General features: G+C 40.0%; 1 protein-coding gene across 5 annotated transcripts; it reads left to right on the top strand.

Annotated features, from left to right (window-relative positions):
* Nucleotides 1-25775: 25775 nt before the first annotated feature.
* On the top strand, nt 25776-136634 carry maco1b (macoilin 1b). 5 transcript variants are annotated; one of them, XM_072548342.1, is made up of 13 exons: nt 25776-25897; nt 26069-26190; nt 74715-74856; nt 85052-85178; nt 88236-88319; nt 92223-92346; nt 95258-95436; nt 97371-97878; nt 118971-119129; nt 121713-121895; nt 123135-123255; nt 128446-128620; nt 131364-136634. In XM_072548342.1, the coding sequence occupies exons 2-13, from the start codon at nt 26111-26113 to the stop codon at nt 131564-131566; spliced, it is 2085 nt and encodes a 694-aa protein (XP_072404443.1). In that variant the 5' UTR covers nt 25776-25897; nt 26069-26110; the 3' UTR covers nt 131567-136634. The 5 variants fall into 5 exon arrangements, with proteins under 5 accessions (XP_072404443.1, XP_072404442.1, XP_072404446.1 ...); XM_072548341.1 differs by lacking the exon at nt 25776-25897 and having other exon boundaries at nt 25907-26190; XM_072548345.1 differs by lacking the exons at nt 25776-25897; nt 74715-74856 and having other exon boundaries at nt 25908-26190.
* The last annotated feature ends 7545 nt before the right edge of the window (nt 136635-144179 follow it).

Below are 144179 nucleotides of genomic sequence, written 5' to 3'. Positions count from 1 at the left end.
CTAGAGTCCAATCTAGCATAGTCATGGATTTTTCAGATTTGGATACACTTTAGATATGACACCAGGCACTTCTTTGGTAATTTGTTACTAAAAACTAAACATTGCAGCTTTGATACTTGTTAACGAATTGCCTCCAAGTCTCTTGTTTTCTCCTTTGACTTTTTTTGGCTATGTCACCATTAATGGTGCTTCTCATTTTGTAATTTCTCTTCATGTCTTGTCCTGCAATTCATCCTGTCCTTCTTTGGCATTGGGTCCAAAAAACTGGTGCACGAATCTTCTTTCTACCTCCACCACATAGAAGAGATGATACATCAATGAGAAGATATTTTAGTTATCACTTCACAAGGTTTAATCAAAACAGATGATAGTGAATTTTGATAAATCTCTTCATGACTGAAGTCAGCTATATCTGGTTTACTCATGTGTAAAACTATTTGGCCCATTTCACAACTGGCTGTGACATATCCTTTCTATAACACTTGCAATGCTTTATTTGAATTGGGAAATTGAGGTGAAAGGCCAAGGCTGTGTATGCAGGCCAGCACTGAGCTTGAAGAGTAGAATAGATCAACAACATGATGGTTTGCTTGGAATGTTACCTTCCAGGTGGATGTGCATGGTTCCCTGGCACCAATCAAAAAAACACAGGGAGTTGGCCCAGACTCTACTCTATCACACTTGAGTAAATAGATCATATGTTTTTGATGTCTGAGGGTTATCAGTGTACATATAACACCTGCATCTTAATTTTGAAAGGATGTAAGTTTTGCCGCTAAAAGGAATGAATTAGAATGGCGGCATCTGGATGAGTCTTTGTTTCAAGAGGTTTTGGTGAGAAGGGATCTTATGTTTATTATTTCTGTATTTTCTGACTCAATGCTATGGCCATTGGTCAGTTGTGCCCTTTGTGCATATTTTCCTGTTCTCATTCATTTAGTCCTGAGGTTTTCTAAAGTTGTCAAGTGTCTGCTTGGCTCCATTGTAGCACCCCTCCCTCTGAGTCAAAATGTTGTAGGTTCAAGCCCATCTCCAATATCCTGTCCACATCATGAATTTAACTTGAGCTGGGAGTTGGGTACTCACTTATCAAGGCTGACAGCAAACTATCCTTGTTGAGTAATGGGCTGTCAGCAAGAAGTATAATGGTAATGATGTATAATTATGTCAGTGTCACATGATTATGTCGAGAGATCTGGAACAATGTAGAAAGTCAACCAACTTTCTTGAGAGAATATGTTCATTAACTAAACTGGAAATGCAGAGCATTTACAGAAAGTACGATGGACTCATGAAGTCGTAGTTGAAAGAGGAATTAGAGTGAAAAAGAGGAATTAGAGTGAGATTCAATATTCACACAAAAAATCCCTGACCTTGGCAGTAAAGGCCTGGGAGATTTTACCTCTAGGCCTCATCTGCACAACCCCAATAAATCTTCTACCTGAAACAGAAAGCAGCAGTTGGTCCATTGGCCAATGGGCAGGAGCCAAACTTCAGCTGGACGCAGCTGCTGCTGGAATCTGATGAAATGGTCCCTGGCAGTCAGGCAAGTCAACAGGAATTGTTTTGGGCTTCTGGGAAGGAAACTCGGGGCAGGGTACACCTCGATTGTCTTTATTAGACTCTAATGAACATTCCTGCTTATCATCTCACCACAGAGAAAATATAAACAGTTTGTCTTTATTGAGCTTCAACTGCTTCTTCTGGCCTTTTCCTGCACTGCTCACCTGCCAAAAAATGTCAAAATAATTTCCATGTTCTGGCCTCTGGTTGTACTCTTTTTGGGTCCTGAAGATATCATCTCAGCCCAATCTGTATATATCAGAAGGACCCTGTTTGGAGAAATGCAATTGAACTTAGTTGTATAGGCATAGTCATGAAACCTCTAAGTTTGTGGCAAATGCCTTTGAGTGCAGACCATGTCAACTGTTACAAGCCTATCACTTGATATTACATGGTTCTGAATTTTACCAAGAATCAGCTAAGTGTCAATCTCTGGATTTTATGGAGCATTTGCTGAGTAGGTTTCCGAATGCAATTTTATGCTGTTGACCTCATTATGTATTGTACCATGTCTCTATGGTGCTGCATCCATGCAGAGATATTTGCCATTGCTGGCACTTCCCAAGATTCCTGGTGGCAGCATCATATTTAAACACTAGTATGTATGGTACCAACCAGAGGGCAGGCTATACTAGGCCTGTTTTTAACCTATAAGATTGGATTAATTACTGGCCTCATATTGGAAGTGCCTTTGGGTAGCAACCACCATTGCATGATTGAATTTTATAAACAGTTTAAGGAGATGTGTGTGGGACCAGGACTACTATTCTGAATTATTCAAGTGGCAATTAGGAGGGCATGAAGGCAGGGTTAGTGAAAGTGAACTGGCAATTTTGGTTAAAAGATAGGTTAATAGAGATACAGTTACAAACTGGGTAGATATTCCACAGAAGATAGAATAGTTACATTCCATCTAAGGTACATGCCATCTGTAGTTGACTAAGAAAAGTCAAAGATTGTATCAAATGCAAGAGAAGACTTAGAATTGTGCAAAATAGAATGGTAGGTCAGAAGATTGGACAGTGTATAAACATGCAGAGTTACTAGAAGATTAATAAGAAGAGAAAAAGAGAGTATAAAAAAAGTGGCTAAAAACATAAAAACAGACAGGAAAAGATTCTTCAGGGATATTCTTTTTTTAAAAAAAACAATTTTTTAACCAAGTGTTGATCCAAAGGAAATGAATCTGGAGAATTAGTAATGGAAGATAAAGAGATAGCATTTAATCTGAACAGATATTTTGTGGCATTTTTCACGAGAGAAGGTTCAGGTCGCATTCAGGAAATAGCTGTAAATCACAAATTGAAAAGGAGGGATGAACTCAAGAAAATTTCAATTACCAGGGAAGTAGTACTCAATAAATCATTGGAATTGCAAACTGACAAATCCCATGATCATGATGGATTTAATACTAGGTTCTTAAAAGAAGTAACTAGTGAGATGGGTGGTATATTGGTTTAATTTTCCAAAACTTATTAGATTTAGGGAAAGTTCATTCAGACTGGAAATAGCTAATGCAAATCCTTAATTCAAAACTGAGGGATGTAGAAAGCAGGAAATCACAGGCCAGTTGGCTTACCATCTGTCTTATGGAAAATGTTAGACCCGGTTATTAAAGTCATTAAGACAGGAACGTTGGAAAAGTTCAAGGTAATCAGACAAAACCAACATGGTTTTGTCAAAGAAAAATCATATTTAACTAACTATTGCAGTTCTTTGAAGAAGTAACTTATACTGTAGATAAAGGGAGTTGTTTGTATTTAATTTCTAGAAGACATTTGATAAAGTTCCAAAACAAAGATTATTACAGAAAATAATAGCCTTAAAGTATCAGGGGCAAATTGTTATGGATAGCAGATTGGCTGGTTAATAGGAAGCAGAGGGTTGCAATAAATGGGTTGTTTTCAGGCTGGTAGGATGTCATGGGGGTGAGCTACTGTGATTGGTTCTGGGACTTCAAACTCTTTACCATATGAAGGTGTGTTGGGTGAATTTGCTAATGACACAATGATAGGTAGAAAGTGAGCTGTGAAGAGGGCACAAGGAGCCTACAAATGGATATAGACAGGTTAAGTGAGTGGTAAAGATCTGGCAAATGGAATACAATGTGGGAAAGTGGGAAATTGCTCATTTTAGAGTCATAGAGATGTACAGCACAAAAACAGACCCTTCGGTCCAATACATCCATGCTAATCAGATATCCCAACCTAATCTAGTCCGATTTGCCAGCACTTGGCCCATATCCCTTTAAACCCTTCCTATTCCCATAAAGCCAAAGTACAAAGAGTTCTGGGAGTGCTAGTCCAGGATTCTCTAAAGGTTGAATTTGCAGTTGAGTCCGTGATTAAGAAAGCAAATGTGATGTCATTTATCTCAAGAGGGCTGGAATATAAAAGCAGCAATGTGCTTTTGAGACTTTATAAAGCTCTGATTAGGCCCTATTTAGAATACTGTCTCCAATTTTGGGCCCCACACCTCAGGAAGGACATACTGGCAGTGGAGAGTGTTCAGCAGAGATTCACACAGATGATCCCTGGAATAGTAGGCCTAACATATTATGAGCAGCTGAGGATCCTGGGATTGTATTCTTTAGAGTTTAGAAGATTGAGGGGAGATCTAATAGAAACTTACAAGATAATGCATGGCTTAGAAAGGGTGGACGGTGGAAATTTGCTTCCATTAGGCAGGGAGCCTACACCCGTGGGCACAGCCTTAGGATTAGAGGGGGTCAATTTTGAATGGATACAAGGGGACATTTCTTCAGCCAGAGAGTGCTGGGCCCGTGGAATTCACTGCCACGGAGCACAGTGGAGGCTGGGATGTTAAGTGTCTTCAAGGCAGAGATTGATAAATTCTTGATCTCACAAGGAATTAAGGACTTCGGGAAGAGTGCGGGTAAGTGGAGTTGAAATGCCCATCAGCCATGATTAAATGGTGGAGAGGTCTCAATGGGCCGAATGGCCTTACTTCCACTTGTATGTCTTATGGTCTTATTCGTGTACCCATCCAGATGCCTTTCAAATGTTGCAATTGTAACAATCTCCACCACTTCCTCTGGAAGCTCATACCATATACGCACCACCCTCTGCGTGAAAAGGTTGCCCCTTAGGTCTCTTTTATATCTTTCCTCTCTCACCCACAACTTATGCCCTCTTGTTTTGGACTCCCACACCACAGGGAAGAGACTTTGTCTATTTATCCTATCATGATTTTATAAACCTCGACACGGTCACCCCTCAGCCTTCGATGCTCCAGGGAAAACAGCCCCAGACGATTCAACCTCTCCCTATAGCTCAAATCCTCCAACCCTGGCAACATCCTTGTAAATCTTTTCTAACCCTTTCAAGTTTCACATCTTTCCAATAGGAAGGAGACCAGAATTGCACGCAATATTCCAAAGGTGGCCTCACCAATGTCCTGTACAGCCGCAATATGACCTCTCAACTCCTGTACTCAATACTCTGACCAATAAAGGAAAGCATACCAAGCGCCTTCTTTTGCCTGAAACGTCGATTTCGAAGCTCCTTGGATGCTGCCTGAACTGCTGTGCTCTTCCAGCACCACTAATCCAGAATCTGGTTTCTAGCATCTGCAGTCATTGTTTTTACCCCGTTTTTGCCTTCTTCACCATCCTATCTACCTGTGACTCTACTTTCAAGGAACTATGAACCTGCACTCCAAGGTCTCTTTGTTCATCAACACTCCCCAGGACATTACCATTAAATGTATAAGTCCTGCTCTGATTTGCTTTCCCAAAATGCAACACTTCACATTTATCTAATTAAACTCCATCTGCCATTCCTCAGCCCACTGGCCCATCTGGTCAAGATCCCATTGTAATCTGAGGTAACCTTCTTTATCTTCTACTACACTTTCAAGTTTGGTGTCATCTGCAAACTTACTAACTATACCTCCTATGTTCATATCCAAATAATTTATACAAATGACAAAAAGTAGTGGACCCAGCACCGATCCTTGTGGCAAACCACAGGCTTCCAGTCTGAAAAGCAACCCTCCACCATCACCCTCTGTCTTCTATCTTCGAGCCAGTTCTGTATCCAAATGGCTAGTTCTCCCTTTGTTCCATAAGATCTAACCTTGCTAGCCGTTCTCCCATGGGGAACCTTATCGAACACCTGACTGAAGTCCATATAGATCACATCTACCACTCTGCACTCATTAATCCTCTTGGATACCTTTTCAAAAAACTCACTCAAGTTCGTGATACTTCATTTCCCATGCACAAAGTCATATTGACTATCCGTAATCAGTCCTTGCCTTTCCAAATACTGTTCCTCAAGATTCCCTCCAACAACTTGCCCACCATCATCAGGCTCACCAGTCTATTACCACCCTTCTTAAACAGTGGCACCACGTTTGCCAATCTCCAGTCTTCTGGCACTTTACCTGTGACTATTGATGATATAAATATCTCAGCAAGGAGCTCAGCAATCACTTCCCTTGCTTCCCACAGAGTTCTAGGTTACACCTGATCAGGTCTTGGGGATTTATCCTCCTTTATGCATTCAAAGACTTCCAGCACTACCTCCTCTGTAATATGGACATTTTTCAATGTGTCACCATCTATATCTTCCACATCCGTCTCCACAGTAAACACTGATGCAAAATACTCGTTTAATATCTCCCCTATCTCCTGCGGCTCCACACAAAGGCTGCCTTGCTGATCTTTGAGGGGCCCTATTCTCTCCCGAGTTACCTTTTTGTCCTTAATGTATTTGTAAAAACCCTTTCGCTTCTCTTTAACCCTATTTGCCAAAGCTATCTCATGTCCCCTTTTTGCTCTCCTTATCTCTCTCTTAAGTATACTCCTACTGCCTTTATGCTGTTCTAATGACTCACTCAGTCTCTCCTGTCTATACCTGACATATGCTTCCTTCTGTTTCTTAACTAAACCCTCAATTTCTTTAGTCATCCAGCACTCCCTATACCTACCAGCCTTTCCTTTCACCCTCACAGGAATCTGGACTCTCGTTATCTCATTTCTGAAGGCTTCCCATTTTCCAGCCATTCCTTTACCTGCCAACATCTGCCCCCAATCAGCTTTTGAAAGTTCTTGCATAATACCATCAAAATTAGCCTTACTCCAATTTAGAACTTCAACTGTTAGATCCAAGCAAATTATTTAAATGGTGAGAATTTGCAGAGCTCTGGGACGTGGTTGTCCTGAAGCTTAGTAGACAGTTAGTATGCAGGTACAGCAAGTAATCAGGAAAGCTAATAGAATATTATATTTATTGCAAGGGAGAATTGAATACAAAAATAAGGAAGTTATGCTTCAGTTATACATGGCATTGGGTGAGACTGCATCTGAAGTACAGTACTGGTCAACATACTTACAAAATGATATTAAAGCATTGGAAATAGTTCAGAGAAGTTTTATTAGGCTAATACCTAGAATGAGTGGAATGAGTTTAGAAGAGATAGTGGTGGCTGAATTGAAGCAAAAGATTCTGAGGTGACTTGAATAGCTAGATGTTAAAAGATGGTTTATTCTTGGGGGAGAAGTTTTTAAAAATAAGCAGTTACTTATTTCAGACAGAAATGAGAAAATATTTTACTGAGGGTTCTGAGTCTTTGGAATTCCTTTCCTCAAAAGTCAGTGGATGCAGAATCTTTAAATATTTTTCAGGCAGAGATAGACAGATTCTTGATAGTAAGGGGATATAAGAATACTGGGGGTACACAGCAATGTCGAGTTAAGGCTAAAATCAGATCAGCCATGATCTTATTGAATGCTAGTGCAAGTTTGATGGGCCGAGTGGCCTACTCTTGTTTATCTGACCATCTACTCATTCTAATGAGCCCACATGGGCACCAAGAGAAACAAAGGAACTTCTCAGTAATGTAATCATTCAGCAGTTGCAACACACAGGAATAACATTTGAATAGTGTCCTCCAAATATTGGCAAATGGAAGCCTCCAACAAAGAGGCCAGTGTATGCCACCTCATAGACATTACATATCACTGCCCTGATTCAAATGTCTGTTTTCAAGCCTTTTGGCACAAATACAGTAGCAGGTTGTACTTGTGGCAGCAATAATGAGGTCCTCTACACACATACATAACAGTCCACAACACTGAAGAAAGGCAGTGTTGCATATCGGATAATGCTGTGGACATTTACAATTCCAAAGGGTGAAATGAGCAGCCCTGCCCCTTGTGCAGCTGTGGAAAGTTCTACTTTGGCAACTAAGTTGAATCTTTCCAGACCACATGACATTGCTCATGCTTCAGTTATTAGCAGTGTTGATTTGTTTGACGTGGAGGTGAGAATGCTCGATGTTGCTGTCTAGTGTATCTCCAATGCATCAACTGCCTTGACTGGGGCCAAAGAGGGAGAGGAGATGGCCCTCATGTCTCCACGTAGGTCACGTCTGGGGCTTTGTACCCGTGCCTCCCAGACAGAGGACAGAGCTTTGACCTTCAGAACCTATGGGGCAAACAGCTGCAGCATCATGATGATGAGGATGTTCTTCAGATGGCACCTTTAGCATCTAACAGCATCAACCAAAGCAAAGCAGGAAGAACTTTCTTATAAACCTTACTCAATGGAGTAGAGTTATGTGAAGCTATCTTTCATTGATTGTAAATGTTTCAATGCTGCGACATTAATGACCACCAGTTAGATTATGGAATGTCTGAAAGTACACTTTGTTCTTATGACGTTCCAATCGGTGTGATGAGTGACAATGACCTTCAATTCACAAGTGAAGAATTCAGCTGCGTCGTGAAGAAATTCAACACTACATATCATGTCCAGACTATCCCCTGTCAAATGGAAAGCCTGAGCTGGCAGTGAAAATCGCTAAATGGATCGTGAAGAAATTATGCAAGTCAAGCACAGACTTGTAAAAGGCAATCCTCGAATGGAAAAATACACCTACTGAAGGCATGGAAAGTAGTCCAGTCCAAAAACTAATGTCATGTCACAGCCAAGTTACTCTTCCAACAGCAAAAAATACTCCTTCAGTCGTAAGTAGTTACAGGCATGAGTAACAAAATGATAGAAATCAAATTTACTTCTGTTTTGACACATCATTGTCAGAGCTAAGCATTCAGGCTGCAAACATTCAATGCTCTTAAGAAAAGTCACTTTGCATTACAATTTAGGACGTATGTTGAACAATTGTCACCTTGGTCATATGCAATGCATGTGAATGAAGAGATATCATCACTGCTGCAGATATTTGTACAATTCGAGAAACTGTACTTTAACCAGCTGTTCAGGAAGTTGTGAACTCACTAACTGCACAAAGTACAGAACAACCATCAGTCCTAGAAGTCCATTGTTCCCCAGCAATGGAAGTGGATCAGCAACAAGCATTACCATGGTAACAGCACTTGCCTCATGAAAGACACCACGCAGAAAAGGAATGTCAGCTGAGGAACAAGCGGATGCCTGAAGAACAGTCATTGACAACATGCATGTGTACCGTGAGGAGACAGTACTATTTAAAGACGATGTGTGTAATTCATGTGCAGAGACTGATGAAGCTGGAACGGCCTAGCATTAACACAATTTACTTAATGAGTGATAATGGTTTGTTGTGACCATGTAAATTGAGTAATCTGTGAAACTTGTAACTGCAAATAATATTGCTTACTTGTTTTTCAAGGAGGGATGTTTGGAGAAATGCAATTTTCCTTAGTGTACTAGCTGATTTACTGTCGTCATCTGACCTCTCCTTTTGTTGTAAGTAGCTTTGCGTGTACTCCATGTTAGCCATTACAAATGCATCACTTAAACAGACCCTGACAGTGCATCAAAAGCTGGAGACCTCAGCAGGTTTGGCAGCATCTGTGGACAAAACTGTGGAGTTAGCATTTCTAATCCAGTGACTCTTCATCATAGAGTCATAGAGATGTACAGCATGGAAACAGACCCTACGGTCCAACTCATCCATGCTGACCAGATATCCTATATTAATCAAGTCCCAATTGCTAGCACTTGGGCCCATATCCCTCTAAACCCTTACTCTTCAATTACCCATCCAGATGCCTTTTAAATGTTGTAATTGTACCAGCCCCCACCACTTACACTGGCAGCTCATTCCATACATGTGCCATCCTTTGCGTGGAAAAAGTTGCCCATGAAGGTCCCTTTTAAATCTTTTATCTCTCCCTCTTAAACCTATGTCCCCCAATCCAGGGAAAATATCTTGTCTATTTACCATATCAACACAACTCATGATTTTATAAACGTTTATAAATTCACCCCTCACCCCCTGATGCTCCAGGGAAAACAATGTTCTGTACAGCTGCAACATGACCTCCGAACTCCTAATCTTAGTGCTCTGACCAATAAAGGAAAGCATACTAAACATCTTCCTCACTATCCTATCTACCTGAGACTCCAGTGAGACCTGTACTCCAAAGTCTCTTTGTTTAGCAACATACATCTCTATAGCTCTATGATTTAAAACTCCCCAGGACCTTACCATGAAGTGTATAAGTACTCCCTGATCTGCCTTTCCAAGATGCAGCACCTCACATTTATCTAAATTAAACTCCATCTGCCACTCCTTGGCCCATTGGCCCATCTGATCGAAATCCCATTATACTCTGAAATAACCTCCTTTGCTGTGCACTACATCTCGAATTTTGGTGTCATCTGCAAACTTACTAACTATACCTCCTATGTTCATATCCAAATCATTTATATAAATGATGAAATGTAGTGGACCCAGCATGGATTGCTGGGGCACACCTCTGATTACAGGCCTCCATTCTGAAAAGCAACCTTCCACCACCACCCTCTGTCTTCTACCTTTCAGCCAGTTTGTATCCAAATAGCGGGTGTTCCGTATATTCCATGTGATCTAACCTTGCCAACCAGTCTACCATGAGGGACCATGTTGAACTCCTTTTTGTAGTCCAAATAGATCATGTCCACTGCTCTGCCCTCATCAATCCTCTTCATTACTTCTTCAAAAAACTCAAATTTGTGGAAAACATTTCCCATGCACAAAGCCACATTGACTGTCCCCAATCAGTCCTTGCCTATCCAAATACATGTAAATCCTGCACGTCAGGATTCTCTCCAACAATATGCCCAGGCTCAGTGGTCCAAAGTTTCCTGGCTTTTCCTTAACACCTTTCTTAAAAAGCACCACCACGTTATCCAACCTCCAGTCTTCTGACACCTCACTTGTGACTATCGATGATACAATATCTCAACAAGAGGCCCAGCAATCACTTCTCTATCTTCCCACAGAGTTCTAATCAGGTTCTGGGGATTTAGCTACCTTAATGCATGTCCTTCTCCACAGTAAACTCTGATGCAAAGTACACTATAGATCTCCCCAGTTGTCAGCAGGAAATTGAGAAACAAATTTGTAAGGAGATCTCGGGTATCTGTAAGAATAATAAAATGGTTGTGGTAGAGGATTTTAACTTTCCAAACATAGACTAGGACTGCCATATTGTTAAGGGTTGAGATGGAAAAGAATTTGTTAAGTATGTACAAGAAAATTTTCTGATTCAGTATGTGGATGTACCTACTACAGAAGCTACAAAACTTGACCTACTCTTGGGAAATAAGGCAGGGCAGGTGACTGAAGTGTCAATGGAGGAGCACTTTGGGGCCAGCGACCATAATTCTGTTAGTTTTAAAATAGTGATGGAAAAGGATAGACAAGATCTAAAACTTGAAGTTCTAAATTAGAGGAGGGCTAATTTTTACAGGACTAGGCAAGAACTTTCAAAGGTTGATTGGGTGTAGATGTTCCACAGATAAATGTACAGCTGGAAAATGGGAAGCCTTCAAAAATGAGATAATGAGAGTTCAGAGACAGTATATTCCTGTTAGGGTGAAAGGCAAGGCTGGTCGCTGTAGGGAATGCTAGATGATTAGAGAAATTAAGGTTTTGGTTAAGATAAAGAAGGAAGCATATGCCAGGGATAGACCACAGAGACTGAGTGAATCTTTAGAGTATAAAGGCAGTAGGAGTATCCTGAAGAGGGAAATCAAGAGGGCAAAAAGGGGACATAAGATAGCTTTGGCAAATAGGGTTAAGGAGAATCCAAAGGGATTTTATAACTATATTAAGGACAAAAGCGTAACTATAGAGAGAATAGGGCCTGTCAAAGATTAGCAAGGCAGTTTATGTATGGAACAATATGTGATGGGGGAGATATTAAATGAGTAGTTTGCATCAGCATTAGCATCCAGATTACAGAGGAGGACGTGCTGGATGTCTTGAAACACATAAAAGTGGATAAATCCCCAGGATCTGATCAGGTGCACTCTAGAACTCTGTGGGAAGCTAGGGAAGTGATTGCTGGGCCCCTTGCTGAGATATTTGTATCATCGATAGTCACAGGTGAGGTGCTGGAAGACTGGAAGTTGATGAATAGTTCATCTGCCTTACCTGTTAGTTCTCTTGCATTGAAATAAATGCAGTTTAATTTACTTCATTTGCTGCTTGTCCTTGCCTGCCCTGACTGTTTAACTTGCTCCTTTTCCCAACTTTACCAGTCTCAGGTTGATATCTTTCCTCACTATCTCCTTGGTCCCACCCCACACCTTACCAGTTTAAATCCTCCCGAACAGCTCGAGTAAATCTCCCTGGCAGTATATTTGTCCCCTTCCAATTCAGGTGCAATCCATCCTGCTTATACAGGTCACTTCTACCCTAGAAGAGATTCCAATCTTCAAAAAATGTGAACCCTTCTCCCCTGCACCAGCTCCTCAGCCACACATTCATCTGCTCTATCCTCCTATTCCTCACCTCACTAGCTTGTAGTACCGGGAGTAATCCAAATACTACTACCCTCAAGGTCCTCCTCTTTAGGCCTCCTGCCTAACTTTCTATATTCTCCCTTCATCCTTTTTCCTTTCTATGTTGTTAGTTTCAATGTGTGCAATGACTGTCTGCTGGTCCCTCTCCCCTTTGAGAACATTCTGCACCCTCTCTGAGATATCCTTGATCCTACTACCAGGGAGGCAACACACCATTCTGATTCAGCTCACTGTTGGCCACAGAAACGTCTGTCTGTGCCTCTGACTAAAGAGTCCCCTACCACAATTGATCGCTTGGAACCTTAAGTACCCTTCGTTGCATTAGAGCCAGTCTTGATACGAGAAATTTAGCTGTTTGTGCTACATTCCCCTGAGAATCCATCACCTCCTACATTATCCAAAATAGCATATTTGTTTGACTTGGTGATAGCCACAGGAGACTCCTGCCTCCTACCTGACTGTATCTGCAGTTTTTCTCCCTTCCTATAATTGCCACCCATCATACCCCCTAGCTCCTGTAAATTTCTCAATGCCTCTAACTGCCACTCCAATGGATCCATGCAATCTGATAGGATTCACAACCAACCACACTCACATAATCAGTTCTAGGCAAATGAATGTGACTCCCACCATGGCAGATGGTGAAATTTGAATTCCATAAAAAGAAACATTTGGAATTAAAAGAGAAGCTAGTCTAAGGGTAATCATGTAATCACTGTTGATTGTCCTTTTGAAAATTCATGTGATTTACTAATATCCTTTATGGAAGGAAATTTGCCATTCTTAGCTGTCTGGATAAATGTAATTCTGGACCTACAGCAACGTAGTTGAGTTTTAACTACTCTTTGGGCAATTAGTGATGGGCAATAAATGCTGGCCAGCATTCAAAGTAAGGATACTCGCCAGCAATGCCCACATCCAAAGAATGAATTTTTTAAAATATCGAATGATATATTTTCTCCTTAGTGATGCTGTACAAGAGAAAATATGACTTTTTATTTCCTCTGATCTTCCTGCACAGTAGTGAACGGCTTCTGCATCTGAAGGAATATTGGTGATGGTGATATTTTATTTCTTTTTGGATACTGGTATAGGCTTACAATCATTCTAGAGCTTGAAACTGTAATTCATCATAATGATTATTCCACCAAATAGAACAAAAAAAAGCACAAGTAGCAACTGACCACATATTACAACATTGAAATGTCTCAAAATTCAATGGGTCCATTGCTTATAAGTGGCTCTGTGACTGGAATGTTGCATGACTAGTTGAGAACCGCATTTAACACTATCTTACTTGTAAATCTGGAGTGGTGAAAAATATAAAAGTCACAGTCCTTGGCCTTGAATAGTTGCAATGAGTGGAAACTTTTCAAATATAAATTCTGACACTACTTATGAATAGAAATACACAAGTGACTGTTAACTAATCAGCTTCAAAGTCTTGTCAGGGAGGTTATAGCTATATGGAAAGTGATACATTATTTAAAATGGACTCAGAGGATCTGTAGTAAAATGAAAATGAGTTAGAAATATCTGTCACCTCTGCTTAAGTTGCCAGTTCTTCACCAGTTGCACAAGTTGCTGGCGTCTTTATCATAAATCACTTTGACAGAAATGTAGATCAGACTGCGACTGCAAAGGTACAAATAAGCACAACCTTCCACTCCTCTAGCAGGGCTGGATAAAATAAGATCGAGCCTCCAAACTTCCAGGTTAGGAAAACGATATCTTAAAAATCCAAAGCAAGGAAAGCTACAGATTACTACCAAATCAAACCCTAAACCATTTCATGCTTAGATTAGGTACTGCTATCCAGAGCTCTAAATACCAAATTTGTGATGAACTAAACCTGCACAGAGCAAAAAGTACATTTTTTCCACCTGATCCCAATGATCAGGAGTGGTGGACACAAGTAATTGAACAAATGGGGAGATGAATGGCATGTGTCATCAAAATCAGTTGTTTCATTGCTCCATCAACCTCAGATTTCCACTGAGCAGACATGTGGAACAAGTTTCCCTCCGTCTGCTTTACAGAAGCATTCTCTTGCCCTCACTCCCATGAGTAGAAAAGAAATTTACAAAAAGTAGATAGCTATAAACAATACTTATTTATCATAAACCTCCAGAACCATCTCCAACATAAGCTCTCTCAAGCAGTGGACACATACTTCCCATTCCATACCCAATCTACTCTCCCAATAAATATAAGTCCAGATCCAATGTCATACATCTTCATTGGTCTCTGTTGACACATTGGAACATAGGAAATAGGAGCAGGTTAGGCCATTTGGCTCATTGACCCTTCGTCGCCATTCAAGGAGATTAAGGCCAATTTTCTCCCCCTTAATACTATTGATATCTAGAAATCTTGTGATCTCTGTCTTGAATGTACTCAATGATTGATCCTCCTCAACCTTTTAGGGTTCAGAATTCCAAAGATCCCTTCTGTGAAGAAATTCCTCCTAATTTCAGTTTTGAATGGCCTATTTTTTATTCTGAGACTGTGTTCCTTGGCTTAATCAACCGAAAAGGAAAAACTATTTTCTTGTATGTATTTTGTTAGTTGCTGTAAGAACTTTGTATGCTTCAATGAAATTTCTCATTTATCTAAATTCAAGTGAATGTAGTCTCATCAATCTATTCTCAGAGAATAATCCTGGCATTCCAGGAATCATTCTTGTCAATTGCTTTACACTTTCTTTACGGCAAGTATATCCATTATTTAGAGTTCGAGTTAGGGACTCCGCTTAGTCACCTTTCCTCCTCTTGCCACAGTCTGCGTGAATCCCCCTCCTCCACGCTACTCTTTGCTCCTCCCCAATTACACCTTCCCTTTTCCCTTCCATTCTCCTCTACTCTCTTTTTTACTTCCCTTTCCTCAACATCCCCCTGTTTTTCAGTCCATTTGACTGCTCCTGCTTAACCTAATTAACCTGAATTAATGGACTTTGTCTTGATTCCCAATGTGCAAGCCACAGCTGATCAATTAATGAAACTATAATTAGCATTTTGTAATTCAATTGAGCAATCCTGGTGTTAAATAATTGCCTGATAGTACAGAACATAAATGTTGTTAAAAGGAGATAAGAAATAGTCAACACTTTTTGTCTTGCACTTATCAACGCTATGATGCAAGAAACAGACTGGGAGAGACACCATTTTATGTTGGGCTAAAAATTGTCATGGCGATCCAACAAGGACAGTTAACCATCAATCTTAATTCCAGGCAGGTAGTTTTGATTGGTCAGAATGTTGCCAAGCAAATGTAAGTGAATGATGACTCCATGACTGTGTTTTTATACATAAATTCTTTCTGCTGACAAGCGGCATCTAATATATGAATATGTTAATTAATATATGGAGCCTGAGCTTGCAAGCCTCAGATATGCACCATTTGATGAGATTGGAAATAATTTATTAAATAAATTAATAAATTTATGTTATGATTTACGCAGGAAACCAATTTAAGATCCTGAGCCAAGCCCACAGTATGATATATTTGCATGTGCTAAAAGCGAAATATATGAATACACAGGTCTATGATCACATCGGCAGGAAGAAGTTGTACATATTTTACATGACTTTCACACAAAAAAAAATCATGGAGACAGACAATCGCTGTTGCATTCCCAAGGCAACATTCTGACCAGAATATACTAACTTGGTCTCAGAATTAAGACTGACATTTAACTATTCTTGCTGCATCTTCATGCCGGTGTGTTTGTTGATTGAGTTCCAGTTGGAATGCCATGTTTCTAGGAATTCTCGTGCGTGTCTCTGTTTGGCTTGTCCTAGGATGGATGTGTTGGCCCAGTCGAACTCACTCCCCACTCTCACAAGTATCCTTACATATAGATGAGGAAGGAAACCATTTCGACTGGGACAACACATCCATCCTGGGACAAGCCAAACAGAGATACACACCAAGAATTCCTAGAAGCATGGCATTCCAACCGGAACTCTAACAACAAAGACATTGATTTGGATCCTATTTACCACCCCCTAAGAAAAAAAACAGGAAATGACACCATAATGACATCACCAACACAAGGAAACCCAAAACATATAAATAGAAAGTGGTCTACACCATCAGTGCTTCATCCGGAGGCTCACTGAAAACGAACCTTCCAGCTCAGCAAGCAAACCTATATGGTAAAAACAAAAAGCTCTTCCTGATGAAGAACTTTTGCCCGAAACATTGATTTTCCTGCTCCTCGGATGCTACCTGACCTGTGCTTTTCAGCACCACTCTAATCGAAAGCAAACCTACATCCAGAACCTCAACCTGAGCTGCAAATTTTCTCAAAACTCGCTAACTTCTTACCTCCTTTTAGCAATGTTTATATTCTGGTAATATTCAAAACAGGGAGAATGTATTACCTTTTAGTTAATGCATACTGTTACTATCTTTATACAGGCTGATAACATTAAAAGAGAAATAAATTTCCCAGTGACTTACACAAGTCACATGACAAGATTTCAACTATTACATTTTTATTAAAATAAGATCAACATTGACTAAACATTACTTACTAAGCAACTAGTACACAAAACTACAGATAAGATATTCCTTATTTACTTAACATTACTGCAAAGCTTTCACTATGCTTAGGCATTAAACTACACTCTCCACAGAAACAGAGTCAAGTATTTAAAAAAATATGAAACTATGCCAGGCATGAGCAGGATATTCAGGTTTTACCACTCTTGAGTGAATGTTTGTGTTTTTTTGAACAAATTTCCCTGCACTCAATTTTCTGAGTGTAATTTCCTATAGCAAGTTATCCCTGAAGATTCCTCAGTCTTCACCTCTCCACAATCTTCATTTCCTTTCCTTGAACAAGGGTTCCATCTTCATCAGCCCTCGACTGAGCAGTTTTCAAATGGCACAGGAGCACCTATTTTGGGTCTTCTCTCCCAAATGTTTCAGTCTGAACACCTTCAGGTGTTAAAGCTTGTGCTTTACATGAATATGTTTCATTTGAAGATTCTGTTCTATTATAGCAGGTCACTTTTTTTAAAGAAAACATTTATTCCCTGTCCGTAGTTGGCCTTGGTGGTGGTGAACTGTCTTCTTGAACCACTGCAGTCCACATCTTGTGGATTGACCCACAATGCCCTTAAAGAGGGAATCCTAGGAATTTTACCCAGCGACAGTGAAGAAATGGTAATATTTTTCCAAGTGAGGATGGTGAATGGCTTGGAGGGAAACTTGCAGGTGGTAGTGTTCTAATGATTCTGCTGTCCTTGTCTCTCCAGCTGAAATGGTCAGAGGTTTGAAGGTGCTGTCTGAGGACCTTTAGTGAATTTCTGCAGTGCATCTTGTAGACAGTACACACTGCTGCTACTGAGCATTGGTGGTGGACGAAGTGGATGTTTGTAGATCTGGTGCCAATCAAGCGGGCTGCTTTGTCCTGGATGGTGTCAAGCTTCTTGACTATTGTTGGAGCTGCACCCAAGACAAGTGGGAAGCATTCCGTCACACTCCTGACTTGTACCTTGTAGATGATGGAGAGGCTCTGAGAAGGGAGGTGATGAATTATTCACACCAGTGTTCCTCGCCTTTGATGTGCTCTTGTCGCCACTGGTTTTATGTGGTGAAGCCAGTTGAGTTTCTGGCCAATGGTAACTCCCAAGATGTTGATAGTGATAGTAATACCATTGAATGTCAAGGGGTGGTGTTTAGATTATCTCTTATTGGTGATGGTCATAGCCTGGCTTTTACGTGGCGTGAATGTTATTTGTCACTTGACAGCCCAAGCTTAGATACTGTCCAGATCTTGTTGCATTTGAACAAGGACTGCTTCAGTACGGCACGGTGGCACAGTGGTTAGCACTGCTGCCTCACAGCGCCAGAGACCTGGGTTCAATTCCCGCCTCAGGCGACTGACTGTGTGGAGTTTGCACGTTCTCCCTGTGTCTGCGTGGATTTCCTCCGGGTGCTCCGGTTTCCTCCCACAGTCCAAAGATATGCAGGTCAGGTGGATTGGCCATGCTAAATTGCCCGTAGTGTTAGGTAAGGGGTAGTTGTAGGGGTATAGGTGGGTTGCGCTATGGCGGGTCGGTGTGGACTTGTTGGGCCGAAGGGCCTGTTTCCACACTGTAAAGTAATCTAATCTGTATCTGAGGAGTTTGCAAATGGTACTGAGCATTGTGCAATCATCAGCAAACATCCCCACTTCTGACCTTATAATGGACGGAAGTTGATTGATGAAGCGGCTGAAGATGGTTCGGCCTAAGACTCTACCCTGAGGAACTCCTGTAGAGATGTCCTGGAACAGAGATGTTTGACCTCCAACAACTATCTTTTTATGTACTAGGAACGACTGCAACCTGAAAAATGTTTGCTGCCTGATACCCATTGAATCCGGTTTTGCCTAAATCCCTTGAAGCCACATTGAGTTGAATGCGGCCTTCTTTTATTGGTTGATGTCAAGGGCTGTCAAGGGAATATAGTTCTTTTGTTTATGTTTGAATCTAGGTTGTAACGAGGTCGGGAGCTGAGTGGCCATGGCGGAACCCAAGCTGGGCATCACTGAGCAGGCTATTGCTGAGCAGATGCTGCTTGATAGCACTGTTGATGACACCTTCCATCACTTTCCTGATGATTGAGAGTAGACTGTTGAAATGAGAACTGGCCGGATTTGATTTGTTCCACTTTTTGTGTACAGAATATACCTGGGCAATCTTTCACATTGTGGGGAAGATGCCATTTTTATAACTGTACTGGAAATGTTTGGCTAGGGGAGTGGCAAATTCTGGAGCACAAGTCTTCAGTTCTATTGCTGGAATGTTGTCAGGGCCCACAGCAAGTATATCCAGTATCCTATACAGTATTCAGTGTCTCCAATGATTTCTTGATATCATGTGGAGTGAATCGAATTGGCTGAAGATTGGTATTTGTAATGCCGGGGACGACTTGAACAAGCCGAGATGGATCATCCTCTCAGAACTTCTGACTGGAGAATCTTTTGCAGTGATGTGCTGGACATTTTCATCGTTGGAGGATGGGGATATTTGTGGAGCCAGTGTGTTGTTTAATTGTCCACCTCCTTCATGACTGTGAATGTGGCAGGATGGACACCTTAGATCTAATCTGTTGGCTGTGGGCTCACTTAGCTCTGTCTATCACTTACTGCTTATGCAACTTAGCATGCAAGTAGTCCTGTTGGTAGCTTCAGCATTTTGACATCTCATTTTAAGTATGCCTGTTGCTGTTCCTGGCATGCCCTCATGCAGTTTCCATTGAACCAGCGTTGGGGATATGCTGGGCCATGAGCTGCTGCTTATGGCCCAAAGCACCTTATGGATGCCTAGTCTTGAGTTGCTGGATCTTTTCAAAGTCTGCCAAATTTAGCATGGTGATAGTGCCTGCAACAAGGTGGAGGTCATTCTCAGTGTGAAGGCATGACTTTGTCTCCACAAGGATTGTGCATTGGTCAATCTTACCAATACTGTCATGGACAGATGTATCTGCAGCTGGTAGATTGGTAAGAATGAAGTAGAGTATGTTTTACCCTCTTGTTGGTTCCAGTCTAGCAACTAGATTTCTCAGGACCCAATCAGCTGCCGAGCCATTCTTGGTGGCGGACATTGCAATCTCCAACGCAGTGTACATTTTGCGTCCATGCCACCGTCAGTGCTTCCTCCAAGTGTTTTTCAACATAGAGGAATACCAATTCATCAGGCACAGGGCAACAGTACTTGGTAAGCAAAAGGAGGTTTCCTTGCCCATGTTTAACCTGAGGCCACAAGATTTCAAGGGATCCAGAGTCAATGTTGACGACTCCCAGGGCAACCCCCTCTCACTGTATACTATTATACCACCACCTCTGTTGAGTCTGTCCTGGTGGGCGATAGAACATATCCAGGGATTGTGATGGTGAGGTCTGAGACATTGTCTGTAAGATATGATTCTGTGAGTATGACCATGTCAGGTTTTGCTTGACTAGTCTGTCAAGCACCTCTCCCAATTTTAGCACTAGCCCCCAGATGTTGGAGAGGAGGAGTCTGGAGGATCAAAAGGGCTGTTTCTGCTGCTGTCTTTTCCGGTACCTACATCAATGCCAGGTGGCCTGTTCGATTTCATTTCTTTGAGACTTTGTAGCAATTGATACAACTGAGTGGCTTGCTGGACTATTTAAGAGGGCACTTGACAGTCAACCACATTGCTGTGGTTCTGGAGTCACACGTTGGCCAGACCAGGTGAGGATGGCAGATTTCACGTTAGAGATACAGATAGATTTCCCAATGATTAATAATGGTTTCATGGTCATCAGTAGATTCATAATTCCAGGTATTTTTAATTAAATTCAAATTGCAATCTGTGGTGGCAGGATTCATCTAAGTCCCCCAAACATTCGTTTCTGGATTAATAGTCAAGCTGACTATTAATAGTCAAAATGACTAAACTTGCCATAACATAAACTTGGCTCAGGCAGAATTAGTAAGAAGCTGTAAGAGCTTGTCTCTCAGGAGACATTCCCCCATTCCCCTCTATAAACCGCTCCATTTTACCTTGAATTAAAAGGTACAGTTTAAAACAGTCATAACATCCAACAGTTATAGCAATATAATATAGAGTAATAAGGTCCAAAACAGAAATTGCTGGAAAAGCACAACAGGTCTGGCAACATCTGTGGAGAGAAATCAGAGTTCATGTTTCAGATCCAGTGAGCCTTCCTCAGAACTGAGCTTTTCTAGCAATTTCTGTTTTTGTTTCTGATTTCCAGCATCCCAGTTTATTCAGTTTTCATTTTGATTAATTAAGTGCTGGGTTACTTTGTGAAACATTATATAGAACATTATGTGCAAACAATTAGCCATAGGCAATACTATACAATATGCTAGGTCCACTGCTTTTCATCATTTATATAAATGATTTGGATATGAACATAGGAGGTATAGTTAATAAGTTTGCTGATGACAGCAAAATTTGAGGGGTACTGGACAGCGAGGAAGGTTACATCAGAGTACAACGGGACCTTGATCAGATGGGCTAATGGGCCAAGGAGTGAGGTACTGTATTTTGGAAAGGAAATTCAGGGCAGGACTTACACACTTAATGGTAAGGTCTGGGGAATATTGCTGAACAAAGAGACCTTGGAGTGCGGGATCACAGTTCCTTGAAAGTGAAGTCACAGGTAGATAGGATCATGAAGAAGGCATTTTGTAATCTTTCCTTTATTGGTCAGAGCATTGAGTATAGGAGTTGGGACGTCATGTTGCAGCTGTACAGGGTATTGGTTAGGCCACTTGGAACACTGCATTCATTTCTGGTCTCCCTGCTTTTGGAAGGATGTTGTGAAACTTCAAAAGCTTCAGAAAAGATTTACAAGGAAGTTGCCAGGGTTGGAGGGTTTGAGCTGTAAGGAGAGGTTGAATAGGCTAGGGCTGTTTTGCCTGGAGTGTCGAAGGCTGAGGGGCAACATAACAAAGGTTTATAAAATCATGAGGGCATAGATAAGGTAAATAGACAAGGTCTTTTCCTGGAGTCCAGAGTTAGAGGGCATAGATTTAAGGTGAGAGGGGAAAGATTTAAAAGAGACCTAGCAACTTTTTCACGTCGAGGGTGGTGGGTGTACGGAATGAGCTGCCAGAGAAAGTGGTGGAGGCTGGTACAATTACAACATTTAAAAAGCATCTGGATGGGTATATGATAGTGCTGACAATTGGGACTAGATTAATTTAGGATATCTGGTCAACATGATGAGTTGGACTGAAGAGTCTGTTTCTGTGTTACACATCTCTATGACCCTAAGTCCCAAGCCAAAATGACATTGGATTAGACATTGTTTGGCAGCAAGTGACAGGAATGAATAATATTTTAAAAGTTTTTGGGAGCATGAGTTAAACTGGTAAATTATAACCTTGAAATTATATCTTACAAATATTATTCAAATAGAGGAATTTAATGTGATTGTATTAAATTTGCTCAAAATACACATATTAGTTTAAGTAAAACAGGACAATTTCATGTAAATGCAGTAGATATTTACACATTAATATTAGCCCAGTATATCTAAATTAACATCACATTGCTTTATTTCAGTAATGTTTTGTTGAAATATTATGATTTAAATTATGTAAGTAACACATTTTGAAATTGAAATACAATTTATTAATAAGGAAATACCTTCTATTTTACTTTATAAAACAAAACACTGGGATGAATCTTCCTGCACCTTCACCTGTCAAAGCTTTTCTTGATCTGAACTTGGTGGGCTAAACCATGTCCCTAATTGGCACAGGCCCCTAGATTTGGAGGAGAAACTTTGGTGACTGCTACTAGCCTGTTGAAGCCTTCAAGACTGTTAGTGCCTGCCACAATTGATATTGTGCGGCTGCTGCCCATCCACAGCAACGAGGACTCCTGTGGATCCATGGTTTCAGTCCTTAGGGACAATAGAAGGGGCACACATGCAGAGCTGTTGCTAGACACGTTCCAATCAACAAATAACTTAGGGCATACCTTTTAAAGCTACTTTCTCAGATCCCATTTCCGCTCATCTCATAGAAAATTCTGAAAATCCTCAGCCTACAGAAAGATGATAGGGACTTACCAGTGTCATTAGGACTGGAAAAGGTGAAAAATGTAACAGTTCCTCATTTTTATCATAACTGCAAACTTTTTAACCAGAGGGAGATTTTATGAGTAAACACACAACTAAGAGCTAAGGATGAAAACCATCTGAACTGGCTATGAATTTGGAGCTGATTTATGTTTTCTGAAGTTTCAGAAAATCATTTCAGGTTTATTCAGTTTGATACATAACGTACCAACAAACAGAGCAATAGTGTTGGTCAGTACTTAGCTTGTGTCTGTGACTCACTTGCACTACAATTCAATGAGTTTTGTGTTGTTTGACAGATTGAATGTGATTTGTCGATCCCGCCACAGATCCTGTGGAGTCTGTAGACACTGTGGGAAATGTGGTGCTTAAAGCGTCAGGCAGATTAGGAGCATGTAGGTTTGTGCTCTCCACTGATGCCTCAGCTTTGCTTCTGCATGCTCCCAATTCTCTACATATTCAATGCCTTCCTGAATAAATCATGCTAATTGGTCACAAGCCAGGAGCATGTTTGAATTGGCGGGGATGTTAATTTCTTCAGTGATAGTTTGACGACATCCTCGAAGGATAGTACTGTCCCCATGGCTGTGTTCCTGTCATCATCAAGTTCAATGTTGAACAGTTGCTTCCGAAGCTTAGGGTCAGGCGCACAAATGACGTCACACATGACTGCTTTTGAGTGAGTAGCACCTCAGTACTGGCCATATTGGCTTGGCAGAGGATGCTGCTATTGCGCTATCTGTCTTGCCATCAGATTTGGAGGATCATGCAAAGGCACCACAGATGGTACTTTTCCAATGCCTTGAGGTGCCTGCTATTAGTTGGCTAAGTCTCCAAAGCAGGCAGGAATCGGGAATCACTGATCAGTAAACCTTCACCTTAGCTTTAAGGTTGAGTTCCTCATTCTTAAATACGCTTATCCTTAGCACTGATGATGATTTTTGTTGTCTATGTTGTTCTTCATCAAGAGAAAGTTCCTAAGATATGGAAAATGGAGGACACTTTCAAGGACTTTGCTGTTGATCTTAAAAGATGGTGGGAGATATTGTATTGTGGAATATTGTTGGAAGAATAACTTAATTTCCCATCATGAAAGGCCCATCTTCTCACATGATCTATAGGAGTCAAATACGATGTGAAACTCAGTTCCTGTGGTATTGCATGGTGGTAAACTCCTCCCCTTTAATGCTGCTGACTGCTACATGTGGTACATCAGGTACTAATATTAGTCTATGCTAACCAGGTGACACATTGAAGCAACTGAATAATTTGAAATTAAAGACTGCCTTTATAAGTGAGTATTACATCTCCTCATCCAATGTATTATGTAATTAATAAAAGAAATTCTATAATTAACTAAATCTTTCTAACCTCCTTATACATTTTGCTTATACTTTTCAAATCAATTCCTTCACCCACATTTTTCTATACCCTTGTAATCAAGGCCTGGCCAAATTTCATCCTAACATTTTTCAAGCCCAGCAGACCATTACATGTTCCAACTGATGATTCCACCATTTCTCACTGTCAGATGCTGACTCCAGCTACTTCTGTAGGTTGCAGATTCTGGTCACAGTTTACTCATTTCCTCAGATGTCTAAGATTCCAGAAAGAGAGTAGAAAAACAGAGTGTGAAGGGGAAATGTACATAAAATGTGTGAAGCAAATTGTGACAGATGCAGTGTAAAATAAAACTGACACAAATTGCAAGAATAACAGAAGGGTTGATGGCAATGGAAAGAAAAGCAATTAAAAAAATATTCATGAAAGCCATACAATGGCTCCTTGGGGAACCCCAAACTTCCTGGCATAGGATGCATCTGAAATAATCACATGGGATCACAGTAACAAAGCTGAGTCTTCTGCTATTTAAATAATCACAAATCAGAATGCACAATCCTGAGGAAGCACCCACAGAATAAGTTCGAATTCAGCTTTGGTGTCTGCCCATCCTAAATAAAAAGTCACAACTGCGAACGAAATAAAGATGTGACATCAGCTCAGGCAGCTGATGTAGAAAATTGCATTCCACACTTGAAAATACTCAGATTAAAACCACAGATGCTGGTTGAGAATGTGGGTTTCACCTTTAAAATAAGGGCCAGTTGGGAGAGCTACAATTATCATATATGTATTTTTAAAGCACTATTCTGTGCAATTAATGCTTTTTGAAAGCTCATCTAAGTACTTGGTGAACAACACCACCCTGCAAGGTGATATTTGACAAAGGGTTTTTTTTTTAGCTCCTGTATATGTTTAACAGATGCAGGGAAGCCACTATTGGTTCAGATGCTGAGTGTGATTGCTCTGAACAATATATTATTTATAATTTCACTGTAATTAACTATCACATGAATATTCGTTTCCTATTTAGGGAATGAAGTGGATTTAAAATTGCCAAGTTCAACATTAGAGCTTTTCCCACTGCCTCCCCGACCCTGGCCTGTAACTTGAAACACAACCTGCATACGTGGAAGAGCAGCCACGCACTCCCCAGGCACTGCGCCTCCCAGCGACACACCGCAACCAAACCTGGCGGCGGCCGTCTACCCGCCCACTTGCCCTTTGCGGATTGGCAGCGGGTAGTTGGACGTATACAGTCTGCGTGGCGGCGATTGCTCAGCTCTCCCGCCAATCATGCTAACTAAGCTTGTGCGACGCACCGCGGTCAGTGCGCTTGCGCGAACACCAGGCTCTCCCCATTCCCCAGCAGCCACCCTCCCTCCTCGCTCCGTCCGCTTGACGTCGCCCAGTGCCCGCCCTTTACGTCCGGCCATTGGGTCATCACGGGTGATTGACAGCGGCCTGTTGACGGGTCATCCGGCGCTGATTAGTGAGTGGGCATGTCAATCAGAAACAGCCGTCCTCTATTGGTCAGCCGGTTGGTGTTAATAAATAGTGATCGAGGCCAGACAAGCGGCCTAAGTCCCGCCCTCTCCCCTTTGCTAGCCAAGAGCCTGAGACCGAGAGAAAATATTGGCTTGGACCGAAAGGGGTTGGTTTCATTTGATTTAATTCTTTGTTTGAAAGGAGAAGAAAGCGGATGGAGAGCGAAAGGAGGGGAGGCATGAGGGGGAAAAAAATATTTTCAGAATTTAACATTATTCGGAATTAATTTATTTTTCCCCCCATTTGTTATGTTAACATTTATTTGGAAAAAATAAAGAGAAGGAAACTGTATTGAAGAAAGGAAAGGCAGCGAAGGACAATGAAGAGGCGCAATGCTGATTGCAGCAAGATCAGGAGGCCGTTAAAACGGAACAGAATCACCGAGGGGATATACGGCAGGTAACAAAGAAAACAAAACACGCACAAAATGCAAACCTTCGACACCATAAAAAAGGTTTCTTTTATTATTATTAGTCATTATTAATGAAAATAAATGACACCCTGCCATAGTGAGGGAAGCGTTTGCTGGCGCTGGTTCTGGGTGTGTTTCCCTTGGACTAGGCCGCAGAGAAGCCTGGGGGTCGGGTAATAGAGGGGGGGGGGTGGTGGGAGGTAGTTGGAAACAGCATTATTTTCTCATTTGGGATGTTCTGGAAATATGTCTTTTGTATAATTTTTTTAAAAACAAATAATGGTTAGAACCAGTGCTTCTATCTCTCGTGGTGCTGCTGTTTTCTAATGACATTGTAATGAAAGCAGAGTGAGGTGCAGCAGAGGGCTGCTGCTGTTATACACTTCAGTCAGAGCTGTCATACCCTGGTCTCTGACCAGATAAAGTTCTAATGCACCTCTGATCTGAATTGTGGAATATCTTTTGTACTGTATTACTTTTTTGGTGTTGGACATGACTGATCAATTTTGGAAAGTTATATCCTGTATTGTTTTTGATCTTATTGATATCTGGCAAAGGTGTGAACAATTCTGAAATGCCTGTGCTTTCTTTCTTTTGTTATTCCAATGGACAAGTTTCCTTCCCTCCTCCCTTGCCTATTCTTCAGTTTTAATGATGTCACTTTCAACTATGACCGAGTAGGTAATTTTTAACAGTTTTACAGAATTGATATTTCATGAAGGGAGGAGTTGATAGTAATAATCAACTGTTGTACATCATGGCTTTCTGCAATTTTGTATTGTCTATGTAAAAGTGTCTTTTAGTTTCTGCATTTCACTTTTTAAGTAGAAATTGTACCATGAAATCTATATTTGTTTTGTTTTTTCCCCAGTCAAGATTAAACATGGCAAAATATTACTAAATTAGCATTTAATGTTTCAACTGCCATGTTTTATTTTGAATGAGATCTTATTTCACAGATGTTGTAAAATTAAAGTAGTTAGTAATCCTAGTACTTTAGCATTTTGTATATCAAAGAACTATTTAAAATCCAACATACTTTTGTGATGATCAAAGTCTGCATTTATGGAACATAATTCAAAACCAATTAAATATTTTTTGAACTAAAATCATTATTGAAGTGGGGAGATACGTGATGGCCTGTTTGTGCACAACAAGATCCCATAGAGAAGTCAAGTGAATGACTGACTAGTTTTATTTTAATGGGCATTGTCTGTCTGAGTGAATACTGGCCCAATCGCCAGAACTCTCTGTTCAAAATAGTGCTTTTGGGCCTTTTATGTACACATGAGGGCATACAGGACCTCAGATGTACATCTCAACAGAAATGCAACACTTTTGAGCACTGCATGAGACTTTATTTTGATTAGTAATCTCGTCTTTTGAGTGTGGCTTGATCTTGCATGCTTCCAACTTGGTGAGATCACAACCACTGATATGAAGGTGACCCCAAGTGTCCTTGAAACTCTGACCTGCACTTTTAAGGTAAAAGTTGAGAGGCTGTTGTCAACAAACAAGATCTTCAACTGATACAATTTCAAGAACTTTACACTACCACCACTCTTGAAAAGCTAAGACAATGGTGTGACTGGGTTGATGTAATCTAGGTCGTAAACTTTTATCCCCATTGGAAGTATGTTGCTGTTGATGTTTTCATAATGAGAAGCAAGGTTTTTTTTGGGAATAGTTAGAAACTTCCACTGTATGGATGTGGGAAGGGGAAAGTTGTAGTTCATGCTGCGCATAATATCTACTTTCAGTGTTTGAAAATAACAGTGCAAGTCTAGACCAAAAAAAGTGGAAGTCTGATGACTTGGAATTCAGTTAAATGTAGATGTGACAGTTAGTTTGTTTATCTTTTACTATTTGATTGGTAATCTAGCTGATTTAATTGGTTAAAGTTAGTATACACTGAGACCAAAATGTTATCTCAAACTAGTTTAAAAAGAAACTGAACCAGCTTTTCAGTTACTCCTTCTCCTTCTGTAACTGAATTTGAGCACTTTTTTTTTACTGCAGTTGGGTTCAACTGTCAAGCCTCCAGATGCTGGGAGCCTTAAAGTTGATGACAGCTGCTCGTATCACAGCAGAGCATTAAATTGAAAGAGGTGTTGCTGTGTGAACGTGCCCTAACATTGATCAGTAATAAACTTGTAAAACCCTACCTATTTATTTCATCAACACTGATGTATTTAATAGGTTAGATCAAAATACAACTAATGTTAATGCACAAATGTTTAGAATGAATAATGCTGACATAAGGCTAATTTGAGTTGTCTGTAACGTAAATATTTTTAATAAAGCTGAAGTTGGGATTAGCTAAAAGGAAACTTGAATCTAATTTTTATATCTGGTGAGGTGCACAGATATAGGAGACCTTTTTATACTGCAGAGACAACAAAGTGATTAACTGTTTTGAAATGTATACTGCTGTGCAGTGATTATACTGTTGTTTTATTGTCCACAATATTGCAATGCAAATTTGCTGTAAGTCTAAACTTGAAACTCTGAGACATGCTTTGAATTGCAAATTCATCTGCTAACTGAACTCGCATGATTGTGAGTGGAAAGATGACAGCTTGACAATTTTTATTGCATCAGTTCTTAGTTAACGTTCTTGGTTGAGATTGTGTAGTCTTCATTGACCATGACCACATACCATGCCACTGAGAGCCGTATCTAGGACCCTCACTTTGGAAGATCTGATTTATTTCAGTGCTTTGTGAACACCTGTGCATTGAGGAAAGAAAATAGTTTCGTATCCAATTTATGATTCAGCACTAGTACATGTCATTTCATATTGCTCCTGCCATGGCTTAAAACTCATATCACTGCACCATATTGAATCATGGTTGATTGTTTACATTGAAGTTGAAAAATACTATGTCAAAACATTTAACCCATTCATCTCAGGCTGGAGTTAACTTAAATCAGCTCGGCTTCTGACTTGTGATTTCATGTTATTTATTAATGTACGAGAAACTTAAAAGAAAAAAGCATAAATAGAAGAGGTCCCCTGGCTATTTATTAATACTGGACATGTGAACCAGAACAGTTAGTTCCCACCATTTTCTGAGTGTGTTTCATTAGACCAATATGTGAGTGTAATCCCTTTTTCATACTTGTTATGCAATTGCTGGAAAAAAAATGTAAACATATGGCACCATGCTAGGGGGGAAAAAAATCAATGACCCATGTCGTTACGAATTTGTAAATTGATCAAGTTTGGGAAGTAAAATGTGGAATTGCGATTTACACAAACAGCATTTTGCCTTTGACCTCCATTACTTTGAAGCACTTGTTGGATTTGTGCATTAATTTCCTTTAAACTCAACACAGTTAGATTTGGAGCTTATGCCCAAAATGTCATTCTCCTGCTCCTCGGATACTGCCTGATCTGCTGTGCTTTTCCAGCACTACACTGTCAACATTATTGTTGTTTTATTGCTGATCAACCTCTCTGGCCCAGAAAAGGGAAACTTTGCACTTAGTTTTCCTATAGTTGGTAAATTGAGAAATTTTAAGAACATTTTTTCTTAGAATTTTTGTTTCTTTTCAATCTTATTTTGCTCTGTCTACTTTTTATGTAAAAGTTTGTGCTTGGATTCCCTCTAATTCACCTTCCTCCCATTCCTATTACTTTCAAAGTCCTTATGTATCATAGTTTAATGGATCAGTCTTTCTCTAGATTCAAAGATGTCTCCTTATCCTTACCAATTTTTTTTAATAACTCTCATTTCCAGCAAATTATGGTGCACATCACTACTGAATTGAAATGTGCAAGAAGCAGTTTTTTAATATATGCACCACGGGGTCCTCTTCTTCCAGCAAAATGAGCTCACAGATGTAGTGTACCCAAAGCAGCATGATTCCAAGATGATGGGTCGACCATCAGCAGTAGTATCGGTTTTGTTCTAATGTTTCTAAAATAACAAGCCTGTCTTTGTATAAATTAAAAGTTTTATCATGTTAAATCCTCTATCAACACTTCTTTTTTTTTCTATAGCCTGTTACAAATCTGTTTTATCTAATCAGTAGTGAATAGAAAATTGGCTGTCTGCACATTTTAACAAAATTTTAACTTTCCGGTTTTATATGCAAGTTGTTTGTAAATTACTCTTGATTGCCTATTTCATGTACATTAATTACATTTGACATTTTGTTCATATTGGACAACTGTTGGTATAAAAAATATGAAATCAGTTGAATAGTAAATGAAGCAGAGGAGAGATGAGGAAGAACCCTTTACTTTTATTACCGTGACTTGGAGGTGCCGGTGTTGGACTAGGGTGGACAGAATTATAAGTCGCACAACACCAGATCATAATCGAACAGGTTTATTTGGAAACACTAGCTTTCTGAGTGCTGCTCCTTCATCAGGTGGTTGTGATACACAACCGTCTGATGAAGGAGCAGTGTTTTGAAAGCTAGTGCTTCCAAATAAGCTTGTTTGACTATGATCTGGTGTTGTGTGACACAACTTTTGTTATGATCTGGAATATAGTGTCAGAATAGATGATGAGACCAGTTCCATTATGATTTTTAAATAATTCGGAAATGCATATGTAAAAGAAACTAGTTGCAAAATCAGGGAGTGAAACTAGGTGTTTTTGTTTCAGAGACAGAATAAAGCAAATAGCCTGCCATGAGATTACATGATGGTTTGATTGTTTTACAAGGAAGTGTGTTTGGCTATATGTTCAAACTTTTAACTAGGAGATTTTTGGAAATTCTAAATGTTTAACTGTTTTATATTGGTACACGCAATAAACACTGAGTGCAGAAAAAGTTAGTGGTAACACCAACAATTAGGAAAGTTGTCGGAGTGTGTTCCACTTGCATCATGTCATGAAAAACCCATGAAATCTTTATTATTATTTGCAGGCATCTTTATTTGTACCATTTTTCAGAATGACCTGTGATCATTAGTTAATGCCTTTACAGTTTGCAAATGCGGAGTGTACACACTGACTCTGTTACTGTGTCGTGGTACAGTTGCTGTTTTCTGTGCGTTGTGTTAAATAGAATTATGTTGCTTCCTATCTTTGGTTGTCTATATTTTGTATGTAGAGTTGAAACTGAATTAGTTTAATTTACATTTGGTGGATTACAATAATACAGTAAAACAAATGCATAATTCTGTAGATGCTGGAAATCTGAAATTAAAAACAAAATACTCAGCTGGTCAGCAAGTATCTCCAGAGAGAGGAAGAGTCCTATTGGTTTCAGGGTGGTGACTCTTTGTTAGCTGTGCGCTGTCAGATCTGCTGAGTTTAACTGGGCATTTTCAGCTGTTTACACTTTGTTCTTGTTTTCATTTCAGATTTCCAGCACCTGCAGTACTTTGATCATTACTTCTTTTGTGACCCAGATTGATATGATTGAAATATATTCTTTTTGTATTCATGGGGACATTGTTTATGGGTTCTGTAGTTGCTGAATTTACTATCACTGTATAGTATGTTGATGCTAATTTCTAATGTAAATATTGCACTTAAGACACTTTCTTCTTTAGTTTGTAAATTACTCTTCTGCAATTCCCACACCATAATATCTATTTTTTGAAGTTAGTTGCTGTATCCTACAGAAATGTTTTAAATCTTTTGAGAATAGTTTGTGATTTATGGAAGTTAATATATTATGATTTAAGGGTGGAGAGTGACTGCCCTTGACATTAAGTCAGCATTTGACCAATTATGGCATGATCAAACCCGAATGCTGGAGTCCATGAGAGTGAAAGGAAAAACCCTTTTCCCCAGTTGGAGTCCTACCATAGCTAGTTGTGGTTGTTGAATGTCAATCTATCAGTCCCAGGACATCAGTGCAGGAGTTCCTGAGAGTAGTGTCCTAGATCTAATCATCAGTTGTTTCATCAATGGCTTTCCTCCATCATAAAAGACATTTATCCAGTTATCAGCAGTGTTCAGGACTAGTGACGAGAGAGATAAAGTGGTCTACATCAACATCCATAACATCTGAGCTTGGGACTGATGAGTGGCAAATAATATTTACAACTCACAAGTGCCAGGCAATACCATCTACAATGACAACACCACATAATGTTCATTTTAATTACCATTGGTGAATCCCCCATATTGACTTTAAGGGTTACCGTTGATCAGAAATACAACTAGATGTGCCATGAAAATTCTATGACAATGAGAGCAGGTCAGAGGCAAAATCTATAGCAATTAATTCTCCCACCCCACCCCACGTCACTAACCATGAGGTATATCAGGAGTGATACAGTGCTTTCTACTGACTCTAGCCACTGCCTTCACTACCAATGCATAGTAGCAGTAGGATGCACTACAATTACTCATGAAGGCTATTTAGACAGCACCTTCTATATGCTAGTTAGTGTTGCCAGCAGGTGCTCGTGAACACTAGGCAAGTTTCCTCCAAGCCCCACACTATTCTGTCTTGGATGTTTATTGCTGGGTCAAAAACTGAAGGTCCTTCATAACAATTCTGTGGGCGTTCCTACACTGCAAAGGCTGCAGCTGTTCAATTGTCCTTCTCTATGTAAATCAAGCATTTCTTTTCATTTTATTTTTTTTTCAAAAAAACTACCTTGCTCTCATTCTAAATCGCAAAGGAGCAGATGTAACATTTCTGAAACATGGAAAATAAATGACTTCCCTAAGGGGTTTGTGTGAACATTTTGATACTGCAGGGATAGCAAAAGAATTTGACTTCTAAATATATAGAAATGTCCAGGTGACCCTTAGTTATTGAATGCAATATTTATGATATTTTTAAATTTCCACCTCCAGTTTAATTTACCATATTATCTTCCTTTTTTGGTCTAGTAGCTACACTATCAGTATTATGTAATAATAGATGTGTTTTAGATGGAAGTAGACGTAATAATGTGTTTTTTAAAAAAAATAATTTATGCTCCAGGCCTGCTGTTTAAAAAAATATTATTTTAAATTAACAATGCTTTGTTCTTTTTGGCTTAAAAATGCATTGCTGGAAAAGTGCAGCAGGTCAGGCAGCATCAAAGGAGAAGGAGCATCAACATTCCTGAAGAAGGGTTTATGCCTGAAATGTCGATTCTCCTTCTCCTTTGATGCTGCCTGACCTGCTGCGCTTTTCCAGCAATGCATTTTTAAGCTCTGATCTCCAGCATCTGCAGTCCTCACTTTCTCCTTTGTTCTTTTTGGTGCCTGCAGTCTGTTATTTTGACTTTTCTACTCTTCTGAAGGTGAAGCTCTCTAGTACTTGACTTTTTTCATTTTTAAGTTTCTTGTGTACTGGTGGACATTTCAGCTATGGGAAATATTACAGCTGACTCAGTCCTGCATTCATTTAAGTTTAACTATTCCATCACCTTGAATGCTAATCTCCAGCTAACTCTGCTCAGTTATTGTAGTTTTCAAAAGTCCTTGAACAGACTATATATGTAATAATTATAGTGGTGTCCAACAATATGGCAGTGAGAATATCTGCAAGCCATCTAAAACTATTGCCTAGTCATGACATTGATAATATCTGGCAACAGTCCATCCACAAGGAAAGCAAGTTTGAATTTTGGCAAATTCCTTCCTCATTGTCAATCATCTGAATTGTGAGAGGAGCCACTTGGTTTATGTTTTCACCACTTGGTTTGTGTTTTCACTGGTCACTTGTTCAGGTGATACTCGGTTATGATGTTGTTAGCATCATTGTGCTACAAATCGTCATACAGCCTTGACTGAAGATGCTCTAAGAGCATTGAGCTAACATTTGGTTGTAACATGAAACTTCAACAAAGTCAAGGTGTTGCATCATTCAGTTACAGGAGTCATGGCTGACACAAGGCAGATTGATCACAACTGTAGCAATCTTTGTAGTCTCAGATCAACACTACTGGATTTCCTCAGTGCAGTGTCCTTGTTCCAACTATTTTAATCTCCTTCCTTGACAGTCTTTTTGTTTAGAAGATCAGAAGTGGGATTGGTTGTACTTGCAGGTAGAGCAAGTGATTAAGGAAGTTAACAAGGTTTCCGTTTATCACGGGGGAGCTCAATAGAAAAGTAGAGATGTTATACAGGACACTGGTGAGATTGTATCTGTAGTACTGTGCACAGTGGTGGTTGTCTTATTTCAGGAAAAACATTAAATACAAATTGGAAGCAGTTCAGGGAAGGTTTACTAAATTAATACTTGGAATGGCATTCTTATGGTTTTCCAATGAGGAAACATAAGACATAGGAGTGGAAGTAAGGCCATTCGGCCCATCGAGTCCAGTCTGCCATTTAATCATGGCTGATGAGCAATTCAACTCCACTTACCCGCATTCTTCCCGTAGCCCTTAATTCCTTACTAGATCAAGACTTTATCAATCTCTGCCTTGAAGACATTTAAAGTCCTGGCCCCACTGTCCTCCGTGGCAATGAATTCCACAGGCCCATCACTGTCTGTCTGGGTGAAGAAATGTCTCCTCATTTCTGTTCAAAGTTGACTCCGTGTAATTCTAAGGTGTGCTCACAGGTCCTAGTCTCCCTCCCTAATGGAAACAACTCCCCTGTGTCCACCCTTTCTAAGCCATGCATTATCTTGTAAGTTTCTATTAGATCTCCCCTCAACCTTCTCAACACTAATGAATACAATCCCAGGATCTCCAGCCATTCAACATATGTTAGACCTACCATTCCAGGGATCATCCGTGTGAATCTCCATTAGATATGCTTCAGTGTCAATATGTCCTTCCTGAGGTGTGGGGTCCAGAATTGGACAGTATTCTAAATGGGGCCTAACCAGAGTTTTATAAAGTCTCAGAAGCACATCACTGCTTTTATATTCCAACTCCCTTGAGATAAATGACATTATATTCGCTTTCTTAATCACAGACTCCACCTTTAAGTTAACCTTTAGAGAATCTTGGACTAGCACTCCCAGATCCCTTTTATAGTTTGGCTTTATGAATTTTCTCACTGTTTAGAAAATAGTCCATGCCTGTATTCTTTTTTTTCAAAGTGCAAGACCTCGCACTTGCTCACTTTGAATTTTGTCAGCCATTTCCCGGACCACCGTCCTAAACTGTCTAAATCTTCCTGCAGCCTCCCCACCACCTCCGTACTACCTGTCTGTCCAGCTAACTTCATATCATCGGCAAACTTCACCAGATGCCCCGGGTCCCTTCATCCAGATCATAAAGTGAACAGCTGCAGCCCCGACAGTGAACCCTGTGTGACACCACTTGTCACCGGCTGCCATTCCGAAAAAGAAGCTTTTATCCCAACTCTCTGCCTTCTGTCAGACAGCCAATCCTCAATTCGTGCCAGTAGCTCACCTAGAATGCCAAGGGCCCTCAGCAGATAACATCCACTGGGTTTCCCCGGTCTAACCTACTTGTCACCTCTTCAAAGAATTCCAACAGGTTTGTCAGACACGACCTCCCCTTAGTAAATCCATGCTGACTTGTTCTAATCTGACCTGGCACTTCGAAGAATTTAGAAATCTCGTCCTTAACGATGGATTCTAGAATCTTACCAACAACTGAGTTCATGCTAATTGGCCTATAATTTTCCATCTTTTGTCTTGATCCTTTCTTGAACAAGGGGGTTACAATAGCGATTTTCCAATCATCTGGGACTTCCCCTGACGACAGTGACTTTTGAAAGATCACAACCAAAGCCTCCGCTATTTCCTCAGCCACCTCCCTCAGAACTCGAGGATGTAGCCTATCGGGGCCGGGAGATTTATCAATTTTTAGACCTTTTAGCTTTACTAGCACTTTCTCCTTCATAATGGTTATCATACTCCAGTCTGTCCCCTGACTGTCCTTAATTGTTGGGATAGTACTCATGTCTTTCACTTTGAAAACTGACGCAAAGTACTTAAGTTCTTCAGCTATTTCCTTATCTCCCATCACTCGCCTTCCAGCAACACAATTACATCCAATTTTGCCCTCTCTTTCAAATTGCAGACTGAACTCTACCATATTATGATCGTTGCCTCCTCAATGTTCCCTAACTTTAAGATATTTTATAATGTTTGGCTCATTACATTGAACTAAGTCCAGAATAGCCTGCTCCCTTGTGGGCTCCATTAACAAGCTGTTCCAAAAAGCCATCCTGTAAGCATTCCTGAATTCCCTTTCTTTAAATCCACTGGCAGCATTATTCACCCAGTCCACCTGCAGTTTGAAGTCCTCGTGATCATCATGATCTTGCCTTTCTGATGTGCCCTATCCTGGTACATCTTGCACCCTTTGTCCTGACCACAGTTAGGTCTGGACAACACTCCTATTGTGTTTTTTTTGTGGTTGTAGTCCCTCAACGCCACCCACACAAACTCCACGTCGCCTGACCCTCTGTCATTCAGTGCCATAGATGTAATTTCATTCTTAACAAGGCAACCCCACCCCTTCTACCCATTTCCCTGTCTTTTTGATAAGTTGTAAATCCTTGGATGGTTTTAACTGCCAGTCCTGAACCCCCTGCAATCATGTCTCTGTGATGCCTATGACATCATAGTCATTCATGATGATATGTGCCATTAATTATCTACTTTGTTGCGAATACTATGAGCATTCAGGTAAAGCGCCTTAATGCTAACTTTCTTATCCTCATGATTTCCAACATCTCTAATAATATGTCTTAAGTTATCCATCCTTTTTTTTGCTTCATTCCCAGTCTGCCACGAACTTAAACCCTGCACACATGCTAATCTACTGCTTATCTTTCTACTTGACTCCAGACTACCTGTTGCTTTCCCTTTCCCTTCTCCCTGTCTCACAACTTTAAAGTTCTAGTGACAGCCCTATTTATCCTTTTCGCTAGAACACTGGTTCCAGATCGGTTCAGGTGGAGACCATCCCATTGGTACAGATCTACCCAGTTCCTAAACTGCTGCCAATATCCCATGAAATCGAATATCTCTTTCCCATACCAATTTCTTAGCCACGTGTTTGCTTCCCTAATTTTCTTATCCCTTTGCCAATTAGCACATGGCTTGGGCGATAATGACCGTAGAGGACCTGTTCTTCAATTTCCTTCCTAGTGCTTGATAATTGCCAGACAGGTCCTCCTTCCTGGCCTTGCCTATGTTGTTAGTGCCAAAGTGGACCACAACAACTGGATCTTCTCCCTCCTGCTCCAATATCCTTTCATGCTGGTTGGAGATGTCCTGCAACCTGGCACCGGGCAGGCAACACACCAAGCGGGATTCCTGACCTAGCTTGCATAGGATACTATCTGTCCCTCTAATTATAGAATCGCCTGTAACAACTACTTGTTTTTATGCTCCCCCGTCTTGGATGGCCTTCTGCACCATGGTGCTGCGGTCTGCTGGCTCATCCTGTACACAGCCCTTTTCCTCATCCATACAGGGAGCAAAAATTTCATACCTGTTGGGCAAGGTCAAGGGCTGAGGCTCCTCCACTCCTGAATTTAGGATCCTCCTACCTGTCTCCAGTTGCAATCACACCCTGTTGTCCCTGATCACTAACTGAATTTGAATTACTTAATCTACCAGGTGTGACTGCCTCCTAAAACAAAGCGTCCAGGTAACTCTTTCCCCCTCCCAGATGTGCTGCAGTATTTGAAGCTCAGATTCCAGATCATCAATTCTGATCCAGAGTTCTTCCAATAACCAACACTTGCTGTAGATGTGATCAGCCAGCTCTCACGTCATACAGCTACAGTACATCACCTGTCCAGCCATCTCTTCCTAGTTCCAGCCATCTCTTCCTAGTTAACTAATTTATACAAATTTGAGTCAAATAATTCCTAGTACTTCTCTATGGTCTTATTCAACTAAACTAATAGTAAACTTTTAATCAGTCATGATACACAAGAAATATCAGTTGGAACACCTAATCTTAGTAACACCCGAGAGTCCTTTTTTCCTATTAGAAAAGGGCGGGTGGGAGACACTACACGTGTAGTGTCTCTGGATTCAGCAGCTGCCCAAATATATATCCGGCAGCCCTCTGCTCCTTGCTGTGGCCTCTCCCTTCGCTGCTCCTTTTAAAAACTGTTCTTGCGCTCTCCCTTCCCGGCAGCCATCTGTTCTCTCCATCCTCTCTCCTTGCCACTCTGTAAAAATGGAGGCCGAGGGCCATGGACAGACTAGGCTTGTACCTGCCAGGGTTTAAAAGAATGACCGGTGTCGTAATTGAAACATCTAAGATCCTTTAAGGTCTTGACAAGGTAGATGTGGAGAAAATGGTTTTTTAATTATTGGAGACTCGAGAACTGGGGATGACTATTTTAAAATCATTGATTGCTGAAACATTTTCTGAGGGTCATCTGTCTTTGTGACTCTGCTTCCATTACCTTTTTTAGGAAAGAGACTTGAATATTTTTAAGGGAGAGTTAGTTAGAATCTTAAAAACAAATCGGAATCTCAGCAGATCTGGCAGCATCTGTTCTTACGAAGGGTCACTGGATCCAAAATGTTAACTCTGATTTCTCTCCAAAGATGTTGCCACACTTAAGTTGTACAGTCAGAGTTGTGCAGCATGGAATCAGACTCTTCGGCCCAACTCGCCCATGCCACCCAAATATTCTAAATTGATCCAGTCCCATTTGCCAGTATTTGGCCCATATCCCTGTAAAGCCTTCCTATTAGTGTACACATCCAATGTCTTTTAAATATTGTACTTGTACCAACCTCCACCACTTCCCTGGCAGCTTGTTCTATACGCACACCACCCTCTGTGTGAAAAAGTTGCCTCTTGGGTCCCTTTTAAATCTTCCCCTCTCCTCTAAAACCTATACCTTCTAGTTTTGGATGCATTCTCCTACTGTGGAGAAAAGACCTTGGTTATTCTGGGTGGCACAGTGGCTCAGTGGTTAGCACTGTTGCCTCACAGCGCCAGGGACCCGGGTTCAATTCCTGCCTCGAGCAACTGTCTGTGTGAAGTCTGCATGTTCTCCCCGTGTCTGCATGGGTTTCCTCCGGGTGCTCCAGTTTCCTCCCACAGTCCAAAGATGTGCAGATTAGGTGAATTGGCCATGCAAAATTGCCCGTAGTGTTAGGTGCAGGGCTCAATGTAGGGGAATGGGTCTGGGTAGGTTGCTCTTTGGAGGGTTGGTGGGGACTCGATGGTCTGAAGGGCCTGTTTCCACACTGTAGGGAATCTAATCTAATCTAATTCACTTTACCCATGCCCGTGAGGATTTTATAAATCTTTTATAAGGTCATCCCCAACAGTCTCCACTCCAGGCAAAAATAGCCCCAGCTGATTCTGCCTCTCCCTCTAGCTCAACTCTTCAGCCCTTTCAACATCCTTGTAAATCTTTTCTGAACCTTTTCAAGTTTCACAACCTCCCTCCTATAGCAGGGAGACCAGAATTGCACGCAGTAGTCCAATAGTGGCCTCACTAATGTTCTGTACTGCTGCAACATGACCTCCCATATACTCAATGCACTCACTAATAAAGGCAAGCATACTAAATGCCTTTTTCACTATCTTGTCTACCTGTGTCTCCACTTTCAAGGAACTATAAATCTGCACACCAAGGTCTTTGTTCAGCAACACTCACCAGGGCCTTCCCATTAAGTATATAAGTCTTGTCCTGATTTGCCTTTCCAAAATGCAGTCAAAGCAAAATGCTCAGACACAGTATAGTTTTGCCTCCTTCATCTTTATTCCAGGCCCTGGAAGGAGAGAGAGAATGATCACCCACGTGCAGAGACAGAAGTTCTTGGTCTTCTCTGAAAGAGCAGTTTCTTAATGAATTATAAGAGTCACTTTACAGGGAGGAGCATCCAGATAAGGCAACATACATATTGAATGGGTGACCGTTAAAATAGGCGAATGTCAATAGCAAAGCTTAAGCTATCTGGTGTTACACAATGAATGTTCTTAACCTTAACTGGCTTCACATATTGAATACTTCTCACCTTGTTAAACTGACCTTGAATACTGAATGCTACCAATATAGTTAAATGGCTCTACATACTGGATGCTTTTCCACCTTGTTAATCCATTACCCTCTCCTCCAGCACCCCATTGTTAACTGCAAGTTCTTGGCTTTCCCTACTTGCTCTTACCCAATACACACTCTTAGATGGCCAAGATCTTCACTGATAATGTCCTGAATTGGGGTAGTGAGTTGATACATCATTGCCTGGAGACAGAACTGAACAAGACATGTTGACATTGCAGCTTCAGTAGCATGGAGAATGAGTCATTCAGTATTCAGTGTATGATTCCCTGGGGTTTCTGTACCGTGAGACAATGCATAATATAAAGCTGCGACAGTGTTTGATGGACTTGAGCCCTGTCCAGGAACAGCAGTCTGATTAATTTTTGCCTTTGCACCTGCATTCTACCCACCACCTCTGCTGCTAATAAACAGTGGCAACTGCATTTAAACACCACCTCACACTCTACCACAATCACAAAGGAGGACAATAGTAGTAAATCTAGAACATCGTCCCAAATTGGATGTAATTTGGCACTTCCTTATTGCTGTTCGATCATAATCCACTTAAAGCCATTGCCGTCCATTAACATATGCTTTTGTTCCGGATAAAGTTTACCATGATATCAGGACAAGAAGGATGGGCAATGCAGGTTACTTTGATCTGTCACCAACCTAAAAGGATTGCCTTAAAGCTATAGTATTTCAGAACTGTATAGTGAACCTATTAGTAAGGATAGGTATTCTGCTGTAAATCTTTACAACAAATAATGGTGTAATCTTGCTGATGTAGTTCAAAGCTTTCCTTGGCTTTGTTTCTAAACAAGTAAACAATGACTGTGTCCCCCTTTTCAAATGTAAAATATATAAACCTTCAAAGACCAGAAAAGAATTTGTTACAATCCGGTTTCTAAATTTGAGAAGCAGCCAGATAATCTGGCCTTCTCTCAAAGATTTAAAATTAACAGGGGATTAAAATATGTTATTCTCACCCCCCCTCTCTTGCAAAAAAACTTACTGCTGCCTTGCTTGTATTTTGAAATGTATTACTGTTGAGAATTACTTGCTTCCACCTTCTTTCTCTAATCTCTGATTACCCTATTGATAATCATATGTTAACTCTGCTCTGTGATTTGGCTACAAAGATGACAGGTTGTGTTATTCATTAGTTAATGACTCACTCATGCCTGTGTAGTCACATGCATGAAGCATAACAAAGAAAAGCAAAATACGATTTTTTTGGGGAAGATTTGTAGCTCAGGTTGAGGTTCTGAATGTAAATTTGCTTGCTAAGTGAAAGGTTTGATTTCAGATGTTTTGTCACCATGCGAGGTTAACATCATTAGTGAGTCTCCAGTGAAGCTCTGGTGTTATGTCCCACTTTCTGTTTATCAGTCTTAAGGTGGGTAATATCATTTCCGGTTCTATTTGTAACATATTTCTCTATATTCAATTCGTCAGCAAATGGTCCAAATTATCCCATGCAAGCTACAGTATAATATCTTAATCATTAAATTTGTATTGTCAAGAGTGTCAATGTATGTTCTGTGGCTTTACCTGGCAGTGTCTTGTGTTCTCTGCACACTTGTCAAGCCAATCCTAGAGCTCTTTTGTTACTAAAGCCTCTCACTGAACACCAAAGGACATGGTAGCAGAAGTAGACCATTCAGCCCATCAGGTCTGCTCCTCAATTCAGTAAAAATTGATTGGATAATCCTCATTGCTGTTTCCTGCATTTTTGCTATAATCCTTGATTCCTTACTGATTTAAAAATCTGTTTTCCAGACATATTTAATGATACGGCCTCTCCAACTTTCATAGATTATTCCATCAATTCACTACCTTCTGAAGAAATTCCTCCATCTTAAATAGGTCCTAGACTACCTCACAAGGAGGAACAATCTCTCCATACCTATCCTGTTAAGCCCCTAAGAATTTTGTATGTCTTAACTATGATAAACACCAGTGTGTATAAGCCTAACCTGCTCAACCTCTCTTAAGAAGAAAATCTTTCCATACCTTGAATCAACCTAGTGAACCTTCTCTAGTCTGCTTTCAAATCCAGAAAAGTCTCCCTTTTTGATAAAGGGAGGTAAAATTGTTCACGCTATTCCAGGTGTGGTCTGACTACTGCCTTGTGTAGTTTTTGCAAGAAATCCAATTTCAGTACTCAATTCCCTTTGAAATAAAGACCAGAATTCTGTTTGCCTTCTCAGTATACTTGGATGCAAGTTTTGTGATTCATGCACATCTGCATATCATACTTTATTTCCCACCTTATTTTTGTATCCTTCACAAATCGAGCAATAGTCCCATTCGCTCACCTCATCCAAGTCATTTATTTATAAATGTAGCGAATACTTGTGGACCCTGTGCTGGTCCCTATGGCATTGCACTAGTTACGGGTTGCCACCCTTTTTTCGCTCTCGCTCTCGGGAATATACTGCTCCAACACCATGGGCTTTTAAGTAGCTAAAGGTGTGCTACTTTATTACAAATAGGGTAATTTATGAAATATAAGTATATTACATCAATTAGTTCCTCTTTATCTACTGCATGTTTCCACCTAAAAGATTCTAACAAATTTGTCAGGCATGGTTTCCCCTTTATAAAGTCCTGCTGATTGATTGATTGATATTTTTTATTTTGAAATGATCTGTTATTGTATCTTTTAAAACAGTTTCTTAACATTTTCCCAAAAATAGACGATAAGCTAACTGGCCTATAGTTGTCTGCTTTTGTTTTTAACCTTCCTGCCTTTTTGAATAACTGTTATATTGGCAGTTTACCAATCCTTTTTAGATTTTTTTTCCAGCATGGTTGAAGATTACTACTAGTACATCCAATTCAACATTGCAGGCAGTCCAAGGTTTTGTGCATGAATGGTTCTGGGAGTCAGTACTGGGCACAGCCCTTTTTTTTGAGGCTTGCACAGTAGAAAAGAAAGTTAGATGGAATGCTCTCTGTAACTACTTTGGTTGCATCCAAGGATTTTAAACGAGCAGGTCCTAAGGGCTTTAATCACATTTAACCCATTAGATTGATCAGTAATTTTCCTCGCTCTCTTTTCTCCCACAAGTATTCTCTACCATAAAGATTAATGCAAAGACATCCACAACTTAACAGTGAGTGTTGCAGTAAATGACCCTTTCAGCCTCAACATCCATTTCTTTTTTTCTCGTGTACTTTGTGTCGTTTATGAATTTTAGCAAGGCTTAATTTCAGAGTTGGATCTTTGTCGTATTGATGTTTAGCCATTTTGTTGGTTTTGTATTTGCATTTTGTTGAAGATGGTGTTTAGCAATATGATGATCCACAAGGATTGTTTTAATAACTTTGAGAGTTTATGCTACAAGATAGACCATGACACACAACATGTTGAGGTTATAATCAAAGCACCTAACACAATGCTAAAAGATTGTGTTTGATAGGATAGATTTGTATTCCTAGATGAATTTGAGTGAGGGAAATCAATTGCCTTGTTTCTCATTTTAATCAGTTGCACTGCACCAGATGGTTGACTATCCTTGATGAGTTCATGCTTTTCAGAAGTTTGAGCAATAGTTTGAATTACTCTTTCATATAATTCCTTGAGCATTTCTAATTGTTTGCATAACATTTGGGTCTGGAATTAGTATTTTATTTGCTATTGACTGCCGTTTTGCCTGACCAGCTGTGATATGCTAGAAAGGCAAATATTCAGGGTATTTTTTTTGTTACTTTCAAAGAATGCAGCTCCTTTTTTATCTCTGATTACTGTGGATGGTGTTGTTGCTTCCAAGGCCAAAACTCTGTAATTGCAAATGCAGTACAGCTCGAAAGATTACTGTATCTCCATTTGGTACTTTCTCACTAACCTACTAATAAATGAATTCATATGGGGGAAAGTTCATGTTAGGCCAAATCACAACAAAATGACTGGTTAATGTAGACAGTTTTTTCCCCCCCCCCCTTTTTTGCAGTTAAGAGGTGTTCGTGACACCACTTGCCTAAATGTGACTATAGATGCTGGCCAAGAAAATTGGTAATAACAAAATATTTGATTGTAGAGTTTCTCTCCATTGACCTGATAGCTGTTTGGTACCTCTTTCTACTGTTGAACATCACCAGACTTTTGTGGCAGATATAGAGCCACAGGTAGTTATAACGACTCGCTGAATTCACAGATTTACACATTCATCTGATTTTGGTTGCTTGAAAAGTGCGTTTACAATCAATGAGCAACTTCTTTCTGAAGGTCGTAAACTCTATCTTCCAAACAGTCATTTTTTGACGTGTCTCCAGGAACTTGTTGCATTAAGCATTAGGAAAGCTGATGTGCACATTTATGGTAAATAACTTCAGTTAACTGTCTTGGGTGGATTTTATAAAGTGTCATAATGTGGGAAATTATAATTTCCCCTTTGAATAGAGCCAGGTTTACCAAATGGCATTGAGGAAAAAAAATTTTATTTGAATTCTGGTTGAGAAATCTTCAAGGTTTACAAGGATGTTGCTGGGTTTGGAGGGTTTGAGCTATTGGGAGAGGCTGAATTGCAGGGGCTATTTTTCCTGGAGTGTTGTAAGCTGAGAGTGACCTTTTTAGAGGCTTAAAATCATGAAGGGTATGGATAGGGTAATTAGACAAGGTCTTTTCCCTGGGGTAGGAGAGTCAAAAACTGGAGGGCATAGGTTTATGCTGAGAGGCAACTTTTTCACTGTTGAGCTGCCAGAGGAATTGAGAGGCTGGTACAATTACAACATTTTAACGGACATCTGATGGGTATATGAATAGGAAAGGTTTGGAGGGATATGGGCCAAATGTTGGCAAATGGGACTAGATTTACCTAAGATATCTGGATGGCATAGCTGAGTTGGACTGAAAGGTCTGTTTTCTGTGCTGTACATCTCTATCACTATTCATTCCTTTTACTTTTCATGGATTTTAGGTATATCTTTGTACTCCTGGGATAAAATGTGTATACTGTTGTGGCAATGGTGCATCCTGTTTGTGCAGAAAATATCCCCAGTGTATTTGACACTTGGGATGAATCAATTCCCTGCTGTCTGGGAAATTCTTCATATCCAATATCTTAACAGTACAATATAAGCCGTACTGATCAGATTTGAACACTCAATATTTTCATACTTTTTCTAATAATTAAGCGTGTCACATTAAATTATAGTCTAATGCTTCAGTTATGTTTTAGATACGTACAAGATTTTATCCTGTCTAGTGTTGCCACTTAAAATTTCATCAATAGGTGTATTCTATCCTATGTTCTTAATATGAAGTAGGAGAAATATATAACCTAACTTTTAGATTTAATCTGTGCTTTTTTTTTCTCTTTGCTCCCAGAGATGTCAGAAAGACCAAAAAGGTGCTGGATGAATGTATGGGTTCTCAGCACACTCCATATTTGGCTTTCATTTTCATTTCCCTTTCGTCTTCTGATAGCTGTTTGATCTCACTTGTTTTTTTTTTGGTCCTTTTTTTTTCAGAATATGCACTGTTGAAAGAACCAAGAAATTGAGTGAGGCAGTGTAAAATGACATATGCAATTTTTTTCTACTTTTGTCCCACCTGATTTTTTTTCAACTTGTATAATAGAAACTTAACTGCTCTTTCACATTGTTCAAATTAGGCCAGAGGTAATTATGTTTAAAATATAGAACTGTTGTTGGAGAATGCTATTTCTTGCTCTTTGCTAGGTCTTAGGAAGGATTTCTCTAAAAGGGAGCCAGAGTATTTCTGAAATGAATTTTTGCATGCTTCTGATGCATCTGTCATTGACTTCAAAGCTGTTTCACTCTGAAATTGCAGCTACAACGCTTGCCAATGCAATGAATTTGGAAGCGTTCTTGTTAAAAGTAACAGCAGCATCTTATTCCACAAACTGCTTCAGCTGTCAATAATGTTAAGCACAGCTTGTTGTCATGTGCCTTTTTACATCTGGTTTTTAGCAAAGATCTTGGGAAAGGGCAATGTCTGGATTAACAGTTATCTGAGACAAATTTCCATTTGGTATGCAAAACCTAGCCTAATGACTGGCTGTACAACCTGATTGCATGCTTACAGTTCCAATCATTTGCCAAATGTTGAAGTATTTGACCTTTTGAGAAGGTTCAGCCTTGACTCAAGAAAATAAAATTTGCTGGACAGAGTTGGCTTTTGAAGTAATAAAAAGCACTTTGCCAGTTTCTAATTTTGTTTTGAACTTCAATGTCTAGGCCCCTAGGACAGTTTTGCCTGATGAAAAGTTGTAGTTTTAAGATTTAAAGTTCCATGTGTCACTGAGACTATTCAAATATTTTTCTCTTGAATATCTAACTTTGAATCATAGAATCTCTCCAATCTGGGATCCTATGATTCAAATGTGGAAGTAAGTTGTTTGGCCCTTTTGAGTCCGCACCAACCCTCTGAAGAACATCCCACCCAGACTCCTCCAGCTATCCTTCATTCCCCATGGTTCACTCACCTCGCCTTCACATCACCGGACACTATGGGCAATTTTGCATGGTCAATCCACTCAACCTGCACATCTTTATACTGTGGGAGGAAAAGGAGCCCCTGGAGGAAACCCATGCAGACATGGGGAGAATGTGTGAACTCCACACAGATACCAGAGGCTGGAATTGAACTCAACCCTGCCGCTGTGAGACAGAAGTGCTATTCACTGAGCAACTTTTGGTCATTCAGAAATGATTCGAAAAAGTAGGGAACAAGAAAGAAAATTAAGAATTAAAGTATTCTGATCTTGATAACATCCTCCACTTGGATAAGCAAAATAACTCATTGTAACAGAATGCAATTATCCATGGTATCTGTTTGAACAGAGTTTTTGAGCTTGTATGTATGTTTTGATATTTGCTAGAAAAAAAAATTCTGAATGTAATATGATTAGGAAATGAGCAGTTTCATTGTAAAATGCATTGTGAGCTTTTTGGTATTGTAGTTGAACATTTAGGGTAATATGCATTTCAGTTCATATCAAGTTCCGTTATTCAATTGTTTTGGCATAATCTTTTTGGCAAGTATGTCCTGAGAAATCTGTTCTTTATGAAGAGCATTAGAAGTAGCTGTCAGAAATTTGCCTTGTTAGGGAGAGTCTTGAACTGCCTGGAACTGCTAGCATGGTTTGTTGCCATGTTCCCCTGAGACATTGTGCAAACATTTGGAACTGGATGTAGGTTTGCTTGCTGAGCTGGAAGTGCTTCATCCAGAGGCTCACCGAAGATGTTGCCTAGTATGGTGACAAAACGTCTGAAAATGAATCTTACGGCTCAGCGAGCAAACCTACATCCAGAACCTCCACCTGAGCTTCAAAACTCACTAGAGATTTGGAACCACAGCTTTTGATATTGTAATTATAAAAGTTGGTTATATGTAATCATGTGCAAAAATCCTAATTGTTTTCTATTATTTGAGTGTTTTAGAATCATTGTGTTCTTGTGCATTTTGAGGGTTTACAACAATCAGTTTTATTTCTTTTTATCTAATGAAAGCAAGACTTGCAATTGTTGGCAGCTTTCATTGGGACATTTGTTTGCAATGTGCTTTACAGTCAACATTGTGCATCTGGAGAAAGTTGAGGGAAGGCTTGGGTTGCACAGAAAACTTAATATATTGTTTGTGGTTTGAGCTCTATTATGGTAAGTGGGATAATTGCCAGGAAAGTTATTACAGCACATCTGCAAAAATGTTTCCATTTTCTTGTCTCTTATTCATTGGATATTAGTATATTAAAAATGTTACAGCATTTTTTTTTTACATTTATATAACTTTTTTGGTCCATTTAGATTTTGTACTTTGTTTTGTGTCCTGCACTGTCCTTTATTTCTTGCAGAACACAACTGAAATTTTTTTGCTGAAAATACTTGCTGATACATGCTTTTGGAAAGGTTGCTCAAGCAAAAATTGCTAATCATTTTGCTAACCTAAATGGTGTTCTGATTAAGCTGGAAATAGAAACAGAAGATTTGATTATGCTTGAAGAGCTGATCCATAAATCTTAATTTGTGATCAACACTCAAATTATTTGTTGTGAAATTCAATGTAAACATCTAACTGATCAAATACTACTTCATAAGCGACTTAGAATCATTTGAGGCTTATTTTAGTGGAGCAGTTATTGCAGGATCAAGAATTCAAACTTGAATAAAATTAGTACAGTGATTACATGTTTTTCATGGAATACAATACAAACATAACCTGTTCATTAAAATCAAAATAAGTAACAGACATTTTAACAACAGAAATTGAAAACTAACAATAGATTAGTGGAAAGTTGTTTTTCTGTTTCAGCCCAACCCCAAAGAGTTGCCTGTCAAATTTAATGAATTGTTGTCCCCAAATGTTGCCACCAGCATCCTGATGTTTAGCCAGTCTCGGTTGCAGGACAGACAGACCAGAATTGGTGGTGCATTGAAAAACAGTCAGAAAGGAGTTCCTCACAGAATCATTAACATTGATGCTGGACCCTACAGCATCTCAGCATCAGGTCAAGTGAGCAAGACCTGACACCACCCAGACTAAAATCCACTTGATTGGCACCCAGCCACAACTTTCAATGTTCCCTCCCTTCACTACTAATGCCCAGTGGGAGCAGTGTGTACCATCTCCAAAATAGTCTGCAATGACTCACCAAGGCTCCTCCAATAGCACCTTTTTTAAACCTGTGACCTCTACTACGTAGAAGAACAAGGGCAGCAGATCCATGGGCACACTCATGAAAGTTCCCCTTTGGTTGTGCTATTAAATGCCAGCCTGCTACCACACTCCACTCAGCCTAATATGGTTGGTAGAAACAATAGTACAGGACAAAATTATGCTTGAAGAAGCAAACCTACATACAGTTCCAAATGTTTGCACAATGTCTCAGGGGAACATGGCAACAAACCATGCTAGCAGTTCCAAGGCAGTTCAAGACTCTCCCTAACAAGGCAAATTTCTGACAGCTACTTCTAATGCTCTTCATAAAGAACAGATTTCTCAGGACATACTTGCCAAAAAGATTATGCCAAAACAATTGAATAAAGGAACTTGATATGAACTGAAATGCATATTACCCTAAATGTTCCACTACAATACCAAAAAGCTCACAATGCATTTTACAATGAAACTGCACATTTCCTAATCTGTTACATTTAGAAAACTGTCTCAGTTTTGTTTTATGCTTGACATTTGGAAAAGCATGAGCAAATAAATTAAAACAACCATGGATTTCCTGAAGGCAAATTGTGTTTAATGAACTTGATTCTGTTATTTGAATAAGTAACAGAGGGGTGATAAGGACATGCACAATAACAACTGTGCATGATCTTTTAGTACTGAAGAAGAAACCTGTGAGTGAGCTAAAGGGACAAAATTGACCAAGGTGCAAAAAGCAGAAAAGTGGCGAACTGCTATGTTTCAGTCCTGGTATTTATCTTACATCTGTCGCACTGGAGACCATGGAACTTTTCTATGAACCATTGAAAAGAATTGCTTTACATCTGTTAGTGATGCTGATTGCCCCAAATAAGCTAATGTAGAAAATGTTGTCCTGATTTTGCAGAGATCAGTAATTATGATTAGTTGTTCGTGCAGAAGATGCATGGTTGTCAGATATGCTCGATGCTTTTTGTTTACCTTCCATCCATTCTGAATGGATGGATATGTGCACACTCCAGCAGCACTTAATTAAATACTCTCTGGCTTCACAAACTTTCAATATAACCATTGTGCGTGATAAAATGCTGCCATTGAATACTACTTCATGGATTCACTTCAAAATAGGGCTCATTAAAAGATCAAAGCAGTTTTAAATTGAAGCAAATCTATTCAGCCTTTAAAACCAGTGCATTATTGCATAATTATAACCTGTACATATGTAGGCCTATATAAAATGAGCACTTAGAACATGTAGTCTCCTGTGTCCTTCACATACTATACTCCTCGTTATTCATGTATTTAAGAGGTCAGCCCCAGACCCCATCTCTCTCTCATTGGTCTGATTCCTCAGTCCTTCAGTGTCAGTTATGTTGGAATGATAACAGATGGAGGACGGGAAAAATTTCTGGCTGTAAGAGCTGCTTTTTTTTTTGAGTTATTTTAGGTGCTGGAGATGATTTCCTTGAATTTCAGGAGCAGCAATTACTGTTTTATATGCTGTTGCATTGTTTTGGAACTTGGGAAAAAAAATTCAACAACAGTTTAAAAGGGAGAAGAGCAGACAAAGGAAGTACCTGGTGAGGAGAGAGAGAACCCGCACAGTTAGCGCCTTTGCTATTTGAATTTGTGTATCGCTGAACATCAGAGTGGGAAAATGAACAAACAGTGAAATTCACAACCAATCTTGGAGCTGTTGGGTGAAGTTCACAGCACAGAATCAGATAAGTTAATTGTTTTAAGTCTGTCCAAGAGAGGTTGCAGTAGTGAGTATAGTGGATTCTTTCTTAACTATGTTTTTGGAGATAAGTCTCATGATTAAACTAAAAATATAAGCCATAGCTGTTAACTTTAACCTGGGGCAATGTTTGTAGAGGAATAAGATGGTGTTATTTTCTGGGTCTGTAGATTGTGAAGGAGCAAAAATGGCCTTTGCAGTGATCTGTACTTCTTGTCAGATGTGGGAGTTGAAAGAGAGTTTAAGGGTTACTGCAGATTATATCTGCCAGAAATGCTGTTGGATGTGAATCTTATCAGATCGAGTGGATCGGTTGGAGAGGCAGAAGAGATGAAGAATTTGCAACAGTATGTGATGGATAGCAGTTATAGGAAGGGGGGGATAAAAAAAGAGTCTTCGATACAGTTGCATAGATGGGTTAACTCCAGGAAGGGTAAGAGAGGTAGGCACCGAGGGCAGGAGTCTTTTGTGGCTATACCCATTTCAAATAGGTATGCTGTTTTGAAAAATGTAGGGGGTGATGGATTCTCAGGGGAACGCAGCACAAACAGCCAAGTTTCTGGTATTGAGACTGACTCCAATGCAACGTGGAGTACGTCTGCTTCCAAGAGATAAATTGTGTTAAGGGATTCTGTAGTCAGAGGTACAGACATACGTTTCTGTGGCCAGCAGAGAAAAGCAGAATGGTGTGTTTCCCTGGTGCCAGGATCAAGGATGTCTCGGAGGGTGCAGAATGTTCTCTGGGGAGAGGGGCCAGCAGGAGGTCATTGTCCACATTGGAAGGGAAAAGGTTGAGACTCTGAAGGGAGATTGCAGAGAGTTAGGCAGAAATTTAAAAAGGAGGTCCTCAAGGGTAGTAATATCTGGATTACTCCCAGTGCTACAAGCTAGTGAGGGCAGGAATAGGAGGATAGAGCAAATGAATGCATGGCTGAGGAGCTGGTGTATGGGAGAAGGATTCACATTTTTGGATCATTGGGAATCTCTTTTGGGGTAGAAGTGACCTGGACAAGAAGGATTGCACCTAAATTGGAAAGGGACTAATATAGTGGCAGGGAAATTTTCTAGAACTGCTTGGGAGGATTTGAAATGGTAAGGGGGGTGGGGGGGGGAACCCAGGGAGATGGTGAGGAAAGAGATTGAGCTGAGAACAGGCATGAGTCGGGCAGGCAGGGGACTGCATTTATTTTGATGCAAGGGGCTTAACAGGGAAGGCAGATGAACTCTGGGCATGGTTCGGAGCATGGGACTGGGATATCATAGCAATTACGGAAACATGGCTAAGGGATGGGTAGGACTGGCAGCTTAATGTTCCGGGATACAAATCCTACAGGAAGGATAGAAAGGGAGGCAAGAGAGGAGGGGGAGTGGCCTTTTTGATAAGGGATAGCATTAAAGCTGTGCTGAGGGAGGATATTCCTGGAAATACATCCAGGGAAGTTAGTTGGGTGGAACTGAGAAATAAGAAAGGGATGATCACCTTATTGGGATTGTATTATAGACCCCCCCCCCAATAGTTAGAGGGAAATTGAGAAGCAAACTTGTCAGGAGATCTCAGCTATCTGTAAGAATAATAGGGTAGTTATGGTAGGGGATTTTAACTTTCCAAACATCGACTGGGACTGCCATAGTGTTAAGGATTTAGATGGAGAGGAGTTTCTTAAGTGTGTACAAGACAATTTTCTGATTCAGTATGTGGATGTACCTACTAGAGAAGGTGTAAAACTTGACCTACTCTTGGGAAATAAGGCAGGGCAGGTGACTGAGCTGTCAGTGGGGGAGCACTTTGGGGCCAGCGACCATAATGCTATTAGTTTTAAAATCGCGATGGAGAAGGATAGACCAGATCTAAAAGTTGAAGTTCTAAATTGGAGAAAGGCCAATTTTGACAGTAGTGGGCAAGAACTTTCGAAAGCTGACTGGAGGCAGATGTTCGCAGCTAAAGGGACGGCTGGAAAATGGGAAGCCTTCAGAAATGAGATAATGAGAATCCAGAGAAAGTATATTCCTGTCGGGGTGAAAGGGAAGGCTGATAGGTAGAGGGACTGCTGGATGACTAAAGAAATTGAGGGTTTGGTTAAGAAAAAGAAGGAAGCATATGTCAGGTATTGACAGGACAGATCGAGTGAATCCTTAGATTATAAAGGAAGTAGAAGTATACTTGAGGGAAATCAGGAGGGCAAAATGGGGACGTGAGATAGCTTTGGCAATTAGAATTAAGGAGAATACAAAAGGGGTTTTACAAATATTAAGGACAAAAGGGTAACTAGGGAGAGAATAGGGCTCCTTAAAGATCAGCAAGGCGGCCTTTGTGTGGAGCCACAGAAAATGGGGGAAATACTAAATGAATAGTTTGCATCACTATTTACTGTGGAAAAGGATATGGAAGATATAGACTGTAGGGAAATAGATGGTGACATCTTGCAAAATGTCCAGATTACAGAGGAGGAAGTGTTGGATGTCTTGAAATGGTTAAAGGTGGATAAATCCCCCAGGACCTGATCAGGTGTACCCGAGAACTCTGTGGGAAGCTAGAGAAGTGATTGCTTGGCCTTTTGCTGAGATATTTGTATCATCAATAGTCACGGGTGAGGTGCCGGAAGACTGCAGGTTAGCAAACATGGTGCCACTGTCTAAGAAGGGTGGTAAAGACTTTAGACCAGTGAGCCTGACCTCTGTGGTGGGCAGGTTGTTGGAGGGAATCCTGAGGGGCAGGGTGTACATGTATTTGGAAAAGCAAGGACTGAATCGGAATAGTTAAATGGCTTTGTGGGTGGGAAATGTTTTTTGAAGAAGTAACAAAGAGGATTCGGGGCAGAGCAGTAGATGTGATCCACGTGGACTTCAGTAAGGCATTTGACAAGGTTCCCCATGGGAGGCTGATTAGCAAGGTTAGGTCTCATGGAATACAGGGAGAGCTAGCCATTAGGATACAGAACTGGCTCAAAGGTAGAAGACACAGGGTGGTGGTGGAGGGTTGTTTTTCAGACTGGAGGCCTGTGACCAGTGGAGTGCCACAAGGATCGGTGCTGGGTCCTCTACTTATTGTCATTTACATAAATGATTTGGATGCGAGCATAAGAGGTACAGTTAGTAAGTTTGCAGATGACACCAAAATTGGAGGTGTAGTGGACAGTGAAGAGGGTAACCTCAGATTACAACAGGATCTTGACCAGATGGGCCAATGGGCTGACAAGTAAACGGGAGGTGCTGCATTTTGGGAAAGCAAATCTTAGCAGGACTTATACACCTTAATGGTAAGGTCCTCGGGAGTGTTGCTGAACAAAGAGACCTTGGAGTGAGGTTCATAGCTCCTTGAAAGTGGAGTCGCAGGTAGATAGGATAATGAAGAAGGCGTTTGGTAGGTTTTCCTTTATTGGTCAGAGTATTGAGTACAGGAGTTGGGAGGTCATGTTGCGGCTGTACAGGACTTTGGTTAGGCCACTGTTGGAATATTGCGTGCATTTCTGGTCTCCTTCCTATCGGAAATATGTTGTGAAATTTGAAAGGGTTCAGAAAAGATTTACAAGGATGTTACCCGGGTTGGAGGATCTGAGGGAGAGGCTGAAGAGGCTGGGGCTGTTTTCCCTGGAGCGTCGGAGGCTGAGGGGTGACCTTAGAGGTTTACAAAATTGAGGGGCATGGATAGGATAAATAGACAAAGTCTTTTCCCTGGAGTGGGGGAGTCCAGAACTAGAAGGCGTAGGTTTAGAATGAGAGGGGAAAGATATAAAAGAGACCTAAGGGGTAACTTTTTCACGCAGAGGGTGGTACATGTATGGAATGAGCTGCCAGAGGATGTGGTGGAGGCTGGTACAATTGCAACATTTAAAAGACATCTGGATAGGTATATGAATAGGAAGGATTTTGAGGAATATGGGCCGGGTGCTGGCATGTGGGACTAGATTGGATTGGGATATCTGGTTGGCATGGATGGGTTGGACCGAAGGGTCTGTTTCCATGCTGTACATCTCTGACTCTATAACAGCGCGAAGTCTGTGCTCTTGTCTCCTGTGGATAATGAGGATTTTGGTGTTCTGAACATCTGTCTCCTGAGTTACTTCCAAACTATAGCCTGTGTTATCTTTTTAAACCTTGCAGGATGCCCTTCCCTTTTCTGTGATTGGAGTTGAATGTTGCCACTTAACAACTTTAGGAACTGTGTGCCATAAGTATTACTGGTCATAGGTTATTAGCTTGCTCAGTGAAGGAGAAGATGGATATAATAGATAACTTCATTGCAATCATTAACAAAAAACCTTTGAAGGCGTCTTAGCCATTGGCTAAAAAGTCTTTTAACAGATGAGTTTGTGCCCCAGGTGAGACTAACTGGAAAACATGACTTGCTAGTTTTAGGACAATATGTTTGATCTGTATATGACAAGCAGAAAGCAGCCATTGTATGCATAGCCTCTCTCTGAAGTTCTGAGTTTTATCAGGGAGTAGATTCTTGGCCAAAAAGAGCTCAAAGAGGAAGGCACATAAAAATCACCTGCTGTTCTACTGAGACTCCAGGCAACCCTCAATTGTCATAACTGCAGAAATGGCAAACAAATCAGTCTCGCGCTCCATCTCGCTCCCACCCCCTCACCTCCAACTGCAGTTGTCCACATCCTGATCATCTGAGTCCACTTTAGGCATGCGCTGCCTAGTGAACCTCAGAAACCATTACAGCTTTTGAATTTAATTTAAAGTTTCATGCTCTTCACTTTGCTCTTGAACTGTTGTTTTTCCAATGATCTCAGACTGATCTTGCCTTCAAGTATCTTTTTTAATCTTTTCAATCTTTTATTTTCTTTTTGGTGCACAGTTAATCATGTTTCACTTAAACAGATATTGCTGAAAGTTATTTTAATAAACTGATCTTTGTATTTAAAGCATAGACCTGTTATTTCTAAATTAAAATACTCAAGGGCAGATACAATCAAGTTATACAAATTTTTTGGTTCATGCATCATGCTGAGGACATTCCTGGTGTTATTGTGACAGTAGCTAAACAGAAGAAAGTTAATTTTTCACGTGGAGGTATGTGCAAATATAGATAAAAAATAAACTATATAGTCTCACCAGACCATATGATTGGTTTCTCATTAAAGAGGGATGACTGGTGCAGTTTAAACCGAGGTTGGCCAAACATGAGATGAGCTTGAAAAGGAGAGTCCTTTATGGTGACATCTGCTGGCATGGGAATTGAACCTCCACAGTTGGCATCACTCTGGATTGCAAACCACCCATCCAGCTAACAACATCGCACACATATAAAGTGAACACAATGCATTGTGTAACTGTAATATCTTCAGAGTATGAAGCTGCCCCATTCTTGTCACAAAACACCTTCAAATTGTGTGTCGTGGAATTTTGGAGACAGAAGGGGGGACTGTTAAAGTGCTGAGAAAACCACTGTGATTAAAATTAAATTGCTTTCTTAGGCACAGCTCCAGTAACTAAGCAAGTTGTCTTTATTGCTGATTTTAATAGCTTCCTCAAATATTTTATATACCACAAAACAGTACATTATTGCTATCAGAGGAAACATTTCAATGAAAACTAAAGCAAAGCTTTAAAAATGCAACAAATATAAAAATGTACAAATTTAGTCAATGGTTGCAACCATTTGGGATGTGGACTTAACAGGTAATGGATTGAAAGGGAACAATCCTAGCAACTGTGGTGTCCATTTGCACAATGTGACTAAGCATATCATTAAAGTGATATCAAGTGTTTCCTCTAATTTTATTTTTCGCGAAGCTGCAAAATAACCAAGATTTCTGCTTTAAAATAGCTTAATCTGATTGACAACATCCTCAGGTTCGGTATTTTCTCTGTGGATGTATCTGAGCTGTTACACAGTATTTTAGAGAATAAATATGAAATACTCAGGAAATCTGAGTATCACTTACCCTTTGATATATAATTCAATATACAGTAAACATGAAATCAATTTCTGGAATCCTGGAGATGTACAATGACATAGTTTTGTCTTTTGCCTAGATGCAGTAAAGTTGGAAATTTTTGCTCGTAAGTAGAGGGTGGCATGATGGCTCAGTCGTTAGTGCTGCTGCCTCAGTGCCAGGGACCTGTGTTTGATTCCACCTTCTGGTGACTGTGCAAACTCCACACAGACATTCTCCCTGCATCTGTTGGGTTTCCTCTGGGTGTTCCAACTTTTCTCCCAAAGTCCAAAGCTGTGCAGATTAGGTGGATTGGCCATCCTAAATTGCCCATAGTGTTCAGGAATGTGCAGGCTAGATGGATTAACCATGGGTTACAGGTCTAGCGTAGATGGATGGGTTTGGGTGGGATGCTGTTTGGAGGGTCGGTGTGGACTCAATGGGCTCAGTGTCCTGCTCCCACACTGTAGGGATTCGATGATTTTGAGTATGGCGAATAGTCAGTCTTCAGTAAGAAATTTGAATTGGAAGCCTCACTTCAACTGAGGTTACACGAGGATTCCAGTCTGAGATGGGCTGTCCTCTTGGTGTAAGTCTCTTTTTTTTTTCTAGAAACTGGGTAAGATAAATTCACCTTGGGGTGTACCATGAAGGTATTGATTGCCTTTAAATTGACAATGGTTTGGAGCTCCAATCAAATAGGAAAAAAAGTGGTGTAGTTGGGATTGTCTTTCTGAATATTGAAGCTGAAACCTGCTGCCCATTTGGTCTGACATTCCTGCCTTGGTAATATTTGGTGTTGACACCGGATCATTCATCTTGATGAAATTAGAAGTGTAATAATAGATGCACGTTAGTTTTTGATGTTTTGCAGATCATTCCATTTTCCCTGGGGAACAACTAGGCTAGTTTACGAGGATGAGGAAATCTGATCATTAAGAAGGATTTGCTTATCATTTTAGTTTTTAGTGAATAGAATGTTAGCATACCCTTCAAGCTATGAATGATACAGATGTACATTTCAGAATTTTCCATTTCAAATTCATCTTTCCAATTTTGCAGTTTTTTTTTGTTTTTGAATGTCTGAACTTTTAACTCTGTTTCTCTTTAAAGAATTTGATGGCAAGGAATGGAGGAGAGACCGAGGTGGTATAGTTAAAGACTTGTTTGCAATAAACAGTTGTTTTCTTGTTAGTGCATTAACCTGGAGTTTTGTTTTAAACCTAAGTTCAACAGGTAAATATGCAACTTTGAATAGTTTGACTCAACTCTTTACATTGTGACAACTCCAAGAATTGTGGGGCTTGATTTCCAACATACTCCCCTTGATGTCTCAGGCAAGAGATATTTAATGATCAAGAAAGCATTGTTGATAATGCTAAAATCCCAAATAGCTCACTTGAATCGCCTTTAGGGAACCAGATCTACTGTCCTTGCCTGCTCTGCCCTTAATGCGATTCCATACTCAAAGCAATGTGGTTGACTTTCAGTTGCCCTCTGAAATGGCCTAGCAAGTCACTTTTTAGTTTCAGATGCCACCAGCACTACCCTGGAAAAGTCCTATCAATCTGACAGTGTCATCCTACTAGAGGTGGTGGTGGTGGTGGCACTGGCACTGTGGTATATGATACAATATGCAATATAATAGGGCTGGAATTGGCAGGCGTCGTCTGCATTGCTTTTACATCCATGAAGTTTTGTGGAGTCTAATAGCATCAGGTCAAATATGGCTAATGAAATATCCTATTACCACATCCCCACCTATGAATCTGTGCACCTCAATGTTGAACACCAGCTAGAGGGGCCCAGATTGTACTTTGTGTGGTAGACTTAAATGTTCATTATTAAGATCTCAGCAGATCAGTCTGATCTTAGACTGAAATCTGCCTTGTTTTTTTTCTTTTTATGGTGGTCTTTCACTGCAGCATAAGCATGCAATGCTGCAGTTTTGATTTGTTTCACAAAAATTAAGGTAAGATGATCCTTCATTTTGTGGAATGCTTTAGTAATATTCTCAAAGTTCAAGAGAGTCGGGAGCAGAGATGAGAAGAGTGACTATCACCCAGGAGTAGCTGCTAGAAAAAACTGAAAGGTCTGTAAGTCAATAAATTGCCTGGACCAGATGTGCTGCATCCTAGACTTCTGAAGGAGATAGCTGAAAAGGTAGTGGAGTCTTTTAATAGTGATCTTTGAGATATCACTGGAGTCTGGGAGGGACACAGGTCTGGAAAAATGCTAATGTAGCACCCCCAACCCACTCTAGGTTTAAGAAAGGACCAAGGCAAAATATGGGAAATTATAGGCTGATTAGCCCAACCTCTGTAGTTGGTAAAATTTTAGAGTCCGTTGTGAAGGATGAGATTTCTCCATACTTGGAAGTGTATGGTAAAATAGTGCCAAGTCAGCATGGTTTCATAAAGGGGAGATCATGCTTGACAAATCTATTAGAATTCTTTTAAGGAGATAATAAACAGGTCAGACATAGAGCCAATAGATGTTTTCTATCTGTATTTCCTGAAGGCCTTTGATAACATGCCGTGTTAAGTAAGATAAGGGCCCATGGTTTTAGAGACCAGGCATTAGCATGGTTAGAAGGTTGGCTTCTGGCAGAAGGCAGAGTGGGGATAAAAGGGTCCTTCTCAAGATGGAAGCCAGTGGTGTTCTACAAGGATTGATGGTGGGACCACAACTTTTCACTTTGTACATTAATGATCTGGATGAAGGAACGGAGAGCTTTCTGGTTAAGTTTGTAGACAGTGCAGAGATAGGTGGGTTGGGGGCAGGTAGTATTGAGGAGGTGAGGAAGCTGCACAAAGATTTTGGCAAGTTAGGAGTGTGGACAAAGAAGTGACGGATTGATTATAACGTGGGAAAGTGTGAGGTCATGCTCTTTGGTAGGAAGAATAGAGGCACGGACTATGTTATGAATGGGGAGAAAATTTCAGAAATCTGAAGTGCAAAGGGAGTTGGGAGTCCTAGTCCAGGCTTTTCTAAGGTAAACTTGCAGGTTGAGTTGGTAGTTAGGAAGGCAAATACAATGTTGTCATTCATCATCTCAAGAAGACTAGAATATAAAAGCAGGGATATACTTATAATGCTCTGGTCAGACCACACTTGATTCGATTAGATTACTTAGTGTGGAAACATGCCCTTTGGCCCAACAAGTCCATACCGACCCTCTGAAGAGCAACCCACCCAGACCGATTCCCCTACATTTATCCCTTCACCTAACACTACAGGCAATTTGGCATCACCAATTCACCTAACCTGCACATCTTTGGACTGTGGGAGGAAACCGGAACACCCTGAGGAAACCCACGCAGACATGGGGAGAATATGCACACTCCTCACACTGTTGCCCGAGGTGGGAATTGAACCCGGGTCTCTGGCGCGGAGAGGCAGCAGTGCTAACCACTGTGCCTCCATGCCGCCCACTAACATTTGAATATTGAGTAATTTTGGGCCCCATACTCAGGAAAGATTATATTTGCTGTGGAGCTGGTCCAGAGGAAGTACATGAGAATAATCCCAGGGATGAAAGGCTTAACATATGAAGAACGTTTGAGGACTCTGACTATACTCGACAGAGTTTAAAAGGATATAAGAAGATCGATTGAAACTTTCAGAATACTGGACAGAGTGGCTGTTGGGAAGAAGTTTCCATTGGTCGGAGAGTCAAGGATCTGAGGGTACAGCCTTAAAGTGAAAGGAAGACCTTTTAGAATGGAGATAAGGAGAAACTTCTTCAGCCAGAGAACAGTGAATCTATGGAATTTCTTGCCACAGAAGGCTGTGAAGGCCACGTCATTGAGTATATTTTAAAACAGGCATAAATAAGTTATTGATTGTAAGGGGATCAAATGTGAGTGGGAGAAAGTGGGAAAATGAGGTCTTAAATCCTATCAACCACGATTGAATGGCTGAGTAGATTCTGAGCTGAATGGCCTAATTTCTGCTCCCATGTCTATTGTCTTCAAGAACAAACCAAACTACAGAAGAACCTCTATTATCCGGCGTTCAGTTATCCAAATATCAGATTATCTGGTATGGAAGTTAATTTGGCAGTTATGCAGTTAACTTAGTGTTGTAATGCATGCACAGGATCATATTGCAGAGCTCCATTAACAGATAATGGTAGTGCACTGTGATAAGCTAGTTGAATCACCTGAAAGATGATGGTGGTGTAATGTGATGGGTTAAGTGTAATGTGGTGAACTAGGGTTGCAGATGATTATTCGTTTAGAGAGATTAAGCAAGCCAGTATGATCGGTTATGCTAATGCTATAAGATAAGTGCGAGAACTAGGACTGAAGAAACTGCAGAAAGACAAAGGACTGGTGGGCAACAGGAAAAATACCGTCTGATTGCTACCGCTTTTTGCAAATAAAAGTTTATCTTTGTGAAGGATTTTCTGCGTCTCCTGGTAATTCCTAGAATATGGAGTGATCTTTCCACAACACCTGCAAGATCACAAGGTCTCAATGCTTGGCTAAACTACTTATCCGGCATTGATTATTCGGAATTCAATTTAACCGAACGAAATACTCCCCTTCTCGGTTGTCCTTCGTATAATCGAGGTTCTTCAGTAGGTATATGTAATACAATTTGAAATATTTTGAAATTCAAAGCAGAAAAAAATCCTGCTGTTATTAACAGCATCACTTTTTTTGGTATTCAAATGCCAGGGGTTGTGTTCCAAACACCTTTCATTTGACTGCACTCAATCCACCGTCTTGATAGCTTGATGCCCTTTTGATTGATTTTTTTTTATTCACAAAACTGAGCCTAAATTTTCTTAGCTTGAAGTAACCTCTTCAGGGTTTTAACCAAACTCTTCTGGAATTTGAGGTAAGCTGTTTCTAACTCTTCAAAACTACATCCTTTCTTGAGGAGAAATTGTTGTTGCATCTGACTGCTGCTGGGTCTCTCAGAACTGAATCTAAAAGCTTTCCATTGTGTGGGTTTTAAGGATAAAATCAGCCCTTGATTTATCAAAGTCAAATTACATTTCATTATTTTTTTCAGATTGTAGAACACTCATAATACAAACATATTTCCATCATCACTTCAGGAGGACCCTAGACACTTGCTTTCTAATACATTGGTTTAAAATCATACGTCCAGAAAGACTGACCAGTTAATAATGAAACTTGCTCATACACAGACCAAATCCACATGCTACTAGTTCAGAATCCAAACTCTGCCTTCGATGATGATATGGATAACATTAATATTCATTACTGCATCATTGTCGAGTGATGCAGTAGCACTCCTGACTGAACTCGTCCTGGCCGAGTCCTAAAGGGTATAACCCCTAGACTGGGTCTGTGTTTGTAATGGGGAGCCAACAAGATTGGAAAAACTTATTTGACCCCATTCTTGCCACTCTTCCCTGTCCTCTTTGCATCTGTGCATTCCTGTTGAAGGGCTTATGTCCAAAATGTCAACTCTCTTCCTCCTTGGATGCTGCCTGACCTGTTGTGCTTTTCCAGCGTCACACTTTTAGACTCTGATCTCCTGCATCTGCAGTGCTCATTTTCTTCTCTGCATCTGGCCAATACAACACTGGTGGGAGTGACCACCATCATGGGATTTCATCTCCACAAATACTGCTGTCTTAGTTGGGGAGACCCTTTTGTGTGGCAGAAGTTTTAAACAACAATAAATTTTTTATTTATAACTTAGGACAGTAATACAATTAATAATAAATGTCCAACTTTATTTCTAGCACCAAGAATTAACATGAGTAAATGTGGGTAATGGACTGTGATTGATTGCATACCCTGCAGTGTAGATCAAAAAGCAAATATAAACTAGACAGACCTCATGGATTTGTCAATAATTCCTTTGCTTGTTAACACAGTGAGTCATCAGATCTCCTTAAACTCCCCAAGGCATGAGAACTATTCAATTTTGCCAATCATCCCTTTTAAACTCTTTCTCATAAGTGACTCCACCCTCATCAACTGCTCCCATTCTGATTGATTATACATGCCCACTCTCGCTGTCTTTCTGTGCGTCTGCCCCTGTCCTCTGCATACATCCAGGCATGAATATTGGTGGATAAAGTTACAGTATTGTTAATAAATCTGAGTCTTTTAAAGCTACAGACTGGGTGTCATGAATTGATTATTCACTGAGTCAGCGTTTGTTATTCATGAAGTCTGATCAGGAGCGATTGGGGTCATATTCGGTGATCTTAACTTTAGTGTTGTGGTTTGGCTGTCTATCTCGTGTTGTAACCCTAGCATTACAATTAGCCTTTCATTATGTGCTGTACCTGCATCCTAAAGTTTGTGATTCATGTACAAGGCACCTTTAATCCCTCTTGGAATTCTGCTTTGTAATATTCTGCTTGTTTTTTCCTGACAAAATGAACAATTTCATGTTTTCCGACATTAGATTCCATCTGCAACTTTCTACCTTGATGGTATCATCTGTGAATTTAGCTAAGATACCTCTGTCCATATCTAAAAAAAAATTGATGTATATTGGAAATGATTAAGGCCACAGCACAGTCCTGTTGGGCTCCACTCAGCACATCACATCTTTCCAGTCTCACAGGCCCATTTTGTTTTTTGCCAGTCAACCCATCTTATGTCTTTGCAAATATATCTTGAGCTTTTACTTTACAAAAGCTTTTATGTATTTGGATCTTATCAAATGTCTTCTGGAAATCCAAGTATAGAATGTGTACAGGCTCCCCTTTTTATCAACAATGCTATCCTTTCAAAGGATTCCAACAAATTTGGTAAAACAGGGGACTCTTGTGGTCTCCACCACTGGGCTAGGAGGCCTGAGTCAAGAAAACTGAAGAACTGCAGATGCTGGAAATCAGAAGCACAAATAGAACCTGTTTTTCCAACGATTTCTGAAGAAGGGTTACTGGACCCAAAATGTTAACAGATACTGTCAGACCTGAGTTTTTTTTTCCAACAATTTCTATTTTAGTTTCTGATTCCCAGCATCCACAGTCCTTTAATTTTTTTTCCCTTCAGTGTTTAACTTGCTGTTCCATCTCTTTCAGGTATGCCCATCTGAAGTTCTGCTCCCCTCTGACAGGATTTCCCTTCTGACCTTTTTTTATTCTTTTTCTCTTCACCATAATTGCTTGCCTTGTCACTTCTTGCGTTTGACAAGGTATTTGCCAAAACCCATTTCCACAGTTAGATCACGTTCCTTAGTGACGGCCTCTGGCTCAGACTCGCCCTTTCAACTGAAGTTTCATCCTTTGTGTTTTGAATCTACCTGGTGTCACAGATCTCTCCATGGTGTACAATGCTTCTCGCACAGCTGCACTCCGAGATCCATTCTTGAGGTCTAATACCATCCTGATTCTTCCAGTCTACCTGAATGTTGAAATCCCCCATAACAACTGTAGTAACATGCCCCAGTTCCACCTCATCCTCTGTTTCATTTGACCTTCTAACAGGAATGTTTTCTTTTCCTTTCCAGCATTAAGGAATGCAACAGAGGCCCATAACCTCTGGAACCTTCTTCCTCTCCCCTTCCATCTGACTCCATGTCCTTTTCTAATCCCAACCCCTCTTGTGTATTTACAGTCCCTCTGACCCAGTTATGATGAAGGGTCATACCTGAAATGTTAATATTGCTTTCTGTTTGCACATGTTGCCAGATCTGCTGAGTTTTACCAGTCATTTCTGTTTTGGGCCTGGATTCAAGTCCTACTTACTCTTAATGTGTATCGTTACATGTCTGAACAAAACTGGTTGATTTGCCAATTTAGATATTTTTTAAACATGACTCCAGCTCTATCAATATTAAACATGGCTGACTTCATCAAGGCAGCCTGTTTGGCACCTCCTCTACCATCTACCACCATCCACTTTCACTTCCTCCACCACTGATGCACAGTGGCAGCAGTGTGTAGCATCTATAATTAGAACTGCAGCAACTCGCCACAAGAGCTTTGTGGTGCAATTCCTTGCCTCCTTTGTCTTCACTTGACTGGGAGGGATATAGTTCAAAATGTAGCTTTAACATTCCTCAAATAAATTCATCCATGCAGTGACTGAAATAATCTTGACTGTAGCAAAAGTTAGATCACTTTTTTAAAAAAAAGCCATTGATAATTTTCCAGTTACTGGACATGAGCTCTGGACAGTTAACCCATCTTTGACGAAGATTACATCCTAATGCAATTTTGAGGGGAAAAGAATTAGTAGGCTTGAGATATTCAACTTGGATGAGGCAGTGTTTCTTTGAACTTAACTGTTTCACTACAGCTACAATTTGTAGTGGTTAAGTAGGCTGGGACCTTTGACTGGATAATGCAAAAAGATAGTTTCAAAATAAGTTGTTTGCTTCGATCTTTGGCACATAAATAGTTATCGGGTAGTTTGTCAACCTGAAAATGATCCAAGTCTGTTTTCAGTTAGTCAATCCTTTATCCATGCTAATATATCACACCCAGCGCCAAGAGCTTGTACGTTGTGCAGTAAACTTTCATGTGGCACATTATCAAATGCGTTTTGGAAATCCAGATGTCCTATATCTACTAGTTCCCTTTTTATTCACCCTGCTCATTTGTATCTTCAAAGTTCTCTAAATTCCTCCAGACATGATTTTCCTTTTAAAGCTATATTTGCACTGTATTTTAAGACTGCATTTGCCGATCGTAACACTTGCATAAAACAAGGATACACTTTTAATGGAAGAGTTTTTGTGTGTCAGAAATAAAATGCAAGAGCAGAAACCACAGGTGCAGAAATAGGCCATTCAGTTCATTGAGCTGCTCTGGCATTTAGTGACATAATGGCTGATCTGATCACCCTCAACTCCTTTTTCTTGTTTTATCCCCATTAAGCCAGAATCCCTTTGCTGTCCATCTGGATATACTGAATGACCCAGCTGCGAAAGCCCTCTGCAGTAAAGAATTCAAATTCACTACCCTCTGAGAGAATAAATTGCTCTGCATTTTTGCGAAGGATGAGGGGTGACTTGATAGAGGTTTATAAGATGATCAGGGGAATTGATAGAGTAGACAGTCGGAGACTTTCCCCTGGGTACAACAGTGTGTTACAAGGGGACATAAATTTAAGGTGAAGGGTGGAAGGTATAGGAGGGATGTCGGGGGTAGGTTCTTTACCCAGAGAGTGGTGGGAGCATGGAATGCGCTGCCTTTGGGAGTGGCAGAGTCAGAATCATTGACCTTTAAGCGGCAATTGGATAGGTACAAAGCGAAGTATAAAGGTTTAAGGTGAGAGGGGAAAGATTTAAAAGGGGCAACCTTTTCATGCAGAGGGTGGTGCATGTATGGAACAAGCTGCTAGAGGAAGTGGTGGAAGCTAGTACAATTGCATTTAAAAGGCATCTGAATGGGTATATGAAAAGGAAGGGTTTAGAGGGATATGGCTAAATGCTGGCAAATGGGACTAGCTTAGTTAGGATATCTGGTTGGCATGGACAAGTTGGACTGGGATCTGCTTCTATGCTGTACAGTACTACCAACCGTACATGTGTTTAGAGTCATCAGTTGTACATATGTGCTGTCAGCAATTGTTGGTATATTGGCAACAGCAGACTGATCAATATTTTAGTTACCACAACATTCCTAAATAACAAGCTTCAGCATTTTTGCAAAGGCAGATATGAGGCTGACTGGCCTATTGTTTTCTGTTCTGTTTTCCTTTCTCAAGTAGGGGAGCTTGCATTTTTTCCAATCTGCTGGATCTTTTCCAGAATCTAGGAAATAATGTAAAATTACAACAAGTGCATGCACCAGCTCTGCAGCTGCATCTTTTTAAGACCTTGGGATGCAGGTCATCAGCCCCATGAATTTGAATCTTTAGCTCTTAATATGCCAAGTAAGTTTTCCTCCCATGGTAATTGTCTGGAATTTCTTAATCCGTTCACTTGCTGTTTTTGGGATTCTTTTGTTTTCCACTGCAAGATGGATACAAGACACTTGTTCAATGTCTCTACCATTCCAGTGTTTCCCATTGTTAATTTTCCATTTTCACCCTGTAAGGAATCAACATTATTTATTCTTATCATTTTTATATGCTTAATGAAACTCTTGCAATAGTTTTTTTTTTGTTAATTTACTTTCATCTATTTCTCCTGTTTATTTTGTTTTATCATCTGTTATCTGTTATCCAAGCTGTACCGGTCTTCTCATCTGCCACTAATTTCCTCAACCTTTTATGCATTTTCTTTAACTTTTATATACTTCATCTTTCTCGTAGAGGTCCTTTCTCTCAAAAGAACCCTTTTTTTGTGAAGTTATGAAATAATACCTTAACTGCCTCCCACAGTTTATCTCCTGTTTTATCTTTTAATCTATTTTCCCAACTTATTCTATTTGAAATTTAAACTGTTGACTTTGTTGGAAGGAATCATAACCGTGATATATGTAGTTAGTCTTTGGCTGGGACTTGGCTGCAAAATGTAGCATAAGCAAGCTGAAACTTGCTGGTGACCATGCTGTTCATCCTGTTTAGTGTCTTGCTCAATATCTTGGCAGCTGCTAAACTCTGGCAACTCCCAGTGGTTGTTAATTTTAATGATTACACTGTAGTTGAGCATCCATCAACAAAAGTGAAATGATTGATCTGATAGATCTTGCTTGTTTAAGAGTTCTTTCATGGGATGTGAGTATTCTTGGTGAAGTCAGCATTTGTTGTCCAACCAGAATAGGTGTTACTTCAAACTGCTCTCGCTATTCCAAATGTAGTGTGACCAGAGTGTTATGTCACCTCAGCAGTGCATCCCTGCTCTTGCCATCTTCAAATGTGTGCTAACATGGTTTGCCTTCCTAACTGACGATTGAACCCGGAGTGTCCTGAATGAGTACTTCCAAGTCTCTTTCATGCTTCAGATTTCTGAAGCTTGTCCCCGTTTAGAAAATAATCTGCACCTCTGTTGTTCTTACCAAAGTGCATAACCTCTGACTTTTCCATGTTGCAGTTCCATCTGCTACTTCTTTGCCCTGTCTCCTAACCTGTCTGAATTCTTCAGACTTTCTACCACCTCAAGACTACCTATCCCTCCACCTCTCTGTTATCTATAGAGTAAGCAACAATGCCCTCAGTTCCTTCGCCCAGATCATTAATGTATAAAATGAAAAGTTGTGGTCCCAATACTAAACCGTGCAGAACTCTGCTCGTCACTGTCTATCATCCTGAAAACGCTGTCTCTGTTAATGTTCGTGAATGGAATACTGGTTAAGTGGACTTTGTGCTGGCTGGTGTTGAGCAGTTTGTGTTGGAGCTCATCTATGCAAGCGGGGAGTGTTCTATCCCGACTGACTTGCATATTTTAGACAGTGGGCAGACTTTGGTGAGTTGAGAAGAAACTGGTCACACTGCTATAACAAGAGAGTTAGTTTCCTCTGCAATCTTGCACTAGAAAATCTCACTATGGAAAGTTGCTATAGAAAATCGCTATACCTGTTCAGTAGAAAGTTTGTATTACCAAACTATGCCCACAATTTGTCAGTCATGTCATAGTCAATTTGTGTTGACAAAATATGCATTATACTGGAATGACCTGTAGTTAGTTGGGGAAGGACTCTGCAGTACTTTCTGATATTTCTTGACCATCTCCTGCAATGAATCAAACTTGAAAGAAGCCTTTAACCTTGTGATGTTGGTGACCTTGGGCAGAAACTGAGATGGATCATCCAACTGACATTTTTGGTTAAAGATGGTTGCTAATTCTTCAAGCTTGCCAATTTACTCTCATGCTGGGCTTTCATATCACTGAGAATATTCTAAGGAAATACCTTCTCCAGTTAGCAATTGTCATTGTGACTGGATGTGGCAGGACTGGACAGCTTCGATCTGATTAGTTGGTTGAGATATCAAAGTTCTTTGCAATATAGTTTCTGCTTTTGGAGTGCAAGTTCAGTGTTTGTGGATCTTTGTAAAAGCTGTTTTTCAATCCATTTAACGATCAGTTTAAGGTCATGTTGCAGCTGAGATTGCAAATGTGAGGTTTTCGGAAGTGTTCTCTGAAATTTATTTTCCTGATTTGGATTGACATTTAACTATTATTTTGCCGTTGTAATGTGGCATTTTCTGTACGTAGAAAGGAGTCATACAGATGCAAACGCTTCTATTTGCCATCAAACCCAAAAGATTAATTTTGAAGTTTGTTCGTTGTCGTTATGTTGCAACACAGGAAGCATTTTGAGAATTTGATGATTGTTGGTTGGAGTATTAAGTATTTTGTCAAAAAATGAATAAATTGTTCATGTTGATGACTTAGGAATTTATCCATCTGTGAATTGATCTTCCTTGCAATTAGCTGAATTGGAAAATTCTTTTGTGAATCAAGCCAAAATGAGATTTAATGATTTCATTAATTTTTTTTTGTGTGTGTTGGCAGTGAAGACTGGCAAATGTTAATCAGGCTTTCTAGTGTTGTGTAGTAATCAGTTTGGCTATGATTACCCATTACTTACTCTCTGGGAGTTAAAGTTGTCAGGCTATCTTAATGAAAGTAAACCTTTGTTAATAAAAATAAGGAAACCGTTAAATTTTGTTAAATGATTTAACCCAAAAAAAAAATTGGGCCAAATAGACAATAGTTAGTCCCACAAAATCTATTTTAAGTGATCAGTTTAGTGCCTTGAAAAGTTTTGCAGCAGTTCCAGTAGTTGTGTAGTAAGCTGCATTTTCTGTCATTTTATTTCCAATAATGCAACATCAAGCCTTTGAGCCTTGTTACTGCTAGTTGGTTGAACTTAACTGTAGGTGAGTTTTTTTTATACCCATAAAATGAACATTTAATGCAGATGCAAATCATTTTAGTATAAAACAAAATCATAGTCATAACGCCATACAGTATGGAAACCGAACATTCGGTCCAATGAGCTCACATTGACCATGTTCCCAAATTAAACTAGTCACATTGCCTGCGTTTTGGCTCATAACTCTCCAAACCTTCACTATTCATGTTTATCCAAACATCTTTTTTAAATGTTGTAGGTGTACCTACATTCACCACTTCCTCTGGGCGTTCATTCCCCACACGTTTTTTTTAAAAGAAAAAGTTGCCAGCATGTCCTTTTCAAAACCTTTTCCCCTCAACTTAAAAATATGCCCCCTCGTTCTGAATTCCCCCACTCTAAGGAAAAAACCTTTGTCAGTCACCTTATCTATACCCCTCATTTTATAAACCTCTATAAGGTCACTTAGCAATCACCTACAGTCTAGTGAAAAAAGTCTCAACCTTTCCAATCTCGTTTTATAACTCAAACCCCCCATTCCCTCCAACATCCTAGTAAATCTTTGCTGAACTTTCTGATTTAACAATATAATATCTTCCTGTAGCAGGGCGACCAGAACTGCTGACTGTATTTAGAAGAGGCCTCACCAATGTTCTGGACAACCACAAAATGATGTCCCAACTCTATACTCAAAAGGCCTGAGTGATGGAGCAAACATGCCAAACATCTTCCTCACCACCCTGTCTACCTATGCAGCGATTTTGTAAGGATTATGAACCTGAACTCCTTGATCTCCCTGTTCAACAACAATATCAGGGTCTGCCATTAATTGTAAGCTGTCCTCTGTAATATAGTGGTTAGTATGCCCACCTGTCATGTGGAATACCGGGGTTCAGTTCCCTGCTGGAAGGGACCTGAGTATTTATGGGTGGCATGGAGGCTCAGTGGTTAGCACTGCTGCTTCACAGTGCCAGGGACTCTGGTTCAATTCCAGCTTCAGGTGACTGTCTGTCTGTGTGGAGTTTACAAGTTCTTCCCATGTCTGCATGGGGTTCCTCTGGGTGCCCTGGTTTCCTCCCACAGTCCAAAGATGTGTAGATCAGGTAAATTGGTCATGCTAAATTGCCCTTGCCTGTTCAGGGGCATGTAGGCTAGGTGCATTAGTCAGAGGTAAATATAGCATAATATGGTTGGGGAATGGGTCTGGGTGGGTCACTTTTCAGAGAATTGGTGCGGACTTGTTGGTCCGAAGAGTCTATTTCCATACTGTAGGAATTCTGATTCTATGAAGTCTTATCTTTGTTTTACCAAAATGCAGTACCTCACATTTATCCAAATTAAACTTCATCAGCCAGTCCTCAGCCAACATTAGATAATCTTTTTCTGTCCATTATACCACCAATTTTAGTGTCCTCTGCAAATTTAGTAACCATACCTCCTCTTATTCTCATCCAAATCATTCACATAAATGACAAACACCAGTGAACCCAGTACCAATCCTTGTGGAACACTACTGGCATTCAGCCTCCAGTCTGAAAAGCAATCTTCCACCACCACCCTCTGTTTCCTATTGTCAAGTCAATTTTGTATCCAGTTGACAAGCTCACCTTGAATCCCATGTGATCTAAGTTTGTTAATTAGTCTACTGTACAGAAGCTTGTCAAAGTCTTTATAAAGTTGATCTAAACAACCGTGTCTCTGTCCTCATCAGTCTTTTTGGTTACTTCCTCAAAAAACTCAATCAAGTTTGACAGGCACAATTTCCCTTGCACAAGCCATGTCAACTATCCCAAATTGGTCATTATCTCTCCAAATGCATGTAAATCCTATCTTTCTGAATCACCTCCAACAAATTGTCCACTGACATCAGGCTCACAGATTTGTAGTTCCTAGGCTTGTCCTTACAGCCTTTCTTAAATAAAGGCACAACAGTAGCCACCATCCAGGTGGTTAATGGCACCTCACCTGTGGTTATAAATGACACAAATATTTATGCTAGGGACCATGCGATTTCTTGCCTAACTTTGCACGATGTCCTGGGATACACTTGATCAGGTTCTGGAGATTTGTCCATCTTTTGTTTTCTAAGACCTCCAGCAATTCCCATTCGGTAATGTGAACTGTTTTCAAAAAATCAGTACTTATGTCCATGAGTTCTCTAACCTCCACTTCTTTCTCCACAGTAAAAACTGACACAAAATGTTCATTTAATATCTTTCCCATCTCCTGAAGTTCAACACATCGACCTCATTGATCTTTAAACAGCCCTCTTCTGTCCAGATCTTTTCATAACATTTAAATTCCACGCAGATATATTAGCAGTTTGCATTAGTTTTTGCTGGAATTCAAATTTTGTGGCCTTGAAACCAATAACTTTTAGCAACATTGAACTATTGACTGAAACCACATTGTGAAGATTTATAGAACTAATCTAATTAAGTTGATTATCTGGTGATACTGTACACCAGAATCTCTGATCCATTGATAGGATAGAATGAAGTCAGGTGGTAGGAGATTCATGTAGAGTATAAATGGACCCTAATCATTTGCAATTGCAAAAATTCTTAAGGTGCAGCTTTGTACCTAAAGTGTGACACCTTGAGATTGAGATTGAATCATTTGCCTCCATACTTAAATTTTCAGTTCCTTACTTGCCTTTTAAAGGGTAGCGCTTAGGTCAGCTTGGCTGATTAAACCTGCTTCCTGAATGAAATCAAATGCAGAATATTCAGCTAACATGAACAGTACACCAGTTTTGATTACAGCTATTATTTTGTTCGTACCAACGATACCTGTATCATTATTTGCAGTACTTGAAAGCAAGTAGTTAAAACAGGGGAGGTGATGGCCTAATGGTATTATCGCTGGACCGTTAATCCAGAGACCTAGGTCAGGTTCTGGGGACCCAGGTTCGAATTCCACCACGGTAGATAATGGAATTTAAATTCAACAAAAATCTGGAATTATGAGTCTAATGATCATGAAAAACCCATCTGGTTCGCTAATGTTCTTCAGGGAAGGAAACTGCCATCCTTATCTGGTCTGGCTTACATGTTACTTCAGACCCACAGCAATGGATGGGCAATAAATGTTGCCCTAGCCAGCGATGTCCTTATCCCATGAATAAATAAAAGAAAGCTTTGAATTCTTTTTGGTGGGAATTGTCTTTGGCATGCTGCAATATGCACTTATTTCTAATGCTGGTTTTGAGTTGGAGAAAGGCTATTAGTACTCCTGTCACAAGAAGATGCAACACTTTGAAATAGTGTGCTTGTATCTTCCTGTCGTCGTCTTAGCAATTGTATGGATTTGTGAACTGCAAAAGCTTGGCTTCAAGAAACTATCATATTATTATTCCATCATTGTTTGTTTTTCATCCCTTCCTTCCTTGATCTTAAGTCATTAAATTATTTTTGTTGCTAAGTGAAAACTATATCATCAGACTGGAGTATTGTAGCCAGTCTGATTTAAGAAAATATTTTGCCATTGGTTAACTTTTTTTTTGTACAGCAACTATTTACAAAAGTGAGTTTGAGTTGTTTAATATTTAGTTTAACAAAGTACTATCAAAATAACATTAGAGCACAGTTTTATTTTGTGCAGAAGTAACACCACCTAATTCTGACTTTATTCAAATTTAAAATCCATTTTCCCAAGACGGTGCAAGTTGTTTTGACAGAATTGTTGTTTTCTAGTTGCATCAGCGCTAGTGCTAGTTGACTTGATGCTTATCCTGTAATAGACATTAACGTATCATCTGACCTCTTTGGTCTTGATTTTGATGTGACAGCAACTTTGAGACTAGTCGCTTTACAGTTCACAACTGACAGCAACTTCTGGCATCTGCACATGTGCAGGTAAACGTGGAAACGCAGAACTGTCAGTAATTCTCAACTTATACACTGTACTGTTGCATTGCTCAATAATGGAATCTGTGCAAAAATTAATATGGCATTCATTTAGACTAGCTACTTGTTAATACCATGCATAGCAGATTTTGGTAGTGTGAAAGGAGACATTTACTTGAGTTTCGTCCTGGCCCTGAAAATGTAATTTTATAAGCTTGGAGTCACATTCCCCAGAAGAGAATTGTAGTTACAGATTTCAGAAACAATTAATATTTTTATCTTGTTTCTGTCCTTTTAACACGAGATACACACTGCAGTTTTCGTTTTTCTTCTAGTCTCTTATTTTAAATGTAATTTGTTACTATTTTTTCCTGCATTACGATGTGTGCATTTGAGCAAGATTCTAAAATTTTAGTTTTTGAGATTCCCTGCTCATACAACAGATATCCTTGACAGCAGGCTATTTTGGGCCATATACCTGAAAACTGGTTACCTCTGCTGATTTAGTCCAAAGTAGTAACAACTGTTTGACATTGTGAATGATGCAAATAGTTCCTTCTCCATTTGCAGCAAAATCTGGGCAATTAAAACAGGAATTTAGGTGTAAAATGTGAGAAAGCCAAAAACAAACATTTGTTGTAAGTGCTAAATTTGGACACCAGGTTTAAGTCTGCATCTTTTCAGAAATAACAAAGGTCAAGATTATTTTGATTCTTGAACATGAATTTTATTTTTAAATTATCTGGTTGTCAAATTGTTAACTGTTCGATGTCACTGCAGTTATAAACACCTCCTGAGACTAGAAGAAAATTTGATACCATTTTTAATGCAGATTTCTTCATGGTCATTGTGTCCTCAGGGTTGCTAACTGCTATCAGCTAGTTCCTTGTTTTATGTTATCAAGATTCAGTGGGTTGACAAAAGAAACACGTGAATTCCCAATTTCTTTAATTAAACAGAAAATAAATGGATTCTACAAAGTGGGAATGTTCCACATTTTAATCAGTTAGTTTGATTTCAGCAAGAAAAGTAGTTAATCCATCAGGATGTTGGTCAGTCTGTAAACTAAAAGGAATGGAAAGTCAGGCAGTGTTCTTGAATGCCTGACTACTTTTTATAATTGCAAGTTTTTTTTCTTCTTTATTCCTCCTTGAATGAGCATGTGGAAATATGAAGGCCAGATTGGGTTCAGTTTTGATGTATGCTGTAGTTGATCTGAGATTTGCTGTGTAGATTATTTACGTGTATATTCATATCAAGGTGAGGAACTAAAGGCCTGAAACCATTAAGATATCCACTGGAAAATCTGAACCCTTTTGCAACTTTGAGTTCCACATCTTGAATGAACAGATTGGGGAATTGGAAATTATGCAGTGAAACTTCACTGGGATACTATCTGCTGTCTTAAAAGCAAACATGAAGGGTTCTTTAGATTCCTGATATTCTAGGATGATTTGATGGAATTGTTTAGTTATGAAGAGGTAGGAGAAGGTGTGGATAAGTAAACTATTAAGGGACACTAATTCAAGATTAAATTCAATAAATTTAGGACAGTATGTTTTTATGTCAAATATGCATTTTCAGAGTAGATTGTTGAAACAGACAGCCTTGCAAACATTTAATATTAGGATAAAAAGATATTTGAGGGGAAAGGGTAGAGGAACCGAACAGGCAGCTGGGATTAGAACCACTGCTTGTATGGATTATTTGGACTTGATTGTTTCTATGCAATTTGATAGTGGTCTGATAAATAGATAAATTTCTAAACTCTGTTCACTTGATGACAAAGTCAGCGCATTGAAAAATATAATTCGTTGTCTGAAGTAACTTTTCTTTTCAATTGCAGCACTTTCTTGTACCTTAAGTTCCTTGTTGTGTGGGCACTGGTATTGCTGGCAGATTTTGTCCTTGAATTCCGCTTTGAATATCTTTGGCCTTTCTGGCTCTTCATCAGAAGTGTTTATGATTCCTTCAGATACCAGGGTCTGGTAAGTTGTATAAAGACTTTGTTACTAAAATATACCAGTTTTCTGTCATGTGATTCAATGCACAGCATTACTATAATTTCTTTTGAAAATAGTGCTTGCCTTAGAAACTGTGATCAGAGCCTTTATTTATTGTATTTTAAACAGTTTGCAGGAAGATTTATGAAATACCATAAAATGAAGCAACCCAGGGCATCTTTGCCTTCATAACTACAGACAGAATGTAGCTTTTTTTTGTAATTTAGACCTTTTTATGAAAGAGTGCTTGAGCACCAGCTGAAGTCTTGTGGCCAATTTTAGAACCAGACTTTAGGAAGGATTTAAGGTTTTAAGGAGGCTGTAGAGATTCATTATTGTTAGCAGTTTTGTAAAAGTTAGGGGAACTGGATTTATTCTTTGTAAAGCATTGAAGGCTGATGGGATATTTGATAGAAGTGTTCAAAATCTTGAAGGATTTTGATATACTAAATAAGAAACTATTTGCAGTGGCAGACATGTCAGTAATCTGACGGCTACAGCTGAGGTAATGGGGTGAGGGAGAGTAGAAGACGTGGAAAAAATTACATCGAATGAAACCTGGATTGCATTGCCTTTATACTGTGTTTGTAGAAGGTTTGTTAATCGATTTTAAAAGGGAATTTGATAAGTAGCTGAAAAGGAAGACCCAGTTATGGAGAATAGACTTGGATGCCTGTTAAAAACCCAGCATTTAGTGCAGTTCATCAGCTGAGTTCCTCATATCTGGTGCAATCCAATGATTTTAAATAGCAATGCATTTTTCTTAAGTTGAAGGATTTTTCCTGAAATTTATTTTTGAAGACTTTTTATTTCCCAAAAACCTTATTGAAATCCAAATATGAAAATATTGAACTGTAGTCACATCTAAATAACTGAAATATCTACCCTGCCAAGGTAGACTTGATGTTCTTGAGTGGCATTCTACATTATTGATGTGGTAAAACCATTGTAAGCTTAAGATTTTGTCTGGCACTGAAATAAATAATCTTGAATCACAAAATGTACCCATTGTCAACTAAAATTCTAAATCTTTTCCCCCGTATCCCTTTATCGCTGTTTTAAGAACATTCTTTTGTTGCTGAATGATGTCTTGTGCACACTTAATTAATTTGGAAATTTTGTTTCAATAATTATTCTTTCAATTGTCACAGAACTGAGAAACATTTCTTGGGTTTGCCCTTCATCTGTTCCATGGTTATAATCTCTCGTTCTCTATATCGGTCTTGCAAGTCTGCTTTAACCTTTTCCAGTGTTTTTTTTTCTGAGTTTGAGCTTTATAATTTGTTGCATTGACCCTCCTAAGAATTTTCTTTTTCTGCAGCTGCTAATGTTTCATTTCTTTAGATAAAAGTTCTTTTTCTCAAAATAAACTAAATTGTGTAAATCTGCTTTTGATGTTTGAATTTTGAAACAGAACACCTAATATCTGTTGGCATCTGTAGTTTAAGAAAATTAGTTTAAACTTTTAAATGTGCTTCTTCACCTTCATTGTGTGCACTTGACCCTGGGAATAAAAATCTGAATACATTTGTTACATGTATGTAAATAACACAAAATGAAAGAAAACTTCAAAAGAACACCAATGGACCTCAATTTTAAAAGGATATTAAAATGAAGGCTAAATGTTTAGAATAATCTGCAGTTTGGAAGTAGAAACAAAATGTTAGTGATGTCCAAATTGGAATTTAATCTTATGGGAAGTCAAGGGTATTGGTGCAATAATACTTTTTGTGGTATTAATATATTTTCACTTGCATCTTGCCTCATTGTCTGAGTATACTACACAAGGAGTTGCTTTTGAAATGTGGCTGTTATGCAGCCAGCTTACACGAGAGCCTCAGTGATAGTGATAGTACAACGTTCTTGGTGATGTTGTTTGAAGCTGTGATACTGACTGAACTCTGCTTCCCTTTAACATTTTAATATTCCTTTTTGGAGACACTGCAAGTAAGGATAAAGAATGTCATGAAGAGAAACACCTAAGACAATTTAGTAATAAACTGTTGGCTTGAGTGTTACGTTTGAAATTTTAAGCGAGGCTTACTGACCCTTGGTGGACTGCTCAGTTAATCAATTTGACTAATGTGCCTTTATCTGCAGGAGCTGTGCTTCCAACATAATTTCATTCTAAGCTTATTAATAACTTCTTTTGTAGGCAAGTATTTGGCAATTTAGTAGTTAGTGCTAAAATAAATAGGATTAGACCTCTTCATTTCTCAAGTCCATGGATCAAACAGGGGAGAAACCTACAAATTGACATGGACTAGACTACCATCTCCCCAAAACCGCTTAGGAGTTGGAGTTCCTCCATGTAGATCAGAGTAACCGAACTGCCAGTCCTACCACTAGAACTGCTTCAGTGAAGATACAAAAGTGGAAAGTTACCTGACAATGTGGACAATAGTTTTGTACACATAAACTGACTGGTCAAAAGAGTCCCTATTTATTCCTGCCCCATTTGCTGTCTTTTAATCATTAGCAAAGAGAATGAAAGAATCAAAATTACTGTCTCAGCAAATCTGCTAACTAGCTCTCCATTTCATTTCTGCTAGAACTACACATTGGCATTTCACATGACTATGATCTGATATGTCAGTTGAGTGGCCATGCTTAGTTTTGCCATATTGTGAAGGTGATGATTTGACATTTATTGTATCCTAACAGGTTTGTATTACAGGTGATAGTAACACATTGGAAGAAATTTTCCTTCAAGTACACAAATTAATATTTATCACAATAAATCAGTCTAGTGGATCAGACTGGCCATATTTAGTCAACTTAACATTCTTGATTAGCTTCTTCAAATTACATCAGTCGAAAGAAAGAAGTCAGGATTATTTAAAACAATTGGCTTTCTTTAAAGATGCCCCCAGTTTACCCAGCACTGGTGCAAATGACCCATGAGCTAGAAACCAGTTTTTGGGTCACGTACTCGTCTCTCTAATTTTAAAGCCCAGTGCTAATTTGCACATAGCCTGGGTAATAATCCAGAGATTATAATTTGAGAATCCACTGTTCAGTTTAGTATCTCGCACCTCATTGCACTCAATGGAAGACCTCTTTTGTAGTTTCATCTGTCATTGGTGCTTACATATATCTGTTTACTTCCTCCCCCACTGAGTTCCTTTCCAAACTGCACAGATGACCCAAATTGTGGCAACAGATGAGCGACATAACTGTGTGACTCGTTCTTTGTACAGAAAATGGTTTCAATCTCCCTCACTATACTATGACCAACTACAACTACCAGAAGTACAATAAAATTTCTCTTGGGTGTTTTGCTCCATATCTGAATGATTTATTGTGCCACAACGTCATGGTCAGTTTTCACATCCACTCTGTTGCCCCTGACCTTCTCCAAACAGTCTGAGGGAGTCTCAAACTTATTGAACATGTGCAGAAACTGCCACGTCTGTACTCTAGCCCTCAGGGCCCCCATTCCTACATCACTTGTTGTCATACTCTTCTGCCCCTGATTACTGAACAAATAGATGACTCTGCCCTAAGTGGAGTAACTGCATCCTGCTCTAAAGAATCCAAGTACCCTTTGCATAATATCTAGTTCAGCCTACAACTCAAACTCTCAGCCAAGGCTGCTTGAATGTCAAGCATTTGGTGTAGATATGTTTCCCCAAGATCACAATGGCATCCAGGAGCTCTTGCATGCTGCAACCTTGACACATCACCTCATCTGCCATCCTTAATGATTTTGTGTGCTTACTTATAATGCCTTTTATCTGTTTTAGTATACAAATTGGTGATAGTGTCTTCAAGAGTGTTACCAAATAGCTAACTCCTTTCTCAAGAGAACAAGAACCAATTCCAACAAGTGCTCTGCTTGCATGCCTTATCCACTCTTGCATTAAGGATATCGATAACAATTTTTAAATCAGCAAAGATGACAGTGCATGCCTTAAGCAACAATCAGTTGAGTAAAGTGACCAGGAGCATTAGCAAAAGCATGATTTATCCAAATTATAAAAGAATATTTTTATTGTCTGGAGTTATACATGGTAGGAATCTGGTTGTAGTTGTTGAAAACCAGTCATTATAGTCCTAGGGCAATTTTGCAGAAGTCTCTTGGGGTGTTGACCACGGTCTAATTCTGTGCAGTATGTGCTGTCTAGATGATACACTCGAGCAATTCACCAAAATGCACTTCAGCAGTGCAGTACTCCGTTGTGACCTCAACTTAATCTGACCGAGTTAAAAAATCACACAACACCAGGTTACAATTCAACAGGTTTGTTTGGAAGCATTAACTTTTGGTGCGCTACTACTTCAGGTAACTGTATAGCAGGATCATAAGACTCAGAATTTATAGCAAAAGATCAGTGTCATGCAATAAAAACAATATATTGAACAAAATCTAGATTGCTGTTAAGTTTTCATCTTTTAGGATGGGTTGCAGATTTTGGTTCATTAATATGTAAATCCCAGAACTGCTTGTTGAACTACTTTGAAGGAAAATGTCTTCCAATGTGTGTTAGTATCACCTGTAATACAAATCTGTTAGGATACAATAAATGTCAAATCATCTTCACAATATGGCTAAACTAAGCATTGCCATTCAACTCTCATAGCTCAAGATAACTTAAGGTTTTATTTTTTTTTAAAAAAAAGTGATATCTCAGGTCCAATTGGAAATGTTGGTGTTACTTTTATGTAACGGAGATAAAATCCTAAAATTCTCCATCTGAATATCATTATAGTAACAGCATCAGGACAGAACTTAAAGCATTTGATTGAGATAACTTGCCACTGCTATCAAGTTAGCAAAAATGGTGAAACATGTAACGCTAATGCAACCTATACTGGGAACTTTTTTTTAAAGCAATTGGCGGATAATAACCCAAAATAAAAATCAACCTCTAAAGTTTAAGTTGATAACTTTTTTACCATGATGTTATAGAGATTCTACAATTTACATCTCTGCTTTTGTTATTTCATCCAAATATTGGACTGTGAATAGTGTACTGCAGGGAGGTGGGGTGAGGATAGTGAAGATCCACCTGAGCTGCCTCCTGATGATCCCAGCATTACAGATGCCAGTTTCACACTCTGCATGTGATATCTGGAAACCATTGAAGGCACTGGATATTGGGAAGGTTATGGGCCCAGACCCTGCAAAAGACTGAAATCTTGTGCACCAGACCATGCTGCACCCCTAGGCAAGCTACTCCAATGTAACTGTAATCAATGTTTATCTTTTTGTTTCTTCCGGCGCAGACTTCGAGTTCTCAGTGTGGTGTGTTACTCTGTGTAGTAAACCGAGGCAGTTTAGAATTATCAAGTGTACGCAGGGTGCAGCAAAAGCACAGCAAGACCTCAACAATGTGAGCCCAGCCCTTGATACTGACAAATAACATGCTTGACATGTAAGTGCAAGGCAATAACAATCTCAAACTATAGAGAACATACCATAACATCTTGACATTCAATGACATTAGTACCATTGAGACACCCACTATCAGCACCTGGGAGTTAACATTAACCCAAAACAGAGCTGGTCAATCAATATAAATACTATGGCTCCAAGAGCAGGTCAGAGGCTAGGATCCTGCAGAGTAAATTGCCTTCTGACTCTCCAAATCCTGAGCACCTCTACAAGGTGCAAATAAGGAGTGTGATGGAATGTCAGTCATTCAGTTTCTGAATGAGTGCAGCTCCAACAACACTCTAGAAACTTGACGTCATCCAGGACAAATCAGCCTCTTTAATTGACACCACATTCACAACCAATCATTCTCTCTCTCCTCCACGATATAGTAGCAGTACTGTACATCTACAAATTGCACTGCAGAAATTCACCTTTTCGAACAGCATCTTCCAAACTCTCGGCTGCTACCAGATAGAAGGACAAAGGCAGCAAAGCATGAGAATGCCTGGAAGTTCCCCTCCAAGACTTTCTTACCATCCTGAATTTGAAATACATAGCTGGGTCAAAATCCTCAAGCTCCCTCCCTAACAACATTGTGGGTATACCTACACCAAGTGTTCTGCAGCGCTTCAAGAAGGCAGCTGACCACCACCGTCTCAAGGGTAACTGAGAATAGGCAAGAAATGGTAGCCCAGTCAGTGAAGCCCACAACCTTTTTATACATAAGTGGGATGGAGGCTGGGTGAAATTGTGGCTCAGTGGTTAGCACTTCTACCTGAAGACAGCAGGGACCTGGGTTCAATTCCAGCATTGGGGTGACTGTGGAGTTTGCATGTTCTCCCTGTGTCTACATGAGTTTCCACTGGGTGTTCTGGTTTCTTCCCACCGTCCAAAAATGTGCAAATTAGTTGGATTGGTCAAGCTAAATTGCCCATAGTGTCCAGGGATGTGCAGACCAGGTGGATTTGTCATGGGAAATGGAGAGGTTACAGTAGGGGTTTGAGTCTAAGTGGCATGCTCTTTGGAGAGTCGGTGCAGACGTGATGGGCCAAATCACCTCTTTCTGCTCTTTTGGGTTTCTATGATTCTATAAATCCTTGCAGTCCCCTGGTGGCTTATCTCCGAAAAGTAGCCGTCCAGCTGATTTGAAAAACCATGCTACAGGATGCAGTGTTCCATGCAACAATTTTCTTTTTGTATCTTGCTGCTCCCTTGTGAAAGTTTCTATCCTGTTGCAGTTGTATAGAAACAGGCCAAAAGGTGGCCTGAGTTCCTATGTGGCCTAATAAAAGTACCTGAACCTTTTCTCTGGCAGATTGTTAATTCATTCTTTATTCCAAATGAGCTTTGCTTACAGGCTGCAAAAATTACGTTTTGATTTGTTACCATGTGTAATATTCCCCTTCTCAAATGCACCTTTTTCCCCAAAAGTTAAATTTGTGTTTGAAAAATTACAGAAATTCAAAAGACTTCAGGCAAAATAGTTGGAATGTACAGGAGTTTAGCACCAAATCAGTGGTGGACTCCAATGTATGTTTAGAATAGCCTATGTTTCAGTCCTTTTTCTGCTGTCACATTTAGGGATTATGATTCCTTACTGCAATATTGAGAAGGAGATCAGTTAGTTCAGCTGGCTGGACAGCTGGCTTGTGAGGTAGAGTGACAGCAGTAATGAGAGTTCAATTTCTGCCGAGGTTACCATGAAACCTCGTTCTAATGCCGTATATTTGCCTGAGGCACAGTGACAAACCACCACCAGTCATCTCACCTGGGAATATGGCACCTTTATCTATAATAAATTTGTGTGTAACTTCACTTACTTTATATTTGGTGTCCTGTATACTAATTCCATAATAAAACCTTTATTTGAATTGAGTATGTGTACTGCAGCAGCTTTTTAATAGCAATAGGAACAGGTGACATTAATATGCATGTTTCAAAGACTTACAAAAACTGTGGTGTCAGGCATATGATCGCTATCAGCTTTTTGGAACTGACCACCTGAAGAATGTGGAGGTGGCTGTCAGCTGTGCTGGGAATCCCTTCTCCAAAATTAGCCTTACTGGAGTGATTCCAGGTACACTACTGCAGTAAACAGAACTGCAGAGAGGCTGCTAAAATTTATTCAAGACTTGGATTAGAGTCATTGAGTAAAACAGCACAGAAACTCGTCCATGCTGACCAGATATCCTAATTAATCTAGTCTCATTTGCCAGCATTGGCCCATATGCCTCTAAACCTTTCCTATTACATAGCTATCCAGTTAGTTTTAATTGTTGTACCTACCTCCATCAATTCCTCTGGCAGCTCATTCCATACATGCACTACTACCCTCTGCATGAAAACATTGACCCTCCGCTTCCTTTTCCTTTGCACCTTAAACTTATTCGCTCTGGTTTTGCATTCCCCTACTTTGGGGGAAAAAACCTTAACTATTACCATTTCTTTCACATAACCCTTCATTCTTTGCTCCAGTGAAAAGAACCCCAGCCTATTCAGCCTCTCCCTATAGCTCAATTCCTCCAAACCTGGCAAATCCTTGCCAATCTTTTCTGAATCCTTTCAAGTTTCACCACATCCTTCGATAAGAAGGAGACCAGAATTGCAGGCAATATTCCAAAAGTGGCCTAACCAATGTCCTATACAGTCACAACATGGCATCTCAACTCTTAATCTCACTGCACTGACCAGTGAAGGCAAGCGTGCCAAATGCTTTCTTCACTACCCTCTCTACCTGCAACTCAACTTTCAAGGAGCTATGCACCTGCCCCCCTTGGTCCCTTTGTTCAGTAACGTTTCAGAGGACACTACCATTAAGTGTATAAGTTTTACTCTGGTTTGCCTTAATAAAAAGCAACACCTCATGTTTATCTAAATTATACTCCATCTGCCACTCCTTGGCCCATTGGCTCATCTGATCACGGTCCCATTGCACTTTGAAGATAACCTGTTCAATATACTGCCAGTTTTGGGTGTCAACTGCAAATGACTAACTAGAACTCAGATTCATATCCACATCATTTATATAAATGATGAAAAGCTGTATGGAAGGGGAGACAACTTGTCTGTGTATATGTTGCACATTTCTCGATTTGTTGACAAAACAATCGCTTGTCTTGACATTGAAACCTTTGAATTTCACTTCACAGTTGTAAATTTTCATTTTGCGATGATATCAACTTTTGGAAAACTCCTGGATCTCAATGTGGCTTTTTGACTTCTTCTCACTTGAACTTCGAGTCTCTAACTTAAATTATGCATATGGATCCAGAACCCAAGCTGCATTGGGATAAATAACAACATCAATTGAGCTAACCTAATTTTCAGGAGGGGGTTTGGATTGATTTACTTAAAGTGAAAGTAGTATTGCTACCGTCCCAACAAATTTTCCCATAAAGGATAAAAGCTTAATCAGTTTGGAAACTTTTTAAAATCCTGGAGTTGTGGTCATTTTTACGACTGTTGACAGAAGTTACTTTATCTGAATGGTATCTGTGGTGATCAAAGTTTGTTTAAAAATGGAATGAAAATGTAATTTTTGAAAACTCTTTACTTTGACTAAATCAAGAATGGCATTCTACAAATGTCTTGGTTTGATGAAATGTTGAGGAAAAACTAGGGAAGCTTAAGTGGAAAGACTTTTAATAGCTAAGCAAGCGCAATAAATATAGTGTAAGCTGCTGACGTTCTGCAGTTTTGTTCATTGCATGAAGGATATATGTTGCTATTCCTATTTCTACAATCTCATATTTGATAAATCTCCTTTAGGAACAAACTAATCTAGTGCCATCCAAGCTGGCTTATAACTGACTGTCCACTCACATGCTTGCTTTATTTCAGCATATAGTGAGTGTACACAAAGAAAGCTAATAGTAAATTAAACCCTATTCATAGAATTTTCATTGGACAACTTGTTTTCTGATGCTAAGGTACTTTTTAATTTGTTTTTATGTTCTACTAACTAGCTATTTTAAGTGTTTACTTTTGATGTTGTTCAAGTTCGGCAGAGAATTTAAGTCCAGCACATTTACATTATTCTACAAGACTATACTGATTATTAGACAGCTGTTGGTTTTTTTAAGTCAGAGGCTTTGCTCTTTTTACTGCAATCATAAGTGCAGCTATTTCTCTTAATGATTCCCATCAAAAAATAGTTTTGTTTTTTAAAAGCTGCCAGATTCTGTAACTGAAAGCAATTTGTCCAGTGGGTTTTCTTTGAAGGTTCTCTTGCCAAACATCTACCACATAAGATTCCTTAATGTTTTGCTACGTTCCACAGGGAATCTGTTTTTGAAATGTTAAAACAGTTGAGATTGTAGACAAATTGAGAAATGGAGAAGGGAAACTAATATTGCCCCCTCAGAGCCCACAGCACTTTATTTTGTGGGTTTTTTTAACTGCCTACATCCATACATTTCTCCTTTTGACTATGAAATCCTGATTAACTATACTTAAGAGCAAATTACTGCGAATGCTGGAATCTGTAATGAAAACAACAAATGCTGGAGATCTCAGCGGATTGGACAGCATCCATGGAGAGATAGAGAGAGAGAGAGAGAGAGCAAGCTAACGTTTTGAGTCTCGATTCCTCTGCAGCTCTGATCAAGAGTCACCTAAACTCAATTCTCCATGGATGCTGTCTGACCTGCTATAATCTCCAGCATTTGTTGTTTTCAGTGCTTAATTCTATTGCTATGCCTCAGAAATTAGAATTGACCTTTAGGGAGCTCAACTGTATTAGTTCGAAAGACCATATGGATTGCGCTTGTAATGCATTCCTTTGCTCTGTTTTTCTTGCAGGCTTTTTCAGTATTTTTTGTTTGTGTAGCATTCACATCAGACATAATATGCCTACTCTTCATACCAGTGCAGTGGCTTTTCTTTGCTGCCAGTACATATGTATGGGTTCAGTACGTCTGGCACACAGGTATGTTCAAGTTTTTTTCCAATTAAAATTGTTTTGTTGGGAAAGAAAAGTGAACTTTAGAATTATGAATCTTGTAAGGAAGGACGTGATTTTAATCATTGGTCAGTGGCTGTTATGAAAATCTGGTTCCAGTTTAGCCTTGCTGCCACAACTCTGATCTCTGCCATTTTGCTGCAAAGTCATGGGAGAGAAGAAGGGCATATTCCTTCCTGGAAAAGAGTAAACTGTCTTGTACACTATGGTCAATCTCTCAGTATCTGACTTGCAGCAGTCAGGTTAATTTTAGTAATTGAGAACTTACAACTATATAAAAAAACTGTTAGCTATATTCTGTATAAATTCTACTGTGTCTTACGGTTTAAGTGATAGTATATTCATAATGTTACAAATCTTAATTGTTTGAAAATATTGCATTTGTAGTCCTGAATAAACATACTTTTTATTTCACCATTTAACATGCACTCAAAAGCCCAGATATTGAATACAAATCCATATTATACTGTAGAGTTTCAAGCAAAACAGGTAAAACTAATAGGTCTTAACTGAAAGGAGAATTTTTCCTAAGATTCCAGGTCAATGATGCTGCACTTGCGGTATTGTGTTTTGGCACTATACTATTAAATTGGAAAGAGTGCAGAAGAAACTTAAAAGGATGTTGCCAGGACTCGAGGGACTGAGTGATAGGTAGAGGTTGGACAAGCTTGGACTTTTTTCTTTAGAGTGTAGGAGACTGAGGGGAATCTTATAGAAGTGTATAACGATCATGAGAGGTATGATTAGGGTGAATGCGCTCTGTATTTTTCCCCAGGGTTGGGGAATCGAGGACTAGAGGGCATCAATTGAAGGTAAGAGGGGAAAGAATAAAAGGAAACCCGAGGGGCAACGTTTTTACACAGGATGATACAAATAGAATGAGCTGCGAGCATGAGTGGTTGAGGCAGGTATGTTAACAACATTTAAAAGGCATTTGGACAAATACGTGGATAGGAAAGGTTGAGAAGAGTATGGGCCAAGTGCAAGGAAATGGGCTTAGTGTGGACGGACATTATGGTCAGCACGGACCAGTTTGATTCTAATCTGTCCTTTGCCAAATTGTAACAACGTCTACTTAGTTTTGGAATCTGTATGTCAAGGAGCCAACAAAGGAATAAGTTATTTACAATCCAGTTTTGTGCAATGAGAGCAATAATTATTGTAACCTGTAGTGAAGGAGCCTATGGTTAAGAATGATTGTATGATGACGTAAGTTTGAAAGTGAATTAGTTAAGATTGAAACCAAGGTCTTAAATCTGGAAACCCTAAACTATGTGAAGGGGAATTTGCAATAAGCAGATTATGAAATTAGATTAAAACATCCTGAGTAAGCATTGACAAATATTAAAAAGAATTGATTCATAATCTGGAATGATTAAGATCACCTTTAAAAGTAACTCTTAGGAAAAAGTAATCAAACCGTAAACAGCAGGAGAAGTTAATAGATTCAAGGAAGAGAATTGTAATGTTGCCAAAACTAGCATATTTGAAGATTTGGAAAGGTTTTGATTCAGCAGTGGAATGAAACAAACTGAGAGAAAATGAGGTGATAGAAAAATGAGAATAGTAGAGGCAATGCTAGGATCTATTTTTAGGACTATAATCGTGTACTTTTCAAAAATTATATGATTTAGCAGTGTCTGCATGGTTTTATGGAAGGGATATTTGTTCTTGCTAAATAAATTTAATTTTTTTTGAAGTTACAACAAACAGGATGGATAAAAGGATAACAGTAAATATGACGTTTGGAGTTTCAAACTATTTGACAATACGCCACCTAAGAGGTTATTACATAAGATGAAGGCTTATGTATTTTAATTTATTAGCGTTGACTACAAATTGGTTCATTGACACAAAACAGTCGGGATAAATGGTCATTTTCAGTTTAGTAAGCTGAAACTAGTGGCATACTGCAGGAATCAATGCTTGGCCCTAACTGCAGTTAAATTGAGGAGGTTGAGTGAGTGTCATGTGAGTAAGTTTACTGACATGACAATGGAAGGAGCCAACTTACACTGGTGAAAGCACAAAACGTTTGCAGAATTATTTAACTATTATTGATCTGTTTTAGGAAAATTGAATAACAGATTTTGTTTTAAATGGCAAGGACTAGAAATGTTGGTATTTGGAGGGTTCTCTGTATCCCTAAACACAATTAAAGTGTGTGTGTACTTGGATGTTAAATCAATTCGATATGGTATGTGCATTTTTAACAAAGGAGTTATAGCGTGAGGATGGTGTGTCAGTGTGGCATTTCTGGATTACTGTATTCTGTTTTAATCATTTTACTCTTATTATTTTAATCATCTCAATTCGTTAATCTAAGGAAATATATACTTGCCTGAAAGACTGCAACAGAAGTGCATTAGACTGATTCCTGGGATCGGTTTGGAAAAATGGAGTAGAGTATTCCTGTATTTCCTAGAGTTTTAAAAGCATGAGAAGAGATTTTGTTGAGACCTATAGAATCTTAAGAAGTTGAACAGGCAGTTGCTCAGAAGATCCTGTTTGGAACTAGAAGTTGCAGCATTAGAATAAGCAGTCATCCATTTGGGATTGAGATGAAAGAGACATTGTTTTTTTTTCATTTGATGTTTGTGAATCTTTGGAATTCACGACCCCAGAGAACTGTAGATGCTAGTTGTTGAGTGTATTCAAGTCAGATCTGCAGATTTTTTTAAAGAAAAAAAGGGGATATAGAGAGTGTGAGAACGTGGAGTGAAAGTAGAAGATTAACCATAGTCTTATTAAATGACAGAGCATGCTCAAGCGGCCCAGTGGTGCTGTCCTGTTACTTTTACTCTCATCAAAAAATGATGCCACGTTGGTCATCAATTACTAAAGCAGCTATGGATCTCGTTGCTAAGGGGGAGTCCTGGTTGACTTATCCAGCTGCTTCTAGTAGAAAAGAACTTAGCTTTTGCTTGATATCTTTTCATGAATAAAGCTGATGTTAGTGTTTTTATTTAATGGATTGCTACTAATAGCAGCCTAAATTTGGTGAAAATGTTTTAAAATAAATAGTGCCTGTGATGACAGATATGCTAGAAAAAGAACCGACACCTTTTCCAGCCAATGGCGGACTCAGTGGTCAGCTCATTCATACAGGTCAGTGATGTGGTATGCATAGTTTTGTATTCTGGGCTGTAGAATCCACTTCATGGTATAAAAGCAAATGTCACAATGCCAGCATCCTTCAGTCAAATTGACAAACTCGTTTGTGAAGGTTATAGGATTTGCTGATCCTGTTGGACCAAAAATTAGTGACGTGAAACAATAACTGATGTTTCATTGACCTGTTTAATTTCAAATACCTTGGTCCTTTCTTTATTCTGAGAGTTATTGCTACTCATTTCATAGTTTTTCAAGTTTTTTTAAAGCTGAGTATATTGAGGCTGTAGTGGTATAAAAATTGTTTATCTAATAATCCACCAAAAGGAAGTTCAAATAGTCTTAATCACTTAAACAGGGTGGTGAACATTGGGATGCAATATTTTCTCTACTGCTGCCCCTGCCACCCTCCCCCCCCCAAAAAAAAGCCCTGAGAAACATAATTGGGTGAGTTGGCTCTGGAAAGATGATTATCCTCTCCCACCATTCAGTAATTCACTTTGGGTGAGAAGGTCCATGGGCAACCTTCTTAAACCACCATGAATTAAGGTTCTTAAGTTGTCAATTAAAGCCATTTAACAGCCTCAACCTGCCCCTGGCCTTCCTGGCAGGCCTGAAAGTCATTGTTTTTCCAGCAAGAAAACTTGCTTTCTATGTTGGCCGGAAGGGTGTCCTTTTTTTTTTCTCCAATCTGGTAGCAATTCACAAGAAGCTGGACAATAGCTGTTGAAAGCCATGCAGATGCAATGCTTCTGGATTAGAGGTGCTGGAAAAGCACAGCAGTTCAGGCAGCATCTTTGGATGCTGCCTGAACTGCTGTGCGTTTCCAGCACCTCTAATCCAGAATCTGGTTTCCAGCATCTGCAGTCATTGTTTTTACCATACCGATGCAATGCCTCTTACTTCCCTGAACTCCCTCTCTCTACCACCCCACTGCTCTTTGTGACTACACAGCCTCTGCCTTCAGCAACACCCTTCAGGTTGTTGAGCAGGCAGTTGAATGAGAAGCTTACTGATGTTTAGTCTGATAAGTTTACTCGGGCAGTGAGGCAGGAGTTGGTCACACCTGAAGTCACCTGCTGCAACATCTGTTGCACAGAACTCTATATCCTGGCCTTGATATTCGAAAAGGAACTTGGATCCTCTTTTCAGTTCATGACAAATTCTATGATGAAGGATGCAAAGCAGTTAATTTGAGGAGGAATTACTACTTTAGTCAGTGATATATTTTTCTATTCTGTCAAGTTGGCTTTGCCACTGAGGTGACTATGATTCAATTGATAAAGTGTGTTCTTCAGGCAAATATAGTAATAAAAGGCAAGCATTTTCCATTAGGCTTTATACCTTTCTTCCACAAAAGTTTTCTGGTTGGAAGGTAGGTTTTTCTCAGTTTGCGAAATGATCCATCTAGCACTAGCTAGAATGTAGGATGTGAAATATACTCCTGACATAATGTTGACAAACAATCATGAAATTGCAAGGAAAAGCTCTGTTAGTTGAATTCATCATTTTGCAAACTGATATAATTTTGAATAACTTGCCTGTAGGGAAAGAATTTAATATTCTTTGCACCTTTTTGCTTTAATAATGCCAGTATATGAAGTATCCAGTATTGGTCGTACAGTTGGGTGAGTTCTGTGAAGAGAGAGTTCTTCATTTAATTTACAAGTTGCGTTCAAGTTTACTGAAAGAGGGAGAAAATTTTGAGAACAAATTCCTAACTCACGAGTGGCTCGTTCCCTTCTTGAGTGAGGTGATGACCTAGTTATCGAGTTTACTTTTCATGGCCATTCCTGCAGTTGTGCTAATTTGCTGTACCTTGAAGTGGTAAGGCATAGGTTGAGCCCAGTTCTTCACTGATCTCAGCCAAGTCATTTGTGAGAATACCAAGTGGAGGCAAGATGGTTTTCCTTAGGGAAGCAGGAAGGTTAAATCTGTCGGAGTGTCAGTTTGTGCACTTTACTAGCATCCATTACAGGAAAAGCACTGTCAGTCTTGCAAATTGCTTGGTGTACATCAAGGAAAATAACACAAGTGGCAATGAACTGTTGAACTGTCATTTGCAAACCTGTATGTCATTATAATTTGCAGGTGCAATGGCAAAGAAAGATAATTAGAAAAGAGTTAATTAGCTCATTTCCAATGTTTTCATTTCTTTACACCAGTCTTTGTAGTCATTCTGGATATTTGTTTTTAATGAATTATTGGCTATTTAATTCAAATGGGACTAAGTTGCATTGTGAAGGTTCAATTCACATGGCACCCTTAAGGGACAGAGAAGGAGAAGACATTATTTCTGTCTTGGAAACTAAATCCTAGACCGGTATTGGTTGATGCAGGGGATGTTCCCTGTATTTGATTTTTAGCATATGGCCTATAAAGAAGAAATGATGTGGGGGTAGAAAGACTTCCTTAAATGTATTTACCCCTTACTTGCATTGCAATGTCACTTGCTGTATTTCCATTGCATGATGCCTTGGTCGAATTTAAAATAAAAAGTTACCTGCAGGAAATTACCAGATTTTAAAAAGAAACTGAAGATATTCTTTTCTGATGTTTTATTTCTGAAATGATTTCTCGTCAAGATCGTAAAATGTAAGAGCAGAAAAAGGCCATTCAGCCCATCGGGTCTACTGTCATTTAATAAGATTATGGCTGACTCCACTTCTGTCTTTCCCTGTAACTCTTGATTCCTTTACTGATTGAAAGCCTGTCTGCCTCAAATTTGAATACACTTAACAACACAGCACCTCCAGTGCACCAGTCTAAACAATTCCACAGACTCATTACCCTTAGAAGAAATACTTCTCCACCTCTGTCTTAAAAACAGTGACCCCATATTCTATGATTATGCACTCCAGTCTGCACTTTCCCATAAGAAAATCTCTTTGCATCCACCGTGACACATCCTCCTCAGAATTTTGTTTTAATAACGCCAGCCCTCATTCTTCTAAACTCCAATGAGTACAGGCCAAACCTGCTCAGCTTCTTCTCATAACATCCCTCTGCTTTGGATTGACCTAATGAACCTGCACTGGACAACCTCCATTGTCAGTACATCTTTCTTTGGATAAGAGTGTCAAAACTGTTCATGGTATTTCTAAACAGTGTATTTTTACATTTTGTTAACAGACTAGCATTTTGCCAGTGACCGATATTAAACTAACTGTCCTACAGTTATCCATTCCTTTTTTTTTGAATAAGGCTATTACAATGGCAAAACAAAATTTGTTGGAAAATCTCAGCAGGTCTGGAAGCATTTGTGCAGAGAAAGCAGAGTTAACATTTCAGATCCAGTGCCCCTCCTTCAGAACTGAAATTGACTTCCTTGGTTAACCATAGTTGAGAGATCCCTTTCTAGAATCCTCCTTCCTCACTGGGATAGCATTCGAGTTGGGGTTTGTTGTGAGCTTTTAATTAATTTCCTAAATGTTTGCAATCATTCAAGAACTCCCTTCCTGCTCAACTCCTTTCCCAGTTGCCTTGAGTATATTAATGCTGTAGTCATTTTGTTCATTCTTGCGACACTCTTTGCCCTTATCAAAAAACTTATACTTGTTGGACGTTTGCAAGGGTAGAAAATTTTCAAGTGCTTCTACTTGGAACCCCCCATTTCTGTATCCCCTGCAGTCACTTGGATCCAAATTTTTATTAATTGCTGTTTTACCAGTATGATTCCAGCTAGCAGAAGTCATCCTACAATATGGCAATTTGGTGAGCCTTATATTTGTGAAAAGGCCTTTTAGCAAGTTTGCATTGCATTATTTAGCTGGTGTGAGATACAAGAAAATTGGAACTATTTTTGCCTTTTATGAGAGGCAGAACTGTTTTCATTGGTATGTTAAGGAAGAATTGTTCCTATGATTGAAATATTTAGTTGATGACTTTTTTCTTTTTCAGAAAGAGGAGTATGTTTACCAACTGTATCATTATGGATATTATTTGTTTATATAGAAGCAGCAATCAGATTTAAAGATTTAAAAAATTTTCATGTAGACCTCTGTCGCCCTTTTGCTGCACACTGGTGAGTTATCTCTTTTTATCGCCATTTATTTGGAAGTTGTATAGATCACAGTTGTCTTCAGGATCTAAAATCGAGCAATATCTAGTATCCCTGCATTGCAAATCTTGCATTTGTTAAAACTTAGAATTTGTAATTATCTACCCAACTCTTCTGCCACATGGCAGAAAGGAGCAGTACAAAATAAAGATTGCTTGATCTGACGCAGGATGACTTGCTGTCAGAGACTCCAGAATAATTCCTTTTGAATTCTGACAGCTCTTGCAACTCAAACATTTTTTGATATCACAACATCTGGATATGCTTGCTATTCCTTGTAAAGGTACAGATGTGTGTTCCAACCATTTTGGTTAATCTGATTAATTTGTATTTTTGGGGAAATGTGACATTTTTCATGTAATCTTTTTAAACTACTGTGTTTTCTCATTTGAACACTGTTTAAAAAGCTGTGCTCTATTTATATTATTGAATTAGGTCAGAGTCCATTTACTTGCATATTGAGGAATGAGGATTATTAAGATACGAATGGGAACAGAAAGTTTGTGCATTTCCATACTATTTGACGTATTAGTTTTGCCACAGTGAACGCCAGTTATACTAAGTGGAAAAATAATTCCAACCCCTGTTAGAGTTGTACAGCACGGAAATAGACCTTTTCAGCCCATCTCATCCATGCCGATCAGGCATCCCAATTTGACCTAGTTCCATTTATAGTCCTAATCAGAGAGGCCAACAGAATGGAAACAGGCCCTTTAGCTCAACATGTCCATGCTGCCTGGTTTTCACAAGTAAACTAATCCCATTTGCCTGTATTTGATCCATATCCGTCCATACCCATCCCATCTATGGTCCTGTCTAAATGTTACTTACGTGACAAAGGTATAATTGCTTCCACCACTGCCTCTGGCAGACTTTTTTAGACTACCCTGTGTAGAAATAAATTGCCCCTTTGGTCCCTTTTGTATCTCTTCCTTCTCCCCTTAAACATCTGCCCTCTAATTTTAGATTTGCCTCCCGTGGGGAACAGCTGGTGGTATCTACCTTATCTATACCTCATGATTTTCTATAAGGTCACCTCTCAGTTTTCTACCCTCCCAGGGGGAAAAAAGTCACAGCCTATCAACCTCTCATTATAACTCAAACCTTCCAGTCCAGGTAGCATCCTAGTCAATCTTTTCTGTACTCTATGTAGTTTAATATAACATTACTTCGATAGTAGGGTGACCAGAACTACACACAGTACTCCAAATGTAGCCTCAGTTACATTTTGTCCTGACTTTCAACTAAACTGATCCTATTTGCGAGCATTTGGCCTTTTATCCCTCTAAGCTCTTCAATTCATATATCCACCCAATGCCTTTCAAATGTTTCTGGTATAATTGCACAAATGATCAAGAGTGGTGCTTCAATGGGAGGATCTGCAAGCAGAAGTAGCCATCACTGTTGTTTGATTACTTTAATATTATAGATGACTAAATAGCTGGTTAGAAATAAAATTTAAGAGCGTAAAGATAGTTAAAGCTGAGAACCTAAAATTCTAAATGGCGTGCAATGAGGTCAGTTAAGCCAAATAATGGTGACGTGAGGATGATTAGTGTTTGAATTTCTCATTTTATCACTTTGGAGGACTTTATTGGAGTAATTTTATTCCAGGAGATGAAATAAATGTGCCAGAGTCTATGACTTGGTTAATAGGATGTGGAAGGATTAGATTTTATAGGCCAAATGATCCATCTTTTCCAGTTTTTAATTAATTCTATCCTGGATAGTTTATTGAATGCTATAGTTACATTTTGAGTTGTTGCCTGGCTCTTATAACAAGACTTGGCAAGAATTGAGGTGATCTCAGATTAGTTACTAACTTAAGCTTCATAATATTGCTGTTTGGGGAAATTCTGAGCAGTGAGACTTCTTTGTCCTAAGTTTAAGACGAGTATGACTTGCAGAGCTATTCAAATTTCTGAAGCTGTGATTTGATTTTGTTTTTATTATCAATTCATTTATTTGAAGTTTTTAAAGGTTATGATAAGACAATTTCATATCAGTGGATAGATATATGGTATAGTGGTGAGCCAGACAAAGGTGGTGTTGCTTCACTCTTGGCCGTTCATCAAAGCACTGTCATTAAACTCATCTTCAGGTTAGAGAAAGCAAGAAACTCATTGGGTTTTTTTCCTTTTAATCACCATCTGTTGATTTCTGCCAGAACGTATGTGCAAGAAAATTTGTCTGTGAGGCTCCTGAGATCATGGATCTACAGCTCAACAAAAATTGTCACTTTTAACTAAGGAGCAGTAGGAAGAGAAATAGAATCTTGGGGAAAGTCACTTTACAAGATCCAAGGCTTCTCTATATCTAACTAATTTAAGTAATTTCAGAAATAAGACACTTTCAGTAAAGTTTGTATAGGATTTGATTACAAATATTTGAGTCTGTGAAATTTGGCAGAAACTTTATACAAATGTTTTCATTGCAAATTCAGAAATTTAATTTCATCTATCACGTTTTTCTTAGTTTGGCTTTTTAAGTATACATTTTTAACTGTTTGGTGTCCATACTTTAAGAATGTAATTTGGGAAAACAGTGGCACTACATCACTACGCTCCAGAGCTCCAGATTAACATTCTGCAAATAAGAGTTTGAATCAAATCATGATACATGGTTAAATTTGAATTCAATAAAAATCTTAAATGGTGGCCTCTTAACCATTGTTAACTGTTGTGAAAAGCCACCTGACTCACTGACTCATACTTCAAGGAAAGGAATCTGTCACCCTTGCCCCTTCTATCCTCTGCCTTCTAGGAAATAGGAATGGGTAATGAGTGCTGGCTGAGCTAGTGTCAGACATGTCTTATGAGTTAATTCTTTGAAAAAATGAGTAACTTATTTTTCCCCTCCTTTGCACCTGATAAAGCATTGGCTATCCTGTGGTGACACTCGGATTTGGCTTCAAAAGTTATGTAAGCTATAAAATGCGGTTAAGAAAGCAGAAGGAAGTACAGAAGGAAAATGAATTCTACATGCAACTTCTACAGCAGGCCTTACCGCCAGAGCAGCAGATGCTACAGAGGCAAGAGAGGGAAGCTGAAGAAGGTAAGAATTGCTTTAGATAATCCTCAAGAACGCCCTAGTTTGTTTTATTGTTTTTGGAGTCATCACTTTCAGTGTAGCTTTGGGATGTAAGTAAAAAGGCTTGGTGATCATGAGGAATTAAATTAAAATATACTTTATTCTATCACTAGCCAAAGCAGGGGCATACCACTTTGCTAAGCTGAAGATACTCCAACTTGGTCAAAACACTCAAACCTATGTTCTGCCCTGCATCAAACCCTTTTCTCAGTCATCCTTTTGTCCTTGCCATCCTCCAGTGATTTGATGTTCTTCAGTGCATTTAAATCCAAATCTTTTTCTTTGGGGAAATAACTTTCCCTGCCCCAAAAAGTAATTTGCCTCTTTTAAAATAGCTTGCATCAGAGTTTATTGACCTTTCCTGAAGATAGTAAAGATATGATTATCTAACACCGTTGAGAGGTGCCGCTTAGTCCTCCAAATTGTATTTCCCATTTGGAAGAGGATCAGCCAAGCCAAAATTGTTTAAATCCTTGGTTGTGTGTGTATGAGTTGTTTATTGGAAAATGTTTCTCCTCCATATTGAGACCAGCTTAGATAACATCACCTATTTATCAGCAACAACCACTAAACCAGGAATCGTATCCAGTTTGCTTGGTATTCGTTTATTAGACATTTTTGTATCAATCCACTTCGGGAATTTGTTAAATGGTGGATTTTTTTAAGGAAAATGCAGTCTGACCTATCTACTTTGGTTCATGTCCTTAAACTATCACCGTGCCATAATTTATCTTAGCATAAAAATTAATGAACTACATGCTCTGATCCATTGCATCTGGTTTGGAAAGTTCAAAAGCGAATGACTAGATTATACATGGTGCATTGTGTAAAATAGATAAAACAGCAACAAGTATGTTTCCAGAATTACCGATGTATATATGAAGTACCATTCTGCCATTCAGAGATTGAATATTTTAGATGAGCGGAATGAAAAATGCCTTGAAATTCTTTTCCTATGAAAACAAACTGTTAGACCCAATTTGAAGCAGATGTTAGAACTTCCAAACATGTGCTTTTCATACGAGGGTTTTGGTGCAGAATTACCAGAAGGATTCTGGCAATTATGGATTTAATTTGAGGACAGGGTTGCCTAAATTTGGCTGGTACCTCACTTGAGTATGGTTTATGAAAGAATGATCTAATGTAGTTTTAAAACTTTTTTAAAAGGAATTGATAGCTTAGGGAAAGAGAACTGATTTCCTGATGGGGGAATGCCTAGAATAAGGGCTCATAAAATTTGAAGTTTATACATGATCATGATAAAGTACCCACTTTTCAAATATTAGTAATCAGCAGTTTTCTTTTCCCCCAAACGCTTGAGGCAGCTAGAGCATTCAAAATTGAAGTAGATAGGTTTATGATGGGTAACAACATCAAATTTCATAGAGCAAAACCAAGTGAATGGAGTTAAATGCAATCTAATTGCTGAGGCTCAAGGACTGAATGATGTGCTCTTGTCCCATGACTTACGTTGTTTGAGTCAGGTTGAGTATTTAAGCACCACTCCAGATGATGACGTCTAATTTGGGCTGGCACTAAAGGAGTAATGCAGTTTTGAGGGTGCTATTGTTAGGATGAGATGCGAATGTAAGCAGTAGACTCAGCAAAATGAAGGACGTTGGGGCTGAAATGGAATTTTATTGAACAGTTTGTCTTTGTTTTGTGTTTTTGAAGAAAATTAGGAATGAGAGAGTATTTTTAGCATAAAAGATCTATTTGATATTTGTTGTGATCCAACCTATATTTTGCTTCACACTTGTCTTTCAGAAATTTTAAGGTTCTCTCTAAGCTGATACACAAGGATTGAAGTGCATAACGCTTCCCACATTGTGATGATAATTCAGCTCCTCTAAGCTTGCTTGTATTCTGTGTGCTAATTCTTTGTCATTTTCTCCTAGTTGCTACAGCCAAAGGGATCACAGATATAGATTCTACACAGCTTCCACAACACAATGGAGGAATTCCAGCTGGTAGAAAGTTGACAACAGCGTTACCAGAACTAGAATACAAAGAAAAAGGGAAAGAGAAGGACAAAGAAGCCAAAAAACCAAACCTTGGGATTAATAATAATATTTTACAGCCAGTAGACTCAAAAATACAAGAAATTGAGTACATGGAAAATCATATCAATAAAAGATTGAATAATGAGCTTGTAGGGAGCACAGAAAACCTATTAAAGGAGGACTCATTTACAGCTGCTTCAAAGAATTACAAGAATGCTACTGGGGGAATCAATTCTTCACCTAGAAGTCACTGCACGTCCAATGGCAGCATCCCTTCTTCTTCGTCATCTACTAAGAATGAAAAGAAGCAAAAGTGCACCAGCAAGAGTATGAGTACACACAAGGAAATAATGGAAAACTGTATACCTAACAACCAGCTCAGCAAACCAGACACATTATTAAGGTAATATATTTTTATAGTATTCACAAAACTTTTTTTTCCTTGCGTGACTGGAAGAAAATGAGTCTCATCTGTTCAGAGAAGTTAGTGCCACTGAGCATTGTTCAAAAACTGCTAGAATTATGAGTACCGCTGTGAAATAACACAAAATCAAGCAACTTGTAGCAAGGTAGGGGGGTAACATGGTTCTTTTTTTTAAACAACAGCTATCAATTGACTGAGTGCCATTACTCAGTATTTGCCATTTTTAATGAAACCTTAATGTGCACTTTTTCAAAGCAGAGACCTTGTGTCATTGCTGTATAACTTGGAGTTAGGTTTCATATGTTTATTTGTATGCCTCAAGTTATCACTTATATTCCAGTTTTGATGGCTAAGATTCGAAAACTTTGACAGAATTTTCATCATAGCTTCTCAACAGGATTTTCTGCAGTCATGTAGATTGGTCAAACCAGCAGTATTTTTTCAAGGGCTATTTCCTAGTAGCTAAAGTGTTCTGAGCTGCTATCATTTTTTTCAAATGTTGGCATTGATGGTAACTTGATATTCTTGATGTCTACCTAGTATTTGCAATTCGTTCAGCCCGAAAAGCCTCTAAGATTTTTGCATTTTGTTATGGCCTCTTGATCATCCTAGATTTAATTGCTCTGTTGAAAGTGACTCTACCTTTGCTAGGCTGTAAGCTCTGGAATTCTGTCACCCTTTCCCTTGCCTTCCCCCTCTTCTTTTCTTTTGTCCCTTGTCTTTCATCTTTCTGCCCACCCCCACTTCCTACTTCCTGCCTCTCTTTTTCTTCCTTAGGACAGTCCACAAAAGCTAGTTCTTTGGCAAAGGTTTTGGTAATCTGTCCTAATACTTCCTTATGTGGGTCAGTGTTACTCTTGGTTTTATAATGCCTTTGAGAAGTACATTGGGATACTTTGGTCTCATTAAAGTGTTACATAAATGCATGCTTTTTTGAATGACTTTGAAGTAATTGATGCAGCTGTTAGTATAAAATAGTCTTTCATGTGCTTTTGAGCTCAAATGTAGCAATTATAAGTTTGGAGATAACCATTTCACTCTGAACCCGGATCAAAACAATTTCTTTGTATCCACAGCTGTAATTTGAAATAGACACATCCTTTTGCCAAATTCAGAGTTACTACTGTTGTATGAAATGGTTTCAACAATTCATAAATTAAAATCAGTGCAGAAGTGTTGATGATTTGTGCAGGTGATCGGTTGAGCAATTTTACATTTTATGATTACTGTTTTGTGAATTGGGGACTTTATTAAGTCTTGATGCAGTTACAAGAAGTGCATGCTAGCTGGCTTATTTGAATATGCAGATAGCATACTAATTTGGTTGGAAGAGGAAATTTATCACACAACGGCAATTAGTTTTCCTGGTTTCTTTATCAGCTGATCAAGTAAAGACCAAGCTGGATGTGGTTTTTGAGGTGAATTATCTCACTCTTGCATTCCGAGCAGGGATAGGCCATTCAACCCCACAAACCTGTTCTGTCAGTACAAATCCTGGCGGATCATCTCCCTCAACTCCATATTTCTGCATTATCTTCATATTCTTACACACCATTAGTCAGTAAAAATCTGTTTGGAATTTAATTGAGCATCTGAAGCTTGAGGTAGAGAATTCCAAAGATTCACCACCCTCTTCATTGAAGTGTACCTCTTGATCTCAGTCCCTGCCTTTTATTCTGAAACTGAACTCCCTCATCCTCTGGGGATGTAGTTCCTGTGTATATCTGAGAGTTTGTGAGGCTGTTCGAAAAGCAAGTGACATGTTTGGAAGTAGCTTTGTAAAACATTTGATTTGTCCTGCACTTTATATAGTCAGTGCACCTCATTTCTATTACTGTAGTATTTAATGACATTTTTTAGGAAGTTGCCTGGTTGGCCTTTTTATTTTCAAGGAGGTGATATCCCCAAATTGACAGTGGAAGGCATTGTTTATTTGTGCTGCAACACAAGGGGGAGCTCTTGCATGTATACTATCTCAGTTGGAGCTGGTTGTATTTTAGTATAATTTGGCTTGATGGAAACTAACAATGAAGTGCAAGTTACGTATTTTTAGGTTGTGCATTTATTAACTTAATTAGATGTAAGAACTTGCAAATGATTATTTTATCACCTGTTCCCCGTTAAACATGCTTATGTTTCAGTAGATGAAAATAAGTGATCAAAACTGTTCAGAAATGAAATTCCAAAAGTCTAATGGAGAAAAATGTATTTTGAATCAAATATTGAAGATCAATGTAATCACCACATGTAAGATTCAGAATGATGAGCCTGGATTAAGAATCCCATTTTCCATTTAAGTGGGACATGTAGCAACTCTGTGCACAAAACCTTAACAAAAAAAGTAAATCTATATAACTTATTCTTGCAAGTATCAAATAAATTGGTGCCCTTCAAATAAAAGCAAAATACCCAGGGGCTCTTGTGGCCCATTGGTAGTGACTATTCCCCTGATCAAGAATGCTTGCGTTTAAGTCCCATCTGCTCCAGAGGTGTGTAATAATATCTGAGTGGGTTACTTAGAAAAAATATATAAAAGCAGCATACTTCTGATGCTGAAAATGAGAAATCGGGGGAAAAAAAAAACTAGGTATGACTCTCGTTTAGCAGATTCTGAACTGTTGAAATGTCATTTCAGTTTTGGATTAAGCTGTCTCAATCGTGATATTCGTCAAGGACAAAAGGGAGGAATTCCAGGAGGTTGCAGCCCATAAACCATCTTCAACTTTACATGTGTTGAAGACCAAGTAGTGTTATCACTAGACTATTAATTCAGAGACCCAGGTTCAAATCCTGCCGTGGCAAATATTGAAATTTGAATTCGATTAAAAAAAATCAAAGATTAATAGTCTAATGGTGATCATAAAACCATTGCTGATTATTGGAAAAACCTATCTAGCTCCTTCAGGGATGGAAATCTGCCCTCCTTACCTGATCTGGTCCTGATGTGACTCCAGAACAAAAGCAATAGGTTTGACACTCAACCGCCATCTGGGAAAATTAGGAATGGGCTATAACTGCAGGCCTGGCCATTGACGTCCTTGTCCCATGCATGAAATTTTTAAAAAGTGCATGCATAACAGTTACTGATACCTTTCCAGGCAGGTGATGCAATGCGTCAGATCATCCTGAAAACCTTTGAGAATGCTTCATTTGATAGTGTAATGTAATGGGTAGATCGACAAAATGTGGAAATGTATAAGGTACTTGCTAAATGAGAAGAATGAGCAGTTATTCATTGTGGATTTGTTCGGAGCCTGTACTGCTGCTACTCTAACAGCCAGCACTAAAATTGGAATGCAACTTTTTTAGAATTCTAAATCAAACAAGCTGACGAGAGGAAGTTGCAGTCTGCTTTCAAGTAGTAGACAGGGATTTCCACAGAGCCAAAGATAAAATTTGCAAGTGTCTAAATTATACTGTGAATTCAACCAAGATACATGCAAGTGTTGCATTAGAAGAAAAAAAGTGGTGAAATTTTTTTCAGTGCAGGATTTAGAATTAATGTTGGTGATTTTTGATCTGGAAGTAGCAGAGTAAGGAACGTTTTTGAGATTTCTTTCAAGTATGTATGGATTCTATACTTGATTTTGGAACATGTTTGGAAAGGAGTTGAGAGTTTATACCAATTACAATTTTTTTGAATAATGAGAAATATTGGTCTGTGTGATGTGACTCCAAAATAGCAAGAAGGAAGTTAAGAAGCCATCCAGCTATCAAACACAAAGGAGAACTACAAACAAAGGAGCTGAAGGATAAAGATGATCAGCATACACGTTTTGCAAATCAGTAAGGTCTGAATCTATATAATGCTCTTGTCAGGGCATACCTGAAGTAATGAGACTCATAAAATTTTAGTGAGGGACAGTCCATTGAGCTAATGTGTTGGAGGATCAACTGTTTTTCCTTCTAAAAGGAGGCAAATTTACTCCATAAGGATTTATAACAGCTGGATTGCATGATGTAAACCTCACACTGCTGCCTGTTTGAGGTGTGGTCTTGTGGATGAGACATTGAAAAAGCAGAAGCAAAGTTTTTTTAATAAATGTAAAGAATTTAAATTACGACTCTGGCTCGGTCAGTTTTGCCCATCTTCTGACTTCCCCAACTATCGTTGTGAAAACAGTTTTTGTTTTGTTATTTGCAACCATGCGGTGAACAGATTGACTGCCTGCAGTGTTTGCCTGCAAAACATTGTCTGCTGTTTTCATACCACGTTTATTAACTTTGAAATACTTGAATGCAAATTTTTCTTTGACATTGTAAGTGGTAGTAAAGGTAATTTGGATCTGTTGCATAAAGTTCAACTGTGCCTGCAGGGAAAGGAAGCATTTGTGTAAATGGGAAGTTCAGGACTAATGTCAGCAAGCACTTCCTATGTGGTGAACAGTACCATTGGTAGTCTTCACGTGGAAAAGAAAGGTCAAAGACCAAGTCACTGCGAAATCAAATGGGTGAATTTCAGTGGAGGGTGTGAGCTGACTCAGTTACAAAGGTTCAGTTTATATGAGTGTACATAACCCGTGCAAGTGCCTTGTGTTTAACTACTACTTAGTATTCATTTTTTAAACAAACAATTATAACAACATTCAGGGCTGGTTAGGCAATGGGTCTTGTATATACTACACTTGTCCACAATACTGTCTCATTATAAGTGAGTTTTGAGAAGATTAGCTCAGGTTGAGGTTCTGGATATAAGTTTGCTCGCTGAGATTCATTTTCACATGTTTCATCAGCATACTAGGAAACATCAGTGAGCCTCTGGTCAAGTGCTGGTGTCATGTCCCGCTTGCTATTTGTGTTTCGGTTTCCTTGGGTTGGTGGTGTCATTTCCTGTGCTTTTTCCTGTGGTAGATGGAGTCCAAGTCGACATGTTTGTTCAGAGTTCTGGTTGAAATGGCATTTTCCATGGCTAATCCACCTAGACTGCAAATCCCTCGACACTACAGGCAATTTAGCATAGCCAGTCCACCTAACGTGCATATCTTTGCACTATGGGAGGAAACCAGAGCACCTGGTGGAAACCCAAGCAGACATGGGGAGAACGTGCAAACTCCACACACAGTCGCCAGGGGCTGGAATTGAACCCTTGTTCCTGTTGCTTTAAGGCAACAGTGCTAACGACTGACCCATCGTTCTGTTCCTGGAGAAATCAGATGCAACAGCACTACTGTTGGTCAAAGGTAACTGTAAAGACATGAGCCGACCAGAGCTGATTGCAAGGGGAGCAAGGTGAACTTCACCAGCAGTGAAGACAATGGAGGATAAATGGCATTTTCTAGGGGTAATTTGAGAGGCACAATAGAAATTCATCTTAAGTAAGAAATTGCATGGCTAATGAGGGAGATCAGAGACCGCATACAAGCAAAAGATAAAGCATATGATGTGATTAGTGGGAAAGCAGAGGATTTGGAAGCCTTTAAATACCAGAGGATGAGTAAAATGGCTAATGTAACACCCCTATTTTAAGAAGGGAAGCAGTCCAAAGGCAAGAAATTATCGGCCAGTTAACCTGATCTTGGTCATTGCGAAGATTTTCAAGTCCATTATTAAGAATGAGGTAGCGGAGTACTTAGAAGTGCATGGTAAGGTAGGGCTGAGCTAGCTTCAAGGGGACATCATATCTGACAAACCTGTTCAAATTCTTTGAGAAGGTAATGCGAATGTCAGACAAAGAAGAGCCAGCAGACATTATGTATTTGGATTTCTAGAAGGCTTTTGCAAGCTGCACCACAGGAGGTTGCTAAATTAGATGAGCCCTTGGTGTTAGGAGCAAGATACTGGCATGCATAGAGGATTGGCTGACTGGCAGAAAGCAGAGTAGGAGTATGGGGTCTTATCCAGGATGGCAATCGGTGACTTGTGATCTGGTCAAAGGAACTGAGGATATTTTTGCTAATTTTGCTGATGACCCAAAGATAAGTGGAAGGACAGCTAGTGCTGAGGAAGCAACAGGCTACAGATGGACTTGGCAGTCTGCGAGAGTGGGCAAAGAAGTAGCAGATGGAATACAGTGTGGGAAGGTGTGAGGTTATGCACTTAGGTAGGAAGAATGGAGACTTAGACTATTTTCTAAACTGGGAAAGGCGTTGGAAATCTGAAGCACAGTGGGACTTGGAAGTTCTGGTTTGGGATTCTGTTAAATTTAACATACAGATTCAGTTGGGCATGTGGAAGGCAAATGCAATGTTAACATTTATTTCAAAAGAGCTAGAATGCAAGAACAGAGGTGTATTGTTGAGGCTGTATAATGTTCTGTTCAGACCACATTTGGAAAGTTGAGAGCACTCTTGGGCCCTGTTTCTAAGGAAGAAGGTTGGAGGGCGTTCAAGGGAACTTTACAAGAATTATCCTGGGGCTGATGGGTTTGTCATGTGAGGAATAGTTGAGGACTCTTGAGTCTGTGCTTGATGGAATGTAGACTGAGGGAGGATCTGATTGAAACTTGGAGGATACTGAGAGGCCTGGACCGTGATTGTGGCGAAGGTGATTCCACGATTAGGAGAGACCAAAACCTTTACGGAATATCCTCCGTGAAAGGGTGACCCTTTAGAACTGAGATGAGGAGAAATTTCTTCAGCCAGAGGGTGATTAATCTGTGGAAGTAATTACCACAGTGGGCTGTGGAGGCCAAGTAATTGTATTTAGGACAGAGAAGTTCTTGATTGGTAAGGGGTTTTGAGGATGACTGACAGAAGGCACAAGAATGGGGTTGAGCAACCTATTGGCCATGATCAAATAGTGGAACAGACTCTGAACAGAATGACCTAATTCTGCACCTATAGCTTGTGTGGACTAAAAACAGGACTTGCTACTTATTCTTCCTCTCCTTTTCATATCATTTTGTACTCTATCTATTTTCCCTGGCATTTTGCTGTACCTTCCAGTACACATCCTTCTCAATCAAATTATTTTTAGTACGTCTATCTCTCGCTCTCTGTTTCTGTTGCATGCCATTGCTTTGATTAAAGGAGAATGCCCTGATTTGGAACACTATGGATGTTAATGTTGCACTCCTTGACTTTTTGAGAAACCATTTCTTGGCAATGGAAAGTTACAATAAGGCCTTGTATTTTTAAGAAAAGATTTCTAAGTCCATCAAGCTCATCTTTGAAAGCACACTGCTCCTTCCTGCCAAATTCCCCCTTGTTGGTAGAGACTGAAGGTAGTTTGTGATTCAATTGAGTCACAGATGTACAGCACGGAAACTGATCCTTAGGTTCAACTCGTCCATGCTGACCAGATATCCTAACTTAATCTGGTCCTATTTGCCAGCACCCAGCCCGTATCCCTCCAAACCCTTCCTATTCATATTTGGGAAAAACCTTTATCCATTTACGCTATGCATGTTCCTTATGATTTCATAAACCTCTATAATGGCTCTGACACTCCAGAGAAAACAGTCCCAGCCTGTACAACTTCTCCCTGTAGTGCAAATCCTCCAACCCTGGCAACATCCTTGGAAATCTTTTCTGAACCCTTTCAAGTTTCACAACATCTTTCCGATGGGAAGGAGACAGGAATTACACACAATATTCCAAAAGTGGCCTAACCAAGGTACTATACAGTCACAACATGACCTCCCAACTCCTGTACTCAATGCTCTGACCAATAAAAGAAAGCATACCAAACACCGATTTCACGATCCTATCTACCTGCAACTCCACTTTCCAGGAGCTATGAATCTGCACGCCAAGGTCTTTTTGTCCCTGGGACCTTGCCATTGAGTGCATAAGTCTTGCTCTTGTTTGCCTTTCCAAAATGCAACACCTCACATTTACCTAAATGGAGTCCATCTGCCACTCCTCAGCCCATTGGCCCATCTGATCAAGATCCCATGGTAATCTGCGGTAACATCCTTCGGTGTCCATTATGCCTCCAATTTTGGTGTCATCTCCAAACTTAGTAACTATACCTCCTATGTTCACATCCAGATCACTTTATATAAATGACGAAAAGTAGTGGACCCAGCACGGATCCTTGTGGCACCCCATGGGTCACAGGCCTCCAGTCTGAAAAACAACCCTCCATCACCACCCTCTGCCTTCTATGTTCTGTATCCAAATGGCTAGTTCTTCCTGTATTCCATGAGATCTAACCAGTCTTGCATGGGAAGCCTTGTCAAACACCTTACTGAAGTCCATATAGATCACATCTACCGCTCTGCTCTCATCAGTCCTTTTTTTTTTAACTTTTTCAAGAAACTCAGTCAAGTTGTTGATACATAATTTTCCATACACAAAGCCATGTTGACTGTTGCTAACCAGTCCTTGCTTTTCCGAATACATGTTAACACTGTCCCTCCAGATTCCCTCCAACAACTTGCCCATCACTGACATCAGGCTCACTGGTCTATAGTTCCCTAGCTTGTCCTTTGCACCTTTCTTAAAAATTGTACTACGTTAGTCAACCTCTAGTCTTCCGGCACCTTACAAGTGAGTCTCGATGATACAAATATCTCAGTAAGAGGCCCAGCAATCACTAGCTTCCAACAGGGTTCCAGGGTACACCTGATCAGGTCCTGAGGATTTATCCATCTTCAGGTGTTTCAAGACATCCCAACACCTCCTCCCTGTCATATGGACATTTTTCAAAATGTCACCATCTATTTCCCCACATGCTATATCTTCCATATCCTTTTCCACAGTAAATGCAAGATACTCGTTTAGTATCTCCCCCATCTTCTGCAATCCACACAAGCCGCCTTGCTGATCTTTGAGGGGCCCTGTTCTGTCCCGAGTTACCCTTTTGTCCTTTTTTTGTTTGTAAAAACCCTTTGGATTCTCCCCAACCCTATTTGCCAAAGCTATCGCATGTCCCTTTTTTGCCTTCCTGATTTCCCTCTTAAATATACTTCTGCTTTTATACTCTTCAAAGGATTCACTTGATCTATCCTGTCCATACCTGACATATGTTTCCTCCTTTTTTTTTCACCAAACCCTCAATTTCTCTAGTCATTCAGCATTCCCTACACCAACTAGACTGTCATTTCACCCTAACAGGAGTATACTGTCTCTGGATTCTCATTATCTCATTTTTGAAGGCTTCCCATTTTCCAGCCATCCCTTTACCTGCAAACATCTGCACCCAATCAGCCTTTGAAAGTTCTTACCTAATACCATCAAAATTAACCTTCCTCCAATTTAGAGTTTCAATTGTTAGATCTGGTCTGTTTTTTCTCATCACTATTTTAAAACTAAGCATTATGGTTGCTGGCCCCAAAGTGCTCTCCCACTGACATCCCCAGTCACCTGCCCTGCCTTATTTCCCAAGAGTAGGTCAAGTTTTGCACCTTCTCTTGTAGGTACATCCACATACCGAATCAAATTTTTCCTATACACACTTAACAAATTCCTCTCCATTAAACCCTTAATGCTATGGCAGTCCCAGTCTAGGTTTGGAAAGTAAAATCCCCTTCCATAACCACCCTATTATTCTTACATATAACTGAGATCTCCTTACAAATGTGTTTCTCAATTTCCCACTGACTATTAGGTGGTGGTTGATACAACCACAGTAAGGTGATCATTCCTTTCTTTTTTCAGTTCCACCCAAATAACTTCCCTGGATATATTTCTGGTAATATCCTCCCTAAGTACAGTTGTAGAACTATCCCTTATCAAAAACCACACTCCCCCTCTCTTGCCTCCCATTCTATCCTTCCTGTAGCATTTTTATCCTGCAGCATTAAGCTGCCAGTCCTGTCCATCCCTGAGCCAAGTTTCTGTAACTGTTGCGATATCCCAGTCCCATGTTCCTAACTATGCCCTGAGTTCATCTGCCTTCCCTGTTAGGCCTCTTGCATTGAAATAAATGTAGTTTAATTTATCAGTCCTACCTTGTTTTCTATTTTGTCTCCGACTTCTCGACTCCCTCCTTTCCTCATGACTCCCTCCTTTCCTCATGACTCCCTCCTTTCCTCATGACTCCCTCCTTTCCTCATGACTCCCTCCTTTCCTCATGACTCCCTCCTTTCCTCATGACTCCCTCCTTTCCTCATGACTCCCTCCTTTCCTCATGACTCCCTCCTTTCCTCATGACTCCCTCCTTTCCTCATGACTCCCTCCTTTCCTCATGACTCCCTCCTTTTCCTCATGACTCCCTCCTTTCCTCATGACTCCCTCCTTTCCTCATGACTCCCTCCTTTCCTCATGACTCCCTCCTTTCCTCATGACTCCCTCCTTTCCTCATGACTCCCTCCTTTCCTCATGACTCCCTCCTTTCCTCATGACTCCCTCCTTTCCTCATGACTCCCTCCTTTCCTCATGACTCCCTCCTTTCCTCATGACTCCCTCCTTTCCTCATGACTCCCTCCTTTCCTCATGACTCCCTCCTTTCCTCATGACTCCCTCCTTTCCTCATGACTCCCTCCTTTCCTCATGACTCCCTCCTTTCCTCATGACTCCCTCCTTTCCTCATGACTCCCTCCTTTCCTCATGACTCCCTCCTTTCCTCATGACTCCCTCCTTTCCTCATGACTCCCTCCTTTCCTCATGACTCCCTCCTTTCCTCATGACTCCCTCCTTTCCTCATGACTCCCTCCTTTCCTCATGACTCCCTCCTTTCCTCATGACTCCCTCCTTTCCTCATGACTCCCTCCTTTCCTCATGACTCCCTCCTTTCCTCATGACTCCCTCCTTTCCTCATGACTCCCTCCTTTCCTCATGACTCCCTCCTTTCCTCATGACTCCCTCCTTTCCTCATGACTCCCTCCTTTCCTCATGACTCCCTAGATCAAATCTCTTTGCCAGTTTATTAGTCCCCTTCTAATTCTGGTGCAATCCATCATTTTTGTACAGGTCACTTTTACCCTCACTAGCTCGTAGCACTGGGAGTAATCTAGATATTAGACCTTCAGGAACCTCAAGACCTTTTTTAAATTCCTGCCTAGCTCTTCATATTCTCCCTTCAGGAACTACTCCTTTTCCCTTCCTGTGTCATTGGTTCCAATGTGTACAATGGCTTACTGCTGGTCCCTCTCCCTCTTCAGACTATTCTGCACCCACTGAGATATCCTCTTGATCCTGGCACCAGGAAAGCAACACACCATTCTGATTTTTTTGCTGCTGGCTACAGAAACGTCTGTCTGAGCCATGGACTGGTGTGTCCCCTAACACAATTGATCGTTTGGAACCCGAAGTACCCCTCATTACATTAGAACCAGTCTCAATACCAGAAACTTGGCTGCTTATGCTACATTCCCCTGAGAAGCCATCAACCCCTACATTTTCCAAAACAGCATGCAAGTTTGAAATGGGGATAACTACAAATGACTCCTGCACCACCTGCCTACCTCTCTTGCCTTTCCTGGAGTTCACCATTTATGTGACTGTATGTGTGGCTTTTCTCCCTTCCTATAACTGCCATCCATCACACCCCCTTGCTCGTGTAAGTTCCTCATTGCTTCTAACTGTCTCTCCAACCGATCTATTCGATCCGATAGGATTCGCAACAAACAGCATTTATTGCAGATGTAATGCTCAGTAACATGTAAACTCTCCCTAAACATCCACATCTGACAAGAAGAGTATATCAATCTACTAAAGGCCATTTTTTGTTTCTTCCAATCTACAGACCCAGTAAATAGCACACTTATTCCTCTAATAAAACACTGCTTCAGGCTAACTTAATAGTTATGACTTCAGAGACATATCTCAATAAAACATATAATTAATGAGAACCCACTCTGCTCACTATTGTAGATTTACAGCAAGGCTATACTTAAAAATATTCACATCTGCTTCCATGCTGTGACTGCTCTCAAACAGGTTCCTCCAAGATCAGTTATGAATGTCGCTGTTTAAGTTTTCCTAGACGCACTCCGATGTCCAGTGATGCATGAATTCAAACAGCAAAGGCAATAATTGTGCAGGTTCACTGCTACATCACTTAGCAGTGTGGGTTTCTTTCTTGCCTGCACTGACCATGTGTTGCCTTTGTCTGTCCTTCTCCCTTTTAAAAGTGCCATTGTTTTGATTTTGTTTTCGAACTCGGGAGAAACAAAAAAATGCAACAGCATATAGAGTCAGATGTACAGCATGAAACGGATCCTTCAGACCAACTTTGTAGCGAAGGTGCCAAAAATGCTGTTCAGTGTTTACAATTATGTAAGCATGCAGATAGCCACATTTATTCTTGTTCCATTTCCTTCATTCGTTGTGTTCTTTGTGCTGAGACAAAAAGTATCTGGCTTTTGAACAATTATTCTTCATGCTTGTGTAGTATATTTTTAAAACTTCACAATTAGTAATGTGTGTAAAGGATGGAAGTCATTGCATCTGATGAAATACGTCATGTAAAATTCAACACTAGTGTGAGTAATATTGCAGCTTCATTTCTGAAGATGCTATATTATTGATTCTTTTCTGCGCAATTTTCCATTTCTCCATTCTATCTTGCACTGTTCAGGATTAAGGGTGGACACGAACTTCAGGAGTTTTATGGCTATTCAGCGCCAGCTGATTAATACTCAAAAAACCAATCTCATCTTATTTGAGAAACAGCATTCATGTTGGAACAATATCCATTCTATGATTGTCCTATCTCTTCTAGCTATACATAGACTCCGTACAATACAGAAGAGGCATTCGGCCCACAGAGTCTGCACTAACACTCCAACCTAGATCCAACCCATTGAGTTTTTACCAAGGCTAACTCACCAGCCTGCATATCCCTGGACAGTATGGGACAATTTTATTTTCACCATGCCAATCCACCTAACCTGCACATCTTTGGACTGTGGGAGGGAACTCGTGCTGACTCACGGAGAATGTGAACTCCACAGTACCCGAGACTGGAATTGAATCCAGGTCCCTTGTGCTGTGAGGCAGCAGTGCTAACCATTGAGCCACCTGTGTTGGAAAAGACAACTGTTTCCCATTTTGTCACGTACTACAAGCTGGCACTTGAAATTGAATTTGGCAGAAAGGTATGAGGCACAAGATGCAGTCATCACCTGGCAGTTTGTTCAAGGCTGTACTTATTGTCATTGCTGTGCACAAATACAGCATTGCAATACCACAGCATGGCAGTTGCCAGGAACAACAGTGGTACTGTCCATATAATCACACTGCACGTTGGAATTGAACTCCTGAATGCCTACTCTTGGGCAGGTTATAAAATTTTGTGGTCAGTCCATCTTCACCCATTGTGAAATCAGGCAGACAAGTTTCACTGATTTGTGCTCTGAACAATAACTTTTTGAGTCTGCCTCCACATTGCATGGAGGATGAGCTGTATTGACATGATTGGTCTCTGCAGTGAGATCTGCATCACCTCAAAGCTTGACAGTGGAGAGTGTTTCCTCTCAAGTTAAAGCTGTAACTGGCTCCTGGCAAGTTATTTATTTGGAGATGAGAAGAGCAACTCCAATCCGTAGACGAAATATGTTCACATAGGCCCTATTACTTCATTGTAGTTAAATGCTGTAAAGAAAATGCAAGCAAAGCTGCTGACTCCAAAGCAGTTAAAGCATTTCTGAAGTGTTCCATTTTTTCTGATATCGTCAGTACTACTTACCTGGCAGGGGAGATACCATGATCACCAAGGTGGTTCTCCCAGGACGAGTGTAAGATCAAGTGTTTGTTCTTATCAGGAAAGGTGTCGAGTTGTGAGTCATCAGAGCTAGTGAAGAGATCATCGCTGGATCGTGATTGGACGTTGGAAGATCGTGTGGTTGAGCTGACCTGCTCTTGGTGGATCTTCATGCTGGCTTTGGCCTAACGCCAATTCAGGGACCAGCCAACCTCAGAGCTATTTCCTCAGCAGGCACTCGCAGCCCTGGCCAGGGCATTCGGAACACAGTCAGGGTGACTGAAAAGGTGGAGGAGCACACACCGGTGGATCGGACGGTGTTTGTGAAGAAAGTTCTGCTGGAGTGTTGTGGGCTCGCAGCAGCGGACGTGTACTGCCTGCAGGATTTCCCTGGGGCAGGCTACTTCGATGTGACCTTCAGAAGCGTGAAGCAGTGCGAACAGCTCCTGAAGGTCTTCAAGGAGAAGGAAGGGGAGCCGCTGTTTTCCATCTTGTCAGCGACCCCATTGTGTGTGCTTCCTGCACAGAGGAATCGGGTTGTTACAATCCATATGTACAACCCTTATGTTCCAGCGGCTGATATCCTGACCTTCCTGGGAAGGTATGCCCAAGTTGAGGGAGAAGCCACTGATGTGATCGACCCCTTCGGGATCTGGACCAGTAAGCGGCAGGTCAGGGTAACTCTGAGGGCCGATGACAATGGGAACATCCTCCACCCACCCTCGAGCTTCGCAATTGGAGGGAGCAGAGGCTACCTGACATATGCAGGGCAGCCGAAAGTGTGCCGAACCTGCGGGAAGTCAGGACACGTGGCGGTGGATTGCAAAGTGACCATCTGCAGGAACTGCAAACAGGAGGGTCACCTTGACTAAGGACTGTCAGGAAGAAAAGAGCTGCAACCTGTGCAGAGAGGCGGGCCACATGTACAAGTCCTGCCCAAGACGAGGAGCCGTCACCTGCGCACAGATGGCCGGAGTGGCAACACGAGCCGTGGACCGACTAAGTCCAGCAAGGTACCGCAAATCAGCACAGGAACGGTGTCTGGAGGCACCCAGAAGGAAGGGCAGGCTGTAGCGGAGCAGACGGCAGACAGTGGGGAGATGCAGCAGCCAATCCAAGCTCCTTCAAGATAGACCGAGGAAATGGAAGAGGAGGGATCAAAGGAGGCAGAGCAGTGGATTATTGTCAAAAACAGGAAGAGGAAACCTCTCGAGGGCCCCAAAGCCGCCAAGCGAAGGGGGAAGAGACACCTACAAGATGAGGATACAGGCAGCTCCTCCGATGGTGAGGACGGGCGCAAGAAGGGTCGCCACTGGAGGAAGAGGCAGAGTGCCATGGGGAGAAAGGAGGGCAGCACCGCCCAAGAAGGAAAAGTCGATCCTTCTGAGGGGATGGGTGAAGGCCTCCCCCTACCCGGTGAGAAGGGGTACGCACCGGCCCACAGCTCCAGGTAATTGGGAGCAGCGGCCCTGTGACAGCCCTGCTGTCAGATGGAGAACGGGGCGATGCGGACCCTGGGTCCGACACGATGACACCAGAGCGGGGAAATGACTCCAGCGTGGAGCTACCTCAGCCCTGGGAAGGTCCAGCAGTTTGCCGTCAACACGGGGATGCACGCAGCTACCCCACAGGGGCAAGACCAGAAGAAAATGGACACTGGTAACCCCATAAACCGGTAAAATGGGGTTTAAAATTGCCAGCATAAATGTGCATAGCATTGAATCGGCTACGCGATGTGTTTCAACGCTGGCCTTCCTGGCCAACGTCAAAGCCGATGTCCTGTTCCTGCAGGAGTGGATACCGCACCTCAGCAGTTACAGGAGATGGTTGAGCTTGTGGGCCCATGGGCAGTCAGTATGGTTGGGGGGGCAACGATAGCCGCGCCTCCGGCCTGGGTATCCTGTTGCGGGGAGGCAACTCCACCATCTCCGAGGTTAAGGAGGTGGTGGGCGGGCGCCTCCTCGTCGCGGACGTTAAATACAGAAATGCTCCCGTGAGACTAATCAACGTGTACGCCCCAGTGGGTAAGAGTGAACGGTTGGCCGTCCTGCAACAGCTTCCACTGCTGCTGGCTACGTCCAGGCTGGTCATTCTGGCCGGAGACTTCAACAGCATCATTGATGCAGATAGACGATCTGGCGGGGGCGATAGTAAACTGGACGCTACGTCCAGAGCCCTGATGGAAACTGTAAAAGACGCCAAGCTGCACGACGTCTTCAGGACCCCTGCAGATGGAGCGCAGCGTAGATACACCTAGTCACGGGCAGACGGGTCTATCCGATCAAGGATAGATTACCTGTTTGTGTCCCGAACGCGCTCGGTCAGATCCACCGACATCAAGCCGGTGTTCTTCTCTGACCACTGCCTCCTGCTGGCAGACTGTCACCTACAGGATGAACAGCGGGTGGGCAAGGGAACGTGGAAACTGAACACTAAGCTGTTGACCCCGGGAAACATCGAAGAGCTCAAGAGGGATTATGCAGGTTGGAGAACCGTGAAGCCCCTCTTTGAGTCTCCAGCAGACTGGTGGGAAATGGTAAAAGGGAACATCAAGAGGTTCTTTATCCTCAAAGTTGTCCAGGAGGCGAGAGAGAGGCGGGGAAAACTGTCCCAGCTCCAGGAAAATATGCAGAACCTGCTCCTGCTGCAGACGAAGGGGGTCGATGTCACGGAGGACCTCCAGGAGGTGAAGGGCCAGCAAGCCTCGCTCTTTGCCTCGGAGGCCTCCAGGATAATCTTCCGGTCTAGGGTCCGCTCGGTGGAGCAGGACGAGACGTGCTCACGTTTCTTCTTCCAGAAGGTGCACAAAGAGAGCTCTGTGCTCAGCAGCTTGAAGAAAGAAGATGGCTCGGTATCGTCATCTCAGGCTGACGTCATGAGGATCAGCAAATCCTTCTATGCCAGTCTGTATGACTCGAAGCCAACCGACAGCGCGGCCTCCCAGTCGTTCCTGTCCTCTTTCACGGAGGTCCTAGATGATGGAACACGAGAGAGGCTGGACCAGCCGCTATCTCTGGATGAGCTGACCAAGGCCCTCGAGTCCTTCGAAAAGAATAAAACTCCCGGAAGCGACAGCTTACCGGTCAAGATTTATTCCGCTCTTTGGGACTCGATCGGCCAGGATCTGCTGGAGGTGTATGCCAGTATGCTTCGGGCAGGTACCATGAGTGAATACATGAGGAAAGGCATCATCACCCTCCTCCACAAGCAGAAGGGGGAGAAGGAGGAAATTAGAAATTGGAGACCAATCTCACTGTTAAATACAGACTACAAAATCTTGTCAAAGGTCATCGCCAACCGGGTCAGGTCTGCTCTGGGATCGGTGATCCACCCGGACCAAACCTGTGCTGTACCGGGCAGGAAGATCTCTGAGAGTCTTGCACTCCTCAGGGATACGATCGCCTACGTGCAGGACAGCGGGGTGGACACCTGCCTCATCAGCCTGGACGAGGAGAAAGCCTTTGACAGGATATCGCATACATATATGAGGGATGTCCTCTCCAAAATGGGCTTTGGGGAGGGAATCGGAAATTGGATCAGACTGCTCTACACCAACATTGTCAGTGCAGTCTCAATCAATGGGTGGGAATCCGATAGCTTCCCTGTAAGATCTGGAGTCAGGCAGGGATGCCCCCTCTCACCCGCCTTGTTTGTGTGCTGCATAGAGCCATTTGCCGAATCCATCAGGAAGGATGCAAGCCTGAGAGGGGTGACTATTCCTGGCAGCGGGGGCCTACAGGTTAAAGCCTCCCTGTACATGGATGATGTCGCTGTTTTCTGCTCGGATCCGCTGTCCGTGCACAGACTCATGTGCATCTGTGACCAGTTCGAACGGGCCTCGGGGGCCAAGGTAAACCGAGGCAAGAGCGAGGCCATGCTCTTCGGGAACTGGGCCGACCAATCCTCTATCCCCTTCACCGTCAGGACTGACCACCTGAAGGTGCTGGGTATTTGGTTCGGGGGGGCTGGGGCGTGCGCCAAGACCTGGGCTGGGCGGAGCGGATCAGGAAGATGAGACAGAAACTAGGCAGATGGGGGCAACGGTCGCTCTCCATCGCGGGAAAAAACCTGGTCATCAGGTGTGAGGTTCTCTCAATATTGCTATATGTGGCACAGGTCTGGCGTATCCCCAGAACCTGTGCCGCCGCAGTCACCCGGGCCATCTTCCACTTCATTTGGAGATCAAAGATGGACCGGGTCCGAAGAGACACAATGTACAAAGACCGGTGCAATGGGGGGAAAAAACACGCCCAATTCCACCCTCACCCTGATGGCCACCTTTGTGTGTGGCTGCATCAAGCTGTGCGTGGATCCCCGGTACGCAAACACCAAGTGTCACTACGTACTGAGGTTCTACCTGTCCCCAGTGTTGCAAAGGATGGGCCTGGCCTCGCTGCCGCGGAACGCTCCAAGTAGTTGGACCATTCTGTATCACCTGTCCTTCGTGGAGAAATTTATGAGGAAAAACACCTTTGACCACAAGTCCATCAGGAAGTGGTCAGCATGTAGTGTCCTTGAGACCCTTCAGGAAAAGGAGAGGGCGGATCCTGTTCAGCGGTTCCCTGAGCAGACTGTCAAAGCCATTTGGCAGAATGTCTCATCGCCAGAACTTTCCAACAAGCACCAAGACATGGCTTGGCTGGTGGTGAGAAGGGCTCTGCCTGTGAGATCCTTCATGCACGCCCGGACTCTCTGCCGCACCGCACGCTGCCCTCGAAGTGGCTGCGGTGGGGACGAGACTGTCACACACCTCCTTCTGGAATGTGCCTATGCAGAGGAAGTCTGGAGAGGAATGCAGTGGTGCTTGTCGAGGTTCATCCCGAGCAGCGCCATGACGCGGGACTCCGTGCTCTACGGCCTGTTCCCCGGGACTCACACCGAGACGAACATTAACTGTGCCTGGAAGATCATCAACTCAGTGAAGGACGCTTTCTGGGCGGTCCGAAGCCTGTTGATCTTCCAGCTGAAGGAGTTGACCCCGACTGAGTGTTGCAGACTGGCACATTCCAAGGTCCAAGACTACGTGTTGAGGGACGCGCTGAAGCTTGGGGCAGCTGCCGCCAAGGTGCGGTGGGGAAAGACCACCGTGTAACATCGGCCTGCCTAAAGAAGAACAGGGGGCCCATGCGGATGTTTTTTTGGGCTCTGCTGATGCCTCAGCCAAATATATGTGCATAAGATTGAGAAATGCACAGATCTGTATATAACAATGATAAATTCTGATCTGTGTATGTAAATGTGGACATGTGTATGGCATGACCAAATGTACAGACCATCAAATCATTTATGAATAAAGTATATTTTTGAAATAAAAGAAAAGTCAGTACTACTTGTGCACATGCTGGTGGTAGTCGTTTTTCCAGCCATAGTGATGTTGGCAACACATACTTTTGTTCAAAAGCACACTGCTAAAACTTTACTTTTGTTGAATATAATTTACATTTGATTGGAATAGTGCTGATGAGATTTTTTTAAATGCAGTTATAGGTTTTGCTAGTTAAGCAGAAGAGGTGTTTTTTGGTCATTGAGGTATGTGTCACAACTAACTCTCTTCCATTTTTTGCTATGCTTCAATAAGCATTGTCTAATTATTCTGAGAGGGGCTGCTGAAGATACCAACAAAAAATCCAGTGCTCATCATTCATTAATTTGTAGTGTAGAGCTACCTTCTCGAGCGTGTCTGTCCAATTATCTCTTCACATCCCTATTGGCATTATTGTTTTGTGTTGAAGTGGCTTAACAAGCAAGTGGAAAAAGCAATGACTAAAATGTGAGCTTCAACCCTTCAGGTTCCTCTTCAGCCCAGTTGCTGAATTTTTGTGGTTATTGGCCCGAGTAGGAAATAAAAACACTTGACGCTATTGTGTTAATAGACTTGTAAAAAGGAATACTGGAAATGTGCTCCAAACAGTTCTATTCTTGATGTGGAGGCATTTTGGTCATTTTTTTTTGTTTGCATCTGCTTGAGAATTGAGACTTTATCTTGCAGTGGAACTAAATGGAGCAGAAATGACAACACTTTTATATTATGTCAATGTGCAGTCTTTACTCTTTGCACACCTGGTTATGAGTCTAGGAGAAATAAAAGATCAGGCAGGACTCAAAACTGGTTGTCTCGGTACCTGGCTGAGCTTACGGCTTTTGTTCACCTCTGGTTCCTGATGCTATTTAAAGCAGTAGAAATTCAATTTTCTAATTAAAAAGGATAAGAAAAAGCAATCAAAACAGTGGGTTGCGAAATATTTTAAATCGCCTTAAGTCATAAGAGCTGAGTTCCGCACAAATACAAAATAAGTATGAAACAGAATAAAAATAAGTGCATTTGCAGTGATAGAAATGAATTGATGATGACAATGAGCTTCTTTAAAATAGTTATTTAAATCCTACATCTTCCTTTTTAAAGCCATGAAGATGAACTTTTCTGAATAAATGGATGGCATGTTGAACCAGCAAAATGCCTTGTCACCTCTAATATTTGGTTATGAATGCATTTTAACTTCTCCGTTATAGGTTTGTTAGGAAATAGGTTTGAGCAATTCAGTTCAAATGCAGCTTTAGGTGTTGCAGCACTGGCACTACACTGTGCCATAGTAGGAGACTAACGGATCACTTTTATAAAAAGTAAAAAGATATATGGTTGGAAAGGCGGCAATAGTTTGTCTAATTTACTTTCTGTAATAAAAGAACAAATATGCAAAGCTCAACTGAGACACCCAGGGAATTGAATTGTTAAATAAAAATCCTCAGGAATAGTTAATAGGCAATTACTTATCATATCTACCTTACATTTATTGTGCCAATTATGTTTAAAAGATAAGCATACAAAATTTGGCCAAAATATTGGAAATTCATTTTTGATTAATTTTATGCTAATCAAATGGGGGGCATTGGCTGTTTTGTGCTTATTGTGGGCAGATGAATACATATAATCCAAAACACAGTCTGATAGCAACAAATGAGAGAATATTTCACTTTTTTATCAAGATAAAAATTTGAGTGTTTCTGCTCGTAATTGAATGTTAGTATACTTTCTTTGATCCCTTTAACATCTGACCAATATTTTATAGTGGCTGTAGCACATGCTGGAATTGTTGCATGCTTTTATTATTTGCTTTGTGAAACACATGAGTTTTTATTTCTCCTAGGATTCCTAAGTGTTCCTTGCTAATTACATGGTCAATTCGATTCAAAGACTGATACCAACCAAAAAGAAAATCTCAACCGATTCTCTTCCCATTTTGGCAGTTAATTCCTGAAATCTGTGTAAAGAACCCAAGGACCCATTCTATTTTTGTTTTATGCCTTGTGGAGTATTGTGCATGTACACAACTGAGGTAACTTCTTACAGCATAGGAACAGAGATGCAAAATGTTCTATCACTCTCTGGTCAGGACTACACACCAACTGTTTTCACAAAGGCTGTTACTGTCACTTTATTTTAACTCAAGTGAACAGAATCAGCCCTCCACATGAAAGCCTGTTCAATTTCAATGTCCCCCTCTATCTGAGTGGTTTTGTACTAATGATTTTGCTTTCTTTAGGCTGGAACAGGACATTAAGAAGCTGAAGGCAGACTTGCAGTCAAGCAGACAGTGTGAACAGGAACTGCGAAGTCAGATTAACTCACTGACCAGCACTGAACGTAGTATCCGCTCAGAAGTAGGACAACTCCGACAGGAGAATGAACTGCTACAGAACAAGTAAGATATTTGCTATTTTGTGAAATTATTATGCATATGTTTTAAATATTTAGGATGGATGTGTCCTCTTGTATCCAAACTAGGGAGCACTTTAAAGTCAGTATTTGCTCTTTTATGGCCAATGAATCAAATCTTTCTTCTGCGTGTCGTTTGACTTTGGACACACTGCCTCAGACTTCAGTGGAGGCTGGGACTTCGAAATATTTTCAGGGCAAAGTTAGATTCTTGTTCGGCAAGGAACTTCTTAAGAAGTCATTGGTTTCATAAAGCTAATTCTCTGTCTACAGATACTGCCAGACATGTTTTTTTTCTAGCACTTTTTTGTTTACATTTCAGATCTCCAACATCTGCAGTACTTTGCTTTTAATTTAGGTAAGAGATTCAAAGAGAATTGTTAGGGTAGGTGGGAACGTGGAATTTGGATCACAAACAGGTCAGCTGAGATCTTACAGAATGGCTTACAGACGGTATGATTTTGGAGCAGAAGTAGGCCATTTGGCCCACTTAGTCCACTCAACCATTTAATGAGATCATGGCTGGTTTAATAATCCTCAACTCATTTTCCTGTCTTATCCCCATAACCCTTGATTCTCGTATTGATTAGAAATCTCTAGGGAAGTGATTGCTGGGCCTCTTGCTGAAATATTTGTATCATCGATTAGTCACTGGTGAGGTGCTGGAAGACTGGAAGTTGGCAAACTTGGTGCCACTGTGTAAGAAAGCTGGTAAGGATAAGTCAGGGAACTATAGAACAGTGAGCCTGACATCGGTGGTGTGCAAGTTGGAGGGAATCTGAAGGGACAGGATTTACATGTATTTGGAGAGGCAAGGACTGATTTAAGGATAGTCAGCATAGCTTTGTGCATGGGATATCATGTCTCACAAACTTGATTGAGATTTTTGAAGAAGTAACAGAAGATTGAGGGCAGAGTGGTAGATATGATCTATATGGACTTCAGTAAGTCGTTCGACAAGGTTCCCCATGGGAGACTGGTTAGCAAGGTTAGATCTCATGGAGTACAGAGAGAACTAGCCATTTGGATACGGAACTAGCTCAAAGGTAGAAGACAGAGGATGGTGGTGGAGGGTTGTTTTTAGACAGGAGGCCTGTGACCAGTGGAGTGCCACAAGGATCGGTGCAGGGTACACTACTTATCATTTATATAAATGATTTGGATGTGAGCATAAGAGGTACAGTTAGTAAAAGTTGGCAGATGACACCAAAATTGGACGTGTAGTGGACAGCGAAGAAGGTTACTTAAGATTGCAATGGGATCTTGATCAGATGGGCCAATGGGCTGAGAAGTGGCAGTTGGTGTTTAATTCAGATAAATGTGAGGTGCTGCATTTTGGGAAAGCAAATCTTAGCAGGACTTATACACTTTATGGTAAGGTCCTAGGGAGTGTTACAGAACAAAGACACTTTGGAGTGCAGGTTCATCGCTCCTTGAAAGTGGAGTCACAGGTAGATAGGATAGTGAAGAAGGCATTTAATATGCTTTCCTTTATTGGTCAGAATATTGAGTACAGGTGTTGGGAGATCATGTGGCTGGACAGGACATTGGTTAGCCCACTTTTGGAATATTGCGTGCAGTTCTGGTGTCCTTCCTATCGGCAACATGTTGTGAAACTTGAAAGGGTTCAGAAAAGATCTACAAGGACATTGCCAGGGTTGGAGGATTTGAGCTATAGGGAGAGGCTGAATAGGCTGGGACTGTTTTCCCTGGAGTGTCGGAGGCTGAGGGGTGACCTTTTAGAGGTTTACGAAATTGAGGGGCATTGACAGGACAAATAGGCAAAGTCTTTTCCCTGGGGTCGGGGAGTCCAAAACTAGAGGGCATAGATTTAGGGTGAGAGGGGAAAGATATAAAAAAAGAGACCTAAGGATCAACGTTTTCACGCAGAGGATGGTGCGTGTATGGAATGAGCTGCCAGAGGAAGTGGTGGAGGCTGGTACAATTGCAACGTTTAAAAGGCATCTGGATGGGTATATGAATAGGAAGGGTTTGGAGGGATATGGGCTGGGTGCTGGCAGGTGGGACTAGATTGGGTTATGACATCTGTTGGCATGGGCAAGTTGGACTGAAGGGTCGGTTTCCGTGCTTTACATCTCTGACTCTATGACCCTATCCTGGCCTGGAATATACTTAACAGTCTCAACAGTTCTCTGTAGTAAAGAATTCCACCGATTCTTCATCGCCATCTGAGACAAGAATTCTCCATCTTAAACAGATAACCCCCGACTATGAGATGATGCTGTCTGGTTTTCAAGGACCAGTTCATAACTTCTTAAAATCTTAAAAACTGAGATGTAGGACACTGACATTTTTTAGAAGGTTAAATCTTTTGAATTGGATTATATTAGGTTAAACTTTGGTGGATCTTATTTTGAATTTCTCTCAAATTTCTAGCATGACAATAAGGACCTGCTTGCATAAATTGTGAAAATTGTTTTGTAGAGCATATTAAAACCTAAGCAAAATTTAATTGGAACTGTTGACTTTTCATGTTGGTTTACTTCATATTCGTTCTGAGTTTGGCTATAGCTCAGCTTCCTCATTTGTAAATTTAATTTCTATCCAGATTGCACACTGCTGTGCAAGCCAAACAGAAGGACAAGCAAACTATAAGCCAATTAGAGAAGAAACTCAAAGCAGAGCAAGAGGCAAAGACCTACCTTGAAAAACAGTTGGTGGATGAGAAGAAGAGAAAGAAGCTGGAGGAAGCGACTGCAGCTCGAGCTGTGGCACTTGCTGCAGCTACAAGGTCAGCCACCGAAGTTTGCATAAGATTTATCAATTACTGCAAACTAAAGATACAAAATCTCAAACATTATTAATAAGCATTATTCTAAACCCACTAATCCCCCCACTATTTGCATGAGTATTTTTATAACCGTATGATTATTTTACCAGTTTAGATTTAGATTACTTACTTAGTGCGGAAACAGGCCTTTCGACCCAACAAGTCCACACCAACCCTTCGAAGAGCAACCCACGCAGACCCATTCCCCTACACTTGCCCCTTCACCTAACACTACGGGCAATTTAGCATGGCCAATTCACCTAACCTGCACATTTTTGGACTGTGGGAGAAAACCCACGCAGACACAGGGGGAATGTGCAAACTCCACACAGACAGTTGCTTGAGGCTGGAATTGAACCCGGGTCTCTAGCACTGCTGTCTCTCCGTGCCAACCACTGTGCCACCCACTATGTTTCTATGCCATTTAATTTTGAATATTGGGTCACTTTGTATTTTAATTATTGTGCAATTGAAATACTTTTTAAATAAATGGATATTTGGTGATTCTGTCCCAATTTCATGCATCACATAGCTGGTTTGAAAGGGGAAGAAAAATTGAGCAGTGGTTACTATACAATGAAATTCTTGCTCATGATGCAGCATTCTGACCTCAGAGGAAGATGAGAAGGATAATGCAGTAATTTCTGTTCAGTGGAGTGCAATTCGATAAAGCCATGTTTGCATGTTTCTTAGTGACTGGTTTACACTGCCTTAATCTCTCTCCCAAGCCTCGTAGGCTAGAATGGACAACTTTGATTCAGACCCTTGTGTGCTCTGTGAATGGCTGGCTGGTTTGCAAAACTACCATACCCGTGCAATAACGTAGTCATTACCCTAGACGTGACAAGGGCCTTCAGATAGAACCTGCATTTAACCCTTAGTGTATCTAAAATCTGATTGGCTTGGTATTCTATTGTCTACTCGCAAGGAAAAATGAATCTTCTCAACACCAGCAAAACACTTTAAAAATCTTCTAAGTATTCCATTTTCTGCCTTCCATCTGACCTGCTGATCCAGGAATCAAAACTTGTTTTCACCACTAACGTTCAAATTGAATAAAGTTTGTTTCCAAGCTCCAATGATCAAATTCTGGGGTGTTACCTCCCAGATTGAAGCTAATAATTAACATCCAAAAAGTCTTGCATATTTGTGTGCAGAAAATGAAGGATTTGACACTTTTTTTATTTTTGTTTTTTAAAGAGGGGAATGTACAGAAACTCTACGAAGTCGTATTCGAGACCTGGAAACAGAGTGCAAGAAGTTAACAATTGACATGAAAGTCAAAGAAGACCAGATTCGCGAACTAGAGATGAAAGTACAGGTAAACTTAAAGCTTATATAATATCTAGTGCAATGTGACATAGCTAACCATGATCTAAAAGCAATTTAAATTATATATTTGTCTACATCTAAATTGCAATTACCCACCGTCTTCAAGGTTTTAAGCATGGCTTTAAGCTGATGGGCTATGGTAGTATTAACTTTTTCACTCCTATCTGCCTCAACCTCCTGCCAAAAGACTTAATAGAATGCTGGAAAAACTCAGCACATTGTTTCTCTCTCCATAGATGCTGCCAGAGGTAGCTTTTGATGAAAGGTCAATCTGAAAGATCACTTCTGGTAATCTTGAGGTTGAGGCTAAGTAACTTTAAAAATTTTTTTGTTGTAGATGGTGGAATTAGAGTTAGTCAGAGTCATCAGGATTTACAGCACGGAAACAGACCCTTTGGTCCAACTTGTCCACGTCGACCAGCTATCCTAAATAAATGTAGTCCCATTTGCCAGCATTTGGCCCATATCCCTTTAAACCCTACCTATTCATAAAAAGCATCTGGATGCCTTTTAGGTATTGTAATTGTACCAGCCTCCACCTCTGACAGCTCATTCCATACACTCACCACCCTCTGCATGAAAATGTTGCCCCATTCGGTCCCCTTTAACTCTTTCCCCCTTACCTTAGTTCTGGACTGACCCACCCGTCATGAAAAGATCTTGTCTATTCTCCCTATCCATGCTCCTCATAATTTTATAAACTTCCATAAGGTCACCCCTCAGGCTTCGCTCCAAAAAATAACCCCAGCCTATTCGGCCTCTCCCTGAAGCACAAGCCCTACAACCCTAGCAACATCCTTGTAAATCTTTTCTGAATTCTTTCAAATTTCACAACATCCTTCTGATAGGAGGGCAAGCAGAAATGCACACAGTATTCCAGAAGCTGTCTAACCAATCTCCTGTTGTTGATAATAGCAGGAGTGTGTGCTGACTGTTGAACAAAGAGAATTATAGAGGTTTACAAAATTGAGGGGCATGGATAGGATAAATAGGCAAAGTCTTTTCCCTGGGGTCAGGGAGTTCAGAACTAGAGGGAATAGGTTTAAGGTGAGGGGAAAGATATAAAAGAGACCTATTGGGTGACTTTTTCATGCGACTCTATGACTCTATAGTTACAGCACAGGAACAGGCCCTTTGGCCGTCCAAGCCTGCACCACCCCATCTATACCTCTCATGATTTTGTATCCCTCATAGCTAGTGCCCTCCATACTAGACAACATTCTGGTGAACGTCTGCTGCACCTTCTCGAAAGCATCCACATCCTTCTGGTAATGTGGCGACCAGGACTGTATTCCAAATGTGGCTGAACCAAAGTCTTTTACAATTTTAACATGACCTGCCAACTGTTGTACTCATTATCCTTTGTGATGAAGGAAAGCATGCCCTATGCTGCCTTGACCATTCTGTTGACCTGTGTTGCTTCCTTCACGGTACAATGGACCTGAACAACCAGGTCTCGCTGTACGTCAACTTTCCCCAGGGCTTTTCCATTTATCGTATAGTTTGCTCTAGGATTGGATCTTCCAAATGCATCACCTCACATTTGTCTGGATTAAACTCCATTTGCCATTTGTCTGCCAAACTTTCCAATCTATCTACATTCTGCTGTATTCTCTGACCATCCCCTTTACTATGTGCTGCCCACTAATCTTAATGTGATCTGCAAATTTGCTAAGGAGGCCACCTATAGCTTCCTCCAGATCATTTATGTATATCACGAACAAAATGGCCCCAGCACAGATCCTTGTGTAACACCACTGGTCACTGTTCTCCATTTTGAGAAATTCCCACTATTAATCTCTGTCTCCTGTTGCCCAGCCAGTTTTCTATCCGTCTAGCTAGTACCCCTGGACCCCATGCAACTTCACTTTCTCCAGCAGCCTACCATGGGGAACCTTATCAAACACCTTACTGAAATCCATGTATATGGCATCTACAGCCCTTCCTTCATTAATGAAATAATTCTATTAAGTTGGTAGACATGTCCTTCCCTGCACAAAACCACATTGCCTATCACTGATAAGCCCATTTTCCTCTAAATGTAAATAGATCATATCCTTCAGTATCTTCTCCAGCAGCTTCCCTACCATTGACATCAGGCTTACCAGTCCATAATTACCTGGATAACTCTTGCTACACTTAAACAAGGGGACAACATTAGCAATTCTCCAGTCCTCTGGGACCTCACCTGTATTCAAGAATGTTGCAAAGATAGCTGTTAAGGCCCCCGTTATTTCCCCTCGTTTCCATCAGTAACCTGGGATAGATTCCATCCGGACCTGTAGACTTGTTCACCTTAATTCCTTTCAGAATACCTAGCACTACTTACCTCGGTATACCGACTTGACCTAAAGTAATCAAACATCTATCCCTAACCTTAACATTAGTCATGTCCCTCTCCTTGGTGAATACTGACGCAAAGTACTTATTAAGAATCTCACCCATTTTCTGACTCAACACACAACTCCTTTGTCCCTGAGTGGGCCAATTCTTTCTCCGGTTACCGTCTTGGTCCTTTTATAGGAACAAAAGGCTTTGGGATTTTCCTTAACCCTGTTTGCTAAATATATTTCACGACTCCATTTAGCCCTCTTAATTCCTCCTTTCAAATTGGTCTGACTTTCCCAATGATTCTTCCAAAGCTTCATCTGCATTCAGTCGCCTAGACCTTATCTATGTTATTTTTTTCCCCCTTAGCTAGTTTCACAATTTCACCTGTCATCCATGGTTCCCTAATCTTGCCATTTCTATCCCTCGTTTTCACAAGGAGATGTTTGTCCTGCAATCTAATCAACCTCTCTTTAAAAGCATCCCACATATCAAATGTGGATTACCCTCAAAGAGCTGCTCCCAATCCATGTTCCCCAACTCCTGCAGAATTTTTTTAATACAAAACAACCTTGATTATCCAAATGAGACGGGTGGGAGTATTTTGTTCGGATAACTGGTTTTACAGAACCTTGTTTGGATAATCTGAAATTTGGAGAATTGACGTTTGGATAACGGAAGTTGTTCTGTAGTTTGCGTTCCCCCAAATTAGCACTCTTCCTTTCAGACCACACTCATCTTTGTTTGAGTATTCGAAAACTTGCAGAATTATGATCACAATTCCCAAAGTAATCCCCTACTGAAACTTCAACCACCTGGTTGTGCTCATTCCCCAACACCAGGTCCAGTATGGCCCCTTCCAGAGTTGGACTACTTTACATTACTGTTCTACTAAACCTTCCTGGATGTTCCTTACAAATTCTGCTCCATCTAAATCTGTAACACAAAGTGAATCCCAGTCAATGTTGAGAAGATTACAATTTCCCATTGCCATCACCCTGTTGCTCCTACATCTTTCTATAATCTGGTGGTGGAAGGAGTGGATGTGATGCCAACTAAATGGGCTGCTTTGACCTAGGCAGTGTCGAGCTTTTAGCATTTTGAAGTTGCGGCATCCAGTGAAATGGGAAGTATTCCATCAACTACCTAATGTCTTCCCATACCTTTTACTTAGGTTTAAAATGCTAGCCTTAAATCTGCTGTTTTCAGATTGGATATAAAATTCAAGTTATATGATTGCTGTTAAGTATTGGTGCTTTCAGTGCTCACTAAATTTACCTTGTCACATTACACCATGTCAAGTCCAGTACAGCTTGATCTCTGGTCAGTTCCAGAAAGTTCCTTGGAGTTGCACAATCTTGAAAACATTGTGAATTCCTCTGAGGCTATTAGCCTGAATTTTCTAATTTATATAGATTGCCATCCATAACTGTTGGTGTCCTTTTACTCCTAAGTACCCAGTATTATTTGTTACATACTTCCTACGTGGAGGTCACTATTCCGGTGGGGGTCATTTCTACTTCAGAGGCACACTTCAGAACCCAATCCTTGTCAATCTTCTGCCATCTGTGATATCAATTCCGTCATATTATATGTTTTTATAGTAGTTGAAACAGTTTTCCATTAAGTTTTGTTGCTAACTGCACAGCATTTTTCTGAAATGCAGGTATTCTTTGGTTTGTTCTGTCCCCGCTTCCATTCTCCACATTAGCATTTTGATTTTCTGCCTCAACCCTGTCTCTCAGTTTGTTACATTCACCCAAGCTTGGTCCTTCATCTTGTGTTCTTGAAAGTCATTTCAACTTCACAAGTTATGTGAGGGCATCTGACAAAATATAGTTCAGGTTTAGACTACCCAAATAGTATGATAATTCCAATATAGGGTACTGGCTGCAATAAACTTTGAAGCCACTATCACTCATCTTAAGCATCATATGCCAAATTGCTGGTAGCTCAAGTAGTAACCTAGAGACTATCTTGGAGGTTCTGCCCTTCAAATTAGCACCTAACTTTTTATACTCCTTCAGGGCGTCTTTTCTAGTTCTAGCTATGTAATTGGTATCAATGCAGAACACAAATACTGATCCTCTCCTTCCCATTGCAAATTGCCTCCAGCCCAGAACAGATTCCAAACCTTGCCAATCAAGTAGATAAGAGACTTCTGAACTCGTGCTTTTTATGGCAGAGTGGTGACAACACCGCCTCCCCTTCATTCTTATGTCCTCTCTTGAATAGTTAGATAATCTGCAGCCTTTAGTCTTTCAAAAGGAAGGAAGGAAATCTCAAATTTGTTGAACAATTGCCTGGACCAAAGCTGCTGCCCTGGATTCATTTACTGAATTCTAAAATATTTTGCTGTTGTGCCAAAAGAAAGTCCCTGATTAATCTATTAAAATTCATTTGTCTAAAGTTGTGAAATTGATCATCTGATCAAAATATCAGAACACTGCTAATATGTCTGTACAACTACATATAACTAGCAAGTATACTGCCTGCTTCAGGGAAGGAGGGAAGTGATTTATGCTCAAAAAGTCACATTTCACCAAACTGTGTGCCTCAATGAAAAGTTAACATAGAGCTAGTAGTAAGCTCTTTGGGTTTGAAACAAATAGCAAAAATGCTGGAGAAGTTCAGCAGGTCTGGCAGAATCTGTGTGGAGAGAGTGAAAGAAACCAAGTTGACATTTTGAGTGCAATATCACTTTTCTTCAGAAACACAATTTCTTTCTCCATAAATTGCTGAGTTTCTCCAGCATTTTCAGTGTCTGTCTCCGATTACTTTTTTTTTATTTATGAAGTGTGATTTACATTACATCCTGAGCAGTTGTACTTTTTTTTTCAAACTTCTGAAGGAACTGCGTAAATATAAAGAGAATGAAAAAGACACAGAGGTACTGATGTCGGCACTTTCAGCCATGCAAGATAAAACACAGCACTTAGAAAATAGCTTGAGTGCAGAGACCAGGATCAAGCTGGATCTCTTCTCTGCACTAGGGGATGCCAAACGGCAGCTGGAAATTGCACAAGGTAAGAAATCAATCAGAAAGCTGCATGTCTTCATTCTCATTGTTGTTGACTAAAGTTAGTATATGTTTTTCATAATGGACCCAGCATCCTGGCAGTTTGCAAGTTTACTTAATGAGTCGAACTTCATAAGGCTGACAAGAAGGGCACTGAAGAACTTGTGTGTTTGGGTTATTAAAGATTAAGTACTGAAGTACTTAATAGATTAGGCAACATCTTTACAGAGAGAAAAACAGTGAATATTTCAGGCCAGTGACCTTGCATCAGAAATGGGAAAAAAGATTAGGGATGCAGCTGCTTTTAAGCAAATGAAGGAGAGCAGGAAAAGTACAATAGAGAAGGTCTGTTTTAGTTTGGAAGGCAGGAGAACTATATTGACTATAGGGAGATGATGCAAGGCAGGAGGAGGTGCAGATCCTCAACATAACATCTGAAAAGGTGGGGTCCGTGGTTCTCTGAAGTTATTAAATAGTGCTGAGTCCAGAAGGCTGTCATATGCCTGACTGAAGATGAGGTAGCATTCCTCCATCTTATTGAATTTTATTAACAGTGTAGGAGGTTGAGGACACAGTTTGATGTGGAAATGAAGAACAGGATATGTCACTTTGCAATCATCAGTTTTATGTGGGCAAAGAGAAGTGAAGGGGCTAGACCCAGGACTGGAACAAAGCTCGGCATAACTAGGACTTGCATGGTTTCACATAGCAACATGTTTTATTGGAAGTGAATGAAATCAAAAGGAGGATTTGTTGAGCGTATGAGTATTTCAGCCAGACTGAGGGTGTTGGTGACAGGCACTGACAGGCAGTTCTTGACAACAGCTTTAATAATAGTAATAAGGGTGGTCCTAAGAGAAAGTAGACTAATATAAATTAATGGGGTAGAAAAAGTGATCCTGGTGATGTCACACTGGTGATATCCAGTGAAAGGATGTAGAGAATAAGAATCCAAAGGGTGGAGTCTAGCCGAAATAAGAATTATGAAAAGATTACTGCGGGGATTGGATTGGGAGTACATCTGACTATCGAGGTGAGTGTGGAGCTTGATAGTGCTACCTTCCAAACCAGTGTATTGAATGTCTCTTTCATTTTCAACAACTAAAGTTTCCCTCTGCTAGGATTGACAGATTCTTGATCTTGTCCTTCATATTTTCCCACATGATTTCTGTCATTCCTTCCCTGTTGGTCAACAATAGTATTCTCTCTGCCTTCCTCTTCCATCCCTCCACCTTCTACAGTTAGCAGTACATCTTTCATTTTGGCAGCCAACAATCACTTCTTCCATTCTCTCCACATTCAACATTTTAAAGAGACTATCCCCTCTAAAACAACCTAATCTAATCAGTTCCTCCATTGTTCTTTGTACTGCCTTCCTTTCCCTAGTACCTTCATTGGGTAAGCACAGGAGATGTGACACCTACCTTTTTACCTCCTTCCTTCCCATAATCAAGAATCAAAACACTCAGCTCAGCTGAAACTATGATTTGCTTGCACTTTCAATTTTGTGTAATGTTTTTGCTTTCAATGGAGACTCCTCTGTATTTGGGAGACCCAACATGAACTGGGAGACAACTTTAGACTGAAGAGACGTGATTTGTAAGCAGGAGTTTGGACGAACAGTAACCTGATATTTAAAATAAAAACAGAAAATGCTGAAGAAACTCAGCAGCCTCTTGAAAAACAGATTTAACATGTCAGGATCAATATGATGATTCTTTGGGAGTTCCAAAGAAGAGTCATGTTGGACATGCCGCATCCCCTCCAAACCCTCTTCAACATGTTCCTTCTCTGCCCCATCTGCCATTACTCTCCCCTTGACAGCACTATTTCCCATCCACTTCCTTTCTTCGCACCCATCCAGTCTCCTTTCCCATTCCTCATCCCTCCCTTGCATGCCCTTTTCTCTGCACCCTGATCCTTCTGTTTCCCACTCAGCCTATTCACCATTTCTTTCCTATCCTTCATCCCTGTTAATAAGTGAACTGTTAGTTTAGAATTGAAAGTTCCATTTGTAAAATTATTTTGTCCTTGAAACTTGGATGTAATGACCTATTTGAAAAGATTTTGTCTGCAGGAGAGAGACCAACTTATGTCATTCTGTTTTTCACATGGACTAGAGCATTTATTTGAACACTGCTTCCCACAGACTTTAAATTTAGTGTCATTATTCAACTAGTGCATGGATTTTCTCCAATCCTCTCTTGTATTTCCAATTCTATGTCCCTGAAAGCTGGCTCTGCATTTCATTCTACCCCTGTCCCAATCACATGAATGCATTAAATGTTTACTTTTAAAGTTGCCCATTTAGTAATCTTACAGTAGAATTTTGTCTGTCAAAGCTCAGAAATTCCACTCAACTTATTCCATGAATATTACTGCATTCTGTACTGACTCTCAGGATGTACAATGTCTGTTTGCTACTTCATGTTCTATTCAATAAAATGAAACATTTTAGAATAAGGAATAATACTACACTGTAGAGTGACTAAAGATAAACATTGTTTGCATTCACATTTCTACAGTCAGTGATGCTGTAACTGTCCCTCATTCTATAAGAGCCTTTATTTAATTTAAAAATAATAAATACCTGTAGTTAAGTCAAAATAACACCATTGATTCTACTTAAATTCTGAAAGAGACTCCTTTAATTGAATGCAAGGGATTGTTTACAAATTATTGCTCACGTAGCTTTAGTTCTTTGGACCTCTGTTTTCTGATCTTAATTGTATGTGTGTTATCTTTTCTAGGGCAAATCATTCAGAAGGATCAGGAAATCAAGGAGTTGAAACAGAAAATTGCTGAGGTCATGGCTGTAATGCCCAGCATTGCATATACAGCAGCAACCAGCACTCTGAGCCCTGTGACCCCACATTATTCCTCCAAATTTGTGGAGACTAGCCCTTCAGGACTTGATCCTAATGCCTCAGTTTATCAGCCAATGAAGAAGTGACTGTGCGCCTCTTTCTCCTGCCCTTCCTTCTCCCCATCCTTTCCCAGACTTTATCGATGTGGTGACATCATGCAAGAGTGTTCTGCAGTCAAGATGACAATGTAACGTGTGACTGTACGTACTAGTTGTAGTCAAAAAAACAAAAATACAAAAAATGACATCATGGTGTCGACTAGAACTGCCCGATGGCTTCTCCTTTCCTGTAAATTTTTAGAAAACCTCCCAGAACTTTGCAGTTTTGTTTTTTGGAAAGTCTGGTCAGTGCATTGTGACTTTTCCTAGGTTCTTTCTGCCTTTTATTTTTTGTTTTGGTTTCCTCTTGGAGATTTTTTTTTAAAGAAACAGATCTGTGAACCCACATTGAAGCAAAATGACAGGGTTGGAAACACGGCAATAAATTTTAGATTGATTTTGAATCATTGTTGCTGACTAGCTCTTTCACTGTTGGCCCATTTAATCTGTCAAATACCATGCCACCTGTTCTACCACAAGTGTAGGAGTTCAGAGCATTGAATAAATTTGCTCAAGAAGTTCATGTGTATCGGTCAGTGAATTTAACTGTTTTACTGTACTAGCCTCAGTCCCTGCAACTTTCAGAACTAACCTACATTTCTAGCTCCAAGCCAAACTGGTGCAGTTAAGTATTGTAAAAAGACATATACTTTTTAAACAGTGACTTTGTCACTATGTGCCTGAAATTGAGCAGTGTTTTAGTTTCAAGTTATCTATGTTAAAAAAAAATGTAATTGGGAGGATATGTTCTCAGTTTGTTTTGAATATACACAGTACCAGTTAGGCATGGAAATAGAAAACTAAATCAGCATTATTGTTAGAAAATATCCAAAATGGCAGCTGAACATGCCCAGAAAAAGAGAAATAAAAGCCTTTGCTCAAAGTTCTGAGGAGCATCATTGCTCCTTCTAATGGCATGGATTTAAAATTATCAGTTTTATTCCACTTGTAACAAACACTCAAAGGTTTTGGTCACTGAATTTACCTGTATAAAGAGGATGCTATGCAATTTTCACATCTGCAATACTAATACCTTATGGCTTCTTCTCCTTCCTCAGCTCTCAATCATCCAAATGCACACTATTGTGGGGCTTAAATTTGTAGTTGATGACTTGCCAATCAGAATACTATTGAGGTAAATTAATATTGTTATTGAAGGAAAAATTTGTCACTATTTCTGGACAATTAAGCTGAGATGTTCAGTAGTCAAGTAGAAGTAACTAGTACTTAAAATGGCTAAGGTGAAAAGTGAGTGGAATGCTTTGGGTATTTGAGCTGGCATAATGTCACATTTGATTGCTATGATGCTTAGCTGACTATTGTCCTTTTTGTTTCCAAAAGGACTTGAGTAAAATGGTTGCATGCATACACATGGACATGCAAATTAGTAACAGGATTAGGCTATTTGGACCCTTGAGCCTTTTCTGCCATTTAGTAAGATTATGGCTGATCTAATTGCAGATTCAATTCTACTTTCCTATCTCTGCACCCTTTGACTCCCTTGTCAATCAAGAACCCATCTAACTTTACAAATACCATTTTATTGGGGTAAATTTCTTTTGTCATTTAGCTGGGCAATTTGAATGGTTAATAGATAATTTCACACACTAATTGTGTTTTGGGTTCCAAGGTATAATACTGTGGTAGGCCAGATGTATTGTGATTTGTAAAGTCTTGAGTGTTGAGCAGTTAATGGCATAATAAAGGGAATATGTCACCTTGCTGTTCAAGTAATATTTATAGAGAAGGAAACCAATAATCTGAAGTGCCATTTCATTATTCCATGGACAAATCATTTAAGGTGTTAAGTGCAAGAGTAACTGGTTAGTTAAATAACTACCAAATTATTTTTTAAAGTTGCTTATTTTGAAAACCTGGATACTTCTGTTATACAGTGAAAACTCTAATTCTCAATTAACCACAATGTTCAGATTTAATGAACATTTTTCAAGTATTCTGGAAAGTTTCATGTATTATCTTCTAAGGCCAAAACTCCCTCGACCTTTGGACCAAATGAAGCTTGAAGCAATGTTTTAAGCTTTAATGGATGACCGCTTTTAACAAAATCTTGAGATTAAGAATAAATATATTTGGGATCTCTTTCAAAACAAAAAGTAATGATTACAGTGCCTTCAAAATTTGTATCCAGAGGAAACCACATTTTTAGTAATGTGTTCATTCTTTGCAATATTCAGGGTTCAAGTCAGACCTTTAAGTATATCTCTGGAGAAGACAACTTGACACAAGTGTTATGCTTTATATGACTGAGTTATTGACACTGATATCTTTTTGTATGCTTGTCAGTGCTGCCTCATTTTAAAGAAGTATTACATGACTTGTTTTTGTTTTTTGCACAGGTCAGCAACAGAGTTGGATAATTTTCATTTTCACTTTTCTGTTGAGCAGTGTTTTTAATTGAACACTTATTTTCAATATATTCAAATATTTTAGATTTGACTACAAATTGGACTATACTAGATCCACTCAAAATGAACAGTATAAGTGATCACTCTTTATCATGGATAAAGACAGGCATTATTTAAATCTTTGTTTAAAGATCGGTCTTTCATTTTAGAATGCTCTTTTTTTTTGTTGAATACTTGTTATACCCTATAGAATTTGGATTGCTGATTACTTGAAATGTAAATTTTATCCTGAAGGTACATTTCTAATGCATATATCCAGGCTCAGTACAGACATCTAGTTCAAGTCCTCAAGAGCTAAACAGTAATTTTTATTTTCCATGAAGCAATTGCATTGTCATTACCTTAACAGTATACTAGAATGTGATTGTTCTGAGTGCAATAAGGAAAGGGGAAACTGACTTTGTGCAAAGAATAATAATTTATAGTACAGGTTGTAGATTTGCCACTGAATGCTTTGTTTCAATATTTTTCTGCTGTGCTAAGACATAGGATGTATTTAAACAAAATCAGATTAACAGTCAAAACTATAATTTTGTTGTGCCAAGAAAGATTTTTAAAAAGTGTTCAGAGAAAAATGTTACTAAAGTGCGCATTTTTAAATTTTGAAATGGTTACTACAGTTTAATGGTGTATAAAAGGTTCTTAAAGTGAGCAATTGATCTTGGCTAGTTGTATGTATGAGAACAATAGTTTGGGCAATGAGCAACTGTTCACTAATGCATTTGCCCAGTCCACTGATGTAAAGCCTTTTTTATTTTTGTGCACCAGAATTGAGTATGGTTGACCCTTGCTCCCTTTGACTGTCCCAACAAGGCAATCTTCTAGAAGGGCATGACAAACTCCCAGTCCATGTCCAATCCAATATGCCAATTGATGAAAATAATTTTGAAATCAAGTGAGAATTTGGCAGATCTCAACCTCTTGTTAAAATTCTGCATAAATCCCCATGCGCAATGCATCAGAACGTTTTAAAAAATTTCACGCACTTTTTTATTTTGTAATTATGTAGAAGTTATTTATTATCTAAAAATGGATATAATCTGAAACTGCTGCCAGAAATGCATATTTTCTTTCTCATCTTGTGTAAGAAGCAAAAATTGAGCTGATTATTTCTGAATTTCATTATTTCTTCCTGACTGAATATCAGTGTTTTGAGTGCCATAATGATACAAGATGTATAATTTTTGAACTTACTACTTCCCCCCCCCCCCCCCCCCCCCCCCGCCCCCAACTCGCTGATTTATTTTTTTTGGGCAATCCAAACCATAGGTTTTTTTTCTGTCCAGTGGAACTTTTGCATGTGTTTGCAAACATCTATAGCTGATGCATCATGCACCAGAATAAAAACGTTGGAGAGGTTTGCACACTGAAATTCAACATTGCTCTGAGGTAGCTATGTAGTTATTGACAAGGATGTAATAATTCAGGGCTAAACAGATTCCCAGCAATATGCTGGGAAATCTATGGTCAGAAAAGCTCTAACCTTGATTTAAATTCTGATTCGCACTTAGCAAAAGAATGCAGTTTTGCTGAAGTTCTGCAGGCCATGTCTTATAAACATCTCTCTGTGTAAACATATAACATTTAGTGCTACAGGGAAGACCACTCCACAATGCCTGACATTCTAATCTATCAAGCTGTCTTGGTATTTCAAATTTGTAAGTATATACTTAGGAAATAACTATTCAGCTGCCTATATAAAGTGATTGGCTTGGTAAGTTACAATGAAATACATTTACATTGACAAAATGTTGTTTAGAGATTTTGTTCTACAAAATTGAGAGTATTGACTATTTTGTAGTGCTGTCCCAAACTAGTTGAAAAAGACCTCAAACAATATTAGCCACATCTGCACAAGATATATTTGTGGTTCAAGTAAAATTATTATAGTACATCCAAATAAATTTGTGAGACGTCCTCTGGTCAAGAGCTAACTTTGTAACCTTGGGGATTTTGTCCATCTTTGCAGATGTTACCTTTTTTACACGTGGCAATTTAGAGAGCTCTGTAAGGTAATTTAGTAGCAATGTTGCAGCATTTTAAAATATTCTAAAGTCTACAAAAGTATGCAGTGAATATTGTGATCCAAAATTCTTGCTCCATTGCTCTCAAGTTTCAATATTTATTTGAATCCTGGGCTGTAATAAGAACACTTTGTGTGCTTGCAGTAGACCCTCAGTGGATTAGCTATTCCCAGATTTACTTTTTTTTAAAAAGTTTTTGTGTTTGACTGATGTAGTCCCTTTGTTCAAAATAAAGACCCTGTTTGAATGTTGAATCAGGTTCTTAAGGACATAACTCTGTTGCAACCAGCAAAATTTGCAAAGTTTAATTCATTTTCTTTTGACAGGATATTGGCTTCTGCCAAATCTGTGTGGTTTTGGCTGTCATTTTGGGTTTTTGAATCACCTTCTGTAATTGTCGTCATGAAATTGTTGCAGAAAATTGTCTCATGAATTATTTGAGCATTGTGCAGAACATGGAGTATTGTCACTGACATTTTTGTGTTGAAATTAATAACACCTCCGATTCCCCTTGTTGCCACTTTGGCACTTTTCTTTATATAACTGGTTTTGGCTGCATTCTCTTTCTGTGGGGTTTACAAGGAATAAACGTTTTTCTTGCAGATAGATTCTGCTGTGTTTTGTTAATTAAAAATGTGCATCTTGAATATATTCACGCTCATTATTTGCATTTCACTTGCATCTATTGACGCAGTTACAACATTTTTCTAGTACACATTCCTTACATTTCTTTCTGTAAAAACTTACCTTTTAAAGCACATTTCCATACCTGGAAAATTGGAGATAAATTGGTGTATCTCGATATAACCGTTCTCCAGCACTGAGGAGCAATCGCTTCCAAGTTGAAATACAAAGGTGTCCCATGTAAAACATGGGAAGGTGTCCCACTGGAGTTTAGTGCCAGTATCCTTCATTAATTATATATCAGTACATTATATTTTAAGCTTTTGAATTAGGTATTGTGATATTTACCAAATACGGGTAAACCTTTATCACTATTGGAAACTTGAAACAGCACTAACTTTGCTGTGCTCCTTCAGATTCACTTTCTGAGAAGGAAAATGTCCACTTCACAGAAAAGAGCTAATGAACTGCATAAAATTTTGTTAGCACTTTTTTTGTTTTTTTTTTAAAAAAAGCAGCGCGGGTACTACTGAATAGGTAAGATACAAAGACCAATAAAGGGGCATGCAGCCATTTGTAAGAGTTAATAAAATGAATTATGAAAGAAAACTTGCACGTATCATCAAAATCAATAAGAAATTTTGTTGTTGGGTAGGAAAGCAGATGGTCAGTAGCAATGTTGGTCTGCTAATCACTGAAAGTGGGGATATTGTGAATAATTACTGTAAAATGGCAGACATATTGAATAATTACTTTGTCTTAGGTATTTGCGGTAGAAAAGGAAGATTACCTTGGGACTTCCAGCAAGTTGTTGTTAGTTTGGGAGCAAGGACTGGATAAAATTATAGTAAAATGTAAGTAAAACAATGGTAATGAGGAAATTAATGGAATTAAAAAGTGGAAACGCCCCCAAGACTTGATGGTTTCTATCCAAAGGTGTTAAAGGGAAGTACATTGTAGATGCCCTCACTGTCATCTTTGGAGTTCCCTAAATTCAGAAGTTATCCCTCTGGATTGGAAAACTGCACTGTCCCAATTTCACCCTTTTTAAAATGCAAACCAGTGAGTTAATAGACCAGTCAGCCTAACATCTATGGTGGGGAAATTAATGGGAGATTAATCAAGGACTGAATAGCTGAACACCTTGAAAGCTTTCAGTTAAATCAGGGATAACAGAGATTCATGACAAGTCATATGACTGACTTAATTGCCTTGTGGGCAATAAATGCTAAGCGAGCCAGCAGTGCCCTTCTCCCATGAATGAATAAATAAATTATGCCAGACAAACTTCATTGAATCTTTTGAAGAGGTAGTGGATAGGGCATTGTCCATAGATCTTGTTTATATGGACTTCTGGAAGGCTATGGTGAAGTCCCACATAAGAGATTGTTAACTAAGGTAGAATACCACAGAATTGAGGGCAAATTACTGACATAATTGGGAAATTGTTTAAGTGACAGATGACTGGGATAATGGGTAGGTGCTCAAATTGGCAGGATGTGACCAGTGGTGTATTAGGGCCTTAATTATTTGCCTTGTCCAATCTGTAAATGGCATAGATTGTTATCAGCAAATTTGGATTAGGTGGCATTGTAGACCATGTAAATAGCGTAAAATTGCTAAAGAGATGCTGATACACAAATCACCAAAACTGTGGCAGATGAAGTTCAATGTAAGCAAGTGCGAGGTTGTGCATTTTGAACTGAAAAAGATAATCTGGATACTCTCTCTCAATGCTGTGAAGTTATACACAGTTATATAAAGAGGCTTAGGATTCCAGTGCATAGATTTTTAAAACTTCACGTGTGGAAAATAAGCAAGCAAGCTAATGGAATGTTGGCCTTTGGAAGACTGGAGTACATGGATGCAGAAGTTATGTGGCAGTTATACAAAACCCTGGTTAAACCCAGCCTGGAGCACTGAACAGATCTGGGCATCACACCTTAGAAATGATATATTCACCATGGAGGGAGTATAGTGTAGGTTTGAGAATGTTAAGTATCTCTGCTATTTTCTGCGAATAAACCTGGACTTTAGGGGGTTAACTTATAAGGAGAGATTATATAAATTAGACCTGTTTTAGAATTTTGAAGGTTAAGGTGTGATCTGATCAAAGTCTTCAAGATATTAACAGGAAAAGACAAGGTAGATAATCTATTTCCAAAGGTTGGGAGATTGTAGAAATAGGGGGTCATAGCCTGAAATTAGGGTCAGACTGTTCATGAGAGATGTTAGGAAGCACCTCTTTACATAAAGGGTGGTAGATGTTTGGAACTTCTTCCACAAATGGCACTTTACAGATGACAGTTTTTACTTATTCATTTATGGAATTAGGATCTTGCTAGTTAGGCCTGCCCATTCATAATTGTACAGCAGAATTTCTTTGAATTACTGAAAACCTTGGGTACTCGAGACACTCCATAGTATTGTTACAAAGGGATTTCCAGAATTTTGACACCCTGACAATTCCAAGTCAGGATGGTGTGTGGCTTGAAGTTGTTGAGGTGATGTTACCAGCCATTTTGTGCTTTTGGAAAGAAGCTGTAGGTTTGGGAAGTGCTGTCGGAGATGCTTTGAGTTATTGCAAAACATCTATATAGTACACGCTGCTGCCAGTGTGTTTCAGGAGTAGAAGTTGAAGGCTGTGGTGAAGATCTTAAAGCAGGTTTCCCTAAGTCCAGCAGGGGATTAAAGAAGAAATTAATTTGATTTGTTTGAAAGAATGCTTGTCTTCAAATCTGAAAGTCAGAAGCTTCCTTTGGAAAGGTGTTGTGAATGGTATCCTTTGAATAGATTGTTGCAATAGTCATTACAGTGGACTTAGATGATCACTTGCTAATTTTCAGAGTGTACCTACATTCTGACTCTTTCTCTCAAAAAAAAGCACCGTTGGTAAACTGCTCATGTATTTTGGTTTTGCTTCATAGCAAGTTAATGTACAATAATTCTACAAAATGTAAGCATTTTAAGATTGCAGATATAATCAGTTGCTAAATGAATGCAAGATTTTTCCAATAATATTTCTCTTTTTACCATCTAGATATGTTTCTAGTCTTTATTTTTAGCTATGCTTAACTGCTTGTCTCTAACTTTACTCAAACACATAATTCTCAGTGTATTACTATTAGGACCTATTAGGCTAGTAAATTTTAAGTATATTTACCGTAAGAATACCTCATTAAGCCAAATTAAGAACACTATGTCAAGTAAAATTTGAGATTACTATTCCACATTTATTTTTATTCTCCTCAGATTTTACCAGGAATTTGTTCCTCCATTGTGCCAGATGGAAAAAAAAACAGCTACAAAAGGATTGAGACAAGAATGATATATAATTGTGTGTAGTTCTGCAGTTTTATTTGTGCTCATTATTCCATCTATAATTGATACTGTGCCCCCTCACAATTGTTACCTTTCCTCATGGCAGGAAGAATGTCTATAGTTAGTGTGATAAGTGTATAATTAACTGCAACGCTTTGGAAAGAGGTTTTTTAAATTTCAGGTTTGCTTCCAATTTCTACACTTTCCCTTGCCTTGAAATGTCAATTTCTGTCTGACTCCTCATCCCTCAACTTTCAAGCTCCATTTCTTGGGATAAGCTGTTGATCAATATTCACTAAAGTTTAACTCCCACTGCTTCCTTGACCAGACTTTTTCCAACCCTTCCTGTCGGGGCTATTTCTCTCAATGTCTGCCTCTGTAACCAGTTCTGACAATGCAACCTCCCATATATCGGAAGCACTAGCTTTCGGAGCGCTGCTTCTTCATCAGATGATTGTGGATACAGTATGGAAACAGGCCCTTCGGCCCAATAAGTCACACCGACCCGCCAAAGTGTAACCTACCCATTCCCCTACCCTATATTTACCCCTGACTAATTCATCTAGCACTATAGACAATTTATCATGCCAATTCACCTGACCTGCACATTTTTGGATTGGGGGAGGAAACCAGAGCACCCGGATGAAACCCACACAGACACTGGGAGAATGTCTGTGTGAAGTTTGCACAGTCACCCGAGGGAAGAATCGAACCCAGGTCCCTGGCACTGAGGCAGCAGTGCTAACCACTCAGCTACAATGACACCCCTGAATCTTCATTTCGACTGTATCCACAGAGATGGCATCATTAAACATAGAATCTGCCCCCTCAGCATTGCAAAGGGATTGTTCCTTTCTGATACTCTTAATCAACCCCTCACCTTTCTATAGCACCTTGCCATTGCAAGCGCAAGAGATGCAACATTTGCACTTTCACCCTTTTCCTTCCCGCTACCCAATGCACCAAATATTATTTTCAGGTGAACCAGCGATTTGCTACCTAGGATCATGGCCCAGGAGAATATTCAGTCCATAAAGTCTTTGCTGATTCTGCAGAATGATCTAGTAAATTGTATTCCTCCTGCTATATCCTTTGCAAATTTATTTCCCTCTATACCTATCCAACTTATTAAATACCTTCATTAGTAATCTTTGCTAACACTATTCTTACACAGCAACATTCAGGTCATTATCATTCACTTTTTTAAAAAAAACTTTACATCACCATTTTGCATCATTTGCTTCGAATCCTAAATCTTTGTCCCCAATCCTTGTACCACCAGATTGAGACAATAAATCTGACAAAGTCATATACGTACTTATTACTCCACTTCATCGAATAGAGGTGGTTAAGAACAGTCCCAGTTTCTTCAATCTAACTGCTAAAAATCTCATTTCTGGAACCATTCTGGCAAATCTGTTTCTTTCACAGGGCTGCTTTCAAATTAACATACTGTATTTGCTGCTGAAAACGCAAGCCTGTCAAACAAAGGGGAGACCAGTTTGATTCTGTGAATCACCAATTGTTATGGTGTAGAAGGAGGCCATTTGGCCCATTGTGTCTGCACCTTCTCTTCAAGTGAGCATTGTTACCATGTACAGTTTCCTGCTTTTTCCACATTGCTGTGCACTATTTCAGTCCAGGTTGAGGGTCTGCTTTGTGGAAGATCTCCATATAATTTATGAGCCAAAGCCATTTGTCACCTGTCTTTTTAACTCTTCACCCTCCTTTCAATCTGAAACAATGAGATACCAAGGACAATGAAGTTCAATGCAAGCTGGAGGAATGAACTTCTTCTTTGATTAGGCACTTGAGTCTTTTGGATTCTATGTTGAGTCTTCAGTAAAAACCATTAACCCTTTTTTCTAACTGCAGCTTTTGGTGAGGTTTCCGCTATTCCTGTTGATATCACCTCCACTTTTTTTTTGTACCTTCACTCAGCACCATCTCCTTTTGCCTTGCACCATTATCTTGTTTGTCACTGAATCATTTGTTTTCCACCCTTTGATCCCTGTCCAATTATTCTGTACTCCTGTTGCTGCTTACACACTTAGTTTTCTAACTTTTTCCTGTTGTGATCTTTTAAAGATGTGCTAGACATGCTGAGTATTTCCAATATTTTTTTCTTCTGATTTCCAGTGCCTGCAGTGGTTATTTTAAAAATATGAGGTGACAGCAAAGCTGGTAAACTTGTAATTTTTTAAAATGAGGAAACAATTGTGACATAAATTATACAGGAGAGTTATCACCTTTGCCGCGGGATACCGGCAATATTTTGTTTAGCTGCTCAGAGGCGCTGCTGACTGGGCCAGCATTTATTGCCCTCGAGAGGGTAGTGGTGAGCAGCCTTTTTGAACCACTGCAGTCCATGTGATTTGAGAATATTCACATTTTAATTGAATTTAAAGTTGAGGGTGAAGGCTGCCATCTAGTGACACTTGCTGCGCAATTCATGAAAGCTCTGCAGATTTTATTCCAAATACAGGCAATTCTAGTCAACTACAGGATAGTTTATAGATCAGCTAATAGGTGGAATAATTTTTCACTTGAAGAATGATGGCAGCTGCACAGTTGGATTTTTTTTTCGCTTAAAAATCCTCAAAACTTGGACACAGGCAGAAGGAAAGAACCACCATTTGGAATTTTTGAAAATAGATCAGATGTGAGTGGTTCAGGAAAAGAGAAATTAGGTAAGTCATGCTGACCTTAAAAGTGAAAAAGCATTTTTCATTTGCTTCATAGCATTTTCTAAATTTGAATCATTAATATTGCATAATGGAAACTCTTCTACATGCCAGTGAGAAATTGTAAGTCAAAGAAATTTCTGGTATTATAATTTAAAAGGCATCAACTTCAATAAAAAATGGAAGAACTTCTTTTCATTTGGCTAAAAGGGCTAAAAGTGCATTGCTTTATCTTCACCATGATGTAAATGCAATTTTATAGTGTTAGCCAATTTATAATAGTCTTTGTAAACATAGATTCTGGATTAGTGGTGCTGGAAGAGCACAGCAGTTCAGGCAGCATCCAAGGAGCTTCGAAATCTGCAGTCATTGTTTTTACCTCTTTTGTAAACATAGGTTTGGCATTCACTCCATGGGTGGCTATGTCCCTAAAAAGCACCAAGATTCCATCTGTTTGTTCGGTGTAAAAGTGATTGGCAGACAAATCAAAATTTATTTTAGAATATGCCAGGAGTGGCACTAATTGTACCTAAAGGTGGAATGCCTTGATGCATGAAGCTCCAACATGAGAATGCATGCTATAGACAGCTAAATCAATCATACAGTCAATGGATTAGATAAACCTCTGCAACTTGGCCCCACCCAGTGGTGATGGATAGTATTGGATCAGACACTGATTGGAGTAAATGGGTCTCTGAGCATCCCCATCTCAATGATTCTCAAACCCACCATGTATGCACAAAAAACCAATATAAAGCATTTCTCAATGATGTTTTGCCCAGAATGCTGCTTAGATAATCTGTCTTGATGTCCTTCATGTGGACCCCAGATTATGGCCAATTCCCCTCTCCTCTTGCGATATCAAGAAAAGGCCAAGGGTTATGGGCCCGACAACAAACTTAGACAACATGGGTGGCTACCCAATAATGTAGAAAATTGCTATCAGCAAAATAGTGGAAGATAGCACTGTGCAGTGGTATTTGTTCAAAAATAATCTATTCATAGCATGGTTTGGTATCTCCTAGAACCATTCAATTGCAAATCTCCTTGTAGCCTTGCTGCAAAAATAAGCTGCGTTTCAGAGATGAGGTGAGAGTAACTGCCCTTGTACTTAAGGTACTCCAAAGTCAATAGAAATCAGTCACCTTCAGTGCCAAGAGTCAAAGCTAGTTGATTGTTGGAGGCCTGTCATTTTAGTCTCAGCACATTGTTGTGTTCCAGTCACAAAGTGGCTGACAATAAATTGCTTTTTGAATTTTGTACCAAGAACAAGACTTCATGTTGAACTGGGCACTTCATCAGAAACAAAAATGGGATTGTTCCAGAAACCAGTATGTAGCCTCAAAATGTAATTGGAAAGACCTTTGGAGATGAAATGTTTTTAAATGTATGTTTGACTTACAAATTTCAAGTTACTAACTGCAGTTAGGGTGCTGTTGGGGAGAACCTGAACAGTTGTTTGACATGATAATTTGCCTTCTAAGTCACTGCAAAGCCAGTGATCTACATAACATTCATTGTA

This window comes from Chiloscyllium punctatum, chromosome 27 (assembly GCF_047496795.1).
Source record: "Chiloscyllium punctatum isolate Juve2018m chromosome 27, sChiPun1.3, whole genome shotgun sequence".
In the NCBI taxonomy this organism is placed as follows: domain Eukaryota; kingdom Metazoa; phylum Chordata; class Chondrichthyes; order Orectolobiformes; family Hemiscylliidae; genus Chiloscyllium; species Chiloscyllium punctatum.
This window is presented reverse-complemented; position numbering and strand designations above follow the sequence as displayed.

Excerpts from the sequence above, each read along its gene's own strand:
- maco1b (XM_072548342.1), top strand. The coding sequence starts at position 26,111 with ATGAAGAGGCGCAATGCTGATTGCAGCAAGATCAGGAGGCCGTTAAAA. Across the intron at positions 26,191-74,714 it reads ACCGAGGGGATATACGGCAG|CACTTTCTTGTACCTTAAGT; the intron begins GTAACAAAGAAA and ends TTTCAATTGCAG. Across the intron at positions 128,621-131,363 it reads GCAGCTGGAAATTGCACAAG|GGCAAATCATTCAGAAGGAT; the intron begins GTAAGAAATCAA and ends TATCTTTTCTAG.